At 40.7% G+C, this 144179-nt stretch overlaps 8 protein-coding genes across 8 annotated transcripts; 6 read left to right on the top strand and 2 right to left on the bottom strand.

Annotated features, from left to right (window-relative positions):
* Window positions 1-55255: 55255 nt before the first annotated feature.
* Window positions 55256-60276, top strand: b3gat1b (beta-1,3-glucuronyltransferase 1 (glucuronosyltransferase P) b). Its single transcript, XM_083927370.1, has 6 exons — window positions 55256-55311; window positions 56730-56872; window positions 57200-57711; window positions 57836-58132; window positions 58480-58585; window positions 59275-60276. Exons 2-5 carry the CDS (start codon window positions 56761-56763, stop codon window positions 58564-58566), a joined length of 1008 nt encoding a protein of 335 aa, XP_083783496.1. The 5' UTR covers window positions 55256-55311; window positions 56730-56760; the 3' UTR covers window positions 58567-58585; window positions 59275-60276.
* Window positions 60277-61030: 754 nt separating this feature from the next.
* On the bottom strand, window positions 61031-70013 carry LOC310956733 (beta-galactosidase-1-like protein 2; the record flags this gene model as incomplete). Its single annotated transcript, XM_083927092.1, has 19 exons — window positions 61031-61117; window positions 62047-62163; window positions 62263-62374; window positions 62461-62548; window positions 62651-62729; window positions 62858-62929; window positions 63920-64066; window positions 64170-64279; window positions 64980-65060; window positions 65271-65408; window positions 66096-66180; window positions 66286-66350; window positions 66481-66562; window positions 66685-66777; window positions 66876-66984; window positions 68063-68158; window positions 68947-69015; window positions 69100-69285; window positions 69922-70013. 19 exons carry the CDS (start codon window positions 70011-70013, stop codon window positions 61031-61033), a joined length of 1908 nt encoding a protein of 635 aa, XP_083783218.1.
* A 1553-nt stretch (window positions 70014-71566) lies between these two features.
* ei24 (EI24 autophagy associated transmembrane protein) lies at window positions 71567-80656 on the top strand. The gene is made up of 11 exons (XM_083926531.1): window positions 71567-71689; window positions 72990-73126; window positions 73911-74056; window positions 74757-74817; window positions 75214-75280; window positions 75366-75490; window positions 76880-76999; window positions 77450-77561; window positions 77648-77759; window positions 79100-79174; window positions 79261-80656. The coding sequence occupies exons 2-11, from the start codon at window positions 73085-73087 to the stop codon at window positions 79421-79423; spliced, it is 1023 nt and encodes a 340-aa protein (XP_083782657.1). The 5' UTR covers window positions 71567-71689; window positions 72990-73084; the 3' UTR covers window positions 79424-80656.
* Window positions 80657-81550: 894 nt separating this feature from the next.
* On the top strand, window positions 81551-91619 carry stt3a (STT3 oligosaccharyltransferase complex catalytic subunit A). The gene is made up of 18 exons (XM_083926911.1): window positions 81551-81592; window positions 82374-82494; window positions 82581-82641; window positions 82737-82858; window positions 83030-83175; window positions 85683-85773; window positions 85866-85972; window positions 86058-86222; window positions 87214-87394; window positions 87563-87718; window positions 87870-87961; window positions 88146-88301; window positions 89252-89440; window positions 89598-89714; window positions 89791-89893; window positions 90093-90281; window positions 90628-90743; window positions 91223-91619. The coding sequence occupies exons 2-18, from the start codon at window positions 82407-82409 to the stop codon at window positions 91259-91261; spliced, it is 2118 nt and encodes a 705-aa protein (XP_083783037.1). The 5' UTR covers window positions 81551-81592; window positions 82374-82406; the 3' UTR covers window positions 91262-91619.
* Window positions 91620-92584: 965 nt separating this feature from the next.
* LOC310956370 (uncharacterized protein) lies at window positions 92585-95501 on the bottom strand. The gene is made up of 7 exons (XM_083926570.1): window positions 95425-95501; window positions 95013-95093; window positions 94102-94904; window positions 93694-94015; window positions 93532-93592; window positions 93082-93370; window positions 92585-92952 (listed from the first exon to the last, which is right to left on the bottom strand). Exons 2-7 carry the CDS (start codon window positions 95055-95057, stop codon window positions 92688-92690), a joined length of 1785 nt encoding a protein of 594 aa, XP_083782696.1. The 5' UTR covers window positions 95058-95093; window positions 95425-95501; the 3' UTR covers window positions 92585-92687.
* A 1303-nt stretch (window positions 95502-96804) lies between these two features.
* thap12a (THAP domain containing 12a) lies at window positions 96805-100528 on the top strand (the record flags this gene model as incomplete). The annotated part of the gene is made up of 5 exons (XM_083926456.1): window positions 96805-96890; window positions 97449-97566; window positions 97825-97923; window positions 98095-98131; window positions 98316-100528. The coding sequence occupies 5 exons, from the start codon at window positions 96805-96807 to the stop codon at window positions 100130-100132; spliced, it is 2157 nt and encodes a 718-aa protein (XP_083782582.1). The 3' UTR covers window positions 100133-100528.
* A 3443-nt stretch (window positions 100529-103971) lies between these two features.
* LOC310956182 (uncharacterized protein) lies at window positions 103972-117697 on the top strand. Its single transcript, XM_083926326.1, has 11 exons — window positions 103972-104315; window positions 106594-106714; window positions 108766-108873; window positions 108975-109011; window positions 109161-110956; window positions 111064-111094; window positions 111439-113204; window positions 113311-113359; window positions 113509-115307; window positions 115424-115460; window positions 115578-117697. Exons 1-11 carry the CDS (start codon window positions 104221-104223, stop codon window positions 117110-117112), a joined length of 7374 nt encoding a protein of 2457 aa, XP_083782452.1. The 5' UTR covers window positions 103972-104220; the 3' UTR covers window positions 117113-117697.
* A 7447-nt stretch (window positions 117698-125144) lies between these two features.
* On the top strand, window positions 125145-135792 carry wnt11 (wingless-type MMTV integration site family, member 11). The gene is made up of 6 exons (XM_083926605.1): window positions 125145-125373; window positions 127190-127382; window positions 129097-129341; window positions 130855-131132; window positions 131259-131551; window positions 134880-135792. Exons 2-6 carry the CDS (start codon window positions 127300-127302, stop codon window positions 135052-135054), a joined length of 1074 nt encoding a protein of 357 aa, XP_083782731.1. The 5' UTR covers window positions 125145-125373; window positions 127190-127299; the 3' UTR covers window positions 135055-135792.
* Window positions 135793-144179: the final 8387 nt, after the last annotated feature.

The raw sequence follows: 144179 nt of genomic DNA, 5'->3' as shown, positions 1-144179 counted from the left end.
GAACACTGACCAGCTACATTCTAGCAGAGAGGGAACAGCAGCAGAAGACCACACTGACACACTATTAAGCACCAGGTGCACCTGATAAACTGGCCGGTGAGTGTAGATTACCAATATAGAGAGTAGGATCCGGATCTTGTCTTTGTATAAACCCTTTGGTTAGAAACCTGTTAATAGATGACTTGTTTCTTCTTTGTACCCTTGCTATTATCTATCTGATTTATGTCACATGCACTTCTTGCCAACAGATGGAGCTAAAGCAATGTGTTATTGTATCTGGTCACGACGAAGGACATGCATCACTGAGTTACTGTATATTCCATGTGTAATCTAACCGAACAGTTTCTGCCTCTGATTAATCTGTAAAAAAGTAGAGGCATTTTCCAGATGACGATGCAGATCAAATAAATGACTCTGTGTGTCTATTGTTTGTTGTCATCGAGAGTCATGGATGTGCTTGTTTTTGTTTTGTTAAAGGGGTCCCAAGCCAAACAATTGTGAACCACTGATAACAAGTAACTATTGTATATCTGTCAAACAAAAAGTACGGTATACCCCTCTTAAATGTAGTGGAGTAGAAGTATAAAGTGATGTCAAAACTGACATAACTACTCAATGAAAATGCAGTTACTTCAAAACTTTATTTTAGTACAGTTCAGTACAGAGTAAATCTACTTCTACTTTGCACCACTGACAAAACAAGCCTCTTAATGCTGATAGACTCAACACTGTATTAAACAGCATATATTGTGCATTATCATTCCTCTCTTTTGGATTTGTCCAAGGGTTCGTTCCTAAAAGTAACCCATCGTATGTTGCATCGGTCATTGTGGAAATATTTGTCACAGTAGTGTACTTTCACATGCTGATATATAACCCCTCCATTATGAGTGACAGCTTTAAAGAAAACCCTGGAAATGGAAATACATTCTTTCATTAATCGTTATAAAACATGTTAAAAAAATAATAATACAAACTAAATAAAGCGAATGAGCGGCAAAAAGGAAAGCAAAAACAGAAAACAAGCAAATGGGATCCTCAGAATCCTAAGCGATAAATACATGACTCTAATATAGTTCATGTTCAAAGCTACAAACAGTTAAAAAAAATTCTGGTCCTACCCCCTCTTAATTTTTTTAAGTTATTAATTATTAATCATAAACAAAGTACAAATCACAGCAAAACAATAACAAAGAGAAGAACAAGAGATATTCAGTGCTCCAGCTCAAAAGAATTGAATGTTTTGTCTTTAAAGAGTTTTTTTTTGTTTTGATATATTGGCACATTCTTTCATCTCATCATCTCAGTTGTTTCACAGACTAACAGCCTTTGTTGTAATACAGTGTGAATTTTTTTATTGCTGTTTTTTGAATTTACAGGTTCCTCTTAACTAATATATGCTTTCTCTAAGTTGGAACAACTCTCGGATGCCATGAGGCAATTGTTGCTGATTTTCTTTGAACATTTTTTGTATAGTTTTATAGTCAATCAGATCAAGAAATGTAAGTGTTTTTGGTTCAGTAAATAATGGATCTGTTGGTTCCCTGTTGGTGGTTTTCTGTATAATTGGTATAGCTCTTTTTTGCAGGATGAAGATTGGATGGGTTCGTTTTGTTTGTCTTGCCCCATTTCTCCACACAGTAGCTCATTTGCATGTGACTAGAAAGGCTAAGCTGTATGTACAAATATTATGACCACATGACTCAGCACAGGCTGACCCTACATTATCCACGCGGTCTGCTGTACAGAACACAATTGTAGCAGTTATAGTGCTAAAACTCCCAGCATGCAAAGCTGAAAGAGCAGATTTAAAGATTTATAAAACATTGTTAACAAATGTGACTTTTAAACGCATAAATACTTTTTTCAGATATTCATACTTCAACATAACCTTTCAAATCTTCCTTTGAAATGTTAGTTTCAGTGTTACTGTGAATGTGATTTAGGGGACAGGCCCCTCTTTTTTCTTCCTGTCCAAGGAGAAGGCATGTTTTTGACTTTTCTAAAACACACTGGGGAATCCCTTTTCACTTTTCTCCACTCTGCAGAGCTGAAGCTTTTGTTATTGGTGAGTGACAGCCTGCAGTATCCACAGAGAGAGGATCTGCACTGCAAATAACACATTCTTTGGAATACACAATGTGCAGAGTTAATATGCTGGTCAACAGATAGGCAACAGTGTTTGAATACTGTTGCAATGACGCAATCTACATGCATACCTCAACCTAGTTTTAAATTATTCAAGACAATGTCCCATAGCTATATTGTGGAATGAATTAAACATAAATTTGCTCCTAAATGTATTCAAAGGAAACAAGCATGAGAATGATGAAGCTAGCTGAGAGTCAAGACATCATCCATGTATACTGAGAACCTCATATAGTTATCTCAACTGCTTCGGCCATAGTGCCTTAAACAGTAGTTTTCCTGGTCAAATTTCCAACGTGGTTGCCAGAACATTTCACAAGCAGAACACTTTCCTAAAATTGCTCAGCATTCAGATGTTGTGGCCATGGCTGGGAAAAGGAGAAAGGTGCAGCGAGTCCATCCACAATCATGTCACAATAACCACAAGCAAGTGACTGTGATTACTGTGCTGATGGATTTGGGTTTGGTTAGTGTCATTCTATGAGAAATGACAGTCATGTGAGTAAGACAGTACAGTAAAAACATAATATGTAACAGTCTCCTGCTGAAATATATGAATGAAGTTAATAACATATCAATAAGGGAAAGAATCATATAATTCAGTTATACTTAAAGGGACAGTCCAGCGTAAAATCACCCCAGGGTGTTTTTCGACAAATACACTCATCAAATAAGCCACAGAGACATTTTTTTTCATGTAACAACTATTAACAGAGAAATCCCGGAGAGTCACTAACAGTCGCTCACAGGTGCTAACAGCCGAATGAGGCTAAAACACTGATTAGCCCGGGGCAGCACGTTGGAGGCATTCAAATGTCTTTTTTAACCACTAATACTGCTCAGAATAACAGCAAACCTCTGCAGCAGCATGAGAAGAGTCCCTACACAGAAAACAAAGCACCAACAACGTAGTTAGTGAACCCAGAGTTTATCAAAAGAGTGTTTTAAAGATTTACCTACTGGCCCCTGTACCAGCTCCTCTCATAGTAAAGTCCATTCAAGTGGATTACCAAAGTCAATCCAAAAGGACACTAACTTGTTCTCTTCCACCAGGAACATTTAGTCAATCATAGCATAATGTTAGAAAAAACACTAACAATAGATGGAATTACTGAAACTGCATTATATGACATATGTCAGATTTGCCGTTATACAATACACAGTATACTGATCATAGATTGTGTTTTGGACCACAGTTTCTTTTGACAGAAACATGTGTTTTGGAAAAATCATTCGATTTTGAAACATGTTTACAATGTTTTGGGAGACAGTGTATTGTGTTAGTGTATTATTGTATTTTGGAAATTAGTGTTGGAGTTAAGTTTACAATATGTGATTTTGCCACTTGTGTGTCGTAGGTGTGTTTAGGAATATTGGTCAAAGTACTGAAGAGATGAGATGAGATTAGAGGCTAACTGGCTCATTGGCAAGGTACCCACTAAGGAAGCCATGCACAAATACAACTGAGTTAAAGGATCCAATGTGCCTTCCAAATGTATGTTTAACATTAACATATGATGTTTAAATGTATGAATGTGTTAATAATGATCCTTGTAATATCTTATTATTGTATGCACCATAAAAGGTTGTGTATAGGCTTTAGGCCACCCTAGCTGTTAGGCCCAATTAAACAATATTTGTAGTAGGGGGTCCCTGCTTTGTCTAAGGGGTCCTGGGCCTAAAAGCGTTGAAGACCTGTGCTTTAGCCTATAAGCCAGGTTTAGAACATGTTGTTGTCTGCTCTGGCGTATTGTGTGCAAACATTTGTAAATGTGAAAGTAAAAGTGATTGGGTCTTGGTTGAGCTTGTGTGAAAAAGATGTTCATACATTTTAATTCTGTGTTAATGGTATGCATTTTGTGTCAAAGCAACAAGAAATGTGTTAAAAGCCTACACAGACGGATGTTGTATTAACTGTGTTAAGAGGGAAATTGTCAAAAGTATTGAAAAAAATGTCATAACAATCGTAAAAAACTGTTTTCACTTTTCGTATTACTACAAAAAGTAATGTGCAGATATTCCTCTGTGTTCCACATATTTAATGTGGGTGTTTTAACTGAAGGGAATGGTGCACTGTAATTTGTTTGTATTCCACGTGTTTATTTTGTGGATTTTTCACATATTAAAAGCAAAGGACGTACTACATGTATAAGACCGCTGATCTTGATTTAAGGAAGCAGGTTAGTTGTACAGTATTTCACACAGTCTCCGCACTCTACTGGACTCTATGGGTAGTGCTCTCCTCCAATAACAGCATGCATTCACTCACTGAAATTTGCATAAAGGTAGCTGGCTAATCAGGACAGCCCTACCTGAATATGTGTTGTTCAGTTTATAAGGCAGTACATACCACAATAGTGTTAGTCCAGAGGGCTCTAGTGTGCTGTATGAGAATGCAGGCTACAATATAAACGTTTAATAAGAGTTAAAAAAAAGCTCATATTGAATTCCTCATCAAACACACACACACACACACACACACACACACACACACACACACACACACACACACACACACACTCAAATTGGATTCTTGTGCCGAACAGAGCTTTTTTTCTCTTTTCAAAACATATCATTCATATTACAATCTCTTAAGTGGATTATAGAGAAACACTCCATAATAATGCAGCTAGACCACTGGACACCATTCAGCATACATGAGAAGGCAACAACATAACAGATTTTATTAAGGATTTCTGTGTGTGTGTGTGTGTGTGTGTGTGTGTGTGTGTGTGTGTGTGTGTATAGTGTGAAGTTAAAAGAGCTCTTTATCTCTGTAAAGCTACCAGGTTAAAGAGATATTTTACTGGTCTGTCCAATGCTCTGATGTTCAGGCACTTCCTCCGCTGAGAAAGAACAAACAACGGTCATCCGAACACAATGCCTAGATTGACACGATATAGACCTGGATTAAAATGGGTAAAGTATCCCTTTAAGTAAAACTTACATTTGCATTCTGTAAATCTTCCCTCAATAGCACTGATACTTCAAACAACACATCAGCATAAAAGAAGAGGAATTAAGGAATGATTCCTGATCATTGCACCTGTCCAGATGAGCCACAGAGGGAAAAGGAAAAAGGAACCTACCAGCAGCAATCAGGGTTTCACAGCAAGAGGGACAGGCCACAGTGCAGGACTTACCATCACATCCCAGTTAATGCATCAAACTCAGCCCCTGCTGTTGGGGACTTGGCGGGGCCATTGCAGGCAATTCCAACTCCCCGTCCTTCTCTTTCTCCTTCCTCCCTGTGTTGGATGAGGAGCTGTCCCCTGGGGTTGCAAATATTTCCTGCAGATCCAGTTTCATCCATGTGCAACACTGTCAATAAAATGTCTTGCATTCCCACCTCGTTCCTCTTATAATTTAAATAAGTAACTCGATTGAATTGTGTTCTGAGGAATTAGGAGTTTACGCTTCAAAAGTAATAATTAAAATATAACTAGGCATCACAGGGAAACACCATGCTTTCCTATATGCAAATCAGGATGTGAGGAGGTAAGTCCAGAGGTGGGTTTATGTAAATGTTTCATTGAGAGCACATTTATTGTAAGAATACCAAAAGATATATATGTATTTATGCAATATTTCTGTAGAGTAAAGCCTCTTTCTTCTGCATCAAAGGGAGATGGACTCACTATACAATCGATACTCTGCACCAGGTTTACCTCTCAAAGGCAGCGTCTACATTTTACTACGTTCAGCTGCGAGGTACAGACCAATGGGAGGTGAGAGAGCAGATCACAGGTGCAGAGGGAAAAGAAAATACACAAGTAAAGATGGGAATTTAATAAAAATGGAAATTTCTCTTAAGAGTTATAAGAAGCAATTTGAGGATCTGCAGAGCAACATTTGTATAATTGGAGCGCATAAGCAGGCTGGTGGGCTGTGTTGATTGTTTATTGAATGGGGGCAGCATGTTTTGGCATTAGGTTCCTGAGCTATTAAACCCTGGTGTGTGTGTGTTTTTAACATTTTAACACTTTGCAAAATAACTGATGACTTGATGAACATATCAGTGCAGCACCGACTTTTATTATACAGTCAGTGTAGCTATGCATTCAGTGAGATTGCATTAAATATGTCAGTCATAATCATAGCCTGTTTGTAGAAGACGTGCTGGACTGTCAATAAGTTATTTTTATCTACACAAATAGTCATCCATGATGAACAGGAAGCATAATTATGATTAGATGGCAATCACTGGATAGTTGTACCATCATAAATGAGTTAACCCTTGTTAAATTATGCAGAAAAATCACAGGCTGGCAAGAATTATGTAAATGTTAACAGAATAAATGAATGAGAAAATGAATGAGAGTGGACCGTAGTGGGAGTGAAAGTGCATGGAATAATAAACCTTGTGAGAGTGGTAGAGTGCCGTAGCCTTCTCTCAATTTCTATGTCTCAAGACACATACAGACCCACTTTTTCACGCACTAACAAAGCATAATTCATACTCATCACTCGTTTTATTTCTGGCTGCCAAAATGCACTCTGTAGTACCATTCATGAAGCAGTGAGATGTATGAGAGGAACATTTCTGCAGTCTTGGCTTAGAATTGATGATATACTTAATCACAATTATGCTGTCATAATTGCCATGTAAAGTCAGAGCATGTTCCCATTACACTGATCAAACAACAGGGCTACTCAGTGAAGAGCGCAGACATGTAGTACCTCACACACACAGTTAAATAAACTGTATTATCAGTGCTGAGGGTGAATGTCACATGAACTCCTTTTCTCATGAACTAACAAATTAAACATGTTGTCACTCTCACTCCAGCAGCAATGAGCTGACATTTATAGTGGCAGATAAAAATGATTTCCCTACAGTGTTACACTTTGAAAAATGTATCTGACAAGTTGAATTTGAAATTTGTATTCAAACCTTACATGGTCTTTCTGAACACCACAAGAGTCTACAATAGCCCTGCTGGTGTTTGTGTGAGTGTTGATTTTTGTCACAATATTACCATTGCTCACTGTGCACATAGAGATTTTAAATAAAAACATATTTAGCATGCTTTTACATTATTATGTATTTAACACAGATGACACACAATTAAAGGATGTTGCAGATAAGCCCCAGGTTAAAACTAGGTGCAGTAAGATGAGAGGGGATCAGCCGCTGGCAGTTGAAAGTTACAGAGTAGGGAGGGTTCTTTTAACAGGAACTGGCAGTTCATTGGAGGAACTGTGTGACCAGGGGCGGAGGACTCAACTCGTGCAGCAGCAGAGAACGAATGAGAGCCGGTCTGGGAGTGATGGATGGTCTAAAGCCTGGACCAGGGACCGCCTCAGTAATATTCTTAACCAATCACAACTGGCCAGTGAACTTTATTGCTGTATAAATTCTTTGAGTGGGAGGGACTCAGGGCTCTTCCTGGTTATCAGCAACTGGAGATAACAGCTTGGCTGATGGACAGGCTGATATCTGAAGTCAGCGAGAGACCTTGGTCATGCAGAACATCCTTTGCTGTTTTTATGATAAACGTTTTATAACTTATGAAGTAGTTTGGCTTTCCCTTACAAAAAGAATACCACATGCACAACCGGGATTTAAGCTAAATGCTAACATTACCATGCTAAAAGGCTCACTTTGGCATCCATGCTAAAATAGTTGAGATGTTTCAGTCTGGACCAAGATGCTGACACATTGACATTAACCTGTGGCTGAAAATAGGAATTGTTTAACATTTTGGTGGACAAGATTATTTGCTTTCTTGAAGAGAGATGAAAAGAGATCACTCTTTTGTATTCAGCTACAACAGCTAGACACTTAGCTTAGCTTACAGTTTTTGCCGAATGCTTACACTGCCAGGAACCTTAGAAACAACTGTACGACCTGATATATTTTTGGACTGCTTTTCTCCGGTCGACCTTAACAAATTAAACTCTACTATTTCAGCATCAAAACCTTCTACTTGTCTCCTAGACTCTATTCCAACCAGGTTACTCAAAGAAGTGTTACCTTTAATTAGCACTCCTGTATTAGATATGATTAACATGTCTTTATCAGCAGGTTATGTACCACAGTCTTTTAAAGTAGCTGTAATTAAACCTCTTCTTAAAAAGCCCAGTCTTGATCCTGAGGTTCTAGCCAACTACAGACCTATATCTAACCTTCCTTTTCTCTCTAAGATCCTCGAGAAATTAGTTGCCAATCAGTTGTGTGACTTTTTACATAATAATGAGTTATTTGAGGACTTCCAGTCAGGATTTAGAGCAAATCATAGCACTGAGACAGCACTGATAAAAATTACCAATGACCTTCTAATAGCTTCAGACAAAGGACTTGTCTCTGTGCTTGTCTTACTAGATCTTAGTGCTGCCTTCGACACTATTGACCATCACATCCTGCTACACAGACTGGAGCATCTGATCGGCATTAAAGGAACCGCACTGAGCTGGTTTAAGTCATATTTATCAGATAGATCTCAGTTTGTACATGTTAACGACAAATCCTCCATGCACACTTAAGTTAGTTACGGAGTCCCACAGGGCTCTGTCCTTGGACCGATTCTTTTCACCTTATATATGCTTCCCTTAGGAAATATTATAAGGAAGCACTCCATACATTTTCATTGTTATGCTGATGATACACAATTATATTTATCGATCAAACCAGATGAAACCCATCAGTTAGATAAACTTCAAATGTGCATTAAGGAAATAAAAAGCTGGATGACCTGCAATTTTCTGATGTTAAACTCAGATAAAACTGAAGTTATTGTACTTGGCCCCAAAGGCCTCCGAAACTCAATAGCTACAGACATTGTTACTCTGGATGATGTTGTGTTGTCCTCCAGCACCACAGTAAGGAATCTGGGTGTTATCTTTGATCAGGATATGTCCTTCGATTCTCACATAAAACTAACAACAAGGACTGCATATTTTCACCTGCGTAATATTGCAAAAATTAGGAACATTGTGTCTCAGAAAGATGCAGAAAAACTAGTCCATGCATTTGTTACTTCTAGGCTGGACTATTGCAATTCCTTATTATCAGGCTGCTCCAATAAGTCTGTTAAGAGTCTCCAGTTGGTACAAAATGCTGCAGCTCGTGTACTAACTAAAACAAACCGAAGAGAACATATTTCTCCTGTATTAGCTTCTCTGCACTGGCTACCTGTAAAATCTAGAATAGACTTTAAAATCCTTCTCCTTACGTACAAAGCTCTTATTGGTCAGGCTCCGTCGTATCTTAAAGAGCTCATAGTACCGTATCACCCAACTCGATCACTGCGCTCTGAGGATGCAGGGCTACTTGTCGTTCCTAGAGTCTCCAAAAATAGAAGGGGAGGCAGAGCCTTCAGCTACCAAGCTCCTCTCTTGTGGAACCAACTCCCAAGTGTTATTCGGGAGGCAGACACTGTCCCCATATTTAAGAGTAAACTTAAAACTTTCCTTTTTGATAAAGCTTACAGCTAGGGCTTACGAGCTCTCAGCTGTGTTGCTGTTGTTATTCTTAAAGCTGCGTCCGTTCAGTTTAATGATGCTGCTATAAGCCTAGTCTGCAAGGGGAAATATTACCTTTCCTAATACTCTGAGATTCTCTCCTCTCTATGCCATTCATGTCTCATCAATGCATGTTATTAATTCAACTTCTTCCCCGGAGTTGTTTGTGCTTTGTCATCTCCGAGGTCTCTGCTGATCGTGGTGGTGCCTACTGCCGTAGTCCTGTGGGTCACTGCTGATTTTGGTAGAGCCTGCTGCCTTGGTCCTGTATATCAGGCCCCTGCTGATGGGGGTGGTGCCTGCTGCCGCGGTCCTGTGCGCTAGTCTCTGCTGGTGCTGGTGGTGCCTGCTGCCCTGGTCCTGTGTGTAGGTCTCTGCTGACAGTGGTAGTGCCTGCTGCCTTGGTCCTGTGTATCAGGTTCCTGCTGATGGGGGTGCTGCCTGCTGCCCTGTTCCTGCGCGCACGTCTCGGCTGATGGTGGTGATGCCTGTTGCTGTGGTCCTGTGGTCCTGTATGAAGGTCTCTGCCGATGGTGTTAGTGCCTGCTGCTGTGGACCTGATTGTTGGTCTCTGCTGATCGTGGTGGTGCTTGCTGCCGTGGTCCTGTGTGCTGGTCCCTGCTGATGGTGGTGATGCCTGCTGCCCTGGTCCTGTGTGCAGGTCTCTGCTGATCGTGGTGGTGCCTACTGACGCTTCCTGCTACTTCAATAACTATTAGTCATTTATTCTGTCACTACTTTTATAAATTATAAAATCTGTAGCCATAAAAACACCATCAGTGGTATGTCTTGCTGTATCGTAGCTGCTATTGCCCCTACTCATCATTTTGTCATAATTATTTTCATTTTCATGTTCTGTCACCTTGGATGTGCGTGTTCCTGCTGTTCTGCTATGCAGACTGCCATAACATGTGGGTCATGTTCACATTACTATAGATATTGTTATAGTTACTGTTACTCGCTGGCTGCTTGCATCTCTGGAAGTGTGTCAGTCTCTCTGTCTTTTGTCTATCTTTGTGTTTCTCTCTTTCTCTCTCCTTTTCTTCCTCCCCAACCGGTCAAGACAGATGACCGTCCTCCACAGAGCTGGGTCTGTCCGACGTTCCTGCCTGTTATAGGGAAGGTTTTCGTTGCCACCGTACTCTATGGGGGAATTGTTAGGTCTTTACCTACTCTGTAAAGTGTCCTGAGATAACTTTGGTTATGATTTGACACTATAAATAAAATTGAATTGAATTGAATTACACACACGTTGCAGATTTTAGTTCACTGTCATAACCTAACACACAGCAAATGGAGATAAACTCCTAACTTGTACAGCAAAATGAAACTCTTGAGACAAAACCTAACACATCTCACTTCAAAATTTTTAAGCATCAAAAAGTTTAACACATGCACCTTAAATTACTCTTCCCTAGCAGCAACAACACAAATATGTGCTTTATGCAAGCTGTATTCAATACTTATAGTTTATGACTGATACGTCATTTTTTGTGAAAGATTATTCCACTACAGTTGATCTATACACATGAGAACAAAATGGAAAGACTTAATAATTTTAATAATCATAATCATTTTTTAATCATTTTTCAGGTTTTTGCAAAGTAAAAAGAACAACCCATACAGACATGGTACAACTACAATGTTCTACAAAACATAGTGCTGTAAGGGAATGATTGGAAGACATTTAGGCTATGGATCCTGTCTCCTGTTGGCATTTGGTCACATCACCTCACCACCACAATGTCCTCCCTTGCCGAGCAACAGGGAGAATATTGCTTTTCATGCTGTATCCAACCCTTTATTGCCCTCAGCTCAATGTCACCGCATGCCTCCTCCATGGCTTGTAAAAGAGGAATGCAGGCATATGGCTGACGCTCATAAACTTTCCAGCGTCATGCTGAAAAGAACTCCTCAATTGGATTAAAAAACGGGGTATATGGTGACAGGTTGAGTGCAATGAATCTATAATGGTTTTATTTTTATCCAGTTGTTATCCAGTGTGGCACTGTTGCTTGTTTGTTGTTGAATTGATGTCAATTGTTTTCCCGTGTCGTTGTCCTATGTCACCCATGTTGTTGTATTGTTTTTTTTTTTGCTGCTGGCTGCATCGCAAATTGCCCTACGGGGACAATAAAGATCTCTTTACTTGAGTTGTTTCTTGAACCAGTTTCAGACCAGAGCAGTCCGATGGAAACATCCTGGACTACTGTGTCCAAAAAGCGAATCATGAGGGCTGTGTTTCAGGGTTCGAGGATGGAGTGGTGATGCAGTACTCCCTGTACACTAATGGCGGCACACAAGGTGATATTTCTCCCGCACTGACCAGGGACATGTTCTTTGGCCCTTTGCCCAATAATGTTTCGGCCCCGATGTCTGGTTTTTGCCAGGTTGAACCCGGCCTCACCCATGAAAAAGAACTGTTGGGTGGGTTGTGGAGCTGCATCAAGTTCCAGGCATCTCTAAAACAGAAAAATGTAGATAATGCACAGTGAATATGGTGTAATGGAAAGCTCAGGACTATCATATACATTTACACACAAAACAGTAATGAGTGTGAGTGTGTTATGTGTGTGTGTGTGGGGGGGCTTACTTGCACATAGTCATGATGGAGGTCTTTGTCTCTCGCACTGTTCCTCGGAACGGAACTCTACATAGCTGCGTTAGTGAAAATGTACTGTTTAAGGTTGCAAAAGAGTGTAAATATGCTGACAGTGTTGATGTCAGCGAAGGTTATTAATGTTGACTATGGCCACCTCCTGTTCACCCATGCATTATAAACTTTGTACTTTAGACTGATAGACCTACAGTAATACAGCAATGTATTGTAATCTGCATTTGAACAATGTGCAATACTGTAATTTCTGTCTTATATAAAATACAAACACAACACTGTGAATATTGACTTTTTTTTTACTCTCTTTGGACTCTTGAATTTTCCTTCTTGTTATTATTTTGGGCCCATATTTCATAACTCATACTGTAAAGAGTTTTGTTGTTTTACTGTGGGTAATTCAGGGTACTCTTCTGAGTCGGTGATAACTTCTTATACAAGAAGGGGAGTTCAGTCACAAGTGAAATATCTTATGTGTTCACTTAAAAGTGGCATTGTTACCAATAAAGCTATTTTGTTACTACTCCTTCCAAACTGTTGTCCTGTTCCATCATTCCTCCTTAAGCATATCTATTTCTTTTGACTGGCCTTAGTTTAGAGTATGATACAGTCATTTTATTACATGTACATCAGAGGGTGTTACAGCTGTGTGTTGTTTCTTTTCTTATTTTGTTAAATAAACATTATTAGACTCTATTAGACTTTAACTGTGGACAATTGTTAGTAAAAATACAAATCTTAAGGGGAAAGCTTGAAGGTGGCGTTGTCGACACTGTGATTATTTATACTCTTGCAGCCCTTGTCCAGGCTCAGTTATATTACCTTGAGACAACTCAGGCAATACGTACTTAAAATTACTCAATGAGCTTTAAAAGTGCTGATATAGGCAGATTCTTTTGAGACAGAGCCATGTTAACTGTTTCTCAGACTTTATGCTAAGCTAAGCTAGTTGTCCCCTGGTGCCTTTAAATAACCCCTCAACAGGGAATGACATCACTCCTGAGTTGACCATGTTCCAGTTACAAGCTTTAAAAACAAAATATATAACGGGCTGGGGGGACTTAGCCAGTTTAGCTAATAGTCGTATTTCCACTAGCAGTATAGAGTGGCCGCTCAGAAAGTTTCAGGGCATGGCTGTTCACACGTTGTGTTTCCATTACAAAAAAAGGCCAGAGAGGGATTTACCAGATTCCGGAGGTGACGTATGGTTTTCGATCGTCGCGTAATCACATAAAGTGTGCTTGCTACTGCTTGGCTGGCTTTTAAAAATGGTGCGGGTTGTTGCGGCATGAGTACGACCTCACATCCCACTTTGCACGTAACATCCCACTTACAATATCCAATCAGCAATCAGGAAAATCTCAGGGGACAGAAGAGACCCTGCTCTCCGACAGGGCTTTCTTCTACTTGGTCAAACGGCCTCCTGAGCGACTCACATGCAAATTAGGGATGTTTTTGGCGAGATATACCCGACTCATTCCGGGTAGTCGACCATAGTGGAAACACACCTATTGTTAGTGTGGCAGGATCAAGGGGAGGAGACCAGAAACAGCGCCACCTGGGGGAATTTCACCCCGGGGAAATTATAGGATTATAATACGAAGTAGAAACAAATAGAAACGGGCAACACAGGTTCATCGACACACAGGACAGACAGCAGGTTCTATGTTATAAAATATAGTTTTTCTTAAACTATATCTTAAACTTTCCTAAAATGCTAAAACATGAAAATTATAACAGCCACAAACAGTGGACAGTGATGAGACAGGACATGGGGCTTACCACGGCGGCAGAAATCAAAAAGGAAGAACCAAAAGAAAACACAGTACAACAAGCAACGGAAATCATGAGAAGACACCACCACCAGAGAATTGGGCTGCCGCACGTTTCGGCCCACAGCACCTGTTCAACAAAAAGAAAGAAAGGAAACAAATTACTCAAGTACAATACTGGGCCAAAAGGAACAGAAACAAACCAAAACAAACAAACAAAACCCAAATACACAGACACTTAAATGGCCACACAACAATTCAAACCATCCTAATTAACATCCAAAGGTTGCCAGAGCGACCGAACCAATCAGCGTAGGTTTTGAGGCAGCTCAAAGTGTGACGCAACGAGAAGCGACTGTTTGTTGTGGCTTCCACAGATGAGATGAGCACAGCTAACGAGCAAGCCGCTCGCTAACTCTTTTTTCTCTTGGATCCTTCTATTGGAATATGGACCGGGCACCTGAAGTTGTGCCTTTTGTCCGTAAATTTGCGTAAATGGAAAATATCCTTTACCCACATGTGATTTACTTTGCCTTAACGCTCTGTTAGTACGTCATATGCTTCGTTGATCTGCCTCCTCCCAAAAGATCTCCAACCTAGAGTTCCCAGATGGATATGCTGAGCAAATTTGATCCATCTGGCGGAGTCAGGTGAGCGTTTTGCAGCATCATGCAGAGTATGTGTCTAACCCTGTGTTATTTTCAGCCCTGCTCCTAAAGAGTTCCATCATGTGTTTAAAATCCATGAATAAAGTGCCTCTTCCCTAATTGAGCATTTTATTGTGAATATACAATTTAAATAAAAGATGTTTTCAATGAAAATGAATGAAATGAAACATGATAAATAATCTCAGCTAATCAGCTAATCTTACAAAGTAAATTCTAATGGATATTAAGGAGGCTCTTATGTGTCAGACTTTGGGTATTAGTCTATCCATATCAGGCTGACATAATGAAGATAACCCGTTTAATGTGTTAGATCCTGTGTCATTAATAAAAGCTTTAAGAACAGTGTCAAGTGTAATGTGGTTCAAAGACAAATAGAAAGAAATATCCACTTTCATCTTTGTGTCTTTCCATCATTTTTAAAGACAAGCAGAGAAATGCTTCAGCAGTTTTACCATCAGGCACAACAGGAAAATTGTAAATTAAGCCAATTCTTCATTTTCTTTAAAGGGAGAATGACAATCACTAACCTCAGGTCAAGTTTCAGTCTGATTAGGCCTATTCTTACATATAAAGATATTCATTCATTCATCTTCAACCGCTTATCCCGGGGTCGGGGTCACGGGGGTGCTGGAGCCGATCCCAGCTGACATCGGGCGTGAGGCGGGGTACACCCTGGACAGGACGCCAGTCTATCACAGGGCACATAGAGACGTACAGAGACAGACAACCATTCACACCTACAGGCAATTTTAGACTCATCAATTAACCTCACACATTCATGTCTTTGGACTGTGGGAGGAAACCGGAGTACCCGGAGAAAACCCACGCAGACACGGGGAGAACATGCAAACTCCGCACAGAAAGGCCGAGGTCGGGATGTGAACCTGTAACCTTCTTGCTGTGAGGCGACAGTGCTAACCACTACACCACCGTGTAGCCACATATCAAGATATGAATATGTTAAATGCCATAATGGGTTTTTGTCTCTTTTATATGTAAATACCGCTGCAGACTCTGCTGTTACGGGTCTGAGTGACTCAAATGACGAAATGTGTCCTGTATCATATCAACTGAAGCACTTATTCAAGAATGTGACTCTCACACACGTGGTTGCTTGTTGAATATAGTAAGTTAAAGGTTGATGAAATGTGTGTTTATATTACGGCTCTGCAAAGACGTGCTCTCTCTCTCTGAATACTCATGAGGAAAAGTAACATTAAATCCCATCGATTTTGTTTTTGTACATATTGATAATTCACATGTTTTAATTCACACATAAAAAGTCTCACACAAGAGTCACACGTGCTTTTCAACGGGTTATCATGAGATAAGGTATCATGTTCAGTTCAGAAAGGGTTTTAAGCCAGGGTGAGCCTTCAGGCCAGGTTTATTGAGGTCGAGAGAGCTTTCTTGCCACAACCACATGATTTTGTAGTAATTATCGGTAGTATTGTTTATTTCGCCTCTGGCAACTGCCCTTGTTTTCATGAAAGTTCAGTCAGTGAGTTTAACAAAGGGTCTTACAGAAGGATGTTACATTACACACTGCTTAAAACTTTACATACTGACTGAGTGCATTGTGAGTTGGCTTTAATATGGGTTTCCAGTTTGGGACCAACTTCTGAGTCAATAGAGGTGTTAGAGAAACATCGCATACATCTACAATTTTGCAGCATAGTGGTAGATAAATCCTAAGACAAACCTTGATCTTGCTTTTGTAAAAGTTACATTTGCTACTAAAATGACTCGAAGATATTCAAATTGTCAGTCTTCCATTTCCAGGTTGACAGGAGTCGGTCTTTTTAGAAAAATACATGCAGACAGTTTTACCGATGTTTCACTGGAGAACAAAGTAAAGGCATATCATTTATACAGACACTAAACAGGGAAGTGGCCCACAAAGCAATGCAACTTTGCAAATGACAAATAATTCTGAAGTAACTGCTTATTGTCAGCTGCTTGGTTTTCTAAGTTAATAAAGGAATTCGGGTCAGTTTAAGAAAGATCACTGCATTACTTAGAATGCAGCTAAATTAACACAATTAATCTGGATCTCAGTAAGGAAGGGCACGCTCATCTTTGGGTGCCAAAAGACAAAGAAAGTAAATCATCATGTTCCAAACTGATTTATAAGCCTCAAGTATCCGGTATGCATAGTTGTTTCATCTGCACTGAGAAGAAGCTGAATCTTCATTGTATACTGAGCTGAGGGTTTACATTCTGTGAAATGTTGCTTTGATTGATTTTAGCCATGACCTCAGTGGGCTGCAGAGTGAAAACATGGGATGTTACAGAGACTTCTGTCAACGGTTATGCTGCATTTCGTTGTAATTGGAAATTGGGACCTTCCAACCTCTGTGTCAGGCGTGTAGTAAGGACAGAAGTGTAATAGGTACGTGTGTGTGTGTGTGTGTGTGTGTGTGTGTGTGTGTGTGTGTGTGTGTGTGTGTGTGTGTGTGTAACACTTTGCAAAAGACCATGCTGATATTTGAACTAGGGACTAATGAGGAGGAAAACATTAGAGTATCATGTCAGCACCTCTGCTCTGACTGGTAGGTGCATCCTTTGAGTAAGGTCTATGGGCATCGGCAATCTGCTTGCTCTTCTTGCACATCTTTGCCGCAGGCTAAAAACACATCTCTTTGAACTGCACCTTAGGGTGATTAATTTAAAAAAGCACTGTAGCACTCTATAGATCAGCTTATTTGAAGCTACCGCACTTACTCAATAACTTGCTCTTCTGGTTAGTACCCTAACTGTTGAATGCACTTATTGGAAGTCGCTTTGGTGTCCGCTAAATGTAATGTAATGTAATGTAATGTAATGTAATGTAATGGAAGAACAATTCTTGACTGAAAAAAGTACTGATTAAAAATATATATATTTTATAAGTATACAAATAAATACAAAACTAATTTGTTACAGAAACGGATTAAATATTTTTGTCATTTTGCTGGCTCTTCATTATTCATGCTGTCAAACGGCAACTTATTTTGTTTTAAATCATTATTAAGACAATTTGAAATGTATTTTGATCCTTGAACGTTACTTGGTGACCATTCTGAAAGTTTGTATTATATTGCTTCTTAAAATAATATAATAACATGTTATATATTTTTTTTAGAATAGCTCCACCATACTATGTGTTAAAGTGAAATTCCGGCGTAAAAACATCCCATGGTCTTTTCGGGCAATGGCATACATCAAATATGCCACCCATATAGTTTTTTTCGTGTAGAAAGGATCCTATGTAGGATAGTAGAGTTTTATTTTGAGCAGTTTTTGTGGTCATTTTACGCCAGAATTACACTTAACTGCCTCTCTTTTTCTAAGTTGCATTACATAAATAGTTACATTACTTAACAATGAATGTAACCAGCTTTACTTTATATGTTAAAAAAGTATAGTCAAACTATTCACGAAAAGAATGGATAAACCAGGTTTGGAAATTTACAATCTAATCTATTCTAGTCTAATTTAGTCTATCTAATCCTATCATTTGTTTCTATCCAAGTAAAAGTCAGCTTATGAAAAGTAGCTTTTTTATTTAAAGCTTCTGTCTGTAACGTTTTACATGTATAAGGGTTTTTTTATTGCCAATGGGTGAACAGGTTAACCAGGCTAAATGGATGCACACATGCGATTCTTCTGTTTTGCATTGTGCGGCGGCAGTCCTGAGATGGACCTAAGGTTGGCGGCTGTCCTGTAAAGGCAGCAACTAGTTTACTTGGGTTCTTACTTTCTCATCTGCACATATCTGACTATCACACACATTTATGCTCCTAGAGGAAACTTTAACACATGTTTATGCTCCTAGAGGGAACTTTAACACACGTTTAGTCTCCTAGAGGACACTTTAACACACCTCTCTTCAGCTGTAGAGCCAACATTGATGCTAAATGGCGTCGTCTAACGTGTACAAATGTTCTTCCGTTCTACAACCTGCAGAGTGTGTGTAGCGGTTGTGGACTGTGTTGTGTTGCTACAACAAAACAAAAGTCCTGGAGGAAACTCTGACATGTGGAATATATTGTGCATAAATGTTGGGTTTTTGGATTTCTTAAATTTCAGAGGAAAATAATCTCCTTTTACTTTTATTTGACAGCTTTAGTTACAATTTACTTTGCATATTCAGACAATCAACAAATATTGTACATTGGCATTTTACGTGTCTGCAAACTAGAGAAACATGTGTGTCAACATCTGTATGCGACGTACCGAGCTCTCAACTGACTCCAATGTATAATTATAGACGTTAATATTACACATTCAGAGAAAGTGCCCAAAAGTCCAGTGAGGTAGTATAACAAGACACAACAAACTCTGCTTATAGAGGTCAGGGTGGATGATTGAACCCACACAGACTTTCAACCGGTGCATGTCCCGTACCATGTGAAAGCAGAGCTTAATTACATAACAGATGTACTTTTTAAACCCAATCTGCAGTTCCTTAATATAACCATGCAGTTTTGATTTATAAACCCAAGTAACCTTTATAGTTTTTGTTTGAATTCACAAGGTTAGTCATCCGTCAGTGTGTCACCAGTAGAGAATGAGAACCTTTTGTTGATATGTAAGTTAAGTAAAGCCAAGTATGATACACACTTTGACGGATGGCGTCTTATAGGAACTGAACGGTTGCCCTGTCTGCACCTGTCTGCACCTGTCTGGTTCAAGTTTTTTGCTGGACCACCCTACAGAGTCCTTTGGGTGTGCACCCCTGAACTGTTCTCATTCAAATGAATGAGGAGCCTGCTTTAAAAAAAACACCACAAAAGTGTGGATGGAAGGTTTTTCAGACACTGTCCTATTGGCGCATACAGGTTCCATTACATAATTATTGAGAGAAGGATGGATGAAACAAAGGGCATTTCTGAAGTGTTACCTGCACCCTGCAAGTGCTTGGATGGCATGTGCATACCAATGTGCACACATAAAGTTCACTTCATATTAATGCAGCCACAAGTAGTAACAGGATAACATGCAACTATATTACAGAGCTTCCACCTTGTGCAACATCTTCTTAACAGCCAAAGAAATAGCTTTCTGTACAACAGTTGAAAGCCCAGGCGTGGTTTCTATCACAGTTAGAACGAAGATGAATCATTCTGACAGTGAGGCAGTATCACTGTCATGTAGTTATGAGTCTCACACACCTGTCGCCTAACTATTTCGTGTCGAAAGATGTGTTTTCATGTTTTCTAAGAGCCCAGCGCTCTTCCAGTTTGCTCCAAATGACAATGTTATTTGTCATGGCTGACAGTCAGATGGAGAAGAATAGATCACATATGTGAGGCTAGCAAATGATCTATCGCCCCCATATGCTTGGATATATGAGCTATATTTTATCTGAATGACAGCAACTGAGGAAACAAAGTGTATTCTATAGAACCTATAATAAGATGAAGTCCATTTGCATACGGTATACTGGAAATTAACAACTATATCATCAATGTGTTTAACTGAGTTCATGACTACAGCCAAGACCAATGGCAGACATACAGAGTACATATTAACGTGTATAAATCAGCCCCAGGGTCAGAAGTGAAATAAATCTTGTTTTTATTTTCCCACTTTTAATGCAAAATTATAATTCTGTTGTCTTCCTCCTGTGTCATTTCCTGAGGGGAAAAGAGGAAAATCATACCTGTCACATCTGCTGTATCGTCTGTTGTCAAGCCAGTTGTCAGGAAAGCTTATCTGGCTGAGATCTTCTTTCTCCTTTGACTGGTTACACTTCACTTTGAAGTCAGTGTCAGGAGGTCTACTGCTGTACAGCATGAAACACTCACGCTTTAGTGAGGAGTGATATACACATTTGAGCTTGTTTGTAGGGATATGTTTTTCACAAAAGATGCAGATAATCATAGTAATAGAGTTGCATAAAAACACAGATTGTTACAACATGAGGGCTCACAACAAAATACAGGTTGAATCATGTGAATCGATGAAATAGCAATTATGGTTCAAGCTGTGAGGCTCGACAGCATCAACAATTTCCAGGAAGCCCAATAAGAGGAAGCCAGGGCGATGGTGATAATGCAAAATAGATGATAAACATGTGTTCCAGCAGAGAGCCACATGCAGTAGGAGGAAAATGTCAAGTTGATTTCTGAACCCGTGATAGCAGAGTCATTTACGAAACTGCAGGGGCTGTTTGTCCTGTCAAAAATAACCTGCTGCTCAGTAGCTGATTTCAAACCAACCTCCAAGCAAAGATTCAGAGCTCAGAGGGAGGAACATACAAAGAAAACTGCATCCTCGTACCATGATCATATACTGTTTCGAAGGACATGAAGACCAAAAGAAGAAAACAGCAATCATGTCCTTCTTATTGAAGGGGCCTGAAGCCATGCACTGCAATTTGTCATGGCAAAGGGGCTATATAGAGGTAACCTGGCAGATGTTATATATGTGCTGTGGATAGCTGGATGAGGTGTCAAAACATAATGATCATGCCTCCTTTTCTGCTGGATTTGATAAATGATGGAGGCATAGTGATTTAGTGCAGGCTGCCACAGTGGACCCCTGTAACACATACTCTTCATGCTGATTAACACCTCACAAGTTACATCATTAAATTGACCGTTATATGTAAGGCAGTGTTTCCACAGTTATGTTGATTCATCTTCTCTTATGCCTGCAATGTACAATAATTAAAGAGATCATAACGTAAAGATACATTCTGTTTTTGATTGAGCAGTTTCATTGGGCACTGAGGCGGATAGAGAAGTAAATTAAAATTGCACAAAAGAAGATATTGGAGTTCAGTTCCAGCACTGATCCAGGACTTCATTAAGAGCAGTACAGTTCCAGCTCTTGCCAATATAACTATCTCCCGTTCAGACACTGTGGTGAGCAGGCATGTCTGACTAGACAGCAGTGTCAATTTAGGCAGAGGAGGAGACGGCACGGGGCTGGAATGACTGTGGGAGTCTCGAGAGGTCTTGTTGAGGAGTAACGTTCACTTAATTACTGCCATTATTTCCCCAGTCTCCTCCCGAGATAAAGGTCTTCTTGCACGGGCTCTCATTATTAAACACAAGGTTGTTTGTCACCTTATGTTGTGGGAGGATGTGGAAATAAAAGCAGAGGCTCTGATTTAATGTGGTGCATGTGCATAACTTAGACAGTTAAGGAGCAAGATTGCTGCAGAGAGACACCTCCAGGGTTTCTATGCTTTTGTTTTCTTGTAATAAATTGTGGTTGCACCGGCTTTTAAAGATGCTATGCAGGCAGTTTTAAACTTCTACTGTTGATTTAATTGTGATTCTTTGCAGTAACTGTAAACACATGAGACTACGATGCAGACAAATGCTACTTCTTCCTCCTCCTGCCCAAGACTCCAGCTGCTCCCTGGTGTGTCGGCTTTACAGAGCCACATAAAGAAGAAACGGCTTTTGATAAAAGCCAACACCTACAGATCTAATATGAACTTGAAATGGTGCAATGGAGGTGTGGATGGAGGGTGAAGGTGTATATTTCTTACTGACGAGGCAGATTCTGATTTTAATGTCATAAAGCCATAATTCAGCAGATATAAAATGCCAGTGTCCATTTAACATGTGTCATATTTCAATGCAGTATAGAATAAGTAGCATCTTGTTCATTTTAACAAAACAATATCACACAAGAGGGCGTGCCGTTGTACTGAATATCTTGTGTGGAATTGCTTTTAACAACAGTTCTACAGTTTTTTAGTTAACAGCAGGCGACAGATTATGATTTGTTTGTTGATTTAATCATTTTTTTGTCTCTGCCAACACAAATAGCTCTGCGACTGGACTAGAACTGGACTGTTGCCAAGCAATGGGGCGGCTGTGGTGCATTACGTAGAGTGGGATGTCCACTAATCAGAAGAAATAAAATGCAATGGTAGCCAGTTCACATCCCCAATCTGCATGTCAAAGTGCTCTTGAGCAAGACACTTAAGCCCAAATAGCTCCCAAAAGCTGCGCAATCAGTGTGTGAATGTGCTTCGGAGATCCTGATGAGCATGTGGCCCCTTGTATGGCAGCCTCTACCATCAGAGTACATATGCGTGTGAAAGGATGAATGTTGTGTAAAGCGCTTTGAGAGGTCAGAAGACTAGAAAGGTGCTCTATAAGTACAAGGCCATCTACCAAGTCAAAGCAAAACATCATCATTTTCCTGCACACCAGCTTGTTACTTTGTGTAAGCTAGGTCTACATGTTACCGCAGGCCAGCTATATCATATAAAGTTACATTTATCTGTATGTTTCCATTTAGTGTGCCACTGCAACCAGTGAGTGAAATAAGAGTCCCTTGGTATATAAGTATATATATAAGTACGAAACTGGGTTAACCCTTAATACTTTTTGTGATATAGACAGAATTTGCCTATAAATCCTCAAAGAATTTGGGTATCTTTACATATAATCACAAATAATAATTTGTTTACCAATTTTACAGAAACTAAATGATTGTGAGGCATACACAAACCCAATGTCTGACAGTACATTGGCAATCAAAATCTACTACATGAAGCAATGCTTTCATCTGCAACTGCATGATAGTTTTTGATTTACCTAGATCGTAGAACGTAGTCACTAAGCGACTCGCAACTTAATGCGAGCAGCAGTGGTGGGTGGGGCAAGCCCAGATCCTGAATTTCTCAATGAGGGAGAAAGAGTATATGTGCTTCCAATCCCTTTAAGAGTTTGTTTTACTTTTTATGTAAGTAGTTGTTTGGTGAACAAAATACATACTTAAAAACGTGTCTGTAGGAGGACAGTTTAATGTCTCTCCGCCTGTACCATATTTCCTTGTTTGAAATATCCTCCACTATAATCCATCTGTGAACACAGCATTAGCAGATTCTGTTTTGGTTAGAGGTTTTGTTTGCTTGCGTATGCGATTATATTTCCTTAATCTAGCACAAAGCAAGAGCCATTAAGATACAGTATGTTTATTGATGAATGTGCAAGTTGAATCCACACAAGTACATGTATCCACAGGAAAGGAAATGAAATCTGTGTTTACAGAATATTACATTTGTAAACACACACTAATTGACAGAAAGCTATATCAGTGTGTGAACACTACATGTTATGCTTTATCCAAATGAATTATTAAAAGGGGCAGATCCACTTGCTGTATTTTGCTGGGACAGTTCTCTTTTGGGGTAGTATAATCCAATTTAGAGGTACACTGCAATAACAGTAGCCCCTTAGTGACCCCACATCCATGATCCATCACCATTTCTCAGGACAGTGATAGTGCAGAATTGCAGGTTTGTTGATTTTACAGCACCTCCACATTTTTGCTGAAACAGCGAACAATAAAGGTTGATATAAACGTTTTAATAAAGTATTTTTCAAAAGCTTGAGCACCAACTGGGACGTTAGGGGAAGACACGCGACAGAGGCTGCAGATGCAACACTTCTATTAAAAAAATCTTTACATCTAAACCCTGTTCAATTGGCATGCATTATTCAATATGTTTTAGTGTATGATTTATATTAGGTGTATTTGAATTCTTCTAAAATGTAAGGCATGTGAGATAATGACAACAGTGGACTAAACACATTGTCTATGATAGAAAAAGGCCAACTTTTGGATATGGCTCAAATTTCCCCATGCCTCATCAAAAATGCATATATGACCTACTTTAGTTGATTAATATTCAGTGATCAGTTGATGAGAGAGTATTTGTGAATGAAATGTTATGATCTATTAAAAAAATAGCTTACATAGTATATCCTAGAAAACTTTAACTGTGAAAATATGATATGAAAGGCAAAACTGAAGAACATGAGTGGTAACTTGAGTGTTAAGTCTTGATCTGGAGTTTTAGGTCTGCCGGTCTTAACATGCTCACGCCTCTATCAAGGTGCAGGAGTGATTAGGGACACAGACGCAGACATAACGAAATCTCAAGCAGGAATACTAATGGTTACTTGAATATGTCATGATGGCAAAACAACAGGAAATTCTATTATCTGATGAGGAGCAGCTGACATGACAGTAGCTGAAATATTTTTCAAAACCCTTGAGGGCAAGTGGAGAGTTTGCCTTTTGTTCTCAGAAGTAATGATCAAATCTATGACTAAATCTCAACTTCAGTTTATCAAATCTTGCAATAAAAAGATTACTGCATCGAACACACAGAGCTCGTGATGAGTGAGTGGTTTTGATTTGGATACATACTGTGATAATAAACAGAACCCAACAAGTGAAGACTGTCCATTAGGAATGACATTGTCAGTTGGTCCATTGCTCTGTGGGTCCACTAAGATGGATTTCCATGAGATTTGGTTCAGACATTCATGGCTTTGGTGACCACTGATCCTGTTGGGCCATCATCAGGCAAAACGAATGACAATCCCATGGCCCTGTTAGGCACAACACAACAACAGCCCCGCTGCACTCTGAGCCCATTATGTCTTGACTTGTGTACTACTATGATGGATTTTTCCTGTGTTTAGCAAAGCCAGCAAACAGTGAATATCACATGTCAAATAGAAATTAAGAAAAAGCTAAACACTAATATTACATGCATCTGAATTCCCCAAACAGCCTCTACTTCCTTGCTACACCTTCCCTTTCTTACAAACAGGACTAAATGCATCTTTGTTGCTGGCAACAAAATGACATAGACGCACTAGAAGTTTTGACAACCCGCATATTTTGCCCTGACATCCTCCAAAACACCTGATGTGCAGCAGTGAGTGCAATTGAGATCTCAGTGTGTCTGAAAAGGCCTTCAGTTGTAGGCTACTTTGGGTTTAGTGCTAATAAGCTAATGTTAGCATGCTAAAACGCTGAATGGAAAGATGGTGACCGTAACATTACACCTAAAAACCATCAGCAAGTGACTCGAATCATTGTGAGCATGTAAGCATGCTGACATTAGCAATTAGCTAAAGCACTGCTGTACTTAGGTACAGCCTCACCGAGATAGGCTGTAGACTCTGAGACTTTTTAGTTTACACTTTACATGAAGCAATGGAATGACAAATTGGACTCCTTTGTTTTCTAAAATACAGTAATATTCATATGAGTAAGTGTTCTTTATGGATTATACGGTGGACCCCCCCAAATCTGCATTGTAATTCATGAATCTATTTTCAGTAGAAAGTGTACAAATCACATTTTGACTACTAGAACAACAGAACATCTTGATGTGCTAAATCAAAAACAAACTTCAGTTGTCGTTTTTTCGTCAATTTAATGCTCATTGGCCCCAGTGAGGACTCTTACGGGAGTCTTACAGGACCCTAAAACTACAACGCATCAGCATGACAAGACAGATATCTTGCACCATGTGTTGTTTAATAATGAAGCAAGGCCATTTGCTCCATTAATAATTCATACTACCATATAAAATAACCTTGCTCAAAAGATAAAAGTACAGGAATATCTGAACGTCATCAGCATGAATGTGGTTCTACTGCAGTGAACACAAGAAGTACATCTAACTGATAACCCCTATAGTTTGATTCAGCTGTCCAGAGTTTCCTTTTTTTACATCACCTTGTCACATAATCCAGTTTAGTCTTCATCCCTTTTTTATAGCTCTGAGTCACTCCACATCCTGCAAACATGGGACTGTTAATGTAGAGGCCACTGTTGGTGTCCTGTGTGAAACCACTCAGTGTTGACTTATCCAAACTAATAAGCATATTTTAAAGTCGACCATGATCTAACATCATTTCATTTGAATATTTGCCCATTTGTTGTTTTTCATTATACACGTTCAATCGGACACAGTCTGACACAGAACTGTGAAAGTGAAACTACAGTTCTAAATATACCGTCTCCCCTGGTAAGACACAACTGCATTGTATTGTGGTATACGGGACTGCAATGTAGTGTGCTTCGTCTGTACTCAAATTAGCAAAAATTAGAAATTAGAAAATTTGAACACCACTACGAAATGGCGTACAAACTATACAGCGCACTACTTCTGTGAGGGAAGGATTTGGAACACAGCTTATATGTGCTGACTAAGTTAGTCCCAGAGAACGTCAGTTGGGCGTCAACAGTTGGAACTGTGGGGTCACGAAGAGCAGATACATAATTGAAAACTAAACTAACTGCGGATGTGTAAAAAAGGAAGGACACGTCATTTTGTGTATGCATGAAGAACGTTTCCTTCAAAGTCACCTCTGGGTTAGTGAACCGCACCTACAACTTAAATCTGTTTGTTATTCCACTGTTCATTTCACAACATAAAGACTGGAGAATCAGCCACAGAATACCAAGTGAGCGAGGGGAGCGATTTGTTAACTGGTTTGGGAAATCCTTCAAGGCTCTTTGAGAAGGATGAATTAACATACATTGTAGGCTGCCCATTGAGACACCCAGAGACAAAATACCCGGCCATTCAGCTTGGCTCAGTGTTTGCAACTTCCCTTCTCTCTCTCTCTCTCTCTCTCTCTCTCTCTCTCTCTCTCTCTCTCTCTCTCTCTCTCTCTCTCTCTCTCTCTCTCTCTCTCTCTCTCTCTCTCTCTCTCTCTCTCTCTCTCTCTCTGCCCTTTTTACCACCACGCTTCAGTATGTGCAAGCTGCTGCATGGTAACAGTGGCGGTACAATGCATTAACTCTACTATACTTTTAATAATTTATAACCCAAACAATGCATATTAAAAGCACAATAATCTCTCCACCTATATTTCACCTGACTACCTGAATCATGGATGGATCTGTTCAAGTTACAAAAAGTGTTGATCTCTCTTTTTTCTTTGTTTTAATATTTAAGTCTCCAGTTTTCTGATGCACTCGCTGCAGGAAGGAGGTTACTGTGCAGATCTTTGCCCTAAATATTGCCTTCACCCCCTCTGGAGACCAACTTCCAGGAGATCTGGGAGTCTGTCAAAATGCTTTCAGGATCCCCAGGGGCTTTGACCTACTTGTTCTTCTTGCAAGGCAAATTGTGAAGACGTACAGAAACAGAAAATAGTTCACAACTATAAAGCATCCAATCGTCACTGCCGGCACTCACATGATCAAAAGCTGTGAAAAACACTAAAATCAAGATAAGGCAACATGCACCACGTAGGTGTACAACATGCAATAGGTTACTAAACCAACATCTGTAACCAGTACTTCGATTCTGCTCTTTAATTTTTAAGAGTGAGATAAAAAGATATATTTTAATTTAGATTCAAAATGAGACCAAGCTAATAGGATCTGCAAAATCAGATCAGTAAAGGCTTTGCTACTGTTTTGGCAAGGCTTACAGTAACTGTAAAAGTTGAAATCAAATGTATTTCTACCCATTTCTGACATACTGAAACATCAAGATAGAAGTATGCGTACTCATCAGAACCAAAGAGGACACGTAATGAGCCAAAAGGGAGAAAATCATGAAGACACAGAAATAAATAGCTCACAAAATGCAGGGCTCTAATTATCCCATTAAGTATTGCACCAAGCTACATTCTGTACAACCAACACAACATTTTTATTTAGGTCATCTCGTAACATAACAAACCAATGCAAGGAACTTCACTGTGCAGCTCCATAAGAAGCAAAACAGTATAATGACAGCTGCCCTCAAAAGCTTGCAACACTTCATGAAAAATAAACCAAACTGCTCACATTCAGCCTTACTTACAAATTGCCCAGAAGGGTCCACTCAACTGCAAAAGCCACAACATGGCTGCAAAAGCCACAGCAGAAGTGAGCAGCGGTCCGACTATATTAATGGTCCGGGATGCATGGGGATTTTTTTTTTCTTTGCCGATGGACGGGCTGAAGGTTTGAAGAAGTCAAGAAGATTGAGGAGTTTGAGAAGTAGGGTAAGTGAAACGTTGTAAGTGTTGTGAAGCACTGTGAATGGTGGACTAGAAATGTGTTGTATAAACGCAACTCCCTTCATAATGGAAAAAGTATTTAAGACAATCGCTTGCAGTCCGTTCCCGTTCTCAATCCCATGGGCGGGAAATACAGTTGTTTTGTCACAGCCCTCACAGCTCAAGGTATCCTAGAGCGTTGGTATCAAACAAACCAGGCTTTCAACTGTGGTTGCATCTACAGAAATAATCGACGCTCAGAGCAAATGCTCAAGATGTAAGAGTCAGCAGAAAGGGAGGATGTCTGGCCGTTGGATGGGTCAAAACAAACATCGGACTTTTACCCAGGAGACTGCGTTCCTTGTCCCGTTCGTGTCCAGTGCATCACTGCAGTTACGTTACAAATGCGCTTATTGTAACCCCAATAACAATGCTTTCCTAACTCTAACCAAGTGGTTTGGTTAGCTAAACCTAACCACATGGTTTTGTTTGAATTCACAACATTCACCTCACCAAATGGTCCTGATATAACAGCCATATGTGACAAGTTAGGATGAGGACAGGTTTGTCAGTGGTGCTGAAGAGGAAAGATTTAAAAAAAATATTATTTGATGGCTTTAGGGGGCGTTATTCCACTTGTTCTTGGTTAAGGTCCAGGTCTTACTCATAACATTGTTTTCTTGACATAAATTATAGAGTCTACTAATGTGAACGTTACTGTGGCTCTACATCTAGTGAGGCACTTGGGTTTTAATGTTGTTTCCAATTATGCCGGTGTCACATGATGCGTAGCCAGAAACCATTATTTAGTAAAGGTTAGGCTCAAGTTTTGTGGATTACCCTAGGTAGCTTAGCATTTCTTCTAAATGTCACACCTTTCAAACAGAGGAAGAGTAGCACTTAATGTTTCCCCGGGGTGATCTTTCAATGTCAAAAGATTTAATTGCATCCTTCTGTCTTGATGCTTTTGTGCTTATTAAATCAGTGGCTATTTTCTCTCTCTTTTCACAATCTCTTTGTCTTTCTTAAACACACTCAAACAGTACACAGCTGAAAAAATGATGTTGCCGATCCATATCCTTCCCTCTCATCTTCTTGTGCTCGTGCAGGCTGTCGATCCCTCTCTGGTACAGCTGCTTGTTTCACAGAGGATGGGGGTTGGTCCTGCCGTCAAAGCGGACTCCTCCAGTCCCATAGAAATACACTCACAGATGTCTCTCTGTCTCTGTCTCTCTGTCTCTCTGTCTCTGTCTCTCTCTCTCTCTCTCTCTCTCTCTCTCTCTCTCTCTCTCTCTCTCTCTCTCTCTCTCTCTCTCTCTCTCTCTCACCTGCACCAATCAGACAATACTAGCATTAACACTAACAGAAAGAAAGAGGTTGCCCTGGATATTCATTTTGTGCAATGGAAAAGGCTGGGAGCTAAACAGTGGCAGCAAATACGTAAAGTGGAATAAGACGAAGAAAGAGTGATAGAGAAAGGAAGAGCAGCGGGAGGAGAGTAGGACAGAGAGGGAGGGTTGAGTGCCAAATAAGCTGCCCCCTCTTCTCCCACATCTCAGTCTGTGAGCACTGGAGCACAGCATGAGCTCCGGAGTGTGTTCGCATGTACACCTGTAAGCTCTCTTCTTTCATTCAGCGATGCAGGATCATGTATGAATGGCAGCAACACCGTTGAGACGTTTACAGCAGCAAAGAGTGCTTTAAATCTGTCTTGATGAAATCTTTTGCGCTCTGAGGCAGAGGCAGCGGAGGGGAAGGCGTCATGGGGAGAAGTGGATGCTGAGCTGTTCCAGTCTACAGTAAAGGTCTGGACCTTTTCTTTCTTTTGATGTGTCAGCCTTTTGAATTCCAGGACATGCTTGTTGACTGTGTATAGATGTTGTGCTGGGTCTACTATTATAGTGTCTGTGGAACAAGACAAGCTGCAGAGATGAGTTTGTCCCTCTGCTATCTATCAGGCTGAATTACAGACAACTTTCATGTCCATAAAAGTCATAAGACTGTTGAGGGTCTTCGGATTAGAGGGCAGATTTGTTTAGGCTCTGTTCTTATTTCTTGGTTGCTTAGTTGTTTCACTCCAGCATGAAATCTCAACTAATTGGTGAAATACTGTTACTTCATTAACATAACTGATATCTTAATATGATGTGTGTTTTGTATAGTCAGTGTCAACCTTTCAGTTTTCTATCATCCTTGGCTCTGCACAGCTCTTCTGACATGTACATATTTTAATTAGACTTTGGATGATCTTCAAGAGGTCTTTTTGGCATCTTGTTGCCAAACTGCCTGGAGTGAACAGCTCATGATGTTACACTTCTTTCTCAAAATAGGAACCCTAATGAAGTTGAATACATGAAACATATTCTCCCCTTTGCATTGCAATTGGACACAAAATTCAAATCAGTTGCTTTTAAGAATACCTTTGAAATACAGTTTTATTACATAAAGAATGTCCAGTTTAACTGAGTTTTGCATCCTTGGTTCACAGCAGCAAGAATAGTGATGTTATAACTGGTTTGCAAAGTTGAATCCAGTGCGAAGCCATGTCGGTCTAAATTTATAGCAGACAAATATGCCATGGTTTTAAATGCTACTTAAGTATCATTGCTCACTTGCTCAGGAACATGAACAAGTTCTGAAAAAAACACTCAAACTACTCCTTGACTGCACCAGAGTGACCAGAAGTAGATTTATTTTTTTCTTTAAAATATGTTAATTGCAAGTGTGAGAATCTTTTTGGGGCAACATGCAAAACTAACCTGTCTCACCCTGGTGTAAAACACTAACCTGTGCTGCAGGCACCTCAGTGCTAGTCAGCTATATCCCACGGCTGCACCAGCCCTGGATCATTGCCACATTATCTTTATAGACATTTGTAAACTCTAAAGATTTCTCTTTCAGATTTGCTCTTCACTTACTGGTCTGTTCATTAACAAATTGCTCACAAATGGTTCTTGTTGAAACAGTCTAATGTAGAATTAAAGGCTGTTTGGAAATTCATCAGAGGGCTATTTCATTTGAAACCCTTCCCAACTACCATATTTTTGGGATTATAAGTCGCAGTTTTTTTCATAGTTTGGCCGCTGGTGCGACTTATACTCTGGAGCGACTTATGTGTGAAATTATTAACACATTACCGTAAAATATCAAATAATAGCCCGGGCTATTATTTATCTCAGTCACGTAAGAGAATTGGCGTATATCAGCAATCGTCACACACACACGTCAACCAATCAAAATCCGGCGGGGGCGGGTCATGGCAGAAGTGCATTGTGAAAAAAAAGATGCTACCTGCTACTTGGAGTTGGCAGAGTTGTTCAAAAGTGACACAGAGGAAGAAAAGTTCAGTGGATTCAGTGATTAGCAGTGACAGAGTGTTTGGTAAACGTATAGTATGTTCTATATGTTATAGTTATTTGAATGACTCTTACCGTAATATGTTACGGTAACATACCAGGCACGTTCATAATGTACACTTATTCAGCCTGTTGTTCTCTATTCTATTTATATTTTAAATTGCCTTTCAAGATGAAATGTCTATTCTTGGTGTTGGATTTTATCAAATAAATTTCCCCCAAAAATGCGACTTATACTCTAGTGCGACTTATATATGTTTTTCCTTCATTATTATGCATTTTCGGCTGGTGAGACTTATACTCCGGAGCGACTTATAATCCGAAAAATACGGTATTTTCAATCTGCATCAGTTCCTATGTAATCTATATCAAATGCATCTCAGCAGAATTAAGAGTGGCTCAGAAGGACATTCGTGAGAAAATCATTACACTTTGAACTAGCTCTGCAGGCTTGACAGGTTTTTTTCTGCATACTTGACATACATTACAAAAACTGCCTTTGAGTCAGATTGTTTGAGGTTGTTTTTGCCCACTTGAAAGTCGGTTTAGATCAGAGGCAAATTCTCATTTCATGCGGAGGGAATGCTGTATGAGCAGATCAATACACAGAGTCCTCGCAAAACCAGCACTATCATCCCACGAAGTAGGACACTGACTTCTCTAAAGTTCCCACTGAACTCTAATTTTTGCTGCCAGATGTATGGAGGATCTGAAAAACAGGACAAGTATTATTATTGATAACTGTGGGAATGTTCTCTGTGTGATGTGCAGACAAGCAAGAATTTGGCTATGAGATGTACTGTAATGACATGTTTTCTCTTTCCCAACATGTCAGTTCTCACACTAGTTAGGCATCAGCCATTGTCTAATTCAGTGAAAAGGAATGCACTTTCTATATCAGCATTTCCATTTAATCCTAATTCCTCTTATATTACACTGGGATTTGTGCTGCATTTTACACCTTTATGTGACCTGTCCTCATCAAATGCCAAGGAGATACAGAAACGGTATGTCTCACAGCACATGAGCTAATGAGGTTCACACTGCTCTGAAAGTGAGATACAAAGCAAATAACATGAGTGAAAAGTGAGTTTTTAACACACTTTGAGGCAGGAGCTCGCACTTTCACTTCATACTGAGGCAAAGAGAGCACACAGTATCTGCACACAATGAACTGTCTCGTCTTCAAATAGACATCTTGAAAGCAGGCGTTCACTGATGTCAGGTCTGAGACAAACAGCGTACTAAAGCTGTGGGATCTGAATGCAAAAATGCACCCTTTTATATCAGCTTAGAGTAGCAGCATTCAACCTTAAGATCATTAATATTATAGCAGCAAGTAAGTGTTTTCTAGGTAAAGATATGGTGGAGTAATGGCCTCCTGAGTAGAGATTTGGGGCACTCTTCCTCTGTGTGTGTTGTAATCATAGTTACTCTTGTTGTGATGGCTGGTCTGGACACGTATGGGGCCGTAAACAAACGTTGGTATTACACATATTGGGGAGTGTCTGTGAGAGCTGTGTGGAGGCAATCCCAGGCCACTTCATCAGTATTTCCAGTACAGCTCCATTAAATGAAATATTATATATAATATTTCAGTCTAGTTTGTACAGATGGCATTGTAATGTCTGCTAACAGGTCTCAATTCTTCCAAGGAAGTGATGAATCAGTTTCTATCTGTAATGTTTAATACATAGATAGCTAATATTCAATGTACATCGTAAAACACAATATTTGACACATTTTCTATTGGGATTGTGGTTTGTGTGCATAGATAGACATGAACTCATTGATTATTTCAATTAAGAAATCAACAACACATTTCATGCGATATGTATTTTCACGTATCATAATAGAACATAGTTTCACTTGCTGGAGTTTTGCATTAGTTTATTCAAACACACTGCACTGATAAAGAGAGACAGAAAGATACACAAAATGGTGGCACCATTAAATTACTATGTTTTAGTGTTTGATAAATACTGTACTTACCAATTTGGAATGTGACATCCTCAATCCACCCATAAAACACCCATCAGGACCCAAATGGCTAAAAAAGATGAAGCCAGCACCAAAAACTGCAATTCCTGGAATGACCACTTGAGGCTGGCTCAAAAAGCAATTCAATGCCCATAGACCCACATGTTCAAATGCCCAACTCAAAGCAAAAATAAACATGTTTACACCCTGGTACAAAAACAGCTTTGGTCTCTTTAGCTAATTTCCCCGTTCATGACACAGAAGACAATAGTTTTGATTCAGCCCACCGCAGCTCCATCCAAACTCTACCTTTTTGCCCATTTTTGGATTAGCTGGGAGTTAGGCAACAACAGACACGGCAGGTGTTGATGGCCCGGAGACACCCACACTGAGCTTCATAACAGCTCTTTGGAAACCTATGGGTGACATCACAGAGACTATTTTATAGTCTGTTAAGCCCACATAGAGGCTGAATCCAAATGTCCACCCTCTGGACCTGCAGACTGAGCTGTCGCAGACTTCAGTCCTACATACATACATGTTAGCTGTCATCATGTCAAGTCTGCGAGGGTAAGAGACTGCAATGTTGCTGAAAGACAGGTCTCAGGTCTGTTTCATTTGTTGCTGTGGAAACATTAGAGCACTGCACTTTTTTTGGGCTGCATGCAGATGGTCTGCCTGGATCCTTGCAGACCTGGGCGGATGACGTCATTTATGCTCACGCAGACAAAACTCTAGAGCCCCCGATCGTCACCAGGGATTTTGCACACTGACTGGATGATGTTGTGTGTGCCCCAGGCATAATCGTTTGACTATTTTTGCGTATAAATCATAAATAAAGTCCAGAAAACAACAAAAGTGTTGCAGCTCTAATGGTTGTCTGTGGAGTTAGACAAGTCTGGGTTCTGAGTTGCTGGTAGTTAAATGCTACTGGTTCGTTTTTGTTCAGGGGCCGGGCTGAGACAAAGTTCAATTGGTCCAGAATGCTGCAGGTCTTTCATTGACAATCTGTTCTTATTTCTTGCTAAATTTCATATTCATAAAAGTAAATTTTCTAAGAAAACCCCTTGCTCTTATGTTTTTCAAAAAGAAATTAAACTTTACTTTAAGATAATCACCAAATCAGCAAATGAAAAGGCTGCTAAAACCATAGACTTTTGTAATAAGTATAATGAACATCTTCCCCCGCCACATGTTGTCTGTATTCTTCTTGTACACTGTTCCCTGTATACTATTTGTATCTATGTCAACTCCTTTAAATAAAGCTGTTTTAAAAAAAGCTCTTGCACTGACAAGAACCCGGAAAAGAGATCATATTTCTCCTGTATTAGCTTCTTTGGATTGGCTCCCTGTAAAATCCAGAATAGAATTCAAAACCATTCTTCTTACCTACAAAGCTCTTTATGGTCAGGCTACAGCGTATCTTAAAGATACGTTATCCGTATCACCCGACTAGAATTCAGGGCTATCTTCTGTATCAATTCATGTCCCATTAATGCAGGCTACTTACTTTACTTATTCCCCAGAGTTGTTGTGTTTTCTTGAAGTGCAAAGATCTGCTGGTCGTCGTGATGCTTGACGCTTCCTGCTACTGTGATTATTATTAATAATATATGTAATCATTACTTTTTATCAGTTCTAATATTCACTGCCATAAAATTACTATTAGTTGTATTTCGAGTAGTATCACAGCTATTATTGTTTTATTATCATTATTAATATTTCCATCACCTTAACTCTCATTATTACTACTATTCATGTCATTCTACCTGGGACTGTCTGCCTGTCTGTGTGTCTGTGTGTCTGTCTGTGTGTCAGTCTGTCTGTCTTTCTCTCTCCCAACAACCTGTCAACCCAAGCTCCATAGAGCTAGGTCTGGTCTGTTCGATCGCTGGATAAATACTGTATATAGATATTATTTTATATTGTTTTTACAGATATTGTGACTTGCTGCTGCACAGGGAGGAATTGTTGGGTCTCTGTGAATCATAAATAGGTCAAAGTGTTGTCTAGACCTACTTTATATGTAAAGTGTCTTGAGATAACTTTTGGTATGATCTGGCACGATAAATACAACTAAATTTAATGATTCTCAAATGCAGCAGTGGACATCTATGACATCAATCTTTTAAAGAGGAATGAGCAAACACTCTTGATACAGTAGAATTATACAAAGCGTTGCATGATTTCATTAGCACACACGCAAGAGAAGCAAATCGATAGCTGACTTCCTCCATCAGTACCCATGGTGTGTAAATGTGTTTGTAATCTGGATGGGTGATGTACTCTATAATACTCTATGGTTGAATATAATGGAAGCTACTCTTCCCGTGTGTGTTCTAATTGAGTCATTTACATCATTACTGATTGTGATGCTGATTGTATATGTTGATGTGCTTGTTTTTCATTGTGGGGGAGTACACTACTTTTAATCAATGTAATGTGATCTGATGCTAATTTATTCAGAGTTAACAAGGAGGCTGTAGGCACATGAATATAAACATTTCACCTATAGTTTCACTCTAAAGTCTCCATTTAAATCAGTTTTCTAGGGTATGATTTGTTTTTCACTCCAGTACTTGTTGTAGGTTGATGCAAAGTCTCAAAAATAAACTGTATGCTACCTTGAAACATACACAAACATACACTTTTATTGGTTTCCTATTAACTGCATTGGTCTGGGTCATCTGTGGCTCAGAGATAGGGCAGGTTGTCCTCCATTTGAAAAGATCAGCGGTTCAATCCCCAGCCCCTCCGGTCTGCATATCGAAGGCAGTGGCCGCTGCTGGTCTTTCAAGCAGGGAAAGCTCATTTTTCCGGCCTACATCATAAATGTGTTTGTTTATTTATATGTAAATTCTACCCTTCGTTCCTTTTCAAGAAAATTATCTGTGACCTTGTCGTACCAACTAGGCATCTTTTCCAGGGACTTGACCAGTGTCCTCTCAATGGCAGCAGAGCTAGGCTGCTTAAACGGCCTTGGCCCAGCTGGAGCTGCTGCGCCAGGCTACTGTGAAGTGTGAGCGCCTGTGAGTGTGAGTGATAGTGACGGGGGAGAAGCTCCACAGCTGCTGCTGTTCGTTGGGGAAAGAAACCACAAGTCACCCAAGTGACAGAAAAGAGTCTCCTAACACAACGCTAGTCCTTTTTAACTAAGACAAAGTCTCTGGGGATCGGTAAAGTCTCCGGATCAGTTCAGAACAACGGAATAAAAAACGTATGTTGTTGAGATGTTTATTCTTCAAAATCGCTGATTTGCTCATTTAGCTGTCAATCAAAAAAGGATTCCGTCTCAGACAGCTCATCCAATCATTCTGCAGAAGCCGAGAGCCCCGGCCAGCCCACTGTCCCATAGACCCCCAGAGACGCTGAGCGTCTGATGGGCGGGACAACGCCCAGCATTTATCCAATGGGCGTCTAGTTTGCCTGCAGTGGAACAACCCGCTCTACGCTTTCGGGTTGAAGTCAGCAGAAGCTGAGCGTCAGACTGTGTAAAGAGCTGTGGGATGAATAAGAAGGAAGTTGCTCCGGTTACCTGTGATAAGAAGCTGATTCTGAACAAAAGATGCAGACTTTCTAGCATGTATTTAGACAATGAAATGTACAAACAGCAGTACAGTTTTTTTGGTGACATTTTAGGGGAAGCTGAGCCTCCCTTGCAGTCTTAGAGCAATCACCACTGGGTAGGTAGCCTCTGCCATCAGTGTAAATGTAACAAGTAGTCTAAAAAGCGCCTTGAGTAGTCAGAATACTATGAAGACACTATATAAATACAAGTCCATTTATCATCAGTGAATAACCACATTTCTTTCAAACAAGAGACAAGAATATTCGGATGTCACTTCAAGGCAAAATGAGAAGCTGTTGTTGTTTCTTGCTTTGATCATGAGAATAATTGGATTAAACTAATTACATGCCTGGCAGAATATTACACTTGTGCTCAGCAATCGTGTATACACTGCGGTTTTCAATGGGACTGATTGTCATTTGCCTCTGGCTGCTGATTTGAATTGTATTACAAGAATGTAGCAATTACATCCCGGTCATATAAGCATCTTAACATAATTATTACTTTGATTATGGTCATATTTTGTGAATTGATATTGTGATAAGACATGAATTTTGATGAATCCTGATTGCTTCAAGGAAAACAAGCACATCATTATTTGCTCCTTCAACAAATGCAGCATGCAAAATAGCAAGGAAATGGGAATATTAACTGAGGGAACAGCTTGATGGAATTATTCTCAAATTCCAAGCACATGCTGTGATTAGATTATAGTGTGCGGACAGGACCTACAGTTCTGGGGTATATTAGTTCATTGTCATTATCATTGTTATTTATTGTCATAAATAAGTGATGTAAAGTTTGATATAAAGTTCAAAACTTTTAAATGTTATGGATATGGTGATAGAGTATGATTCCCGCCTGAGAGCACAATATGGAAAATTACAGAACAAACAACAACATCATGTAAATTTAACTGACATTGACAATGAAAGTGGATTTATTTTTTGTAAGATGGGACTCCTCATGCATGAAGAGAGTTGTTTTTACTCCTCATCTGCTTATTATAAATGTAACTGAGCTGAACGATTGACATGATTTTATTGGTCAACACAACAGTTTCCTCCAAACCAGAGCACAATGTAAAAAGCACACTCCATTCAAATGACTCTATCAATCACTGAAAGATATTTGATTTGTTTTATTGCTATTAATGTTTCCAATGTCTCAGATGACAGAATGCCCAATTTATTTTCATGTTAAGTAGCCTGTGTAATATTTTGATATTTTCGATTCAGAATATGTTTGACATGCTACCAAAATGCTATTCCCTGGAGGGAAGTTTGCATTTCATGTTACAAATAGACCTTTTTTAAAGTTGTAAACATAAACATTCCAAATGTGTTTGATTCCTGTTGCTGTGAATGTGAACGACATCAGCTGACAGGAAGTTAACAAGGACCGTGGCTGTTGCCTAGTGTTGAGATCAACCTGCAGTTATCTCCCCGGGTCCGTTGATCGGAGGATGGAAGAAGAGGTCTTGAGACAATGGCTTAAATTCACACTGTTACCTTTATTGAAGCACTTTGCAAAGCGGAGACAAGTTCTGATATGACACCAATCAAGTCATGCACCAGAAGCGTCTGCTGTTACATTAAGATTGCAGTGTATATATCTTTCTGTGCAAGGTTACGCCTCAGGGGTGTTATCTTGTATCTAACTCATGTGTGGGTGGCTTACTGCATGTCCATCTATGGTGGTGACCTTCAGTTGCACCACATGTTTTTTATCCAAACCAGCTGTATGCATGCGCGGGACAAATAAGGAAGTGTGCTTCTTTGGCAATAACATCCTGTTTCAGCATATTTTGATCCCACACTAGTAATGGAATTCCATTAAAAAGGTCTAAACAGTTAACCTATTCAGAGGGAAATTCAGCTTCTCAGAAGAACTGCCGCTTTTCAATGAATCGATCATCGATCAATAAGACGAAACAATTATAGATTAATGAATTACTCGATAATTTGCATCAAATGTCCAAATATGCTTGCCAAATGGATTTGGAGTATTTGCTTTTTTTAATTAATGTTTGCAAGGAAAAAGACCCTGCTGTGTTTCATTATATTCATTAAGCTTCATTTGATCGGTTCTGCTTATCTTTACTTAAGAAATTATATTTTCCCCATCTTTCTCAATGGCCACTCTCACAGCTACGGAATACATGTTCAGTGATGTTCCTCTGGTGCATTATATTGTATGTGGTTTTAGAGTCTTTGTTTTTCTTTCAATCAATCCAATATGCACGAGAAGATCCTAATTACAAAATGCAAACTGTGCTGTTAGTGGCGACACCTTCCCTGTCGGAGCTGTGAAATGCGTTGTTGGCACAGTGCTTTGCGGTACTCATTAACACTCTGAAATGTTAGACTTCACACTGTCTGTACTTGCAAACACTCACAGTAGAAAGCTGTAATTGCGTACGCCCACATACGAAATTATTATTAATCTCTCACTCACTATACTTTTTTTAATAGCTCAATTTCTAAAGAAGACATGGTTTCAAATCAATTTCGTATTAGAGCCTTTTATAACAGAGTTAGACTTTGCTCTACCCATGTTTTATGCATAAGCCACGAGAGAGTAAATTTGAACACCAAATATCACTTTTCCGGATCTGAGTTTAGCTTTTATAATTTTATATTCACATGTTTCTGCTGAGTGCATGTTCCCTCCTGTTAACCCATCAAAGTAGATTCATTCTGAAGCATCCACTTGATAAATAATAGCATGCTGTTAATACAAGCTACTCTTCTGCAGCAAGTGTGTGATGATGCCACTGCACCAGTTAAAGGTGGTTTGTTAAAGATTTCTAAAGATCACAATGTTTTACATCACGCTCATCAGTGTTACATTGGTAGCCTTGTTGTCATCAACTCATTAAAAAAATCATCTCCTTAATGCTTCCTTGTTTTTCCTCTACCATAACATCATTATTCCCTACAGACACTACTGCCTCAAAATATGGGATGGTTTCTAAGTATGGACTCCTCCTCCTCTGTGAGCATTTAATGTTTGTTTGAAGTTATTCAATGATTATCTAGACATGAGAAAATGGCGACTTGCTGACATACTTAGGAACTTAGGCATATTCTGTTCCTCTGCAGCCAGACAAGAATATAGTACATCTCTACAGTAGTCAAGGAACACACAATATATTCTCAACACTAAGTACTAAGTGACTAATGGTCCATCCACACAAAGACGCATTTCCTGTAACCGCATAACTTTAGTATCGTTTTTGCCGACCATCCACATGCAGCCGGCGTTATCGGAGCCTGTTACCAGGTCCCAGAGTGAGAATATTTGAGAACGCCCCCATTGCGTTGTCATCTGGACGGAGAAACCACATACTGTTTAACAATGCCGTCATCACCCCACCTCTGACCACTAATGCGGTATCACATAACAACAATAGTGCTGCTGCATGAGAGGAGAGAGACGGACCCACAGACTGTTTACCGAATTGGACTCGAGCGAAATGCATGGTAATGACTTAGGCCGACCATAGATTTCTCCCTTTTGCCTTATGGTCTGAATAAGTCGCTAAATTGGTCGCTAGTCTCTAAATAAAGTTGCTACAAAGTGGCGCCTGTGAGTGCTTTGGGGTGGGGAAGGGGCTCCCAGCAGCACCCACTGCTCGTTGAGGACACTAACTGCAGAGTGATCGGTGCATCAGAGTCCAGAACACCACAAAAGTCTCCACTAACTCCAGAAACAGTTGACAGATTTCTATCTGGGATGGAGGAGGATTTGGGAAGTCTCCAGATTTGGAGAGGAACTGTTCGGTGTTTGTATTATGATTCTACACAACAGCGTCTCCCCGTCTCTTCTTCTCTGTTGTTGGTGTATTTCTGTGGCAGTTACAGCGCCACATCCAGGCCTGGCATGTGTATTATAGCGTTTTTAGCCGGTTTCACTGGTTCCATGTGGACGCAGATATTTCTTGAGCCAAGTCTGTGTGTATGTAAAACTTTTTAAGAACGACATAGAAAAAAAAGGTTGTTTCCGATCGTGTGGACATTAGTGAGTGACTAAATACCATCAATTTGGTCCAGACTGAAATATCTCTACTTTTGCCATGACATTTTGTGCAGATGTCCCCAGAAGATGGAATACATACTTTGGTGATCTGCCACCATCAGTATGATATATTGTTTTAAGTGGAATGTGACGTCTGATGGGTGGTTTACTATGTAATTGTGTATTTGTATTCATGTCCTCCTCCAGATGAATTGTAATTACTTTGATTATCATCTGACTTTTTGTGTAGCGCCACTATCTGGTCATAGTTTTCATTTGTACAGTACTTTGTGTTATGCAAATAACTCCTGCAAAACGAATTCAATTTCAACAACCTCATCTGTATTGTGTGTTTAGTGCTAATTAGCAAACAATATCAGTCTGTACTAAGTTGGTAAAGCTTGTGAACAACACGTCATTGGGAGCATGTTAGCATGTTGATGTTAGCATAGCTAAAAGCACTATTTACTGTGGCATTCATTACAACCTCACAGATGCCTGACTGTAGAATCATGCTGTATTCCAGTTGAAATAGGAAGTCGAATAGTTCCCAGTTGGAAATTTCAACTGGAATGTCCACTGAAGTCCCAATTTCCGAGTTTGCAGTAGGAGATCCCTCGGAACCACAACCTCAAAATCCAACATGCTGGTGCCCAGCATCCACAGTTGTTAGAGCTGTAGAAATTCACTGTCTGTCTTATTTGTGTCTCATCAGTCATACACAACTATCTGTGGACATGTTGCTACAGTGTTCTTTAGTGCAAAATACTGCATAATGCATTGTTATCAACTGGTATTGCTAACCGTGGCTAACATGGAGTTCCCCCACCCAGTTAAGTATAATGGTTGTCTGACTTTTAACTGGAACATGGTCAATGCGAGTGTGACAATGTTCCCAGTTGCAACCTCCCCAGAGAAATTTCAGTCAAAAGCAACTGTTCTTTGTTATTTGTCTAGGAAGACGTTTCACCTCTCATCCAAGAGGCTTCATCAGTTCATATACGCATCTGACCAGACTGGGACTGGGGATAACAATGACCAGGGGTCTGTTTCACAAAGCAGGTTTACTGAAAACTCTGAGTCTGTTAACCCTGAAATGAGGGAAACTCTGAGTTTTCCGTTTCACAGAGGGAGGTAACTCAAACCAGAGAAAGAAGGGTAACTCTAGCCTGTTTCACAGAGAGAGGTAACTTAAGCTCCCTGGTCGGGACCAGGTTTTCATCAGCAAACCTCAAGTTTCTCTCTGTCTCCGCCCTCTTTCAGCCACACACAGTATTTGATTTTGATTAGTTTTAATTTCTTTCAGGGTTTTCCAGTGTTATTGGCTGCATAGATGGCACAAACATCCCCATCACGGCTCCATCCCATAATGAAGCAGATTATGTGAATAGGAAGTCCATTCATAGCATAAATGTGCAGGTGCATGTGGATTGACTGTTTCAAAATGTTAAAGACTGCATCATAGTTCAACATCTGTCATTCTCTGCACTGTCAAGATTGTATGTGATGCTGCATACATCATTTCCAATGTGGAAGCCAAGTGGCCTGGGTCTGTTCATGACTGTTCATGAAGGATTTATCGGGAGTCTGACCTGAACAACAGACTGCAACGTTGTGAGCAGCCTAAAGATTTTCACAATACTGTACAATTCACTTGTCCCCCACCTAATGTATCCACTACATATTACAGAAGAGTTTGATGGCCATCTGCCGAGTGACAGGGGTGACCCTGAACCAGGCCCCCAACAGAGCTTCTCGCCTTGCAGTGAGCCCGGGTTGAGATGACCATAGGCCTGCTGAGAGGCCGTTCCTAGTGCCTACGTCACCTCAGGGTGACCCCTGAGATGGCCTGTGATATTATTGAGGCATGTGTTGTTGCTTCATAATATTGCCACTATTACAGGAGAGCAACACCCTGCCCTACAAATTGAAGACCCTGATGATGACCCCATCCACCTGTCAGCGATGCTGGACGGCAGAGCAGTCAGAGACACCATACGCCATCATCACTTTAGTGATTGAGTCACCACCAACATCACCATCACCACCACAGCGGTCAAATAAAGACATAATACACACTTAATTTGGTCTTCTTTATTTCCGGCAAATAAAACAGCTAGTTTAGTTAATGTTCCCATAGATAACATAATTAATAACATTCCTGTCTGCTCTCCTAATCTGTTTATTTCTTTGTCAGTTTTTAAAAAATGTTTCAGCAGGTGAATTTTATAAATGTCTTTGACTGGTAACTGGGAATACATACAAGGAGGATATTATACAGTTGCACATAAATTCCACAGAATGATTCTCTGGTGTTCATCTCACTGTGTCAGTCTGTGCAGTGGCAGTTGAGGGATCATCCTGCTGCTGCCCAGCCATGCTCTGTTAAAAAAGGATGGCAATGTGTTAATACTTCAGCGTAGACTAAATGTCACTCTATATTCCACCAGAATGTTAGGAAATGTAAATGGAAAAAGAACTATCAGCAACATATCAAAATGTTACCTCTGTAGGCCTTTCTGGAGCCCCCTCTGTAAGCAGCTACAGTTTCCTCTTCATCCTACATAAGTGAGACGTTTCAGTATATTTAAACTACCCTTTGACAAAATCTTTGGAGTTTTGCCTACTTACAGTTACAAGGTCTGTTGTGGCGTGAGGGGGCTCCACCAGGGAGACAGCACCATCAGAATCTGTTGGGACAAAAGTAAAAAAAGTCATGAAAGGGAAATAAATATTTTTCTGAATAGGCTTAAAATATATATATTACATTTTATAAAAGCACTTGTGTCTTGGGGGGTGAGCTCAGAGGATGAGCTCCCTCCAGGGATTCCCTCAGCCACGGGCCTTCCTAAATTCTGGCTTGGGGCCAGCTCCTCTGCCTTCGTTAGAGGTAACGGTGCTGGGCCACCACCCGTATCACGGGAATCTGCTTTCTTTCTGTTGGCTGAGTAGAAGTTTGTGTTAGTTTAAATAGGCTTAGTTAATTAACAGAGCATGATATAGATGAGAAGACATTTGTGTGTGTGAAAACAGCATTATGTTGGTCAACTGTACAGTCAAACAGCCACTTAATATTTACACCTTACCTGTTTGAACAATGTTTTTATGTTTCATCTAAACTGCTGCCAAGTGCGCTTCTCCCTGCGGGAATGCACTTAAATGAAATAAATTAATAGGCTACCACTCAAGCAGTTTGCCCTGTGATATTATTGAGATTGCAAAGGACTACGTTTAAACTTATGCACTGACCCGAGCAGCAATGTTCTCCCGCGCTGTCTCCCTCTCTTTTGCTGCTGCAGCGGTGTTTGTTACACTTTCGCCGAAAAACATGCTCAAACTCACCGTATGAGTGCATTAATATTTTCAATTCCAGTGTTAGCTTAGCCCTCCTCTTCCCCGTTGCCATGGTGACTCGTTGAATCGGGGCTCCATTGATACTGTCTTTTTATACTTGTGGTGCACGCGCTTAACTCAAGGTCAAACTACTCCGAGGTGTACAAACAAACGCAAATCAGCTGTTCTTGAACTGAAAACTCAGGGTTTCCTATCTCAGAGTAGATCAAAGTTTGTTGAACCTGCTTTGTGAAACGTACCCCTGGACAAATGAGAATATTCACAGGCCAGTTGCAACCTCCAACTTTTGAGGTAAATGGAATGCAGTCTTCTTAGTAAAAGGTCTCAACAATTAGGCAACTAAATGGTCGTGAAAGACATTTCATATAGCACCATCATCAGGTCAGAACTAATTTGTCCAATACTTTGGTTGGACCAAATTCTTGCTAAATAATAGTCTCATCACCAGTTTGTGTTTTATGCTAATGCGCACATGTTGGCTAACCCTCCTTTTGAAAAAGGCCCTAGCTTCTGTCTCAGAATATATCAATACTAATAAAGTATCCCTTTCTTTTACTTGCTTTTGCTTGCTTGTTTGTTTGCTTAGTTGTGTTTTAGTGGCTCGTTAGATCGTCATTGTCCCATTAAAGTCTGACCAACTTTTGCTAACATTAGCCACCATACTACACTACTAGTAAGGCTGTAACAGCAATCCCTTGAGTATTTATTTGAGCAAGGATGTGTTTATTTGCATTTGCATTTACCTTTTCAGTTGTTATTGGACAAAAGTTTTAGATTGTTGACATTGTCTCATTTGAAGTAGTAAGACTTAAACAGAGGACATTTTTTGGGCTATTCTTGAAATTGTGGAATTTGGCAGTGTCACAAATGTAGAAGTATCTACTTTGAAGTTTGATTTTCTTAGGAAGTATAGCTCCATTCAGAGCTCAGTCAAGTGTGAACAGATGTACTTGTGATCTGATCACTCTGGATGGATGTTAAAAACAGGTGAAAACAGGCCAACTCACGCATGTCAAGGCTTCTGAATGGAACTAAAAAGCCAAAACTAATGAAGCACGCATGATCTGAGTTTTCCTCTTGTTGCACCTCCAAGCTCTGGCTTCAACATTGAAGCCAGAATCTGAAAGCAACACTTACTGTGCCATGTTGTGTCATACTTTGTGTGAAATGGGATGTGAGAAATGACACTTGCAGAGATGGAGGTGTTGCAGTGAAAAGAAAAGGACCCACCACACATTGTTTTCATCACATACACATCAATATTGGCACAGCCATCTTAAGAAGCCATTAAGTGAGTTTGAATGTTAATGATTTGCATTTTAATGGCACACACTTCTTTTTGTATGTGACACCTTAGAAACTGCATCATCGTCTCATTAACCACCCATCTGTCAAACACTGAATGGCATTTCTCTGAGCCTCAGTATAAACAGATGCAGGAAGAATATTGCTAGAATGATGGAAGTGATTAAATAAGAGAAAAGTGAAAGCACAAGGTGAACTATCAGTGGAATATTTTGAGTCCATACCTCTGGATTATCTCATTCAAAGCTCTATATCAACAAATATTCTTGCAGTATTTTTTCTCTGTAGTGTCATGCCAGGACAAGGCAGCGAAATGAAAAGTTGTTTAGAAGTGAGTTCCATTGGGTTGATAGTAGGTGTTGGGTGTCTGCTGAATACAAAGACACCAGTCAGAGAAAAGGTGTTAAGCTTCAAGCAGTTACTCTTTTACAATATGTGTTTATATGCACACATTAAATATAACCGTAGATCATATGCCTCTAATACTCTTGGTCATGAAAGGCTGTTTATAAGCACCACCTTCTTTGGCTCCCTTATATCATACATATGTATGAATAAACAATATATTGCCTGAGGAAAATATGTGAGACTCAGGGGGCATACATGTCCAAATAATCTTGTTAATATCTAAAAAAAATATTGACAATGGCTGATTTGAATTACTGGGGCAATGATAGACAATGGCTTTTACCCTGGTACAAATAGCAATGAATGGTAATTGTACCTGGATGTCCGTAGCCAACGATGCGAACCCTAACTAAGTAGCCTTGTTGCCTAAACCTAACCAAACTGTGAATAATAAGTCAACAACATTTCAAAACATGTCACAGGCCAGATTCAAACCATCGTCTTCGGCTACAAAGTCCAATGCTTAACCCATTCCCCTACAGTTGACTATCACATCTCCACACATGCTGTCTGATCCAGTGCATGAGGGGTCGGGTGTAAATAGGCAGAACACTCAGCAAAGACTATTTTCTGGTCTATTTAAATAGACCTCTGATAATGATAGGGCATAATGGTGCTTGTAAATAAAATGGGTAATTGAGGTTGGAAGTTCACACGTGTCAGGAATAGCAAAGTAAACAGAGGAGTCAGAGGTTGAAATTCACAGTAAGGACTAACACTGATTCCCGTCTGGCAGTCTGTTGCCTGACCCCTTTAGAAAGTCGCAGAATTTCATGCCATTTGAGATACAAAATAAGTAACTTAAGGAATATGTGATAATTCAACACTGATGATACTGTTGGGTTAGGGTTAGCAGAAGATTTGTAGATAAAGTCAGAGAGCAACACGACCTATCAAGCTTCTATCAGCGACCTGGCTAACACTACACAGAAAGGACACACTATTTCTATGCTATACTACTATAAGTAACTACTATAAGTACGAACAGTCAAGGAGAACAGCCTTGTTTCTGTTACTTTTTTGCCAGGATGAGTTTGAAGATGAGTTTGATGGCTCCCTCATAAACAGCAGCCAGTTAGCTTAACTTAGTGCACCCATTGAAAACAGGGGTAAGCAGCTGTCCAAAGGTCAAGAAATGAATCCACCTATCACCACCTGTAAAGCTTACTAATTATAAATTATAGTATAAATCAAAAGTTTTATATTTTGATATTATATTTGCAGATATCACAAACTCTGTCAACTTGCAATTTCCAGTTGATTCAATTCAAGAGTCGGCAATCGCTATGAGACAATATTATATACCCATTTAATACAATCAGTTATATATATATATATATATATATATAGTACCAAGGCTTATAATAGAGGAGACTGTGAGATCCCCCACATGTGCACCGCGTATAGGAGGAATGTGTGTGTGTGTGTGTGTGTGTGTGTGTGTGTGTGTGTGTGTGTGTGTGTGTGTGTGTGTGTGTGTGTGTGTGTGTGTGTGTGTGTGTGTGTGTGTGTGTGTGTGTGTGTGTGTGCGTGTGCGTGTGTGTGCGTGTGTGTGTTTGTGCGACCACTAACTGGACTTGAGACTAATTGAACATTACTTTTTATTGCATTGTTATATCCTGTTTGGGTCTGGTGTCCCTTTCACTATGTAATGTATTGTGCTGTGTGTGTTGTCTCTTCTATTTGTATTTTTTATTTATTTATTTATTAGAGAGATGTTTAAATATCAATGTTCATTAATGTGTACTAATCCCACTCCAAAAATACAGCATTTATTATTATTATTATTATCATTATTACTGTGTAACAGCCATGTCGAGACGCATCAGCTCTAATGTACAAACGATTACCAGGTGGGTACTTAACTTGCTATTTGTTGTTACATTTATTTTACATATATCCACATTTATCATATACACATTAGGTAGGCTTATGCTGCCTGCAGGCAACATGATCACATCATCCATCAATGTGAACATTAAGTAGCCATGTGGAACACGCAGTCTCTTCACAATATGATTCCATCAGACCATATATCTACACTGTTTAACTCAAGTCGGCACATATGCACAGTCCCTTTATGTTTTACAGACATTTGTAGTTCACTAATAAGTTAAACCTTTTGTTTATGCTTCATTTTGCTGAACTTACACTTCCCTTTGTATCATGTGTGAGGCACTTCATTCAGCCTTTGTTTCTTACCCTCAAAGTCTAATTAAGCCTCAAAGTTGAACTCTTTATATCTTTTTATGAACAACAATCCCTGGGGAAAAAAATCACCTTGCCTTTCAGGGCTTCCTAGTTGTTTTCACCAAGCAGAAGATATTAACACTGTCAAAAATTCAAAAATATCTGTGATTTGGAATAACAAGTCAGAATAAGCCTGTGAATGTTCTCATTTGTCCAGGTCATCGTTATCCCCAAAGCAATTTCAGTCCAAAGCAGCTGGACTTGGTTATTTGTCTTTGACTCCAAGGACTGTCGTTAAGACTCAATAGAGCAATAACGAAGTCGAAACCAACTTCCCATCAACGACTGTCACTCTAACGACGGTAGTTGGCACTTGGAGCACAAAGGGTTCCAGTGACATCCTCGGCCTTGTGAGAGGTTAAATACCTGGATCTCCACACCAGTTAGTTGGACCAACCTCAGCCTGGTCAGATGCGTACATGACCTGATGAAGCCTCTTGGATGAGAGGTGAAACGTCTTCCTAGACAAATAAACAAGTACAGTTGCTTTTGACTGAAATTGCTTTGGGGACAACAAGTCAGAATCTGTCATGAACGGTTTCCTCACCTCAGCTGCTCATAATACAAATGGATATGATGTGAATTACACGTGTGATTGAACGATGAGTCATGTCCGACATGGAAACTATCTATTCACTACCTTTATAATGCCTTCATGTTGGTGAACAAACGATCATTTCTGTAATAATTGACTGTAATACAGAAGTTGGGATTTCAACTGACCAATAAGCAGCATTACTGTATGTGCAGCCACTGCACTGAATGGAGCTTGACTGCCTTTCACAGCACTGCCGTCTCTTCCTATGTGGAGTTCTTTAGATTAGAGACATATTTTTACCCTGTTCCATTTTTAGAATTTCCAAACACAGGAGTCCATTCAAAATGCACTCCTTTCATATGCTTGTCAGGAAATGAAAACTAAATAAATAGAAATGCCCTTACTGTCTGACTAGTGGACCATGTGACTATAGCTGTTTTTGCCTCAGATAAACAACACCCACGTTATGCATGGCTCTCTCAATTTTTCAAATCCTGCTTCATCCCTAAATAAGAATTCCATTTGTGTGGCTGTGACATTTTTCATGTGATTTATTCTATTGTCCTGAGTCCTCGGGCCATGGCTGCCCCTCCACCCCATCCCCTTGCCATCAGCTTTGACAATCCCAGCCTTTGTTTTTGCAATGAGAAGCGGCATTCTTCCAGAGGGATGACCTCCTCTGTCTTTACAGGGGCTGGCACTGAGGATGCGACCCTACCCGAGGATTGGATGGCACCCACCGGATGCTGTGAACGAAATCCGCTAGTTGTCACCCCAACTCTGGAGCTCATATGTGCACCAAACACGCTCTCCTTACTCGGAAAGAGAACTTAATGGATCCCTGCGTTCATCACAGCTGACACATCAAGGCCCAGCAGCATTATAAGCACCTTTATCATTAACACGGCACAGCAGGATTGGACTGCGACAAAAGTGGATCATCAATCATTTCTGTAAGTATACATCTCTTACACTTATTTCTTTTTTTTTTAGTTGAGTATTGAATTAACATTGAATTTTAATTCATTGGACTGACAGGCAATGCTCAGTTATATTATTATTGTTAGAACAATGGTGTGATTGGATGATAAACATCTCTAACCTTGGTCACAAAAGCACAAGAAAATGCAAAAGTTGAGCTGCATAGAAGGAGAGAAGCTGAGACGAAAGGTACTGAAGTGAAAAACTAATTCAGAGAGGCTCATCCTTAAAATCCCACAGCACCTGAATATTAGAATTCTAAACCAGCCGTACACCAAGGCACCAGGCTCAACTTTTACATCTCAAACCAGTTGAAAGGGATTGTGCAAACATCAGAACATCAAACACGAGAAACAGGAATTCATCAGATTACCCGCAGTTGTCTGTCGTATGCAGACACATGCACAGGTCGCCATTAGGATTTAAGAGGATTAGCAGTTGGCTGGATTGCGTTTTCAGTAATGAGGACTTAATGAAAGAGAATCACAGTACTGATCATCTCTCTCTGCTGTGAATTTATTAAATAAATAAAATATGATATTTCTTCACTGACAATACTATAAAACACACAGCAAAAGGAGCATGACAATGGGATTTTTTTAGTCGTTGTTTGTGACTCTGTCCTCCACCTGCCTGGAGGACTGGGGGATGTGCATGGAACGGCTCTGTTGTAATGAGGGTTCGCCCTGGATACAGTTTGGATTGTCAAACATGACATGTTGAACACACAGAAATGCAAAGAAAACTGTGGTCATTAGTGCTATGGTTCAGCATCATCGAAGCGATCTACCAGTATCCCATATTACAGACTTTTGTCCTGCAGAGGGCTCTCCTGGCTTGTTACCCTTTAAATCGGGGGTCTCTCATCAACTTGCCTTTAGTTTGTATCTGCCTCATAGCGCCTGCAGCCCCATTTGATGGTCATTAGCACAGACAACATTTGAATAGATTTCCCAGCTGAGACAGGATTTAAAAGACTCGTCTCTGAGATGTTTGATATCAAGAGAGACCTATTTATAGTTTTCATGAGCTGTGCCATACATATTAAATAAACACACAGTAAGAAGCTTTGGATCTTTTTAAGTGCGAGGAGGCTGGCACCATCTTCCCCTCGTCCTTTTTTCCACTCCTGGCTCTTTGATCCAGTCAAGGTCTATCATTAGTGAGCACTGGGTTGGAATCATTAGGTTTGTGATGTAGGCCAGGTCCATATGTGTACAGTACCTGCAGCCTACTGACTGGTTAATTATGGCTGTTTGGTTGTTTCTTATGAAGCCATTAAAAAAGCCACAATGACAGAATCACACTCTTTATATTACACATTTACACAGCACTGTACACAAATATGACTGTTTAGTCAAATGCACAGTAAATGTGTGCAGGTCAGTTTGTGTCATTTAAGGGAATTATTCCTCCTGGGCTTAAAGGGACAGTTCCCTCCAAAATCAGAAATAGATATGTTTCCTCTTACCTAGTGCTATTTATCATTTCAGATTGTTTTGGTGTGAGTTTCTCAGTGTTGGACATATTGGCCTTAGAGATGTCTGCCTTCTCCGCAATATAATGGAACTACATGGCACTCGGCTTTTGGCCCAAACATTTTTTGGGAAAAGAACTTAACAGCAATGTCTCCTCCTCTAAATCATGACCCTGGTACCCAAAATAATCCACAGATCTGGTTGTGAGCATTTTCATGAAGGAGTGTTCATGGATGAGGGGCTCGTGGTATGACAATGCTAGCCAACCAATACTAGCTACTGTAGCATTACAGCTCAGCTGAGGAAGAAAAAATAACCAGTGTTTCAGAAACATGTTTTAGTGTACCATTTGGCTGTAAAATTTGAAACAAAACCAAGCCCCGCCACCTTTATGTGAAGATGAGGGTGAAACAAAGATTTGACAGTGTACTGTATTATATCAGCACTGGTGATTTGCAAAAACTTGCAAAGCTCTTGCACACCTTAACCCTTCCCAATAACATATACTAACCTCAACCATTCGATGTATATACCTATCCTCAACCATCCGAGATCGATGCCCAACCTTCCTACCATCAGACAGTCTATTTGCATTGCCATTACGGTATCATTCATAATGACAAACACACAGTTTGGGGAGTATTGTCCCAGTTATAAAGTTGTGTGGAGCAAAACACTAGTGACTTTATGCAATCATGTCATTGTGGCCCACAAATATCCAGACAGCTGATGGTTGCAGTGCATGATGTGGCCCACAGTGATCCAATCAGCATGCTGGCTGAGATCATGCACCCTCAGGACTCGCTGAATTTGACTGACGGGGATAATTGTGCTACTGCAGCGCATCTGTCAGGGAAGGAAGACAGCCAAGAAGGTTTTGTTTTCTTTCCCTTTGTTTGTTTATCGGTTATAGGATATCTCTAAGACTACTTAACAGGTTGATGCTGCTACTTGACAGATGACATTTTGTGGAAATAAACCACTGATCACTGTTTTTTTATGCTAGAAGAACATACTTTAACATTTCTGCTCTTATCTCCTGAACTGAGATTTTGTTTTCCCTGGATTATGTGGTCTAACGCTAGCACCATATTAAGGCACTGACATTTGATCATAGATACATGTTTCTGCCCTTTAAACGTTTTTATTACATTTTGCAAAACTTTCATAAAACAAATTTAATTAGCTTCATTACATATTTGGATGAGCTCAAAGTAGTTTTATTTATTTCATTCAACGGTTTTCAAATTCTTGCAGGCTATGAAATGCCACTACAACTTCTTAATGAATAAATATGTCTATGAAATGCATTGTGAAATAAAATAATGAGACAAACTAAATAAGTAAACAAATGTAAATATAAATATGCAAATTAGTCAACATTGTTAAATAAATACTTTGTATTTATTTCAGGGGACTTTTTTTGATACAATTCCACATTTATTTATTTCATAGGCATATTCATTTATTTTTTATCATTATATATTTATTTTATATTAAATTAAATGGCATTCCATAGCAGGCATGGTCTATATGTCATAAATTGCCAGGACTCTTGAATGCATGCTGCAAGTGGAACCAACATGTGCATATATTGACTCAAGGCAATTTGATGGGCCTTTGCCTGTAGTTCATCCTGTACTGTACTAATATCCCCAGGATGTATACCCCTATGTGTGTTTTGATGCAGATGCAGAGAGAAAACACAATCTACATTTTCAACAAAGTACTCAATAACACATTTAAAAAAATGTTGTTTATTTTATTTTTATTTTTTTAGAAAACAATATATCATTCCAAATGGTTGGTTGGTTGTTTTCAGCCATGACACAATTCACCTTAAAATGGGGACGCTAAATGGTGAGGCGGTGGAGAACGAGTCATTGCTTTTCAACATGATGGGCAAGGATAATTAGCTTGTCTATAGCGTGACATGCTGTTCATACATGACCCTATTCATTCTATCCTGATGTGTTAATTAGCTAGCACAACCTTTGATCTCAGACTGGGGTTGATCCATTTTAATCAAGGATTAATTATGTCTGAAAACATGTGATCAGCCAGTAGAGGATCTGTCTCATGAAGACACTCATGACAAGAAGGAAAACAAAGCACATAGAGCAGTTGAAGCTGTATTATTGAGTTAACATACAATTGCGCTGTAGATTGAAGGCTACAGAAACAGCTGACCAGCACTAAGAGTAAACATGCACACATAAGTACATCGTGTGATGTCTATTATCAGCAGTTTACGGAGGCCCTGAAGTGCAAATAACAACAGCAAATCATAAAACACAACGGTAAATATGAAAACACTTCAACAAATCATAAAACAACAGCAAATTGGAAAACAGAACAGCATTTTTGAAAACACAATAGCAAATAGGAAAACACACAAATCATAAAACAAAATGACAACTTCAACCGGGAAAAGCTTGGGCCTATCTATCAGAGGATGGACCCTCCTGATTGGACGGATAGAATGTCGGTCTTTTAACAGGAAAGAGAGGTGAAAACATGGAAAAGCGCCTATTTTGAGAACATGAGTACTTCCAAAGATACTTCTGCTATTATTAAGAATTATTTTGATGCAGGTCATGTACGACGTGATAGTTGATATGTTGTCAACCAATCACAATATCAGGATGAGTATATTAGACAATGTGGCAAGTATTTCAGCAAAAACACTAGCTACATGTTGAATGCAACCCTTGCTGAAGGACTTGCCACATAGTCTGATAGCGGAATAGTTGCTGTGATCCACGCAGCTCTGTAAAGATGGCATTTCTCATCTCATCCAGTTGTGAATAGTCTTTCCTTCTAGACATCCCTTCTTCTCTCAAACGTGACTTCAAAGTGCATAAACTCATCCTGATGTTGTAATTGGTTGATAACAATATTAACTATGACGTTGTCATGCATTTATGATTTGCTGTTCTATTTTCCTATTTTCCTTTGTGTTTTATGATTTATTGAAGTGTTTTCATATTTGTTGCTGTGTTATCCTTTTTGCCGTTGTATTCTATGATTTGCCATTTAGTTTTCCTATATGCTGCGGTCTTTTGTGATTTGTTGAAAGATTTTCCTATTTGTTGTTGTGTTTTATGATTTGTTGTTTTGTTTTTCTATTTGCTATTGTGATTTGAACTTCAGGGCCACCGTAGAGGTTCCTTTTCCAACCTTCATCGGCACAAGAGCTTGTATGACCCAAACAAATATCCAGATATACACTGGCTGGCTGTGAATTGCCTGAAACACAATGCAACCCGAATGACCTTTGGTAATGAATCATACCAAAAGTGCACAAACAATGTACATGAAACAGTTGTTTATGCTTCCACTTAGAATGTAAAACATTTGCTCCACATATTCTACAAGTCTAGAGGGACCCAATGATAGATTCATCATTGTTCACACTGTAACCTCGAAGGCAAGTCACAGGACCAAGAGGACAAATTCAACAGTTTTAAAACAGAAAACTTTCCTGTACACGACAGGCTGTCAGATTCTAACATCTGTTTTCTCTCTGCAGGCATGATCGTCTGAACTGAACCACTGAGACACAGTCTCCTGTTCTCCAGGCCTCTTTATACGGAGCCTACAGTATCAGTCCTTGAACTGACCATGTGTGTTGACTATATATATAGGTAAGATAATACAGATTGCATTTGTATAGCCTTTTTGTTCACTTGAAAAGCAGTTGATAATTACAACATGAGGAGAAATTTTTCTCAAGAGCACTTCCACTGAAGTAAATCAATTATTTTTTTAAATACACGGTAAATAAAGAACATAGACCTTAGTTGTATCATTCTACTTAAATAACAAAATAGTGAATGCATTAAATAGGAATTTGTGTCAACTGTTACAAGCAAGACAGGGTCTGACCCTTTCAGTCACACTGTAGGCCTCATCAAACGTCCTCTGTATTACACTTGTATGCTTTCAAATAAGACAAAAAAAAAAAGCTCTGAGCATTTTCTGACCTATTTTCTGTTGTGCAGCAGCTCCAGCAGGCTGAGACTGCTTATAACACACTGTCTCTTTCCTTGTAGTTTGTGCCTTGAAGCCACAGTTCATTTCTGTTCAATAGAGGGCCGCCATATAAGGACTTCAAAATGCAATTCACATAGAGATGGCTAGATTGAGAAGCTCAGTCAACCAGCTCATCCATTCACGGGCTAAATAGAGTATACTAAAATAACTCTAAATGCAGCCTTAGGCAACAACCCTTAAAATTTAGATTTAAAAAAACAAACAAAAACATTCCTTAAAATGTAATTTCTTGAATTTAAGAATTTCAGAAAAAAGTATGAAATGTAAGAAATGAAAGTAAACTAAAATGACCATTGCTGTTGTATGCCTCCGCCAACCAGTCAAGTTGCAGTTTAGATCCTAACTGTTCAGACTTAAATTATATATGCAGTGAAGAGTTTGAAGAAATGTCATAAATAGTATTAAGTGTATTTTTTTGCTAAATGTGGATGATTCCCACATCTTAAACCCAGCAGCTCAGAAGATGTCAACAGTTTGCGTTTTAAGATTAAGTGTTACAGATTCAGAATTTGGCCACGGCTCCCCTTCTGTTCCTGAGTTATGGCCTTGAATAATGGACAGAAATATTACATCACTTCGTTATCTTATTCTATGAGAAATTTGTGTGAAATGTCTTAATTAAGGATAAAGAAACTCTTAAATTATGGCCAATGTGAGGTCACAGGGACCGTTGACCACCAACATTTATTCAGTTCTTCCTTGAGTCCAAGTGGTCATTTCTGCCAAATTTGAAGAAATTCCCTCAAGGGGTTCCTGAGATATCATGTTTACATAATGGGACATATGGACATAGGGACAGACGGATGGTCAGACAACCCGAAGACATAATGCATAACAATAACAATGGTATGATAGGATAGTTGCAGAGATATATCTCAATCAACACTTAAAACAATATTTCCAAAAGACACTTAATGTATTTGGTTAGCTTGTGAGATCCAGCATGGTCTCTACACATCTCTCTGGTTATTATGATTGAACGCCATATCATGTTCTACATGCCCTGCAGGTAGTGACATGACTCAGGTCTGACCCTGGAGATGCCGAAGAGACGAGACATCGTCGCCATTGTGTTGATCGTGTTGCCTTGGACACTGCTCATCACTGTTTGGCACCAGAGCGCCATCACTCCCCTGCTTTCTACTCGAAAAGGTAAGGTTAGGAGTTCATATTTATTAAAGCAGTAGGAAACAAAGGTGCTTGTGTAATTACCCGCATGAATCTGTGTTCTAACCTCAGGAAATAATAATCACATGTTGATAAAATGTCATGAAGCCAGAGTGTAGTGCAGAAGAGGGGATCTGTTGACTTACATGATGGGTGTTAAGCATCAAGTTGTCAAGAGATTAAAGATTGTCCCACTTTCTCATGTAGGACAACAAACTCCAACCTAAATCTGAATACATAACACCTTCATGTAGCACAAGGTCCCATCAGTATTTGACAGCACCCACTGTAATCATTTCCCCTCCTGGCTAGATGACAGACGGGATGGTCGCTCCAACTCCAGGAATACTTTTGCTTTCAAGGAGTCCTGCTCACTTCAGAACCGGGACATTGTGGAGGTTGTGCGCACTGAGTATGTCTACAGCAGGCCTCCACCCTGGTCTGACATCCTGTCCACCATTCACATCATTACACCCACCTACAGCCGGCCGGTGCAGAAGGCAGAGCTGACACGCCTGGCCAACACCTTGCTACATGTGCCCAACCTGCACTGGATCCTGGTGGAGGACTCCCAGAGGAGGACCTCTCTGGTCGGCAGTCTCCTCCAGGAGACGGGGCTCAATTACACCCACCTCAACGTGGAAACACCTAGGAACTATAAGGTACGCGGGGACACAAGGGATCCCCGAATACCTCGAGGTACAATACAGAGGAACCTGGCCCTGCGGTGGCTCCGGGAAACCTTCAGCATGAACAGCAGCCAGCCTGGGATTGTCTACTTTGCAGACGATGACAACACATACAGTCTGGAGCTGTTTGAGGAGGTAAAGAGATTTATGGCGATTTTTCTCTCTCAGAATACGTTTCCTCAGGCTTCTTGTTTTTTCTGTCTTTAGCTTTACATTTTGAGATTCACAAAATGTACTGTCTCTGTCTTTCAATTACCAGATGCGTTCCACCAAAAAGGTGTCAGTGTGGCCTGTAGCATTTGTAGGTGGCCTACGATATGAGTCCCCTAAAGTAAACACGCTGGGCAAGGTGTACGGCTGGAAGACTGTATTCGACCCACACCGGCCCTTTGCTATCGACATGGCTGGTTTTGCAGTGAACCTGCACCTCATTCTGTCTAAACCTCAGGCTTATTTCAAGTTACGTGGGGTGAAGGGAGGTTATCAGGAGAGCAGCCTATTAAAGGAGCTGGTCACTCTCAGTGATTTGGAGCCTAAAGCTGCTAACTGCACTAAGGTAAGAAAATGAGGCTCTCTACATGTTTGAGTATGTGTAACCCCTGTGAACTGGCAAAAAAACAAGCTGCTTCTGTAAATGCTACTAGTGTAAGAAGATGTTTCTTGAGGTCCCTGGTTGTCATAACAAATCGTTCTTAAAGTCATTAAACTGTCAGCTTACACCCAACTCTTATATGCTAACAGCTTGTTCAAATTATGCTACATTTTGCCTCTAGACACTGCGTAGCAAGTATGATGTAATATATGACAACTGCACACCATTGCAAGACAACACTTCTGTTTTAGTTTTTCATCATATCAGCTGTATTTCTGCCCGTCTTCATCCCTTTTTTTTCTAACCCGCAGGTATTAGTATGGCACACACGGACAGAGAAGCCTGTGCTAGTAAATGAGGGCAAGAAGGGATTTACAGACTCTAATGTGGAGATATGACATGCTTCATCTGACACAGGTAAAAGCAGAGATTTAGAAATGCAAATTACTGCATTTCCACACAGTGATTATTTGGGGGGATAGACCAATGGGAAGCATCTTATAGGGGTATTTTGGTATTTTTCAACCTGGACCCTATTTCCCATGTATTGCCGTGTGACTAATGGCAACATTTTAAAAAATAGAATAAAAAAAAGGCCATTGCAAACCAGGCTGCAATGTAACTCGGGCAATTCTGCACCCTCAATGTACGACCACCAAAAGTGTTTTTGCCACTGACAGGCTCAGACTGTTGTATGTCTGACTATATTATGGAAAGATGGAGAAGTTGCCATTATCCTGCCATGCTTTTGTGTGTAGCTACAGAGTAATTTTAGCTAATAGCAGTAGCCTACCTCCGCTCTGTCTGCAGCTCTCCGCTCTCTGAACAGCATTTTTCTTGATGAAAATGGGCTTTATTAGAATGTCGTCCCCTCTTTGTTTTGCAGTAGTGTCTGACAAACTGCAGCCAATGCTCTGCAACATGCTAATTTACTAAAATGGCTTAACTACCGACTTAGCATCAGCATGTTAGCATTGTCACTGTGAACATGTTAGCATGCTGAAGTTAGCGTTCAGCTCACAGAGGCTGCACTTCAGCTTGGCTGCAGACTCATAAAAGTACTTCTTCTAACATGTGTCTCTTGTTTACTTGTCTGTGTTTTGAAGGGCATTTCTCCATTGGATTCTACCTGGATTTAAAGACACTTCAGAGCTCCTTGGAGCTAAAGCCAGGGTTAAAAGATAGTATCACAGCGCAGTATGGTAGCTGTACTTCACCACCACTTAGAAATGGAGGCACACCTGTCCATCCCAGGAGGCAGCATAAGCCATGTGTTTGAACGGACCACAAAGTATCAAAGCACAACTGCACAAAAACGAGCCGGCCCGTCCTGCTCAGAGCACTGGCTGATGTGAGACACTGGTAGTGTGTTGCCAAAAGGAACCTGCCCATTGAGGTCTCCTTGGAGAGCTCAGACAGAGGATGTTACATGATTTAAACTGCAGGAAGAGATGGCACAGCAAGCAATAAAGAGCCCTCTGAGCGCAGACAACACCAGCCAACCATCCAATCAGCATTAAATAGGGCCCTTTTGTTCTGAAGCGAGCTGGCTGTCCGGCACAGGGCTGCACAGAGGAATAAAAGGGGCCCTTGTCTAAAGTGAGTCAACACTGACTGACAGACTGCACTGAGGGGATCTGAGCCCTCCCCACTTGTACTGTACAAAACTGAGCTATTTAGATAGCACCCCAAACACAGCACTAATTAGGAGCCCTATTACTCTTCAACAAACATTCACACATGCTCAGCTATCACCCTGCACATGACGCGCACACATGCACTCAAATACAAAGAGCAATGATTTATTACAATATAACAGCAACGCCCTTTTTGCAGTCCTCTACTCCAAGGGTTTGTTTATTCCTGATATGCTGTAACACTACTGATGTCTAGTCATAGTTAAGAGAAGATTCAGTATCCCTAGGGGCCTGTCCACTTCCCAGACGTCTTCATAAGCTAATTAAGATCCCACTGAGTGAAGCGAAGGTTTCTCAGCAGAATTATTTATTGTTTCAGCGTTACTGGTACCATTCACTCGTTAGTCATGACAGTGTGAGTCAATGGGATATGAAGCTATTACTCTAAAATTCGATGTGCATCCTTTCAAATAGCTGCATTACACAACCTAATTATTCCCACCATGGATGGCTGACTTGCAAGTGACGATTTCATACCCCATTGACTTGCGGTGGCACTGCTTACAAATGATAATGTTCTCAGACTTTGTGACTGTCGACTGTGACTGTGGAGTTTTGGTCAGTTATCAATTGAACTTCGTCTCAAAGATAAGTGTCTGATGTTGCTACAATGCTGCAGTGTTTTCATTTGAAAGTTGTTGACATCAACCCAGCCTCAGCCCAGATATGTCCCATAAGCCTGGTTATTGTTTGACAGGATTGGGTGTGTCTAATTTTTTAGCTTCATTCTGCAAAATATCCTGCAGCTATACAAATGTGTCATTCGGAACCCCGTGTGCAAACAACCTCCCCATTCTGCTGAATATTCACACAAGCAACACAAATCTAACAAACATCATCAAACATAACGGCCATCTTCAAACAGAAATCAGAACAGGGAACAGAAACCCTTTCAATTGAAATGGGTAAGAGGATATATATGTGATAATTCTGCTCTATGTGTAAAGAGTCACTGTAACTTAAGGTACTGTATGTATATAGGTATAAACTGCTCCCATACAAACATGCCTCTATTTGTTTTTCTAATTGTTCTACTCCCTGTGTGTTTTTAAGTTATTATATCAGACAATGAGCATTATATTCACAACACTGATATCCCTGAATTTTAAATTTCGACCTGATGTAATAAGCACTTTGCAAGTCTTTGTCAATGAGGTGATGACAGTCACTGGATGTCTGCTGCCATGCCAAGATCGGGCGTATCCTCAAAGTGGACCTTGTAGTCACCCTCCTGCTCTTCGAAGACAAAGACCTTATTAATTTAAACAGAAAAAGTGAGAGACAAAGAACGGAGTGTTAGAGTTTTGAAAATCTTCAAACTCCATCGTAATGAGAGGAAAAAAACATTTAACAACATTTAAAGGAATAGTTTTTTGGAAACATGGATATTTATTTTGCCGAAGGTGAGTTGAGAAGATCGATATTACACTCATGGCTGTATGCTAAGAAATAAGCTAGAGCCAGTGGCCAGTTAGCTTAGCATAAAGACTGGGAACAACTGAAAAAAGTTGGCCCTGCTCTGTCCAAAAGATTAAAAAGTTGTCTAATGGTGCTTTTTAAATCCGTAAAAAAGTGTAACAACAACAAATTGCAGGCTATTTCTTGGGCAGATGCAGTGACTATGGATGAAATGTAAAATTTTAATTAGTGAGTATGAAGTAGCTGTTGGGAAGGTTTTGTTCCAAGACAGAAGCTAGGCGTATACCCCTCTTTCTAATCTTTATGCTAAGTTGAACTAACAGCCGTTTTGAGCACAGTCCACTTTCACTTCCTTCCACTGTACACGCCAAAATATCTTAAATACCAGACCTGGAGAATGGTTTCCTATACTAGCTTATCATTCTTGGATACGGAGAAATATGCTCTGGCTTTGATTGCATTTCTTTAAAGTTTAAACCAACCTATTAAACCTATTCAATTTCCTTGCAGGAGTCATCCCAAAGGGATCAATAAAGATAAGTCTAAGTCTAAATAATCCCAATCGTCTTGGGCAGCACTAAACCTTACAGCGGACAGAGCAGTAGGGGAGGAGAATGCCTGACACCATGCAACATCCAGCAACGCATGTCCCAGCAATAATCAGGACGCTACGCCGTTTTATAGCATCAAATAACTCATTAAAATCAATTAAAATCACACATCAGCAAAATGAACACTTAAACAGTTTGTGCACAGTTGTACCTGGTTGATTCCACTGTTGAGGAAGGGTCCTGGGAGGTAGAGAGCCTGCTGGGGGCCAATTGACCAGTAGCGGCCCAGATTCAGACCATTGATAAACACAACACCTTTCTCCCAGCCCTGTAGACCCAAAGACAATTTAATAGTTTCACAATGTATACACAAAGTATTTTTCAAAAATGTACATAGCAAAAAACCAATATGTTTCAGTTAACTTACAGGCAGCTTTACAAATGTGTCACTCGGATATCCATATGCAAACAGCCTCCCCATGAAAAATCCAGGGAAGCTAGGAGTTTCAGAGAGGGTTTTCCAAGGTGCCTGATAAAGGCTGAAAAAAGATATCCATTTCAAACACACAATTACAGCATAATGAAAGTGATATGCAATGCTTTAGATTCAATAAAGGGTACAAACTTATCAATAAAGCTGGGTTTCATATCCAGGCTGTATATTGTAAAATCCCGCAAGGGGATATTGTTTAATAAAATGTCTCCCACAAGGCCTGCAAGAACACAAATCAAAATTGGCTTGTGCACTACCCACTGTGTGCTTGAGTGATTTAATAGCAGGCATAGCATTAGACTTCATATTCTCTGTCGATCACCTTTATGTTGTTTGTCAAGGTCCCTTCCCTGGTGAACTCGTCCACAGTTTTCCACCAATAAACTCAAGGTACGTTGTCCCTGTTGAGATTGATCACCTTTACGTCTAGTTCTAACAGCCAAACAACCAACACTAGGATCCTTCATATCCAATACTGTTACAAAAGTTTATTGGACATTTGCCTTCATTGCCCAACTTGATGCCATACCTTACCATCAGGAACCGCCAGCTCCAGGCTTTTGCGCTTGAAAAGACCAATGTAGCTTCTGTCTACAAAAACCTAGGAAGAAACAAATTGCTGTGAAATAAATTATATAATAGTACATAACACATAAACTCTGCTTAACTTGAACTAAATAGCTCAAAGATGACTTTAGGCTTGGTAACTATCACCACAGTCATCACCTGTACACAACTATATTGTGAAGTATGTCCTGAAATATGTACTTTAGGCATACCAACAACATGGAGTGGCCATGTGTTTACAGGGGCCACCTGAATGCACCATGAAGTCAAACCATTGACTTCAGGAAAGCAGGAAATTTTCAGCACTAAAGGTTTCTCCGTCATCTCAGACTCTGGCAATAGTGTCTAGAGAAGTGCAGCTGTCGATAACTGGTAAGGTAAAGTTACACTGTGTTTTTAGCTGCATGATACTGCCAGTCCTCCAAAAAGTGTTGTTTTTGTCTTCGGACACGAACAAGTAGGTGGGGTTAGAGGAAAAAATACTGGGAGAATCGAAAATTGAAATTGAAAGCTAATTTAGGTAAAGGGGGAAACAGCTAGCCTGACTCTGTCCAATGGTAACAAAACCCAACCACCAGCACCTCTCTGTTATATCTCATATCTTATACTGTGTCTCTGCCCTGTAAAACCACAACTTATCACTACCTTTTTTGTATAGATTAAACAAACAAGATTTATAACTAGTATATTAGTGATTCGTGAGTTTACAAGATGCTGGTAAACTTCTTTACCTCTGGACAGAACCAGGCAAACTCTTTCCTCAACTGCAGTTTTTATGCGATACCGGCCGCTGGCTCCAAATTTATATTTTGTGTACACATCTTTGAGTTGTATCGATTTAACATCTATAACTTGTAGTTAGAAATATTTCCCAAAATGCCAAACTTCTCCCTTAAATTTTTTTCACAGCAACTACAAACACATCAAGGGTCATGATGAAATGACTTAATGGAGGGCAGTCACATCTATACAGGATAAGGTCAGGGCGAGTGAGGTCATGCCATTATGTACAATAAGGACTCACTAGTGCACGGTCTCGGATATGGTCTCCAGACTTTAATAGTCCTCCACTGGTGATGGTGGTCTCATACAGCGTGTATCCATAGGACTGGCCGTTCCCGTTGTTTACAGGTAGATTCTCCATGCTTACTGGCTTAGGTGACTTAAATGGCTGCAAGAAAAACTGCTAAATGAATAAACTGATCCCTTTGACTGACACACAAAATTATTTTAATTACACATATAGGCAACAGATATTCTTGCCTAAAACATACCTCCTCAGTGAAGCTCAAAGCATCCCATAATGACAGATGCTGGTACATGATGGCTGGTTCATAAGCCTCCCTGTAATGCAGGGCCGGCATGTCAGGGAAACTCTCTCCTTCTGCACAGAAGGTGCAAAGACAACATCAGGTAAAGAGGTTAGTCAATAGTTACATAATGTATTCAGAAACTTCATGAATTGAATTAAATTGAATTGAATTAAATTGAATTGAATTGAATTGAATTGAATTGAATTGTCTTTGTTGTGTGTGAAAGACTGACACGCACAGACGTTTTACTTCAGAACATAAACTGACTTTTTACTTCAGCCTCATGTCTAGATCAACCCATCCCTGTTTTTTTGTTTTCATGTGCTCCACGCGTAACGTAGCATCCCATAATAATCACAGTCTCTTAAAGATCCCGTAACCCCTATTTAGCAACATACAGCAAACCCCATGTATCACAGTGTGACCAGTCTTTAAATTTAGTTGAATTGTCTCTATTGTCATTGTACCAGCACAACGAAATTTACAGTACAATCCCTTAAAGTGCAGAAATAATTTCACATTCAAAGCATCAAAAAGAATAGGCAAGACCTGTAAAATGACAAGCTTACCACACCCACACGCACACACGCACACAAACACACACACACACGCACACCGTAGCAGCTTAAGGAGACAAAAACAAAAAACAGTAGATTGCTTAGACCCTGAGCATCATGTACCATCAAAGGTAAAGGTATTTACTGTGTTAAGCACTGTTATAGCTTTTGGATTAAAACTGTTCATGGCATTTAAATGTAGTGTTTAACTTACTGTTGTAGCGAGAAAGTAAATCCCTAAGGAGATGGTACTTTGGGGTGTACTCCCCATCTTCAGACAAGGGAGCATCATAATCTGAAAAACATCACAGCGTAACATAGATGATCTATTGTCTGCTGCCACCTGCTGGGTCTTAAGGTCAATGCTGCTCTGTGGACAACAAGGAACATATTCTCCAGCTCTGACATGGCAGTGCGTCATCATTATGACCACAATCTTTTTACATTTGCATCAAATACACCACCAATTTGTTTGTGACAGAGCACACGACACAGAGGAACCTACCATAGCTGGAGACCAATGCTTTGTAGGAAGGATCAGCCAGTGCTCCGCTCATGAAGCCAAAACTGGAGCCTCCGTGGAACATGTAGAGGTTAAAAGACATGCCTCGCCTCAGGATTTCTCTCACGGTGGACACCATATCTGGCAAGAAGTTGAACACATTCACTGATCAACAAATTGACTCCTTAAAAACATAAAGGAAATCATCTTTCAGTTTTTAAATCAAGTCACTGACACCTTTTTGGCCACCTGTTTGTCAGAGGCTACAATAATTCAAAAGCAGGTTGGCCGTGGCTTACACATTTGCATGTGCATGGAGCATGTAGCTGCCATTCCTCATGTAAAAAGCAAAGTGACAGGAAAATAAATATAATGCAAACAGAGTGAGATAGAAAGTATTTGTTCACAGCTCTTAAGAGCGGCTCGACATCAAATATTGCTGGTCAGAAAGTCAGTGGCCTATGAAAAAGGACATAAAGTGACTTAGATGTTAAATGTATGGGAAAAAAGATGGCTGAATAATAATAATAATAATATATATACAAAGTATATATATATTTATATATTTTTCCTCACATTGTGGGGGGGCATTTACAGCATTTTTGAATACCATAACTACTGCCTCGCTTCAGATCAGAACTGGTAACATTGGTGAAAATGGAGAAAAGCAAGAGTTATAGTGGGATACAAATGATTTCAGACTGTATTTTCTGCGATTTTCAGTCTGCTACAAAATGTATCCCCTCTTTAAAATGTACAGATGATTTCCTACCATTTTGCAAATATCTCATGTATAAAGCTGCAGAAAACAAGAAGAACCATCCTTACCCTCTGGGGGAAGCACATGGTGGAGGTCACCCCACACATCATACCAGCCAGTCCAGTAGTCCATCACCATGGTCGGGCTGTTGGGCTGACAAACAGAGAAGGGCTCACACAGCTAACTCTCCAGTGTTTTATTAATCTTGATGTCTTCAGTGCCAGACAGTGAAATGATGTGAAAAGGTAAGATACACACCTGGATAGCATTCAGATCCTGGATGTCTCTCTGATTCAGCTTCTGCAGCTTCAATGATCTGATCGCTACAAGATGGGGATCCCAAGGTAAGTGTGTGTGTGTGTGTGTGTGTGTGTGTGTGTGTGTGTGTGTGTGTGTGTGTGTGTGTGTGTCTGTATGTCTTGTGTCTGTGTGTCTGTGTGTGATAGACTGTACCTCCATCCACACCCCCCGACTTTAATGTGTTGTGGTTGTCTGATGTGAGCAGGAGCTCACTGATCCCTCTGGACTGTAGAGCCTTTCAAAGTAAAACATGAAGTTTGAACATCATCCAATTGTTCCATTCAATCAATATCAATATACTTATACATGTGTTTTAGTGTTAACAGGGAATATTAATAAGCAAAACTATCGCATTACCTCTTTAATGAAAACCATGTAACTTTCATCTTTTGCAAAGGATCCATACTCATTTTCGACCTGCACTGCAATAATAGGCCCTCCTTTCTTGAACTTAAAAACATAAACAAACATGTTTTTTTTAAGGATGACAAGTTAAATGAACCAGCGCTTCTAAATACCTGTTTTCAGATTAAGTGACAAAAATTGACCTGTAGTGGAACCACTTTTGGTATAAGTTTGTCAAAAAAAGTATTGACAGCCTGAGTAAAGCCCGGGTAAGTCGTTCTCAGTCTCATGCTGCCATCGCGGAGGAGCCAGCTGCAAAGGGACACAAAACCAGATGTTAAGTCATGACTGAAGCCACAGAGCTGCGAGAACAACATCGACACAAAATACTGGACAAAGTGATGGAAAAAAAGTCACCAGGCCATTATTAGTTATATGCTGTGTATTAATTGTTTTGTGTTTCCCTTTTCGCACAGTGTGTTGCGGAGTCAGCAGGAGAGTTGGCGATTGAAAAGCCGAGATAGCTTACTATGTTTTCTAAATATATCACCATGACAACCATTTCTGTTCAACTCCATGTTAAAATGACTTGGCTCTGAGGACTGCCCTCAGAGCATGTTGAGACACTGGTGTTAAGAGTACTATATGCTCCCTTCTTGTGCAAGAATGAAGTTTGTTTTTATTAGAACTTGATTCTGGTTCCGAACTGGTCCTTGTGTCACAAGTTCTTCTAACACAAAGCTTCATACACTGGTCAAGTCAACAACTCAACAACTGCCTTGCGGTTATATTCCTCTGCCAACCAGTCAAGTGGCAGTTTACATCCAAACCTTCCAGACTTACATAATATACTGTATTCTCTAAAATCTAAAATCTATACAAATGGCATTATGGATATGATATGTCATCACTTCATCATGTTATCTTATCAGACATTTGTGCAAAATGTTGTCAAAATTAGCGTAGGAGTCCTTTAGTCATGGCCAGTGCCTTGACCTTTGACATTTGACCTCCAAAGTCTTTTTTATAACATGCATATGCCAAATTTGAAGAAATTCCAGGGGTTCCTGAGTTCACAAGAATGAGACTGCCTGACAACCAGAAAACATAATGCCAATGCAACGGTGCAAGGGCATAAAAAAGTGTCTCTTTGTGCTTCAGATCATGTTGCTTTTGTGCTGTCAAGTTAAATTCACGTACACATTTAATTTACTTCATTCACGGACATACAGTGAGAAAGTTTGTTGAAGAAAGCATTAGACAGACTTTGGGTTTGACTCTTCATCCTACTTTAATGCATACAGATTTCAGGATTTCTATAAGCGTTGTTCTAAATAATATACAAATATACTTTCCTCAAATAGTTACATGTAAAAAATACGAGCACGACCTTGGCAGTCCTCCTAGGTCCAGCTCAGAGGAAATGTAGGGCCCTGGACGTAAAATCACCCACAATCCCAATTCAGCAGCAAGACTGATATAAGCTCTGAAACCCAGATGAAGAAGACAATCATTAAGCATTTTTTATGAAAACAAAAGGTTTACAGCCCAGTTGAGACACCATATCTTGTTGTTGACACTACAGGTGAAAGGGGGAAAAATAACAAAAAGAAAAAAAACACCATTAAACTTCCACACTATATTACATAACATTAAATTAAGAAGGAGAAGAAGAATCTATTTTGTATAACAAGTTTAAATATGCAAATGAGGCATTGTCTGATGAATATGTGCTAATTTGCATACAACAAGAAGTAAAATAAACACCTTGATGTGTGTTTTGGTTTTCTTTCCACCAGTCTAAAATAAAGACATGTAAAGGAAGGAAAATAGCCCAAAATCCCAAAAATGTATGATTTTGCCTGGGGTGTGTCCCATTGATGATTGTGAAATGCGCTTGGCAACAACATTGGGCAGCGTGAGGCATCACATCCCTCTTCACTTATCACTGCAGTGTCGTTAATTGCTTGATAAGCTGCTGTTGTTGGGGAGACACTGCTGTTGTCAGGTGGGACATCTCTAACGCTAGCTTTTCCCCTGAGCACTGAGGCTTAGGCAACGAGAAGAGAAGGAGAGTATTCCCAGCACACCTCAGAGCAGGTAATACTGTTAGAACAGCTAGAGAGGTGGTGCAGGGTGTTTTCATTCCTATTATGGTCTTAGTATGTATTTTTAGTTTAACAAGAGCATGTGCTGCACTCCCATAAGCAATAAACTATAATGTGATGAGTGTGTTTTGTATTCAGGTCAAGCAAGAGTCACACTCCTTCTTACTCTAAATCCAGCTGTGTGTGGAAGTTGAAAACTCCTCTTTCTGGCTGGTGCAGACTCCACGGCACATACCTGCAAGGATGCAGGAAGATCTCTGTTAACATTCAAGTGGTGAGCAGTCTTAAAAAAGGAAACACACCAATATTGTGTTCCTACGTAGTGAGGGTGTTGATGCCACAGGCCTTCATTTTCATCAGGCGGTCCCTCCAGTAGGCCCTGGGCACACGGAAATAGTGGATGGAACCCCCGAGGACGCGGAAGGGCTCACCCTCCAGGGTGAACTGGGACATGTTGGCCCTCAGACCCACCTTCCTGCTCATTCTCCGTACCCCGGGTGGCGAGCTGAAAGAGGAGTTAATGTGTGTCACACGCACATAGTGTAGCACATAGGCTATTGTGCTCAAATAGACCACATGACATGCTTGATAGGAATTTGCAGACGTCTTGTGTTGGCAAACAAAGGAGCAAAGGACCAGGAACTGAATTTAGAGGCGAGATAAACTACAACAGATGAGTTTAGCACTCCATATCGTTGGGTCTATGTAAATCATAAATAAGTCCTAGAGTGTGGTATTTACTTATACTCTATATGTGAAGTGTCTTGAGATAACGTTTCTTATGATTTGGCACTGTAAATAAAATTGAATTGAATATTAACCTTTTTAAATGTTACTCACTATTTTTCTGTAACATCCTTTATGCTGTTGTTAAAGACACTCTTTGTTATTTTTACCCAGAGAAACATGCAGATAGTGACACTTAACTGAGGTACAGTGAAACAGTTTCCATAGTAGCTTCACATAATAGCATGGCATATTATTCCTTGAGATTTATAGCATGTATCTCTGACAATTTAAAGTAGATTATTAAGTATTAAACTTTTGCTACCTTAATGCCACTGTAATAAGGAACTGCATTATGTACAAGCAGCCGTAAAGTAGCTCTAACTGAAACAATAATAATGACAAATGTTCTTACCCGAGATATCTGTACATGATAAAGCCAACGATGCACAGGCAGACGAGTGCATATTTCCTTTTGTGTGCATTTCTGATCCTCAAGACAACCATTGATCAAATGTAGGATGTCCTCCTGTGACATGCAGCACTGGAGAAATGTACAGCATCTGAGCTCAGATGAAGGCCTGATGCTGGCACGAGCACCGCCCTGTGGGAGTGCCCCTGTGCACAACCATGGAAATCAAACACACCTCAGAACAAAACAACCTTTGCATGTGTGTCTGTACTACGTTTCTGTTTGTCAAATGTAGCCTATAGGCCACTGTAAGTGAGGATGGCGAAATGAGTACCCTACATCAAATATTAGTATTGTCTTGATAGTAAAATAAACATAAAACATAAGACTTTTAAACTTAAATGTGTTCTCTTATGTTCAGTAAGAAAGCATGTTAGCATATTATGGAAATATTTTGTATATTATATCAACAACTCTAAGGTCTACAATAGTGTGTGACATTTTTCTGAATATTGCACCCTTCTTTTTAAATGATTTATTGTATTGTGAACTGAATGTATATTGAACGATTGTCATACAATCACACAGTCATGCACAAACATGTCCAATGTTTCAATGCGCTATTTCCCTCTGTATAACACTTTTGAACTTTTGAAGTAAGTGAGATGTCCCCGTCATTTCAATAAGGAGGACTACACTTCCTTTTTCTTTTTTTAATTCTTTATTTGCAATTCGAACAAATATGTTACAACCAGAACAGTGTGGCATCATACTTGACAGATATAGATATGTGTGTAAAGACTCCTTTCAGAAAACAATACACATTACATTATAACGACATTACATAAGAATACTTAATAAGATACAAAGGCATAGAGAAACAGAAGACAATAGATAAAGTAAAAATAGATACATGTAAAGAACTTAAATTAAGACACAGGCTTTACTGTTATAAGTCTTTAAAAAGGTATCATTTCTTATTATTGTTAATCTGGACGGACTCAAAATAGTTACGGAATTCAAATTTGAAGGGATTAAAGTTTGGTGGAGTTTTGGAGAATAAAGCTTTATGGCTCTGATGCTTCCCTTGAAGAACTAGTAAACTGACATTAATCCACTGTATTGTTTTGTCTTGGTTTTCATAGCAGGTAACGACGTCTTTTGCTTCCAATTTAATGAAGTGTTTGTACTGAATGCTAAAAAAGCTTTCAACTTTTTTCCAGAACTCCAAAGTTACACTGACACTCCCAGAATCAATGCAGAATAGTTTCATCTTCAATCTTACTAAAGTCACATTTGTTGTCCACACCTGCAAACCTTGAAACAAATGTATTGGTGGGGTAAATATTGTGAAAGATTGTATAATGTAATTCTTTCAATTTATTGGGGATAACAAATGTATACAGAAGAAGCCGTGTTTTTTCCCAGTGAATATTAAGAAAATAAGAATTCCAAACAAAGTTTCCCCTGGGAGTGATTTTCATTTTGCTGTGAAAGTAGTTCCTTATATGTTTATTAGAACATTTATGACTTTTAATATTTATTCCATTAACAAAGAGGGACGGGTCTAAATCATGCAGTTCTTGTCTCCCAGTGACACTTCGTCGGTTAGGACTACACTTCCCATGCTCCTTAGAAGTCGGAGCTTGCGCAATCTGTTTTTCCACGGCCCTGGCTGCTGTTAGTGTCTGTCTGGTGTTGTTGTTGTCACATTAAAGGGGCAAAAGAAAGAACTGACGAAGTTATAAGAACCCTGAGGCTGTCGCATGAGGTAAGGAAGATACCCCGCGGTTAAACGTGTGCCCTGTCTTACTTTACACGCGTGTTAGGCGCTGTCTGGACGGAAAACAACACACTTAAATGAGTTGTTGAGCGTTAACAGTTAGCTAGCGACACAGACAGGGAAGCTAGCAGAGTACTAAACAAACCAGCGAAAGTCAAAGATTACGAGACCAGAGACATCCCGCTGAACACAACAGCTACATAATGAGGGTCTGCACATATTATAGTGTTAGGACTTTTCGGTGAGCCAGAGAGAGCCAGCCGCTGACTGTGGCTATCACCTCCTTGAGCTAACGTTGACCCACTGAGTCAGCTAACGTGAACTTCCACTAACAGTAAGGCTGTTGTCAACAGACACTGGCTGAACCAACGCTCCACTGTCATCTTGTTACTAAACCTGCATCACTGACTGAGACACACTCCGTTTGAGACTAACAGATGTGACGGTGCTGTTTTAGAACTTCACCGTGCAGGCACATTCATGGGTTTGGTGCACAACAGTGGTGTCGTTTATTAAGGAGTTACAGTATTTTGCTGTGTTGGTTTCAGTTAGGTTAGCTAATAACATCAGATCCTGTTAGACCCCCCTTTGTACACCAGTAACGAAGTTGAAAACTAGCTTGTCTCCCGTTTTTCTTCACCTTAAACATGTTTAAATTCGACACGACAACAATACATGTTGTTTTCCAAACATAGTATAGTGGACAAAGGGGAGACTTTGCTATTATTAAAACAAGATTCGATGACAGATGACACAATCATTGCCTTTTAATCAAATGTAGTTGAGGTTATCAGATGTGAATCAGCACAAATATCCAAATATAGTATGGAAAGAGGTTATAAACCTCTGTTAATCACTGAACTGTCCCAAAGCCAGCAGTTTTTTTTGTCATGCATGTAATTACTGTTACTATTCTTTGAAGTCGAAATAATAGTAATGTAATACTGGACACTGATTTTCATGAATGCACATGATAAACTACCAAAGTTAGATATGCCAAGATCACTATTTCCTAAAGTGCTTGTTATTGTGTATACCTGTGGTCTAATGCTATTGGATAAAGCTGACAGGAGTGGGGAAATTTAGTAAACAAAGTCAACCTCATGAAATTGCAAGCAAATAGGCCTACAGTACATCATGTGCCTCTAACAACTGTTTCTCCCTGCATAACAAAGTGAGACGTCTGCATGTTAGACCTGTATTTTAAAGGTTATTGTACATTTCTAGAAACAGCTCCACTCACTAGCTCTTGTCCTCACTTTCGTTCCTTGGTTTTGGGTCGGGGCAGGTTACTAGGTGAGCCCCTCCCTGCCATGAGAGCTGACCACCAGATCACCAGCCCCCCCTCCTTCTGCAGTTGATGGATCTGCAGCTGGTCCAGAGATGACAGACAGCATCAGGGCCTTCCTCCGCAATGTTGCGACGGTCAGCAGACACACGCAAACTGTACTCACGCATATGACACTAGTCACAAGGGTGTAGTTCACTGACATTGAAACAGATCCATGAATTCAAACTAATGGACCCGTTCAGTTTTTTTAATTTTTTTATTATAGAAACATACACTCACTGTTCTCTTTATTAGGTACACCTATACTGAATGGTGTTTATAATATTTGCAGAGTAAGGTGTATGAAGGGCAGATGTTCTCAGACAAATCCCCTGGAGACGCAGAGCTTTTTGTGTACTTTTGTCGTGTAGAGTAAAATTGTGAAATGTGACATCATATAATATTAATTTGTATAAGTGCAATGATGTAATAAAACTACTACAAGTGCAATGATGTAATAAAACTGAATTTTGAAAAGGGGCATTTTGAAATAAACATGTCTCTTGTGAAATAAAAATACCCTATAAAACTGTATCATAAAAATAAGAATGATGAAATAACATTTTATAATAATGAAAAGAGTTGAGTTTCAATAATGTCTTAAATGATCGTGATAATTCCCTGACCCCAAAAGAACTGGGGTCAGGCCCCACCTGCTGGCAGCTGAAATAAAGTGTGACAGCGGTATGGAGGAAGACATGAATAGAATTCTAATTACATAAAACATCCTCAGAGCCATCAAGTCCTAAACATTGTTAATGGGATCTGCCTTTAAATACCTCAATCGGCCTAATTCTTGTGTTCAACAAGTATTGAGACATATTTGCAAGTTAGAAACAATCACCTTGTGTGTTTTCTCTCTTGCTCGGGGTTCTCTAGGGGATCAAGGACTCCATATTGGGGATTGGAACAATCTCCAAGCTGGATGCCCGCATCCAGCAGAAAAGGGAGGAACAGCGGAGGAGAAGGGCTAGCGGGGCCCTGGCACAGAGACGGGCTCAGAGTGAGGAGCGCAAACCGGACAAGTAGGCCACAACAAAATCTGCATATTTTGGTCGTAATGCTACTGATTTTCTTACTTAGCCAGAGTCCGATATGCTCATGGATATTTTTTTCATGTTTCTGCATACATCATTGCTGTTTTTATTTGAAACCATTCTATAAAAGCTGGAAAGTTGGAGTTGCGAATCCTCCTGACAGGATCATGTCAGGTAAAACTTCTTATGCATCTCTCAAGCTGTGCACCCTTTCCCACAAGCTGCACCAGTTAAATGGATTTGTTTACCTTAAGACTATGTTTTTTCTGGCATTCCTGGCAAAAAAGCACACAGCCTGAAAATACATGCTGTACTGAACTGCAATCCCCTGGGCATTCGTCGTGGCTCTTTGCACATTTAAACAAGAAGTGATTTTATTTATTTATTCTGCATTCTCATGTGGCTGTCAATAATGACGGTAACTTTAGTGCTGTGTGTGTATATAACACATAATTGAAGCAGTCATGGATCTATTCAGCTCTAATACTCTCTTCAATCTCCATCTTTTACCATACATACTATGTATGAGTCAAATCCACTGTTCCAAATACCTTCAGTCTGCAATGAGACATGTTAACAGCATCCATGGGTCTGTCTGGTTAAGTAAGAAAATCAAGATTTATGTGAAAGCAAACTATCTTATAATATTCAGCCGTTATAGCCGTTGTCATTTAATTTTCTCTTTCAGTGACCCCAAAGTAGCCAGCAGGATTCTTCAGTGCTGTGCCTGGAATGGAGGAGTGTTCTGGGTAAGATATTGAATCTACTGTAGTGCAACCTCGTGCAACTTGTTGTCCCAAAACCTCTTTCAGCTTCTGTAAGCTAAGAACTAATGTCAGCTAAAAGAAAAAAACTGTCTCTCAGATAACCAGCTCTGATACACCCATGCTGTGTGGCCTTAATGTCCTCTGTCCCTAATCCTTTGGGTACTGTCTTCAGTGCCCGAGAAAAGTCTTAAAATGTCTGGATTGTGATTATATAATGAAAAGCCTCAAAAGCGTTTTCCAATTTAATTTTAATTTCCTAATTGTGTCATTTTTAAGGCTGATGTAACCTTTGAATAGTCATGAAACTAAGTCAAATACCATTGTGGAGAACCCTGTGCGAGGAGCAGCGTAACTATAGTAATTCATTTCTTCTTCCAGCTCAGTCTGTTCCTCTTCTACCGGGTGTTTATCCCACTGCTGCAGACTCTCACAGCAAAAATCATTGGTATGTATTGCTGCTGGTGAAGTTAAGGCAGTATCTTTGACTTGTGGTTAGAACCAGTCAGTTAACAGGCTGTTTTTGCCCCCAGGTGACCCCTCCCTCCATGGCAGCGTGTGGTCCTGGTTAGAGTTTATCCTGACCTCTGTCTTCAGTGCTCTCTGGGTTCTCCCTCTGTTCGTCCTCAGCAAGATAGTCAACGCCATCTGGTTCCAGGTAAGGCCCCGCTTTGCTAGGCTGTGATGATGTGTAAGAGGGAATGTGGCATTTCTATAATCTACTCAGAAATCCCATTGCTTGATCTCACATGCGATATCCACATTCAAGGGTCTTAGGGTGCACTCACAGTGTCCGTCCGTACCGTGCCCGGTGCTTTAGGGTACTTGTCCCCCCCTCCCTCCCCCCCGCGGCCAAGGCCCATTTGTACTCACACTACCTGGGCCTCGTGCGAATGCTTCTTGCTGCCTATACATCATCACGCCATAACACGTCACACTCTTTGATGAAGTCAATACGATGCGTTGCGTTGTTTACAAATCTTTCCATAGACCTCAGAGTTTTTGTGCGTCTTGTCGACTGTTTTTGAATATTTTCATCGACCAAATCTGCAGTAAACACTCCACCTCTGCATCACACCAACTTGAACCTTTCGCCACCATTGTTTTAATAAAATGACCTCAGAACTGCCGTAGGTCTTGTGTTCGTACACGTTCGCACGCTCGTGCTCGTACATGTGCAAACGTGCTTTACAAAAGCCCACCTCTCCCAAACGGGCCCTGGACGGCAACGGTTGCACTCACACTGGTCAAACGAACTAGACTTTAGCTGTGAAACGTCCTGGGGCACGGAACAGATGGACAGTGTGAGGGCGCACTCACACTGTCCTTCCGCACCGCGCCCCGGGCTTTAGGGTACTCCTCCCCCCATTGCTTTCGTATTTTCGATAATAGACTTAAAGCATAAATAAACAGTTCAAGCCTGTGAAACGTGAGCGTGATAGAGCTGGTGCAGGCAGCTGCATAGATTTAAATGAGGGCATATCTGTTGATATCTGAAAACAATCTTTCTTTGACTAAGATTAATCTAAAATGCCCAGACTTTAGTCGACATAATTAGAAAATAGTTGTCAGAATAAACACTATTTCCAACTATTGCTTTATCAAAAAAATACCAAAAGGGTAAAATCCTGTAGCCCTACATGCAGACTTTTATTGAGCAGGGAATTGAGCTGAACACACCATTAAACTGGACTCCTGTGACTTCAGCTGGAAATGATGAAAACCAAGTCTGAAGCAATGAGGCATCACTGGTTATCTACACACACAGGAGTCTCAGTGACATGTTGCCTGACACAGGTTGTTGGAAGACGTTTGGACTTTTCTAAGCAATTTTGATCAAAGAGATGATCAAGAAATAATAATACTGAATATACTTTAAAACTTTGTTTTTAACTTCAGTACATGTTTATAGTTAATTTGTAGCTCTAGTCATATTCTCATCACAAAGCAAAAGACAATTGTGTTTCACATTCTAATGTTTCTAAAGTTGTTTTTTTTTATATATGCTTTGTTGACACAGATATCAAGGTGTTATTTTCTGTTGCAGGATATAGCTGACCTTGCATTTGAAGTGTCTGGATGTAAAGCCCAGCCGTTCCCCAGCGTCAGTAAGATCATCGCAGACATGCTCTTTAACCTTCTTCTCCAGGCACTCTTCCTCATCCAGGTACATTTTTATAGACTGCTACCTTTGTTTTCTTCCTTTAAAATAATGTCCCTGTCTGTGCTAGTCTGTTTATCAGTACTACAATCTCTAACTGCTCGCTGTTGCCTCCAGATTCACCAAATGGTTACTCAGTACGCAAATGATATCACTTTTCTAAGTCACAAAGTCATGCTGTACATGCAACAGAGTTTTCCGGCATGTCAGGAAACTTCCTACACTTTAAATTCAGAGACTTTTCTAAATATAAAAGGCGTTATGGTGTCACACTTAGGTTTGTTTTATCCTGAAATCAAGGACTTTTCTATGACCGCAGTTTCATCTGCATTCATTTCAACAATGCTATAAAAATGAAATCTCTACTTCCTTAGCTAATGCAAAAGAGATGAAAATGCACTTATTTCTCTCCTCTTGGTGAATGTAACTGTGTCGTATATTTTCATGCTCCTCCAGGGCATGATTGTTAGCCTCTTTCCCATCGATGCCATCGGACAGATGGTCAGCCTTCTCCACATGTCTCTGCTCTACTCCCTGTACTGCTTTGAGTATCGCTGGTTCAACCATGGTGAGAAACTCACATTCAACTCTTCACACAGATCATCAGCATTGAATAGAGATGAATAAAACTGAGTCTGTTCATGTTTGTTTAAGGCATTGAGATGCACCAACGGCTGTCCAATATTGAGAGGAATTGGCCCTATTACTTTGGCTTTGGTTTGCCCATGGCCCTGCTGACCGCCCTGCCCTCCTCATACATCATCAGGTAACACTCCTTATTCTTGATGAAGTCAGAATCAGGTCCGGACATTGTCCAGTGTTTCCTTTCACACATTTAGCAGACAACAGGAGATTGTCTGTGTCAGAGGTGTTCTCAATTACTCTGGAAATACTTTTGTTAAGGCGAAGGGGGGACGTTTAAGATGTGCAAAGGATACTAATTAATTTGGTCATTCATAACAGAGTCTCTTGCCATTCCTTGATTTCCTTGATTTTGTCTGATTTCAGTGTTGGTCCATACCGGTAGAAATTCCCAAATCTCTCCAGTTAGACGTTCTCGTTGCCGTCTTTGTGTAATTCACCTTTGCATGTTTGTTTTTGTTCTTGTTCTGGGGAGCCACATGATGAAAACATCATCAACACGCCCACTTGCTCGCTACCTTTGAATCTTCCATGCAATGAGTAGCTTTTTTCACAAATGGGCTCACTTGGACATTACACAGACTTTGTTTTAGGGAGCTGGTTAGGTAAAGATTGTTTGATGTCCGGTCCAACAGATTAAAGCAAGCATGTGCCTACATGCCTCCGTCCCCTACAAAACATATGCATGTAAACCGAGAGATAAGCTGAAGACACACTGCTGCTGCAGTGCCGTTTTGCGTCATATCATGCAAGTCAAGTTTAGCCCCTAGCACCAAAAATCTTACAATCATCTGTGGACACCCACTACTTAAAGTGTAATTCCGGCGCAAATTCATCCCATTGTCTTTATTTGGCACTTAAATACATCAAATAAGCCATTGAGACATTTTTTTTTAATTTATCAACTATTAACAGAGAAATCCGGTAGAGTCACAGTGAGTGCAGGCAATGCAATGCAATCCAAAAGGTAGGAGCCCATTGGTGTTTTTGCAGCTCCAGTCAACCCTAGTAATATTTGCATCTTTTTGTGTATGTATTTTATATTCAAATGTCTGCGCATCTGTGCCTTTAAACTAACAGTGAAAGAGAGAAATTCATTATTGACCATTGGGAACAGTAAATATAACAAAATAATCTAAGCTCAAATATTTATGAAATTTCAATTTATCACTTCAGACCCATGGTAATTTAATAAAATAACAAAAAAAACTCTGTAAACACTAGAAAGCAGCACATCACTGGAATTGCTAACATTCTCCACATCATGCCTCAAGTAAAAAAGGTTTTGCAACCTGAAAACAATCATGAAATAGATACATGTATGTATTATAGTGATGAAGAAAATACCATAAACACAGGAATTGGTAAATGAGGGGGCGTGCACTCTGGAAAACATCTCTTTGGGTTGAGTTATCCCTCACTGTATTGACTGTATGCTGTGTCTTTTGCTTCTTTTCTGCTTAGTGGCTGCTTGTTCTCCATCCTCTTCCCTCTATTCATCATCAGCGCCAATGAGGCCAAGACACCAACAAAGCAGTAGTAAGTGTTAAATAAAGACAATCAAAGAAAAAAAAGTTTCTTGTAATGAATGAGCCACTGCTCACATTTGTTTTCCATTCTTTCAGCCACTTCCAGCTACGTCTCTTCTCTCTGGTTGTGTTGATCAGCAACAAGCTTTTCCACAAGACGGTCCACCTGCAGTCCTCCATGACATCGTCCGCCTCCTCAGAGAGGCTACCATCTCCCCACACCTCCCCGACCCGCCACAGACCGCTGCCTGCACAGTGATGGATCCACTTGAAAAAGATTGGAAAGCAGTTGATGAGTGGCTTCACTCAATGTGAAAACACGATTCTTCCAGATGGCTTCCCTTTATTGAAGATGATATGTGGTTCAGGACAAAGGGTTTACATGTTTGTATCTAATCTGTTCCTTTGGTTTTACGTTTGCAGAAGACACATTTTAGTGTGACACAAAAATCGACTGCCCTGTGCCTCACAATCGAAACACATTATATTCTTGGCTCTTGACTTGTTTTCTTTTTTTAAACATTTCTTTCATTGTTTTTTTGTATAATGTGCCATTTGAGTGACTCTCCTTTAATAAATTACAGCACAATAAATCACAAAGTTTTAATATGTTTAATCAAACATCGTTTGATGAATTTCCGAACTGAAGGGTTGTTTGCATTCAGAAGCAAAGCACAGTCTGGTTTTACCTGCAGTATGTCTTCTTGATGTTGCAAGTCACATTCCTTCCTCACAGATTGGATGTATTGTTACACATGATGTGTGTTTCTGTCAAATACTGTTGTCCCAGCAGTTCCAGGAATAACCCTGTAAAGTTAAAAAAAGGGAGGCTTTTTTATCCTGTAAGAGCATCGTGTTAGAATATACAGATCAGTTCAGGAGCTGCTATAAGAAGGATTGGTGACCTTAACAAAGTCACTCTTGTTGTGTGTTGAGTAAAGGTTAGCTTGGTGTCTCACCCCAAATTAAATGTCACTCCACTGTCTGATGAGATGTACATGTTGCAAATCACAAGGTGACAACAAAGGAAAAAGCTGCCTAATTGTGTATAACCAGGCACTAGGTGAGATGACACTGCCAAACTGTTAAATCTATGTTCTGTTTATTTCTCTTCACTACATTGCTACGCTCTGTAACAAAGTAAGGAGTCCCATAGTCACAAGTGTTTATATCTTAACAAATGGGTGATCAGCCTTGACCTGCTTGTGTGCCCCTAGAGAGCTGAAGCAAATATAATTAGTCCCTACAGATCACCGGCTGTTTGATTCCTGTGCTGTATATAATGTCAATACATCCTGAATGTTCAAACAGAAGCCCACTGCCATGCAGCTACCCAGTCACCAACCGTTTCTCTCACTCAACAGCTCATGGCCGTGGGGAGGGGACATGATTTTGAAACGGTGTGCAATTATTGTAAGAAGAGCATCGTGTTTGTGCAGACTGTATGTGAGTGAGGTTTTGTAAAAGTAATGCGTCTAATTTCAATAAAATTGGTCAGTATTGGATACTGTGGTCAGTGTTCAGGGTTTTGCTACCACTGTGAGGACTGGACCGCTCAGCCAGAGTTGGTTTGAGACCTCAGAGAAATAGCGGTCACTGAAAAGCTATCAACATAAAAACATGCAGTAATGTTTCAACTGCAGAGGAAAGTAGATGTGGCATATGGAATGTGTCCCAGCCAGGTCAGATGTGTACATGACCTGATGAAGCCTCTTGGATGAGAGCTGAAACGTCTTCCTAGACAAACAACCAAGTCCAGTTGCTTTTGGCTGAAAGTGCTTTGAGGATAACGATGACCTGGACAAATAAGAACATTCACAGGCATATGGAATGTTATCCCTAATATGAAATCAAGCTGTGCCAATCGGAATAACAATAGTGTAAGGTTAATATGAGAAGGTTTGGGTATGCAATCCACAATGCATAGAAAGTGCATCACATTAAGAAGCAGTACACATAATTATAAATGAATTCGTGAGGAGTTTTGTTGTAGTCCCTTAAGAAAGCCTGGCACTGGCTACTGATGAAAGTCCTCTGATCTGAACCCACAGAGAAAAAGACAGCTTCTAAATGTCAAATGATTGATTTTATATTTTGAACCAATTGTTAATGTCATATTATCATGGTTATGAACGGTTAATATGAACTCTTTTGGATTGGGTTGCACCACTGAACTGAACTTGTCCGGAGAGTTTCGCACCCATAGGGGGCGACACGTTATCTCTCCTCACTAAGGACACGTCACTACACTGCACCGGCAAGCTAGGAAACCAACTTTGAATGACAGCCACAGAACCAATCAGATTTATGTGGGATTACTGTTGACCGACGCTCAACCAATAAACGCGCAGCATGGCGTGGTTTGGGCGGGACTAAGTCACGGCGAAGGTTGTGTGTGAATAGTGTATGAGTAACAGGAAAGGAGCGGGTGAGTCTTACTGAACATCAAATATTAAATCTCTGGGCTCATTTAGGGGATACATTTTTGTATTTGAGGCTGTTGTCCGGCTGCCGTATGTGAAGGTGTCGCTAATATTTTCAAAAGAAGTCAGAGAAGAGGCGCGGGGCTGGTGTGTTCATTATACAGCAGCTAGCAGGTTAGCCTCGCTAGCTACTCACATACTTTCAACTGGATGGCAGCAGCATCAACACTAGCCGGCCTGAAGATGCTGAATAGTTATAAGACACTGCCCAGACTATAACAATGCTTGCATTCGTTTTTAATGTGCACGTAATGCGTGTTAGTAGGCACCTCGGTGGAGAAATATTAGCTGCTGTTTATTTCCTTGCCTTGTGATGTTGGAAATGTTGCCTAACTGTCAGTACTTCTAAGGCTAGCTCTTAAAGTTAGCATTAAAAATAGTTCTGTTGATCTCGGAGGTTTGCGTTTTAGCTTTGCAGAATGTAAAGACACGGACACGGCACAAATCCCTGCAAAAGTTTTCCACAGTGCGTGCTTCCTGGTTCCTGACGCCACATCTTAGTGCGTGGCCTTATCTGGTTGGGCTGCTCATGGAAGTTGGCTCTTTACAGTTGGAAGACATTGATTTTTTATCAGTATCTGGCGTGATTTTAAGCTGACGTTGAAAATGCTTAATTATTTTGCAGGACTTACTTTTAAAAACTTAATTAATCAATGAATGTTGGGCCTTTCTCCACTGCTCTTCTATGTGTACCGCTCAGTCTTACAGTGCCTGTCCTCCCTTTAGGTAGTACGGTGAGCTGTCCCTAACCTCGCCAAAATGACCAAGCTGGGCTTCCTCCGTTTGTCCTATGAGAAACAGGACACACTGCTGAAGCTGCTCATCCTGTCCATGGCTGCTATCCTCTGTGAGTCCTCATACACAAGAGTATGGTCTCACTGCTACCAAAATCACATGTAACACACTGATCCATGTGCTTTTCTTTCTCTTCAGCATTCTCCACCAGACTCTTTTCCGTCTTGAGGTTTGAGAGTGTCATCCATGAGTTTGATCCGTAAGTGCTACATCTGCTGTGGTTATTTCATGATTGTTGATAAGATTCTCCGCTTTAAAATGATATCACACCTTTTACCTTCATCTCACCTTCAGGTACTTTAACTACCGTACCACCCGCTTCTTGGCAGAAGAAGGATTTTATAAGTTTCACAACTGGTTTGACGACAGGGCATGGTATCCCCTGGGGAGGATCATTGGTGGCACCATTTATCCAGGTAGGAATCTGCACAAATAGATCAATGTGGTCTTATACACTTTATTCTGGGTTGTGTGATGTCAAAGTAAAGCGGCTCATTAGAGAGACTCATGTATACAATCTGCCTTTTTTGGCACTAACGCACAGCTTACTTTAACACCTCTGGTCTCGCTCTCTTCTCTCACACCAGGACTGATGATCACCTCGGCCGTCCTGTACCACACTCTACATTTTTTCCACATCACCATTGACATCCGTAATGTCTGTGTCTTCCTGGCTCCCCTGTTCTCCTCCTTCACCGCCATAGTCACCTACCACTTCACCAAGGAGCTGAAGGTAGTAAACGCATAAGATACACAACAAATCATGCTATTTAAGGTTAGAAATGCTTAATAAATTGAAAACCTGTATTTCTTATAAGGGGCACTGCAGTGATTATTTTTTTCAAATGGATTAAATTATGGAACTCGTATCAGTCAGATTAAAAAAAAAAAAAAAAAAAAAAAAAAAAAAAGAAGGCAGCAGCCAAAATCAAAGCAGCAGAGATGTCATGACTTGTCAATAGGGCCGTGTGTAAGCAAGAACCTGGTCATAGGGTATGTATCACAATACAGGTGTTATGATTCAATATATTGCAATACTTTAATCAAGGCAATCTCATTTTAGTTAAAACTGTCATAGTATAAAGAACACTCCACCATATGCATATGTTGTTACGCTGGAGTGAAAGAGTCTCAAATACTCAAGTACCAAGTTCCATGGGTTAAACTCCAAAACAGCTGGATCCTACAATTCCCATAATGCAACTCAATAGTATATTTCACAAGGCCCTCCTTGCCCGGTCAATTCCCACATCTTTTTAACTCCAAGCCACCAGATGGTAACATAGGCTTTCTATGAAAGAGTTGGTGCCTTAGGTCCTTCATTAAAAAAGAAAAATGCATCATCAGTGTTATTTTCTCTGATTTAAAACGTTTCCTTCAGTGCTGCAGAAGACATTGTAGAACTGATTTCAATCAGTTTACTTTTTTATTGTCACATAAAATCCTATGTTACTATCCCAGTTAAATGCAACTAAAACCCCAAGTCCAATGACGTTAGGATGTTGTGTAAAACATAAATAAAAACAGAATACAATGATTTGCAAATCCTTTACAACCTACATTCAACTGAATACACTACACAGATAAGATATTTAATGTTAAAACTGATAAATGTTATTGTTTTCTTTGCACGTATTTACTAATTTTAGTAATATACTAATATGATGCCTGCAACAGGTTCCAAAAAAGCTGGGACAGGGGCATGTTTACCACTGTGTTAAATCACCTTTCTTTTTAACACTTTATAAGCGTTTGGGAACTGAGGACACTAATTGTTGAAGCTTTGGAGGTGGAATTCTTTCCCCATTCTTGCTTGATGTTCGACTGCAGTTGCTCAACAGTCTGTGGTCTCTGTTGTTGTATTTTGCGCTCCATAATTTGCCACACATTTTCCATGGGAGACAGGTCTGAACTGCAGCAGGCCAGTTTAGTACCCGCACTCTTTTACTACGAAGCCACGTTGTATTAACACGTGCAGAATGTGTCTTGGCACTGTCTTGTTGAAATAAGCAGGGAAGTCCCTGAAAAAGATGTTGCATGGGGGGCAGCATATGTTGCTCCATAACTTGTTTGTACCTTTCAGCATTAACAGGGCCTTCACAGATCTGCAAGTTACCCATGATGCCATTGGCACTAACACACCCCCATACCATGCAGGTGCTGGCTTTTGAACTTAGCACTTGTAACAATCTAGAATCGTCCTTTTCCTCTTTGACCTGGAGGACACAGCGTCCATGATTTACGAAAACAATTGTAAATGTGGACTCGTCAGACCACAGCACACTTTTCCACTTTGGGTCAGTCTTTCTATGATGAGCTCAGGCCCAAAGAAGCTGGTGGTGTTTCTAGGTGTGGTTAAATTATGTCTTTAGCTTTGCAGGGTAGAGTTTTTAACTTGCACTTGTAGAGACAAACTGTGTTAAGTGACAATGGTTTTCCTCAGTGTTCCTGAGCCCACGTGGTGATATCCTTTACTGAATGATGTCGGTTTTTAATGCAGTGCCTCCTGAGGGATCGAAGGTCACAGTCAGTCAGTGTTGGTTTTCGGCTTTGCTGATTTCATGCAGAGATTTCTCCAGATTCTCTGAATCTTTTGATGATATTATGGACTGTAGATGATGAAATCCCTAAATTCTTTGCAGTTGTACATTTGCAGAAACCTGGTTCTTAACTGTTGGACTATGTGCTAACGCAAACGCCATTGTTCAGAAAGTGGTGAACCTCGCCCCATCCTTGCTTGTGAACGACTGAGCCTTTCAGGGATGCTCCTTTTATACCCAATCATGACACTCACCTGTTTCCAATCAGCCTGTTCACCTGTAATTGTTTTTAGAGCATCCCTCAACTTCCCCAGTCTTATGTTTTCACCTGTCCCAGCGTTTTTGAAACATGTTGCAGGCATCAAATTCAAAATGAGTGAATATTTGCAAAAAAAACAATGAAGTTCATCAGTTTGAACATTGAAAATCTTGTCTTTGTAGTGTATTCAGTTGAATATAGGTTAAAAAGGATTTACAAATCATTGTATTCTGTTTTTATTTGTTTTACACAACGTCACAACTTCATTTGAATTGGGGTTAGACAACAAGACAACGTGTGATGTACAAATTGTGACAAGTATTATATTGTGGAGTTTAGAATCATATTAGTAATAATATATAACTTATAGACTACTTACTGTTATTGATATGATGACGTAAATCATATGTAATGCCACTAAAACGCCTCTTGTCTCTGTAGGATGCAGGTGCTGGGCTCCTGGCTGCTGCCATGATTGCAGTGGTGCCTGGTTACATCTCTCGTTCCGTTGCTGGCTCCTATGATAATGAAGGTATACACCTGATCTGCACAAACCTGTTATTTAAAAAAAAATTCTTTTTTGCAAAATGACTCAATGAAATCCCTCTGTGCTTTCTTACTCAGGTATTGCCATCTTTTGCATGCTGTTGACCTATTACATGTGGATCAAGGCTGTCAAAACGGGCTCAGTGTACTGGTCGTCCGTGTGCGCATTGGCCTACTTCTACATGGTGAGAGAATTAAAAATGCATATGTTTTATTGAATTAATTCACAGCTGTAGGGGTCCTGATTAGGTGTTTGTGTGTGTTTTCTAGGTTTCCTCCTGGGGTGGCTATGTGTTCCTGATCAACCTTATCCCCCTCCACGTCCTGGTTCTGATGCTCACAGGCCGATTCTCTCACCGAATCTACGTGGCCTACTGCACAGTCTACTGCCTGGGCACCATCCTCTCCATGCAGATCTCTTTTGTTGGTTTCCAGGTAAGGTGAAAACATAGGATCCTATGTTACATGAGTCACTCTAATACTCTGGATGTTAGGGATAGGTATCATTTTATTGATGCTTCTTATCAGTTTGGTTCTTTAGCAATACTCTAATTGGTTCTTCTTTATTACTAAATAACTGATTTTCATTAATATCATTTAGAAAAAGAATTCAGAATATGATTAAAATGTATCTTTAATTATCCTAAATATAACTAAATGTTTTTCAACAGCAAAGTCACTATATAATCTCAACATCTCACTCAAAAATGCATTAAAAAAAAAATCCTATTCCTAAAATCAAAATATTGAGCGTGGTTTAGCAAATGTGTAGAACAGAGACCTTATCAGTTAGTACCAGTCCAATCCTCCTTCCTGTCCTCTGTCCTTCTCCCTCTGCTTCTGCAAATCAGGTCTACTATCACCAAGGTCAGATGACGTCAATGACGTACATATTAATTAGCCATGTGCAGGTGGATGAGAGACTGTGGACAGCCTATTGAAATATCGCTTTACAACATGACTGAATCAGGTAGCATTACTTAGCCTTTGGTTTTAACTTAAGCTAGGTTTTAATGTTAGAACCATGCTAATGTAGGAAACTTTAGCTATCAACAGTAAGGATGCCAGTAGAGTGCTTGTTTAAAGAATAAAGTGAGACCCTGCGGATCAGCAGCTAATAAGTATTAGCTTATTAGCCTTATTTATTAAGGCACAACACAGGGAGATGATTTACTGCAGCATGATAATAAATTACACCAAAATGTGAAAAAAGTATCAATAAAAGAACCGGTAGTGTCCGATCTTATCAACACTACAATCTTTAATAACCCAGCCCTGGGGCTAGTTTAATAACACTTTTCGGTACCCAGCCCTACTGTTCCTGCCTCGGCAATACAAAAGTCAGTGTCATGTGTTGTGCGAAAAGGTTTGGCTCTGTTCTGGGGCACACAGTTCACCTCTCTGTTTCTCCTCTCTCATATACCAGCCGGTGCAGTCATCAGAGCACATGGCAGCCTTCGGTGTGTTTGGCTTGTGCCAGATTCATGCCTTTGTGGACTACCTGCGCAGCAAACTCAATGCACAGCAATTTGAGGTGCTCTTCAAGAGTGTCATCTCCCTGGTGGGCTTCATCCTGCTGTCTGTGGGCTCTGTTCTCATGCTGACCGGTAAGCTGGCTGACAAGGTGCACCAGTAGATAAAGTGGCAAAGGTCAAGATAGTGGATGGAAGACTGTTTGTTTCACTCCTTCCCTACCTTCTCCTTTCCTCTTGTGGGAAACTGATTCTGAGTTATTTTGCTTTGGACCGTGACTGACCATAGTATATTTCCCTCAGGTAAGATCTCTCCATGGACTGGCCGTTTCTACTCCCTTCTGGATCCCTCCTATGCCAAGAACAACATTCCCATCATCGCCTCTGTCTCTGAGCACCAGCCCACAACCTGGTCCTCATACTACTTTGACCTGCAGCTGCTGGTCTTCATGTTCCCAGGCAAGTGCACACTGAGCAGAAGCACACAGCGTAACAAGGGGTTTATAGCGTACGATCACTGCATCGCTTTTGAATAAAAATGAAGCACACAGCTCAAGGTATTATTGTTGGCTTTTGACTGACAGTTACCTTACCTTTCCTTTCTTTACAGTTGGTCTTTACTACTGTTTCAACAACCTGTCAGATGCCAGGATCTTTATCATCATGTATGGAGTCACAAGCATGTACTTCTCAGCTGTCATGGTAGGTCCTGTGCATAGCCACATGGGTAAAAGCACTTCTAGAGAGCTGTTGATTTGTTTGCTTTTGGGGTTTGTGACATTTCAGAAGATGGCACACTCACGTCGTGAAACATAACTGAAGTAAAGGAAAGTGTTTTCTGATCCCTTATATGGGTTAATGTACTGCTTGTTTGTTGCCTCCTCAGGTGCGTCTGATGTTGGTTCTTGCTCCAGTCATGTGCATCCTGTCGGGCATCGGTGTGTCCCAGGTGCTAACGACTTACATGAAGAATCTGGATGTCAGCCGGCCAGACAAGAAGAGCAAGAAGCAGCAAGACTCCACCTACCCCATCAAAAATGAGGTAGGAGGGCTAAGAGACAGATTAGACGGTGGTGTCATCTCCAGGCTGTTGACATTGTTCATAGAGCTTTGATTTTCGGCCTGAAACAGTTTGGGGCAGGGATGTAATTTCTCAAAACTTCTGCGTGCTTGAGTTGAGTCATGGTTCACGCAAATTTCCCAGCGTAGTTTTTTATTTTTAATTTAAACGGGAAATTCATGTTTTCAATTGGAGTTGGTCCCAAAACTCTGCATATTGGCTCATTGATTTAGTTAAATTTAGTTTTTTTAGGGGGGCTTCATAACTTTAATCTTGTATACTAAGCACATGTTTAGACATGAAACATCATTAGATTCAAACTGGTTGAACTCATTATTGTGATCCAGTACCAGCAGGAGGCATTACAATAATAACAGTATTAAGATGTATTACTATTTAGCGGGACAAGCCTTTCATCTGTAGTTGCAGATCTATCTGCAGTATCTAGATAAATATGAAATGGACCATGTAATAACCATACTACTTTATACTTTGACTACACTACATGAAATGTTGTATTTTTACTCCATACTACATTTAGGTGACATTAAGAGTCACTTTTTAAAAGTGTCTGACAGCTCTGCTTTATTTGACTGTTTCATGTTCACCAAACATTTCCTGATTTTCCTGCTTCACAATTAAGCGTTTGAATGACACAAAGAGGGAGAGCTGTCTACTTGTGATCTGACCACTCTACTATATAGTACTAACAGTTTAATACTGTTTTTAAATACAGGTTCTACGTTGTGGTACTGGTACTTTAATTAAAGTGTGAAAGTCTCCCTTGTGCAGATGTGTACTCTCTTGCTGACATATTCAAATTAAGTTCTTGAGAGAAGTATACCAGAGAGTTCTTCCTAAACCATCTCTATCTCAGTATTCACAATATAAGCACACACCTCATGGCATCCTGTGTTGCATATTCCTACCAGGTTGCTAGTGGGATGATTCTGGTCATGGCCTTCTTCCTCATTACATACACCTTCCACTCTACCTGGGTGACCAGCGAAGCCTACTCCTCTCCCTCAATTGTCTTGTCGGCCCGTGGAGGTGACGGCAGCCGCATCATCTTCGATGACTTCAGAGAGGCCTACTACTGGCTCCGCCACAACACTCCTGAGGTCAGTGTTACCCAAAGCAATAAAGACTACGTCAACCAATAAGGGGTTCTTGACTAGGGGCTTGAATGATCTGGATTGTAGACAGATTGTTGTTCTGAGAAATGCACCATCACAGCTATTTGATTAAAGTGATTTGAGTTTTATTTTGCGTTTCCAGGATGCCAAAGTCATGTCATGGTGGGATTATGGCTATCAGATAACTGCCATGGCAAATCGAACCATTCTAGTGGACAACAACACATGGAACAACACACACATTTCCAGAGTTGGACAGGTGAGCTGGGTAACCTTCAGGGTAATCCTGATTGTAAAGTGCTGCTGTGGTGACTGTGCTGTTTTGTGTTGTGTAGGCCATGGCATCCACAGAAGAGAGGGCCTATGAGATCATGAGGGAGCTGGATGTCAGTTATGTCCTGGTCATCTTCGGAGGACTGACGGGCTATTCTTCAGACGGTACGTCCTGATCATCAGTGGATTAGAGTTGATACAATACTTAGAACACAGTGGCTTATCTCTGCTATAAAATATTTGGCTCACACATTCATTAAAGTAACTATGTTGCAAGTTCCCTAATTTCATAATTGTTGAATAAGTTTGTCACTGAATGTCACAGAAAAGCGATGCAAGAAAATAAGCCATCTGTCTCCCTCAGACATCAATAAGTTCCTGTGGATGGTTCGTATCGGGGGAAGCACAGACACAGGCAAACACATCAAGGAGCACGACTACTACACTCCCACCGGAGAGTTCAGAGTGGATCGTGAGGGCTCGCCTGTCCTGCTCAACTGCCTCATGTACAAGATGTGCTATTACCGCTTCGGTCAGGTCTACACGGAGGCCAGTGAGTAACCCCTTTCATCATGCATGGCCTGCTTTCACCTTGTTTTCAGAGGCATATTGTGAAAGTAAGCCTTTTTCGAAGGGACTGTCTAGTTTAGGGTGATTAATGATGCGGCTCCAATTATTTGCTATATATTTGAACCATAGTTAGACAGACCTAACGCCCAGGGTAGACTGCCTTGCCAAACCTTGTAGATGAACTGCCATATCGTCTAAACTGACTGCCCTGTCAGCAGACAGGACACTACATACATATGCATGGTCATCCTCATTATTATGCTATACTGATATAATTAATACAGCTTTTTGTACTGTAATTCTGATGATTTTACTACTCCTCTCTGCAGAGCGTCCACCTGGTTATGACAGAGTGAGAAATGCTGAGATTGGGAACAAAGACTTTGAACTGGATGTGTTGGAGGAGGCCTACACAACAGAGCACTGGCTGGTTAGGATATACAAGGTAAAATGTCTCTCCTTACCCTGTCCTGTGACCTCGTTATTCATTGTAACCCCCAAATTGGTTTGCTAGTCAAGATTAAGGTCTTCTGTAACCATTTAGGAAATCACAATTTTAAGTAGACATGACAGTTTGAGGGAGACTAGAACTACATGTGGGTCAATTACAACCAAAACATTGAATTAGAGCTGCAACATCTGGTCATTTAATCAATAAGTTAGATGACAGAAAACTAATTATAAGGTATTTGTTTGCAATTAAAACAACATTTAATGGTTCCATGTGATAATCTGCTACTTTTCTTGGTCTTACATTGCACTGAATGGAATATCTTTGGGTTTTTAAACAGTTGGTTAAACAAAACGATATATGACTTAACCTTGGGCTTTCAGAAAATTGTTGTGGCATTTTTGGCTTTAAAGGCCAAATAAATAATAATTCAGTGTGACTTTTCTAACCAAGTCTTGTGTTCCATATTTTAGGTCAAAGATTTGGACAACCGAGGTCTTTCAAGGACATAAAAGCTTCAGCCAGCGGTGAAAACAGCCTTTTAGCACACAGCACTGAACACCTTCCCCTGTGGTCTGCAGATGAGAGGGGGGAAAAAAAGAGTACTTTTTATACTTTTTTGTTTGGGGAAGAAAATTGCATCAAAGAGATTTTGTTTTTTTGTGTGTGTGTGTGGATGATCTTCATTTTTTATTTTGTTATAATGAAATGTCTCATCTGGGATCAGAGGGAGCTGGTGTCAAATGTCCAGTCTGATGTCATGAAGTGTTTATTCGTCAGGAAGCGGTCAAAAGAAAGCTGTGTTCATTCGAGAGCGCTTTGGGTTTTTACAGTGTGGTCATTAAAGTGGGATTAAACGTAATGAAAGAGTTTGTGGGTTTTTTTTTCTCAAAAAGAATTAAGACGTTTAACGTGGGAGCTATATGAAGTTGAACTTGCTCTTAATGAATCTCTGGTGATTAAATTGGTGAAAGGTTAACGTGCTACTTCATTAAGTTTGGGAAGTCCTCTGTTTAAATTGAATTAATGTTGTACCAGACACCTTCATAATCAAGGTAAACTAGATTCATGGTGATTTCGGGTTCACACACCATAAATTCAAGGACTTTCTGGGCCCAATCCACTCAAATGAAGGGCCCAACACAGCATCATTTGAGACAGATTGGGGTTAATTACTGTTACAGAGAACTTTCAAGCTTTTCAGGAGCTCAAGACAATTAGAGAGGCTTGAATGTGCAAACGATTGCAATCTTGCAGTGATGGCTGAGTCTTGTCTCGTGCAACAAATATATTGTGCAAGTTGAGCTATGGAGACGGAATGTGGCCTGTCGAATTGCTACCATTTATTTTTCTTTAATCTGTTTTTATTCTTGCAAAAAATAAATCCAAGCACTTTCAATCACAATGTCTAGTTCTTAAAAATGAAGGCACCCCCCTCCTTAAATTTAAACTTCCAAGGAGCCATTAATTTGGCCCGGGACAGGGAAGTTTGGGGTCCCCTGCTAGAGCTGCAGCCCCCCGCGACCCGACCCCGGATAAGAGGCTGAAGATGAGATGAAGGAGCCATGGATATCATTACTGGAAAAGTCACAAAAATATCTGGTTATTTTACTCAAAATGACCTTGTAATGGTTCATGAGATGTTGCTTGATCTTATGACTGTGTGAGATCACATTATTGTTGAAAGGCATGATTAAGATGAGGCAATCCCCTTTTATTGCATTTAAGAATACATGTCAACTTTATATTAAGTTTATATTACAGCGAACAATAGCGTTAGGTAAGAGTTATTACATTCAAAACAGAAAAGAATAACCCTATATAATAAAACCGCAACTAAAAGTCTTTGCTCAGGCACATTCAGATTAATAAAATATTAGTGTCCATTAGCTCCTGTCCCATACATACAGGGTTGTTATTTTCTTATTACAGAGCTCCTCACAGCTTAGGCTGGTCTGGCAGATCTTCCAGCAGTGCGTGGTTTTTCCTGTAGATGTAAGCGTTGGCATCGTCATCCAGCTTCACCAGCTCAGCCAGTGACGACACACAGGGATCGTGGTCAACCAGCATGGTCGGCAGGCGGGAGGATTTGCGCTGGATGCGGCAGGAGCGGCGCACTGGGGTCAGAAACTTCAGATCTTTGATGTGGCTCTTACTCCTGGATGTACTTGTGCTGGCCTCCCCTTCGATTGTCTTCTTCACACTAAGCGAGGGATGTATGAAGAGGAAAACGTTATCAGACGTGAAAATAAAAGGACTGTCGCCATTTAATTCATGGTTAATTGAAGAACATTGGTTGAACGATTGGGCAAAAGAAAGTTGATGGACTGACCTTTGCAGGTATGGAGTGGTCTTCACGCTGTACTTTATTACTGACGCATCCTCCGTCTGTGGCGTGGTCTCCACCACCTCAACAGTTTCTTCAACATCTTCATCATCATCAGTCTCCACTTCCTGGTCATCACTTTCTTCTACTCCATCCTTCACTTGCTTGACCTTTGGCTGCTGCTCACTAACATCCTCAGGAATTTCTTTCTTCGGCTCCTCTTTTTTACATTCATCATTTGGTTTGCAGTTTTCCATTTCAACACCATTGCACGTATCCATCACTTCGCAAAGTTCTATTGAAAAAATATGACAAGAGTGTAAGAAGCATCTGTACAGCGTGCTACAACTGCAGTCAGAATTATTTATCTTCAGACCAAAAATGCACCTGAGTGGGTCAATTTTAATACAGACTAATACCACTGAGTTCCCTGTGGACAGCCACCGGTGAACTTACCGTCGTCGTATGTAGAGGGTGTGGCCATGGCCTCCAAAGCATCACACAGGTTCAAAACAATCTGTCACAATGAAACAAAGAAAAGAGTACGGTTTATCACTGTTTAGGGTGAACATTTTAACCCAGCTCAAAGTGCAGCAGAAACCCTGTCTGTTCCCTTACATCATCCACACTGTCCTGGGGGTAAACAAGCACATCTGCATCAGAGTTTTCCAGCAGGTCCAGAGTGGTGTTCATGATCACAGGAGTTTGGCTGTGTGTTCCTAACTGTGCACAGAGAGCAGCAGACGTGCGTGTGTCCAGTCTGGATTCAGGCTCGGGGTTGCACTGTGCTGCGGGCTGAGGCTCAACATGAGGCCGAGACTGTGGTCTGAGATTAACGTCAGGTTTTGCAGAGACTTTGGTTTTTGCGGGTTCTGCTGTGGTCATGGCTGGTCTTTTGAAAGACTTGCCCCTGGAAGCTTGCCACTCAGCCAGTTTCGCTCTGCGGAGGGAACAAAAACAGCTGAGCATTTCTAATGCACAGTGACATGGAGGCAAACAAGTGTGTATGTGGGGGAAAAAAGTTACCTTCTTTCCTCTGCAGTCTCCACAGTATATCTGTACTGACTGAGGGAACTTGACGCTGAAGGTTTGTTGACCTTCTTGTCCGTCACTGCAATCTTTGGCTTTGAGCTCTGAGTCCCACTTCCCTTGGTGGGAGCCACTTTAGTGTGTCTGGAGTTGGTACTGGCTAGTGTTGCTGGGACGGTTCTGGCAGCAGGCCGAGCAGAGTACGACCCAACAGGACGACGGCTGGTGACCGCAGGCTTGGATGCCTGAACAGGTCCATCCGAGACTGACTTGGACCTTGTCGGCACAGGTTTTTGTGCGACACGCCCATGCAGGTCAGCAACTGATTTGGACCTGCTTTTCATCACACTTTTGACCCCTTGGCCCTGTGTTTTGGGTCCTGATTGTTTGGAATCTGCCCCGCTCAATGTGGAAGTTGACTTCCAAATGGATCCAATTTTCGACTGCACAATCTTGCCTTTGTACATGCCAGGAGCAGGTTTTGACGACGTCACAGCCGCTGGTGGCTTTGGAGCTTCGACAACTATTTTTTTGTGTCTCACAGCCTGTTCGGTGAGAAAGGCCCGGCTGTGCGTTTGTCGTGCTTTGACATCAGCGGCTCCTTTCTGCCCCGTCTTCACCTTTTTCAGAGCCACACCAGACAATGACCTTGTGTCCACCTTGGCTTTAAGAGGGCCATTTTTGGCCACGGTTTCTTCTTTGTTGCTGCTGCTTGTCAGTTGGAAAGGAGTAACAGACGCTTTATCTCTTCTGATTAAAGGCTTGCTTCCATAGGCAGGCTGAGCATTTTCCTTGTTTCCCTAATACAGGTCAAACAAGAAGAACATTAGGTGGACGGAGCGTGGGCTTACAGATGAACGTGTGTAGTACTAACGTTTTTAAATAGTTTATCTGTTAAGTTAGCCTACTTTCTTATAGCTGTGGTTTCGTCTGGAAACTGCAACGTTGTCCATTGTGAAGCCTCGACCAGGTTGAGTCAATGAAGTTTCCTGAAATAAATTCAAACAGATACAGCATGGTGTCAGTGCGTAACCTGGCTCATTAACTTACATCATCCAGCATGCGCTTCACTTAACTTAGAAGTAAATATTATGACTTGTAATATTGTCCCCAAAACTCCAGCACACTATCAAAACAATGAGAAAACAACGCGTAGGCTACTCGTCACGTTATCTACCGCAGTGCTTGTTATATGAAGTTAAGCTAGCAGTTGTAACATGATGCACACAGACGTTAACTAAGCTAAAGATAAACGCGAATTTAGTGTTAGCTCTGACGGTGTCTATATTTAGGTTGAGTTACAGAGAGACGTTAGCTTACCCTGCTCTTCAGTTGTCGGTTACAGTACGAGAAGAACTACGGTCCAAAGCCCACGACTCTGGAGCTAAACAGGTCGCTGGTTCTGAGTCTTGTGGGAAAAAACATTCAGTTTGAAAAGGGGGCTGCTGAACTGCAATTGGTCGCTTTGATATCGCGAGATGAAAAACGAAGCACGAGAACTGTAGAAGACTGGTCCATTCTTTCATCCCACAAGTTTACAAACCCGTCTGTTTGAAAGTTTGAACGCAAATAAGATTCCAATAATACCGGTCCATGCAGACAGGAACACGCCCAAAGCATGACAGCACACCCGGGCCCTGACAGCTCCTCTAACAACGACGAGGAAGCGAGAAACCAACAGCGCTGGGCCTTCAGTAAGCACTACTGGGGATATAAGGCTATTGTGATGTTTCATACTTAACATCACGTTCATCTTCTCATCTTCAACCGCTTATATTTAATGCAATATCAATATTTTCTCTATGCAAAATGCTCATGTTTTGATGATAATGATAATAAACATACACACACACACTTTGCACTGTTAAACCATTGTCAATTGTCACCAATTGTCTACTGATAAATTTATATATTATTTGTTATACGTATTGTTTTCTGCTGCTGCAACCATGTAAATCCCTCACATGTCATGAACTTCCACACATCAACGCACAATATGGTAAACCTTTTGGAATTTGCCGTGACATGTTTCCAGCGTCTGAGCTTGAAAAGACCGCTGAGGATTCTGGGAAAGGAGCGTCGCGGGCGGTTTGTATCGGAAAGGAGCGTCGCGCGCGGTTTGTATGGATGTATTGCGGATGCACGCATGCACGTCGTTAAATACATCAAGCAAACAGTTGTTTGGTTTGAAGAAGCAAGTGAGCTTGCCTTCAAAATAAACCCCAAATTACAGTCATAAAGAAAAAGCATACACTGGCTAGATTATTTAGCTGTGGCCTTCGGGGAGAGCTGTACTAAAGTGTTACCTAACTCTAACCCCAAGGACAAAGGAACGGAAACAGGGATTATCAACTGCCGCTAGGTTATGATTTGACCATTTAATGAAGCGTAATTGATATCGGGATATTTTAAGGAGACTTATGAAGAATACAATGTCGTACCTTGGAATAATTAGCAAAAAATAGTTGAGTAACTTTTCACACAAGACATTTTATTTCAGTTAGTCCGGCATAATTTGCCTTATTTTGAAAGACTAAATCGGAAATGAACTTGTTCGACATCGTTGACAGCTAGCTAACTAGTGTTAGCAACACATTAGCTCCCCTCAGGAGGATTTCACCCCGTAAAAAACGAGTACAGCCGCCAGAAGAGCCAAAGAAGGAGAGGGGGAAGAAGAAAACGGGTCCATAAAGACGTATAATGCAGAATCACTGCGCTGTGCCGAACTGTGCCGGGGGCAAATCCGACCCTCAGCCACTCTTCAGGTTCCCGCATGACCCAGAAAGGTAAACACAGATGCTGAAGCAAAATCTCGAGATTACCCAAACCCGTTTATTTCTTTAAATATTTTTTAAACTAGAAGAACGTGTTTGCCTGTCGAAATATTTTCGCATTTGTGAATCAGCTTTAGAACCCGTGTAACGGTCAACAGGAGGTGTGGTTTATGCTCTGCTAAAGAACCAGTACTGCCCTACGGATAATACGTTACAAGAGAGATGACAGACATTCAAGGATCGTTTTGCACTTTACATATATGTATATATACTTTTTATATTTTCTGCTTGTTTAGAAAAGCAGAAAACGAGTCTTTGAGTCTTGCACAGGACTGCAACCACAGTTGTTCCACATTTTCCAGCCATCATTTGAAGACTGTTAACTGCAACTATAAAGACTCCCAGTGAAAACACCTTTTCTACTCTAGGCATTATTACTTAAATATATGAAAAAAGGACAGCAAGCATGTCATGGTGTTTAATTGATGTACTACTTTGCCATAACTGAACCTCAAAGCCTAGCTGTGTGTCGAATATTTCCCTTCATTTTGGTTTAACCTCTCCTTTCAGGTCCAAGAAGTGGGTTGAAAAGTGCCAGAGACAAGACCTCCTTGACAAGTCACCAGAGCAGCTGTTCAGATACTACAGACTGTGTGGGAAACATTTTGAAAAGTCATTGGTTGATAGTGTAAGTTATGTTTTCAAGTTGCACATGGGTTTGGTTCAGGACTTTTTAATACAATTTCAATCTTGAAGTAAAATGTGAAAAGGGCTCAAACCATCGCTGCAAATTTTTTCACAAATGATGCAATAAAAAGAGCATATTCTGTAGTGCATAATGAATATGTAGGTAACATAGGTTTGAATACTAGTTCAGCATAAGCCATATGTTTGTATTCACTCCTTATATGGGCTGTATAATGAACTTCTGGCTCGGTGTTTTCAGGATGCTCAGAGTCCGGTGTTGAAGGATGATGCCGTACCGACCATCTTTGATGTGCCAAGCCAACCTCAAAACGGGCAGGTGAAGCGCGGTAAAGAGACGGTGGGTCAACTAAACTTAATTCATTTAAAATGAGGGAAATAACTTTTATATATATAGCAGAGTTTACAGCGATTTTTGCACACCTGTCTAAAAGTGTGTGTGTGTGTGTGTGTGTGTGTGTGTGTGTGTGTGTGTGGTCACAATTGTAATTTTTATCATTTCTTGTTGTAGACCAAAGATGATGAAAAGGACAACAAGGGGAGAAAAAGTAAGTAGAAATATCAACACACACAGGTTTATTACATGACATTATGATGAAACAAGTGACCCCCAGACCCATATTAGTCAAATATATATATATATATATATATATATATATATATATATATATATATATATATATATATATATAAATAATGTTTTCTATCTGCTTCTCTTTCCATTTTTTTTAGAAATCAAAAAGTCTCAACCAGAGACGGCAAAGGAAGATGTGAAGACACTCCCAGAGGAAGAGCAATACAAAGAGAATCTTAAGTCAATATTTGAAGTTCTTGTACTGATGGGAGAGCAAAGCATTCCTCCGACAGGGCCTGGTGATAATCAGCAGCATGATCTTGGGTCCAGCAACTTTCAGGCATTGTTAGAATATCGCATGAACTGTGGAGATGAAGTCCTGAAGAAGAGGTATGACGTGAATAAGGATTGCTGCTCCTCGGCTCAGATGAATCAGCTGATTGATGTGTGCGAGAAGTACATCCGCAGTAAGCTGGTAGAAGAGGTTCAACAAAATGGCTTTTTCTCATTACTTACTGATGACTTGGTGAAGATCTCAGGAGAGTGGTACCTCCCTGTCTTTGTCCGTTATGTGGACCAGTCTAACTGCCAGAGGGAGAGGTTTTTTGGATTCTTGTCCTTTGAAGGAGACGGAGAGGCCTTAGCAGAGAGTCTTCTGTCTGAAATGACTGAGAAATGGGGCTTGGATATGAAACAGTGTCGAGGTCAAGCCCACTCCTGCACTGGGACACATTTTAGTAAAATAAAAACATTTGCTGGCAAACTGATGGAAAGGTATCCAATGGCAGTGCTTACACTAAGATCTGCTTGTACATTGAATCTGTCACTGGCAAATGGCATGGCTTTGTCAGGGGTGCAGCTGGTTTTGTCTACTCTGAAGAAGATTGAGTCATTCTTCAGTCAGTCCACTTTACTGCAGTTGGAGTTGGAGCATGCCATTTCGATTTTCTACCCCGACAAGGAAGAGAAGGCCAAGGAACTAAAGGAGATCTGTGGAACCCGCTGGACTAGACGACATGATGCATTTGAGGTGGCAGTGGACATCCTCGAGGCTTTGCTACTGTGTGTGGACAGTGTTCACGACAACGAGGACATGAGGTGGGACGATGAAGTCACACACGGCGCCTTGGATATTTCAAAAGCACTCGCTGATTTTGAATTTGTCATCGCGCTGGTCGTGCTGAAAAACGCTCTGACACTTACACAAGCGTTCGGGAAGAACATGCAGGGCAAAGCAACTGATGCCCACTTTGCTGCAACCAGTTTAAAAGCTGTATTGCACTCCTTGAAGGAGGTGTCTGACAACATCGATGTGTATCATGAGTTCTGGAACGACGAGGCCATTAACCTAGCCACTGCGATGGAGATTACGGTTAAGGTTCCTCGGTCATTCCTGAGAAAGCACCAGTCTGAATCTGGAGCCATTCGGCCGGAGAGTCACTACAGGGAGCACCTGTCTGTCCCCATAGTGGAGCACGTCATCAAAGAAATGAATGAACTCTTCTGTGAGGACCACCTGAAGGCTCTGAGATGTCTGTCACTGGTCCCTGCTGTCATAGAGCAGCATAAGTCCGCTGAACTCGAGGAGGAAAATGTGCAAGTGTTTAAAAACGACATCCCAAATGCAGGAACCCTGTCCGCTGAGCTGCACTGTTGGTGGGTTAAATGGAGCAAAAGGGGCAAAGGGGAGACTTTTCCGTGTAGCCTCAGCGAAACACTGCAGCTGGCCGACGTGAAGTTCTTTCCAAACATGCTCGCCGTCCTGAGACTGGTCGGCATCCTGCCTACATTGGCTCTGGAGGACAGCTGCGACGTGGCATACAAGCGCTTCCAAATGTACGCGAAGAACACGCCTGACAAATTCAAATCCAAAAGTCTCGCTCTCTTGAATGTGAACTATGATGTTGGGTATGATCTGGATTCAATGGTCGAGGTGTACATGAAGACATACCCTGAGACGGAGGATATGTCTTAGTCAGGCGGGATATGGTAGTTAAGCCTCTGAGCAGAATAGCCACAACTTTGTTAATGAATCAGACATCTTTATTTAGTTTTTTTACTATCTTGCTTCCATATTGTTTTTCTTGTTTTGTAGGCAGTTGAGGCTTTTGTGATCAAATATGGAATGCAAATGAATGATAGACTGACTAGCAAAGTGTAATCTGTTGAGTGATAAGCACCAGACATCTTTGATTTTCATTTTTTTTTACCATGCTTGTCCTTCATGTTGTTTTCATGTTTTTGGAAGCTGAAGTTGACCACAGTTACAGGCCTGTAAACTTCCCAGGATCAATATGAGTCCTGATCCCAGCTGTCCAAGTTCATTCCTCTACTATGTTGTTGGAAAAAAAGTAATTTTGCTGTGTCACTCAGTGATCTGCTGACGTGTAACAATTTGATACGGGGGGGTCAGCTATAAAAACCCTCCCTGACCATGTCAATAAAGAGGCTGTCTGGAGTTTAATGGTTTGTGTTGTCCTCATTCTACTTATGGGAGTATTTTGTATGCTTTTCGTAACCTTTTCCTGAAACAAGGTCGGTTATAAACAACACTTAATAAAGCTTTGCAGAAACAGTGAACTAGAATAAGATTTTTTTATATATGTGTATATCCCAGACAGATTTGGAACAGGCCAATAAGCACAGCCAGAGCAGTGTCTGGAATATTTGTATGAGGATGTTTCCTGGCAGTTGATCCCAAAGTGTTGAGTTCATATGAGTTTGAGATCAAATTAGTGTGAGGCTTTAAATCTCCTGTGAATGAGGCTCAGCTCTCGGCTGCACCCCTGCCAGTATCTATCAGTATCCATCACGCTCGTTGGGTATTGTGCCTGCAAATGGATTGCATTCATCAGCTGAGTCATCATCTACTCTGTAGTGTTTTGTGTTGAGGAAATTTGCTGCAGTGGACAATATTCAAATGCCCTTTCAGCCAGGTCACCGTTCACACAAAGGAACAGTCTTTAGTTGAATTGTTTATAGTTGCCTTCCCTTTTTTCTTTAGCAGGTTGATCTCAAATGGAAAAGATGTTAAGTGAAGTGCTAAACTTCCACCCTGTGAGAAAGGGGGGGCTCTTATCATCTCTGGGTTTTCCTCCATTGAATGAAATGTGACAAAAGGAACCTCATCACAGATTCTCTTCTGCATCTATATGAATAACACAGTATGCATAGCCTTGTGAAAGGTTTTGGAAAACAAGTTTCTATAATGGGGATGCATTACTTTTCTTCCTCCCCAACCGGTGCAGACAGATGTCCGTCCTCCACAGAGCTGGGTCTGTCTGACGTTCCTGTCTGTTATAGGGAAGGTTTTCGTTGCCACCGTACTCTACTGGGGAATTCGATTCAATTAAAAAAACTTTATTTGTCCCCGGGGGGCAATTCAGGGCACACAGAGCAGCAGATAACGACAGTGCAACTATACAAAAACAATTAAACCTATCAACAAGAATAAAGTGTAAAAGAAGAATAAGTGTCAGGATGTTAGTGTGTTATTTTTGGGTCTATGTAAATCATAAATAAATCATAGAGTGTGGTCTTTACCTACTCTGTAAAGTGTCCTGAGATAACTTTTGTTATGATTTGGCACTATAAATAAAATTGAATTGAATTGAATTGAATTACCTCTTCTGTATAATAAAGCCAATAAATATTTCAGCCGATTCATCTCTTGGCTGAATTAGGCCATTTTTAGGGTAGACATTTTATAATGTCATAGCAAGAAAAGCACAGCGGTGATTAATAACAGAGGATTAGTGTATATCTTGTATGCGTTCCAGGCCCTGAGCCCTAAGAAAGATTGCTTTAGGCCACGTTTTGTGTGGTTTTGGTTTGTCATTTTAGGAGAACAAGTCAAACTCATTTATTGAGTGCATATTTACAAAAACAATGTCCGACATTTAATCGACAGAATAAATAGTCTACTGTCCTCATGAATGTATTTGTACAAAATAAAATTGTATTATAAAAAAACCTATGACTTGCCATAGCCTATTGTAAAACTTATATATTTAATGAATGCCACAAAACCTGATGTAGCCTATTTAAACTATAAGAATAGTGCACATGGGATTTTGGATACATGGTCACATTTAAATGATCTACTGAAGAATGGGTAGGATGTGTATCCAGGGTCTATGGAGGGCCGCATTGATGGAATGAATCAAATCTACTTCAGAGTGTGAAGAAGAGGAAGCTGCACATCCACATCAGAGAGAATCACGTCAGAACAAGAGTAGTGCTGCACTGCAAGATACTAACATAGAAATTATAGTGTTTTATTCAACATCCAAAACAACAAGAGCCCTTTGATATATATGCCAGTTAAAAATACATTCAGATGTATCCCAATATAATTAATGTGTCAACAATAGCTTGTTTTAGTTCCACTGAAGACACACACTTGGGTCAATGTCATGACGCCCATTTTTTGGATCTATAAGCTTAAATTAATTTTAAAAATGTTTTAAGTTGAAAAAAAATCTTACAAATGACTTCTTTTTTAGATTCTAAAGTTCTTGGTTTTAATCAATTTTGATAGAATATTTGGAGAATAACAGAAGAAATGTCCAAACTTCGGAGCAAAAGATGTAACTTGCTTCAAAAGGGTGAATTTCTTAATCATTTATCCTATAATCGAAAGGCCTTGATGTTTTTTTTGTTTTGTTTTCTTAAGTTAGCTTTAATGCAAATTTGTATAGCATTTCTTTGCAATTCTGAGCAATTTTTAATGTCACATATTTCATAATTATTGAATAAAATAGCAGATTGAAGCAGGTGAACAGTGTGGAACATGAACAGCAGCTTTTAAACACCTAAAACTATTTAAGGATGGACTAGGTGGAGAGATTAGATCTCCACACTGGCCTGGGAACGCCTCAGGATCCCCCAGTTAGAGCTGGTTAATGTGGCCCAGGAAAGGGAAGTTTGGGGTCCCCTGCTAAAGCTGCTGCCCCTGTGACCCGACCCCGGATAAGCGGATGAAGATGAGATGAGATGAGATAAAATGTTACTTAAATATTACAATTTCTGTTTAAAGATGATCAAATTGAAGCTTTTTCATTTTTAAAATCATATAATTGCACAACTTTTCTTTCAGTAGATGCCACTTTCTAACAAAGAAAAAGTGGCTAATCACAGAGAAGGAGTCACATGAGTTTGACCTACTTATGAAATGATTTATCCAGTGTTTTTCCTGCATTAAAATAAAATTATAGTCAAGTTCAGTGAACTGTCTCGACCGCAGTGTTTGATTTCAGCAACACACTGATTTTATAGGGTATCCAATATTTTTCATAAAAATATCATCATGTGTAGGTTATTAATGATTTGTAAAATGTCATACTCTACTCCAGTGTATGAACACATTTTTTTTAGACTTTTTACATCATTTGTCATCAAATATTTAGAAAACAGGCGTTTTTCTCAGCACGTCTGTTACTTGATACTACCAAAACAAATATCATTTAAATATAGAAGTAATAATATCTATTTTCGGGTTTTATTTTGAATTATACACTATTATTGGTAGGAGTTCACATAAAATGTGATGGATGAAATATTAAATATTTATCACTCCTTTGTGGTTAAAATGTAATGATATTGTACTTTGGTGGTGCTTACTACATCATTTTCTATAATACAAAAGGAAACGAGTGTGGACACAGTGGGCGTGGGTCTACCGGCTCGGCTAGAAGGGAATAGGAAGTGAATGATCTTGACAGGGAGACTCTTTGTCCGGGGCTGGCGGTGCCACTCTGCCCTCTGCTGGTTAACGTGCTGTACTGCGCGCTTTAGTTCCTGGTTGATGGGATAACACGCTGTCGGCGACTCTTTGCTCACCACGCAACATCAACTTTTTAAAGCATGGAATTAGTAGGTTTTTAATCCACCAAAGAGATATTCAACGAAAGATAACGTTGGAACTCAACTCTGCCGGCTGCGGGTCGTGCCCAGGGCATGTATATGTAGACTCTCCTGCAGGTTTGCTCACAGGAGGCTTGCCAGCTTGCAACCGCCAGCTAAGCTAGCTAACTTGCTAGCTAGCAACATTGCAGTTCAAAAATGACTGACTGCTGCGCCGCAGCGAACTGTGATTACCAGCCAGGGGGATCCGAAAACTCCCCTCCACTCTTCAGTTTCCCTCTGGACCCGGAGCGGTAAGAGTTGTGCTTATTTCATTGAGATGGGAGTTTAAACGAGCCACTGAGCAGGCACCATGAATGTGTTAGCTGTTAGCGCTGGCGTTAGCTTCACATCATGTTGGCTAACAGTGACACAACTCTGTGGAAAATGGCGCAGACTATCGTTACTCTTGAGAGAAAAGTCCGTGTGAAATACTCTCCGCCCGGTCCTCGGGTCTCGAAGACCGACACTAATGTGTGCTACACGCAGATATCACTTTATCCCCGTGCCGATCTATGTCACAAAGCGACAGAAACCAGAGTTTCAAACTTTTTGTGCTGTAATATTAATCACCGTCGGTACACGACACCTACCGTCGCGACGGTGTGGTAACACTAGTGCAACTGACGGTAGCTAAGCGACATTGAACCACCTCACATGCACAGTGCTATTGGCGCTAATGTGGCTGTTACTTTCCAAATCGCGTAAACTGCACAGTGCTCTGAACACTGGGCTGAAACTTACATTTACGGAGTTTACAGCTGCTGTTCCTATGAATAAACAGCAGTCTAGCGCCCCCTTTATCTGTTACCGCTTCACTGACTGTTGTTTTTTCACTTTTAAACTGCAGCAGTATTTTGCAAACATAGGCGTGGATGTTGCATCAACGCCTTTTCAGCAGAATTGATTTAATGAGTATAATGTAACTCCATGCAAAGCATTAAGACTAATAGATATGGGGACTGGAAATATTTCACGTTAAGCCCAGCAGTGAGTTTGTATTTTCTCCCCCCCTTTTGCTCTGTGTGTGCTCGTTTTTAACCTGGCACCCAGTTTCTATTGGGTTGAGTGAAGTAATATCCACCCACCCTTATTCTGTGCATGCATCAATGAAATCAGCTTAAAGAGAGAAGGCATAGTAGCTCATGATGAAGGCTTTTCGGCAATCAGTCCCGGCTTGCTTCTTTTTTATTATCAACTAAAACACTGAGGCAGAGTTATTTTACAAATGCAGTTCATTAAAGCAGAATTGTATCAAGTGTACCCAGTACTGGTCAAATTGTTGCTCAAATCAAAACCATCTCTCACCAACACAAGTTGTGGAAAGTGATGGATATTCTGTTTGTGTAAGAATAGATTTGAACTTGCCCAGTGGTGAAGTCGTTCACCTTAGAAGTTGGTGGTCTTGTGGTCCAATGTCAGCCACCGCCTGCACACCGTCATCAGCAACCACGGTGATATAGAAGTGTAGGACCAACAGGCTCGGAGCTTCTTTGTCCCTCAGGCCGTCACACTCTCCAACTCCTCACTCAGGGGGAGGAGGAAATAAAGAGGACAGAAGGAGTGGGAGCCACTCACTGTGACATTAATGATCTACTCTTACACACCTGGACACTTATCTTCTTCTTTTCTTTGTGCAGTAACTTTATCCACCACTTCAGTGCATTCATTTAATCTGACTGCTCTTTTCTGTCATTTACAGTCAAACATATTTGATCTGATACATTTCCTTCTGATTTAACTCTCTGTGGATGTTATTTGACCTGTATTCTTACATCTACCTCATATATATTTGACTAAGAGTTTATTGCTTACTGTTTATTGTTTTTTTATACTTTCTGTATTTATTTAACTAAGTGTTTATTGTTTTTTTTTTATACTTTCTGTATTTATTTATTAATCTTTATTTATTAAGTTTATTAACCCTTGGAGGATAACAGAAGAAACCCCACCCTTGTGTTTTTTTAAGCTGCTGGAATTTAAATTTCCTTTCGGGAGTTCATCCCCAAGAATCAATAAAGAGAAGTCTAAGTTTTAGTTAATACTAGCCTACAGTTAGGATATATAATATATATATATATATATATATATATATAATATAGCGTCTATTTGTAATGATATTGATTTCCTGTTTGTTTTTCACTGAGTAAACATATCCAACTCTCCAAAATAATGAAAGAATGCCAAATTTTGATAACCATTGGAAAATCATTGTTGCTGTTTTTCTTTTGGTTCTAGTTCTTGAGCCCTTAATGTGACAACCTTACAAACTAGTTCAAGAACGTAGCCTAGCTTGAGCAGTCTTGTCTGTTGTCTGTAGGATACCATTAAGACCTACAAAGACATTTTAGTAATGCTCACCCATCTGAAACAGGTGCATAACAATGAATAGTTTTCAAATTAAGACAAACTATTTCACAAACCTTCAAGAGTTCATGTTATTAATGCACAGATGTTTTGAATGATGCTTACTTTAATTAAGTCTATGTTTATTATCCCAAGCATTTATGCATTTCCCCCTGTGTTTTCCAGATGCAAACAATGGTTGAACAACTGTCATCGCCAAGATTTGGCATCAGAACCTCCTGAGCAGTTGCATAAGCTGTACAAACTCTGTGCAAAGCACTTTGAGCCCTCTGGGATCTCTCATCAGGTAAGAAGTCATTCTATTAAGTTGCCCATTACCCTTTGTGTATATTATAATTAAAATGATAATATAATCGTCCTTTGCTACTATAGTTCTTAGTAAGCAAATACTACAGGCTAATAAGACTTGTTATGCTATTTTAGCAACTGAAAGGATAACTGGATTAACAGTTTAGTAGATCCACCTGAACAATCGAATGCACTTTAGTACAACAGCCAAGTGATGATTCTTATCCTGGCGAAGCTTCTAATGTAAAAACACATAGGTGTGTCATGTCCTTATGTAGGCTACTTCCACATGGGGAAACAATATTAGCAACACATCTTTGCAATCAATCAGTGTATCACATGTATTGATTGCTATATACAGTAAAGATTAAAATTAGGGAACTAAGTACTAATTCTTGTTTTATTCTGAAATAGTTATTTTTTATTGGTCATGATTTAATCTAATATCCATTGTGTCTACACCACTGCTGTACTAGCATGTTTTTTTTAAATAACCAAGGCACTTCAACAAAAACCTAAATTAGAGAACACTTTCAGATTCCTACCAGTTATTGATCCAATAACTTGTTCCAAGTCTGTGATTTCAAGAATATTGAAACTTTACAAGGACACTGATTCATTTAAGTCCCTCAAAAGGCCGATTGTCCACGTGAAACAAGTGCACGAGAGGACAGGATTATGCAGAGACACTCAATGGGGAATCAGTTCAACACTGCAGCTGGAGATGGTCTCCATTTCAGTGCTGAACAGGACAAGGATCTGTCTCTGCGCTCATCGTTTAAGACAATTTGGACTGAAAGCCCACTCTGCAGTGACCAAACCTCTCATCAGCAGAAAGAATAAAAAGGGGGCTGCTCTACACACACACACACAGACACACACACACACACACACACACTAAGACAAACACACATAGCAGCGGCAGCAGAGACAGGAGAGAAGTGACCTAGGTGAAGACGACGACACGCGTTAAAACCGGCGAGAGTTGAAAGTCAACAAACATAAAGTACCTCTTGTTCAACAAGCATAAACATGCATCATATTTCAGAATAAACAGAGACATTTCCACTGGCACGTTTTAAACAAGCACAGTTCTTGTTAAGCTAACAGTTAACAGCTTGTGATGAATACGCTAAAATGAAAGCTGTCTCCGTGTAGTCTGTTCAACTTTTTAATATATGCCATCACTCACAAAATAAAAAGGACCACTTAAGCCCCCCCCCCCCCCCCCATATTTAACTAAACTAAATCATCCATATAGACTTTGTAATAATAGATATTGAATACGTTTTAATTAATATTATATAATATTAATGATATATTAATCACATATAATAACATAGATATTCAAAATCTATGAATCTATTTTATCCATGAGCTATATTGAATGAATTCACATCTTGTATCTTACATTACAGTTGTTGAAATTTTTAGGGCTCAAAACTACTGTTATTATATCGGCCTTTGCAAATCCACTATTGGTCGACCTCTACTCTACACTTTCTGTTCATTTTTGAATCCTGTAGCCCTAAGAAAACATTGTATAAATCTTCTCTTCTCACACAATGGTTACTGTTACTTCTCTAATTCTGCTGTTTGTTTTTTCACAACATAAAGGTTTTGGTGCCTTGGTTATTTAAATAAACATGCTCGTACGGCAGTTGTATAGCCACGACAGATATTCTATCAAATTCCGATCAATAAAAGATAATAGTATCTCAGAATAAATCAAGCATTTATAGTTTATATAATTTTGATCTACACTGTATTTCTAATGTGATTGATTTAAAAAAATAACAGCAACTTCCTTGATGGTTTAATGCAATGATTTGGGTAAAAGTATTTTTTCTTTTATAGCTGTACAAGTGATCAAAGTCCATGTTTTTTGTTACTCAACATTTGTGTACCAGGTCATGCCCAGTGCTACTGTATTTAGATTTCTTAAACCCAGTATCACATGGTGTGAACTTGTCAATGTAAAATTCCCCATTTCATGTCGAATATTGAGGATGATAATAAAAGTGTGATCTCCTGCTTTTTGTTTTTCAGAGTGCCTCCAGTTGTGTCTTAAAGGAAGATGCTGTTCCAACGATATTTGACTTAACAATGCCCGTGAATAATCAATCAACCTGCAACAGGAAACGAGCCAGAGATCCTGTAAGTCTTTCATTCAATCTTTAAGATGTATCTTGTCAATATTTGTATCCGACATTAAGACTAAAAATGCAAACCTGTTATTATGCTTTCCATCTACCTAGTCTGAAGAGGACCCTACCTCTGTGAAGAAAACAAAAGGTACAGTAGCTGGTTCTCTTCATTCTTGAAAAATCATCTTATTTCAGCCCCTTGACTTTTAATCTATTTGAATGTTGTATCCCCTGATTAAATTAGACATTTTTAAAATCATCTCAGCCTTTGATTCAGGATTTTCTCTTTCCCATCAGAAAACACAGCAACAACAGAAGTGACTGAGGAGAGGAGGGAAGTACCTGAAGAGAACAGTGCAGTCCCTGAACTGCAAATAGAGAACCAAACCCACGAGGATGTAGCCAGCTCCAGAGCAAAAGAGACTCTAAAAGTATATTTCAAGGAAATCCTGGCACTGACTGGATTCAGCATAAATGGTGCAAACACTGACGAGTCAATTGGAGGTGCAAGAGGGCAGCAGGCTCTAAATCGTATCTGTGTGGAGAAAATCGACAAGAAAGAAATCCTCCAGTTCAGCGAAGACCTCATGCGGGAGGAGATCCAAAACAGCCTCAGACTGGCCCGGTTCTTCTCCATTCTGCTTCAGGATGTGACAAGTATAGAGGGAAAGGAGCAGATCCCAGTTTTCATCAGGTCTGTCACAGTAGATGGGTTCCCACAAAAGCACCTCATTGGGTTCTTGCCATGCGACATGGATACAGAGAATCTGTTCTACATGCTTCTCACAGAGTTGCGAAACAAGTGGGGGCTGAGGATGGAGCACTGCAGAGGACTATCTTATCTAGTTACAGGCAGTATGTGTCAGAAAATGCGAGACCTTACTTCCAGGATTCTGCAGGAGTTCCCACAAGTAGTTCTGTCCCCAAGTGACCCATATGCCTTCAACATATGGATTATTCGCTGCATGCCTGTGCCCTCCATTCAAAATGTTGCTAACACTGTAGAGGAGGTGGCCTCATTACTCAGGAGAGCACCAGAGCTGTGCAAAAGTTTGGAGGGAAAGATCCAGCTGACATATGGACATATAAAAGGGGAAGTTGGCAGGATCAAGGCAGCCATCAGTGAGAACTGGGAATATGGCACTGATGTCTTTCAGACCATGTTAGACATTCTGGAGCCGTTCCTGAACTGCATCAATGAGATGATTTCAAAGGTAGATGAAGATACTGCAGAGCAGATGGCTAAGCTCAAGCCAGTTTTGAAGAATTTCAATTTCATCATCACACTTGTTGTTCTGAAGAACACCCTCTGTTGTGTGAGCATACTCAACTCGAGTCTCAGGGGAATAATTAGCATCAGCAGTACCTTGCAGTACACAATTTCCAATGCCTTAAAGCTGGTAAGCAAATACCAACAGGAGCTTGCAATATTGCATCGGAAATGGTTTTCTGATGCAGCTGGTCGAGCAAAGAAACTGGGAGTGGAGGTCACTAAACCAGAGATGGACCAAGAAGACACAACTGAAACACCACTGGAGGACCTTTACAGAGAAGCTCTAGGCCGGCCTATCTTGCAGTATCTTGTTGCAGAGGTAAAGAGAGTGTTCAGCACAGAGATGGTGAGGATTCTCCGATGGCTTTCGTTAGTGCCGTCTTACATGGCTGACCACAATTTCAGCATTCGCAGGGACAAAGTAGCAGACGCAAACTTGAACAACCTTGCAAGGCCTGACACATTCTATGAAGAGCTTGGTTGTTGGGAGGTAAAGTGGAGGCATGCGAGCAAGCGCAGAATCCTACCAACCACAGTGTTCGCCACACTCAAGATTCCAGATATTGGGTTTTACCCGAATGTGCAGAGCCTGCTGCGGGTCTTGGGCACTGTTCCATGTGTAAATGCGGAGGCAGATGTGTATGGTCAATACCATATGGTACTGGAGCGGTGCTACTCCTACCTGAGAGCCACATCAGAGGACCAAAGACAATGCAGCATGGCATATGTCTATGTGAACCAAGATGTGCACTTCAATGTTGAACAAATGGTAGAGTCATATGTGCAGAAGCATCCGGACATCCTGCAATTGCTGCAAACGGTTAGTAGACTTTCCTCCGTAGAAGATGCCTGAATTGAAATTTCAACTGGTGATGCAACAGCTGTTCTATCTGAAATGTCATTATACTTTTTGTGTGTTTGTTACAGGATGATGACACAAAGGAAAAGCCTCTCCAAGGTGAGATGGCTTTTAAATTATTTCTGCATTTTCAATTTTAGCAATTCATCACTCAGCTGTTCTATCACATAACATACCAAGATACGTATATACCACATAATATTAAGGGGATGCTGTTCTCGAAATAGAGATGTAGTAACAGAGATTGAAAGCATACACAATGATGAAAGCATTTAAAAAAGATGTTTTGTATTTGAATTACTATTGAACTTGAGTGGAAATAACTTGGGGAAGTTGAATAAAATGTGAACTACAATCTTAAATTTTCACACTTGCAATTTACCCAGCTAATATTGTTTAACTGTGATGTCAATTCACAACTCCATTCCCACCTCTCATTTCAGTGGTATCACATGAGAATCATGCTGAGAAGGACACAGAAGAGGAGTTACAGTTCATAAACCTAGAGATGGATGCTGAAAGGCTTGTGGAGATGAAATGTGCAGAGACTGATAGAGAAGCTCTTAAATCTGCTTTGCAGGCTGCAGTGACAGCTGCATACAGCAGTCAAAGCAGGCCACAACGTGATGGTTCTGCTCAGGAAGGAGAGGTCGAGTACGTGACCAAGTCTGAAATGAAAGAAGTTCTCACTGTGTGCGAGAATGCCGTCAGGGAGGGAATCCTCCTGGAAGTGGGGACTTCATTCTTTTCCTTGTTCATTGATCGTGTAGTAAAGTTGGGTGACAAAGACTATCTTCCACTTTTCCTGAGGTTTGTGGACAATTTTGATGTCATGCGATTGGAGTTGATGGGATTCCTTGAGGCAGATCTTGATTGTGATGTCATGGTGCAGCGGCTCCTGGAAATAGTAACAGTTGAGTGGCATCTTGATTTAAATAACTGCAGAGGTCAAGCATACCTAGGCTCTGGGGATGTTTCCTACAAGCTGAAAGCATTTGCCTGCAAAGTCCAGGAGACTCATCCTCTTGCCATAAGCACACACTGCTCTTCCTACTCTTTCAACACATGGTGGTCAAAATCCATCCCAGTACCTGCTGTTAAGAGAGCTCTGGATACATTTGAAGAGGTTTTGATGTTTTTTGGAAGCAGTGCTACTCTGCAAAAACAGCTAGACCATGTGATAGCCTTTGGTCTTAGAGAGAGCTATGAAAAGGTCCAAGAGTTACAGGGGAAGTTCTGTACTGTTTGGCAAGAGAAGCATGATTCTTATGAGGTGTTTGTGCAGATGCTGGAGCCCCTGGTTGAATGTCTGGAGAAAATCAAAAATAACCCGCAGAGATGGAAAGCATTTGTGTCTGACCAAGCAGGAGCACTCCTTCGCAAGGTGATGGAATTTGATTTCATCATTGCTATGGTGGTCTTGAAGAATGCATCCTCTTTCACCAAAGAGCTGAGTGCAGGTCTCCAGAAGGACCACTTCAGTGCTGCATCTCAACTTTGCCAAATCAGTGGTATTGTGGGAACTCTGAACAGAGTAAAAACAAATATGAAGGTGTTTCACCAGAACTGGTTTGATGAGGCCTGTGCAATTGCACAGAGTCTAAGAGTGCAGATAGAAGTGCCTGAAAATTCTTTGCCAAGAGATGGCATGATGAAGCCAGTCGGTTTTTACAAAGATGGCCTAAGTGTGCCCCTAGTAGATAACCTTATCAATGCTGTGAAGGATCATTTTTCAGAGGACCACAAAGAAGCTCTGAACTTCCTCTCCCTAGTTCCATGCTCAGTCACAGTGAGTTACATGTTTGAGAGCTTGAAGTCAAAGCCTCCTCTCTACAGCAGTGATCTTCCTGATGCTGACAACTTCTTCACAGAGCTGTGTTGTTGGAGAGTAACATGGAAGACCAAAGTTGCATCTGTGACCATCCCAGGCTCAATATTTCACACGTTGCGTCTACCACTCATGCAGTACTTTGGTAACATCAATGCACTGCTGAGGATTATGTCTGTGCTACCCAGCACAGCATTGGAGGACTGTGGTGTCATAATGCGCCACAAGAAGTTCCAAGAGTACCTGAGGAATACAAATCCCATGGAGAGGTCCGCATGCTTGGCTATGCTGCAGGTGGGCACAGACTTCCGCAGAGACCTGGACCGCATGGTGACCCAGTGTTTGAAGGTTACTCCCCAAGCCTTGGAGGGTATATGTCTGGTACGTGCTTGTGTTCTTTCATCAAAATGGCAATTTATTACATTTCTTCATTTTAAAGATTGTATGATTGCTGGACTAATTATTATATATCTGGGTATATTTATAGGACAAGGAATCCAAAAGTTTCATCAGAGACTCTGAAAATAATATGGAAGGCAAGTTTGTTAAACTGTTTTATTATGACATTCATGCAACTTCTAAGAAATTAGAGTACACGATTAAACTAATGTCCATACTAAGTTCTTGAAGGTGGCTTTTTTTCCATTATTTATATGTTGTCTCTTTTCTCCCCCAATATAATTAGTCGATTGTATCAAGGAGGAAGCGGAAGAGCCTAAAATTCAGCAATCTCCTGACAAGATTGAAGACGAAGACATGAAACCGGCGGATGAGAATGGGCACTCCGGGGATAATCGTCAAAGCTTGGCAACAGTATTCAAACTGGCCACACTACTGGGGAAAAAGAATGTCAGTCTCTCAGACCACTCAGAAGGGGACAGGGAGCTTTTCAGGCAGGAGCTCAGCATGTGCCACTGGTTCAGAAATGAGAGTAAATGCACACCTTCTATAGGTGATGATGAAATGGTGAACCTCCTCATAAATGGAATCCGAGATGTCATACTGAAGGAAATACAGGAATCGCCGTTCTTCTCTCTTATCACGGACAAACCTGTTAAAATTGCTGACAAGACCCACCTCCCTGTTTTTGTCCGGTACGTTGGAGAATCAGCTCCAAAAGTAGAGTTCATGGGTTTCTTACCGTTTGATGAAAACTGTCATGTTGATACACAAGCAAATAACCTTGCCAAGATTATCACTGAAGACTGGGGCTTACCAATGTCTCAGTGTCGTGGACAGGCATTCATGCACTTGGGCTCAGGTTATCAAAGCCTGAAGAAAATGTCTTTGGATTTCCTCAAGAGCTATCCTCTCTCTGTTGTAACACCCAGTGAGTCTTGCGGCCTTGCCCATTGGCTGGCCGGAAGTGTGCCTTGCCCCTCGGTAGAAAAAATGTTGGATATCACAGAAGACCTGCTGCTGTTCTTTGACGGATCTCCTTGTCTGGAGAGACAGCTAGCAGAGGCTGTTGATGGGCTTTTGAATATGCCAAGAGAGGCCCTGGAAGAAATACCTGAAACATGTTGCACAAGGTGGAAAAAGAGAGAGGACTTCTTTGACATACTTGCTGACACATTTGAGGGCATCCTCAGCTGCCTAGATGATGTTAGCTCTAGTGCTATAGGTGTCAAGTCAATGCATGCGCAAGTTCTCTCCACCGCTCTAAGAAATATGGATTTCATTGTCACCCTTGTGATTTTGAAGAATGCTTGTGCTCCCCTCCGTAACTGTAGCACTGTCTTCCGCTGTGGAAACCCTGCTGATATTCTCTGTGAAGTGGAAAAAATCCCCTCGATCATCGAGACTCTTAACAAAATGTTAGAAAATGTGAGCACTCTGCACTCCACTTGGTTTGAGCAAGCATTCCAGCTAGCAACCAAGGTAGCACCTGAGCATGTGTGCTTCTCAGAGGAAGCCAGCAGCTATGAATCTCCCGAGATATATTACAGAGACAATCTGAGCATTCCTCTCCTCAGAAGTCTCATCGATGAAATGAAGTACAGCTTCTCAGACAGCCACTTAAAGGCCCTGTCGGTCCTGTCATTGCTGCCCTCCTGCAATCCGCAGCCCATCCTGCCCGAGTCCACAGACAAGCCATTCAGTCTCTACCTGGCAGATCTTCCTGAGCCTGAAGCAGCCGAGCAGGAAATCAACACGTGGGCTGCTGTCTGGAGTGAAAAATACCAGGATGCTGCTCCTCCATCATCAATCGCAGAAACACTAGTCCATCCTGAGTCAAAGAGCCACCCAACTGTTACCTCACTCCTTAGGCTAGTGGCTGTCCTGCCTAGTGTCAGTATGGAGTGGGACCTGATGAAAACCACTCTGAATTCCATGAGGGATCTGTTAAGAAACACTGTATGCAAAGGCAGCCTGAAGGATCACGTGGTGCTTCTCTTTCACTGCACAACACTGCAGAGACTGCCAGAGGTCATTGAGAAGTGTATGGAGGTTGACCCAGAGAGCAGTTCATGTCTTTCCCAGGTAATTTTAAAATGGTTTTAATATTGTTCTTCGCTAAATCCTAATGTTGTATAGGGAAACAAAAGTTATAGCATTTTTTTTTATAGCCATTCTAATCAGCACCATGTATTTTCTAGGTGATGGGAACTTTACAAAGACTGAAGTTGGACAGTGGTAAGTCCATTCACGGCAACTAGATATTAAGAATTATAACTTTGGTTGTAATTATGGAATGAAAAATAAAAAAATTGTATGAGGCATTAACATTTATCTTTATTTTTTTTTAATCAGGTGGCGTTAAAGTAAAACAGGCAACACCAACAGAAGCCCACATCGCCAATGTAGCAGAGAAGCCCACTGATGGAGAGGTGAATTCAGCTGGTAATGAAGTGATACTGGAGATGGCACAAGGACCAAGAAAAACGGTCTCTTTCTATGAACCACAACTGCGTGAACAAATCCTCAAGGAACTCTGGGACTCTCAGTTCTTTACATTTGTAACTGAGCGAGCTGTTGAAATTGGTGGTGAGCCCTATGTCCCGCTGTGCATCAGGTACTTAAACAAAGAGGACATCCAGTGTGAGGAGACACTGGCTTTTGTCCCTTTCAGTGAAGACCCAGTAGTCCTTGCAGATGCTATTGAGACAGCCCTGTCTGAGAAGTGGGGGCTCAACATGGAGTACTGTAGAGGGCAAGCCTTGCTGAGTGTTGGTGAAGTAGGAGCTCAGATGAGGGCCGTAAGTTTAGCCATAGCTCAGAAATACCCCCAGGCTGTAAGAACTGTCAGCTCTGCTTTGTCTCTTAACGTATGGCTGGCTAAATCCTCTCCTGCTGAAGAAGCAGCGAATGGAGCAGTTCTCATAGGTAAAATATTACATTGGCTGACTGAGGATGCCGAACGGCAGAACAAACTAGAAGACGTGATCATTCACGTATTCCATCAGGACGAAGGAAAGGGCAACGAGCTGAGGGACAAACTCATCAAAAACTGGGGGAAGAGTCATGACATGCACGAGGTGATGGTAGAGATTTTAGAAGCTGTCATGCTCTGTTTGAATGAGCTGAAAGGAGAGGGAAGTACTTCAAACCAGAAGCAAGCTTCACAGTATTTCGATGCGATCAGAAGCTTTGAGTTCATCCTATCAACAGTGGTGCAGAAAAACATCTTGAGTGTAACTAAAAAGCTAAGTCAGTCTCTTCAGGGCAAACCTTTAGATATACTGCATGCTGTGAATAGTTTGCCCGACCTGAAAGTATCCCTCAGCAAACTGAAAAATGATATTGACACCCATCACAAGGCCTGGTTTGAGGAAGCCACTGTGCTGGCTTCTAAACTCCATGTCATAATGTTGCATTCAGTGCTTCTGGAGCCATTGAGTGAGTTCTACAAAGAATCAGTAAGCATGAAGGTTGTAAACCACTCGATAGCAGAAATTGACGACCTCTTCACAGAAAAGGTATTGGATACCCTGAGGTGTCTGGAGATTGTGCCTTACGCAATGTCCAAAGTAGAGACCAGCTTCCTTAGTGATCTCGTGTTCCGCCTGTACAGAGAGGACCTGCCAGATCAGGTCTCCATTCACTCTGAGATGAAGTTGTGGAAGGATAAATGGCTGGATCCCCTGGCAGGCTACCTCCCAACTACTGTGCTCGATACACTCAAGACGTCACAGATAAGAAGTTTCAGTAACATAGAAACTCTCCTCAGACTCCAGGTCATCCTGCCGTTCTCAAGGAGGGAAAGCAACTTCAGGCAGGGAAAAAGAAGCTTACAAGAGTTCATGCAGCAGGAAAAGCGAACCCTCACTGACTTACATCCTCTGTAACAGTTGCAGGTCTTCCGTAACGGCTAGCAGAGTTGAGCAATGCGTTTTAGACGTCCCCACCATCATAATTAAGATCTTATGCCTCAACCCTAATTGAGGTTCTGAACTCAAGATTACTATGTACATTATTGATCTAAATTCTTTAAGATTTCTTTTTGTTGTTAACCTGCAAACCAAGCCCTGTGTTATGTTTTGTTTTTTTATTCTGTAGTTTGTACAGCTGTACTTCCCAATGGGACCAATGTCTTGGCAAAAGAAAGCAATGCTTGTGTGCCTTGATACGAAACAAATAATTCACCCCATGTATCATGATAATTCAGATGTTGAAAAATGTCCCATTGGCGTTGACTGACTTCTGTTTCGCTGTCATGAATTCATTATTCTACGAAATTCACACCCTTACCTTACCTTTCCTGGGCACTAATAGAATCGGTTAGTCCCGTCATGTCTTCTGATGATTTATCATGTTTCCTGTCTCTTTGCAGGAATGAATTTGCTGTAAACGTATCTTTTGAAAGAATGTTTCCTCAATAGGAAAACCTTCATATATATTTGTCAAAAAAGTAATAAAATGTTCCAAAAAGATGCTTTGGTTTTTGCGTATAATTTTTTTTCCCCAAGCTAAATGTACAGTGGGCTTTCATGTGTTTTCAAGTCTGTAGACACATCTGTTAGTCAACACAAGATGGCGCTATTGGGCTGTTATTGGTCTAAGAGGAAATGACTGAATCTGGCCAGAAGTGCCACTCTATATGCGTGAATATTCCTTTGTTTTATCACTTGATGTGATTTGTTAATGATGAGTCATAAGGATGGTCTTGCAATGAAGTCCAGCTGATAGATGGGAAGTCCAGGAGGTCACTAGCTAGGGTTATTTTACAAATGCAGCTATTTTTAGTATTACTACTTAGGAGAAAATACACAACTCACCTGCATGTTTGTTTGTTTTTTTTAAGTTAAAGGTTACATATTTTAGCTGTGATATGGGGCACTACGGGCTGCCATTTACCCAGTGTTAATGGTTGGTGACTAAAAATAGGCAGTTCACCCTCTAGTTTCGGTCATAATGTATTTAATAAAAAAATGAACGTGCATGATTCACTCACTGGTCGACAATGCTGTGGCTTTAGAGGTAGGGTTATTGAGGTCATAAAAGCACTACATTATCTCAAGATACCTGGTAAATATTTATTTTACAATTACCTTTCTCCTCAAAGTGTAAGGTCTCTGCCATGTTTGGTATGTGAGAGGGAAGGGTTTGATTTGCCAGTAATGCAAATCATTGCTTTTGGGCTCCATTGTTACCATTGTGATTAGGTTAATATGTAATTTCTAAGAACAAGTGTATTCTGTGAGTCCACCTTTCTTGTCAATTATTTGCTATGAATTCCAATCCGGTGCATAAGCCTTTATAAGAGTTTCAATAACAGCTACTGCAGACTACTGACAATCAAGCTGGGTAACTGTCTGAAAATGTCCTATCGAATGTTATATATAGAGCTGAATAAACTCCAAATACACTTGTTAAAGAAACTACAAAGAACTTTAGTTTGTGTTGATTTTGGCATCCCTTGGCCAACCCGTGCTCTATCACTGTCCCCTTTAGCTTTTTTTTTTTTTTGTTCTTAGATCCATTCTGTTCTTTTTGTTTTGCTGATCCTGCCCCAGTATCGATGGGGAAATTATTCTGCTTACCTTTCGTACGTGCATTGTGAAACTTTCTGGTCTGGTTGGTAGGGAAGCAGACCCAGGGACAGGCATTAAGAATAACTATATAGAAATAGCCAATCTTCTGGCTTTGGTCATAAAGATGCATCAGTACTAAATAGAGACCGTTTCATAACCACTTAAAAAACGCTCATAGCTGCTTTAAACTGGTGTCATTGACTGAAGCTATACTGACACCATACTCCAGGGCTTATCTGGAGTATGGTGTCACTTTCAATACAGGTTAAAGACATGATCCCAGTGACTAAATAATTCATTTCACCTCAACTATCCTACGGGGTTCATGAAAATAAAGGCTGCTGCTGTTAAAACCCTTCCATATATTGTGTTTGTTGACATGAAGCCACCTTATCTTTAACACTGATAACCCCACTCAGTGCACTTTTTAAAGAAACATGTTTCTTCCTGTGAGCTGTAACAGCAGATGCCTCGCTGACAAAGCCCTGATTGTCAGTGCTCAGCTCAGTGGAAAGGAGCATCGCTGTGTCCCGGCTCAGCTGCTGAGCAAACGGAACTGTCTCCACTGTGGGCCGCCAGCAGCAGTGTTCACAGGCCTCACTGTGGCCATATGCAGCACAGGAGCCCACTAGCATCGTCTCATAACCCTATATTTGAACTCTCCGCCAAGAGCCATATACCTCCTACAAGCTGTGTTTTATTTATTTACACTTTGGACGTAAATGTGGACTTTGTTACAGTTTAAATCTCAGGTGCAGCCTGTGTGTTTAAGCATGAAGAACACATCCTCCATCTTTAAGCAAAACAAGGTATTGCCATAATTGACCCGTGCACCAGGTTTCCTGCTGGAAGTCAAGGTTCTGCACTGATGTAAGACCCGTGGCACTCTGTAATCATGTCCATACACAGCCAGGATTTAACTACACTCTGGAGGGGAAGACACAGGGCTTAAGTGGATTTTATTTCAAGGTTCCCTTTCAGGGAAAATTGGCAGCACAGGCCCGAACTCAGATCCTCCTATTACGAGCAAAACGTTTGGTTTGAATTATTCACGTCAACTTATTGATTGTATCTTAAAGAACACTTCATTTTTACTTGCCATTGTAAAGCTAAAGGATTTAAAACTGTAAGTGAAATGTGAAGGATGGCCTTTGGTGAGTATAAGAGATTATACAATCATGACGCAGTGAATGCAGTTTATTTTGTGCTTTCTCTTTATTTGATTGTCTTGAAGCAACCACCTATTTGAAAAAGCGTCCCTTTATTTGGTACTGGAACATTTTTACAGGGCAGTGGGCATGCCGCTTGGAATTTCAAATAGTTTTGTAATCCCTAAAGAAGTAAACTCTAATCATTCATAAGGATGCTCAGTGCTCCCACGCCTCCGCCAACCACAATCTAAAGGGCTAAATTCATTAGAACCAGATGTAAAAGTGCACAATTTATCTATTGTAGTGTTTAGAGGCCTGAAGCCGGGCTGGTGCCAGCCCTGTGATTCTTCTATCGCTTTTCGGCTTCATGTTTACCAGGACGCGTGAGCTCAGAACGCCCCAGACTCTGCTGAAGTCATCACCCCACCCACAGGGTTCACCTCAACCCCCTCTGCCCTCAACACCTTTTGCTCTTCTTCAGCAACACCTCTTCAGACGCAGTGATATGACTTCATGCAGTGTGATAAAGAACCTGTGTGAGACAGTACTGCCGCCCTCGGCGCTGAATGTCTCTTTTCATATTTCCAAAATATAATTCACGTGTGCATTTAGTAGTGATGAATAGCTCCGTTTGAATTCATGACTGGGACCAGATGAAAAGCAAAGAGACAGTGACAATGTCATGAAACAAGGCAGCTGCTCCGTAGACAGTGAATAATAAAACAAATCCCACGATGGTTGAATGGATTATAGACACATCCTCTAATCCACAGCTGTAAGTGCTGCTCTGCATTCAACATATGCGTATTTGTTTACTGGATGACAAGAAGAGGGAAAAATTTCCACTTTGCCACCAATAGTCACAAATTCTCTGTAAATGAAACAAATCCAAATCATGTGATCTGATGACATCATCAATTAATGTCTTTATATTTTAAATTCCCTCTCAGGTGACAGAAGTGTGTGTGTCAAAACAACGTTTGCATGTAGTGAATGAACCCATTTAACTCTGATTCATAATAATATGACAGGACTGTAATGTGATTAATTAGTTGCATTCTGGAATCCGTGACTCCCCTCATTGTTAACTCCTAATGTAGGTGACTTTTATACCCTCAACTCAAACCAGAGAAGCAGCGGTAATTTCGTTTTTTTTGTGTCAGGAATGATCCCGTCCGGTGCTGGGCTCCATGAACGCACAGCGTAGGCAGTGTAGGCCCCTGTGGGACCACATGACGTGTTCAAAAGTGCCACCCATCTGTCACTTGAAAGGGCTCTGTCCTCAAAGCACAATAGAGACAGAGGTTATAAACAAATGGTGTACAAAAGATGTGGGTCCAGTCAGACAGATTGGATGGAGCTTGTTGTTTCTGAGGCGATCCCCACTGTGAGCTGCTGCAGCTCTCACAGAAGGTACACCAGAGGGTGATTGAATTATCACATGGCTCATCCGAAGCTGTCCCTGTCTCTCTGCGGCTCTCATTTGACGGATACCCTTTAGGAATGCTGTTGATAATCCATAATGTTCTTGTTATTTATAAGTGATCAGCTGGCAGCAGAGCCCTGGGCCGCTCACTGTTGGGTTGGAGATAAGAGGCTAAATGAAAACTAACGGTTACGGATATGGTTCACTGATTGTTTCCATTTGAAAATTCCCTTTTATGTTCCTGCTTTATTGTATTTATGATGGCTGTTAATCAAAGTTCTGGTTTTCATTTTGATCAGAGATTTATCTACAGTCAAATGGGTTTGGTAATAAAGAACAGGCAGAAATGAACGTACTTCATCAGAGTTAGACCTTTATTAGTTTATCATTGTGGTTTGCATATTCCATTCACTTCATCAAAAAATAACCAAATAACTAAATCTAAAAATAGAAACATGCCAGTGTGCTTATGAGAATATTTCATATGATTGTGTAATGTGGGTTTGGCATTAAACCTGAACTAAGTTGAGAACTATTGTTTTTCCCCCCTTTTAAATCATCTTGAAACATTTATTGCAGATTAAAATTCAACATTTTATTTTGATACACTTGAGCTGTTCATCAGAGCCCAGTTTGAGTGTGTATGTATTCTGATGGGAGCATGGGAGTATTTTCATGGGCAGAATAGTAACTCTGCACCCATTCAGGCTCTGAGCCCCCTGGGTGAAAGCTGAGTGTCCTTATTCTGCCCCTCGGTGAGCCTACAGATTTGTGATATTGGCCTGACCCTAGAGATTTGAAGGACAATGGCTTAATGCTGTGAGCCCGCGGACTCCTTCCTCCCAAACATTTACAATGTTTTCAGCCAGAGCATGGGATAACTCCATTCGTCATTTGGGAAATATCGAAATAACATCTTTTTCCTAAACATTTCAACGGTGACTTTTGAAACACGAGAATTAGGAAATACAGTTTGCAAATGTGGCATTTTAACAAAGGCAAATCATTTACTGTTTCTATTTATGTACATTTACATTTTTCTTTTCTTTTATTGGGGCTATGATATCCCATAATTCAAAGGGATTTATCTAATTTACAATGTGAAACTCATTTGAAAATAAACTTCCACTTCAGGCTTAAACCACATCTGGTTTAAACAATACTGTGTTGTAAAAAAAACCAATAGAATTCATGTTCTGGAAACTTGTAAATGTGTTTAGTGTAAATACAATCTTTCCATAGACACATGTTAGATTTTTCATCAGTAATACCACCATGTCAGAAGCTGATTCTGACAGTTCAAAAGAACGATGTAACTGTAATAGTATCTCTGCAAAGCTGGTGTTGCCTCTTGATGTGGAGATTACCTATCATAATTCAGCTCGGATTCTGCTGTGACATGAGTTATTTCATTATCATGAACTCCAGTGGCTCGCTTATGCCCCTCCGTCTCCCTCAGAAGTTGTCCTCCCGTCTGTGTTGCTGGGGAGGTGATATGTGAAGATCAAGGGGCTGCGTGTTGATCCTATAGCTCAGGAATGGAGAGCCTGCGTGTAAAAAGGCTCTGTAGACGGGCCCGGTCCTGCTGGAAGCTCCGCGACTCCCACACACGCTCCAACCTGTGCCCATTCGCAGTTGACTGCAATGTAAAACACATTGACTCTGGAACCAGAATCCCAGCCCCACTGTAAACATGGAGTTATCAAACTGTGTGTAAAACGTAAATGAGGACCACGTTTGGCCAACTGATTCATGCCTCATTTCCCCTGCCTTTTGGGACCCGTATCTTTGTCTTTTCCTTTTCCACTGCAGATAGTCGTGTGTGGACGGGATTCTCAGCAGATCTATAGCCACATCACATGAAACTGCCATGGCATCATCGTCAACACGACACTCGCTGGATCATTTAATTGCCAATGAAACAAGAACATCAGCACTGTCAGCTATGCGGCGTAGTGTACAATGTAGTTTTCTGGGCTGCCATTTTTAGTTTGGCTATTTGATAATGGCGGGTTTGTGCAAGATGTCCCGTGATGCACAAACAACGGTTTGCTAGGAACCTTGACTGCGGTGGTACCAAAAAAGTATTAGCTCCACGGTGCTATCCACAACTTTTTCTAATGGAAAACGAATACAGAACGAGTAGAGTTGAGAAGAGACGCACCGTACCGTGCAGTGGAAATGTGGCATAAGACACAAGATCCAGGTGTTCCCGTAGGGGTGTTGTGGTCTGTAAATGGGTCTGCTCAAGTCAACACCTGATCTGCTTTGTGCACGAGGCCAGCCACGTTGGCTACACCAGTTGCAAGGTCAAGGTCTGAACAACAGCTGACTGTTGCCTTTGTGTGAGCACTGGAGGTGCAGCAGATTCTCAGGGAAACTATACATTACTGTCCCACAGCTGGCTCTGCGGTCTATCACTTACACTGAGCTTCATGAAGAAATCCGCTGGTGCAGGAAATCCCCAAGTCACTTTAATAAGGTTTTACTTAAAAAAGAATGATACTGTAGAAAACATGTTGGAGAGCCTTTTTATGCCCATACGTGTACTCAAATTACCATTGTGGCCCACTGTATTACAGTATAGTGTAACTACGGTAGCCACTCAAATGAATAAAATGAGTTGTTGTAGTGAATTCAGAGCATTGTTTCCATTTCAGATGGGAAACGATTCCAATGTCAAATCCACTTGTATCTAAAAAAAGACACGATTTGAGTGCGGATATAAGGATGTGTCTGTGGTATTTGCATTAAACATTACTTTTAGAAACATTTATTATGAATCTTACATGTATTTGTAATGTTTTTTATAAAGGAGGGACTGTGCAGTGTACAGTTACCACAGCCCGGTCCTTATTGATTTTTTTTTTTTATTGTTCCAAGTTCACAAAAGTTACAGAAAAAACAACAACATCTGAATGTAAAACATTGTTTCTTAACAGATTGGGATGAAAAGCATGAGGCATGAAGTGAGTGATATGATTATTTTGATATTATTCCATAAGACTGCACATATGAAATCAACGGATACACATGTTTAATGTCTGAACACTAATGATACTTTCACCCTTCATTTGGACCAACATGCTGGGCTATGTGTATTACATATGAAATAAACGCTGGCCTTTTAACACTGTTGTTACTTCAATAGTAGCAGTTATTTTAGTGTTGAAAATAATATGGAATTGTGTTATATTATAACATGTTATTATTTTCCGTTACAGCAGTGTAAAATCATGTGGAAAAGACAGCACAACCATTTCTAAAGAAGATTACAAAACCACATAAGTTTTGTTTTCTGTCTAAGAGGTATGCGTTTCTACCAGCTTAATATTCTACAATAACCTTTATCGAATAATCGATTAAGAAAACAGTGTCTGCTATTAAGCATAATGATAAGGTCCCTAAAAAGTGCCCCTTAATGTTATTTTATGGCAGTATGATAGCAGAGCAGCTATAAAAACACCATTAAAAGAAGGTCACTGTGTGGACTCTTCATCATCACGGACACGCTGTAACTCTGCGGGAGTACTAGGGGTCGATCCCGGAGTATTTTCTCCAGGATACCAACCCAACTGCGGACCATGTAGTGTTTCCGAGTATGTGGTGGTGCGTTGCCGCTGCAGCGCGCTTTCTTATGCTAATGGCGCTCTGACATCAGCAGTGAGATCAAACAGGGCAGGCAGGGGTGCTTTAAAGCCCAGTCTGCCCCCACTCAAGCTCACTCACTCCGCTCCGCTCCGCTCTGCCTCTCTGTCTGTCTGTCCCACTCACACACACTCACACACTCTCACACACGCTCACACTCTCACCGACACCGCTCCGACACACACCATGCGTACCTGCCCGGAGCTACTCTACCACCCCATGCTGGATTTTACCCGTGCATCCGGCTGATACAGACACAGACTACACCTCGAAAGGATATTCCGACCTGCTGCCTCCTTTTTTTCATCCACTCTGCTTTTGTTCACCGTTGAAAGAGCGCCGCGGCAAAGGTGAGGTGAAACTGGTTTGGCTCTGTGTGTGTGTGTGTGTGTGTGTGTGTGTGTGTGTGTGTGTGTGTGTGTGTGTGTGTCCAGATAAAAAAAAGGATTGGGATTATGGTGAATACAGGAAAAAGCTGCTTGTTTGTCGCCGGGTTTTGCTCTAGGCCTAGATGAATTATCTGTTGGAGAAAAAAAAAGTCTGGTCAAATATTGAACAAATATGGAAGAAATTTTTATATAATTATAATAATGTAACGGATTCCACAACTTCCGTGCGACATGCTTCTTCACACTTCTGTCTTTATAGTGACTTTAGAATCAGCTCATGAACACTTCTGTCTTTACAGGCAGATTGGCAAGCATTATTATTATTATAATTATTATAATTATTATTATAACAGGCCTATTGTACAAATATATATATCTATATCTATATCCTTGTCCGACCTTGTTAGTTAATCTCCACTAATTAGATCCCCATGATCGTTAGAAAATATGATGAATAGTCCACTCGGAGTGCCCTGCCCTGCCCAGCTTATCTCGGCTCGCTGAGGCGCACAGCGGATAGTGTGTGTGTGCGTGTGTGTGTGTGTGTGTGTGTGTGTGTGCGCGCGCGCGTGTGTGTGTGAGGCTATCAGCCTTTATCTTTCAAGAGGGAAACAGGAGCTGCCATTCAGCCCACTCCGGCCAAATGTAAATTTAAACAGTTAATCCCCTTGATTTCTTTAAACGCACATGAGGCCAAGGGGCAAACAGAGAGTATTTCTGTTTTGGGTCGATGTATAACTCAATGATTTTATTACGTTAGGTCAAACCCCGTGTGTGTGGAAAGAAGTTGGCCAAGTGCGAGTGAGTTTCAGTGAGCTCATTTAAATAATTAATATCGCAGTTTCGGAGGCGTCTCCGCCAATCAGCGGCGCGCAGTGGACGCCCTTTGAAAAGGCGCACTATCAGTGGTTTAATACGCTCACTTTAAGCTCTCTTCAAAGAGGTTTCTTATCTGCAGCTCAAGGCTATCAGATCTGATGCTCCCTGCGGACCGCTGCGTCCATCCCTCCGCTGTCTCTCCATCTAAAATTCTTCACATTTTTCCAAGTGGAGCAGAGGTGACAGGGGACTGAATTACAGACTCCAATGTCGGTGCAAATGAAGTAACGAGCTTAATCAGGGGAAATAGGCTTTCTTTGTCTCAATGCTTCTGGCTCGCTGTTTAGAAAAGGCTAATGTGACTGTAACACAATCCTTTGAACCTCAGCAAACAATAGGCTACTTTATAGGCATTTATAACGATATAACCGTCATAATTAATATTGTTAACTATAAAAGAGAGAGTGAGAAATGTAAGATTCACTGTGGAAAGTCACAGTTGTGCCCACTAACACGCCATCTGAACCTCAGGTACAGCACCGGTTCCTTCATAAAAATCTAAGAGATGTTTATCTTTAAGCAAAAACTTGTTTCTTGTGTAAATAATAAAAACAATAAATCAGCTGTAGATGGAAACTGGAGTGCTGTCTTACCGGTGTGTTTGAATGCTTACACCAGTCTTCATTAAGTGAACGGTCTAGAAAGTATTTCCTGCAAAGCACTATCATTTTGCTAAATTCCCTTTTGTCCCTGGTTGGGCTTAGTTATTTGTTATTTAATTTGTGCATAATGTTTGAGATCAATGGAGAACTCAAATAATTCATCAGATTTGACCTGATTTTAAATGAGCTCACGCACTTTCAGTCTTAAATAGAATTCATCGACGCATCGAGACAACAGGTTTCCAACCAGCATTGCCAAGTCATTGATAGCCTGTGATTTATGTTATTTATTTCAGGGTTTACAAGAGGAGGCCGTGCCATGAGAGGAGACTTTTGAGTCTAAGCCGAGAAGCCCAACAGCCCTTTTGTATTTGTGTCCTGTGTGAACTGGAGCCACTGTCCAACCATGAGGAGCGGCTCTCATGTCCTGCCTCTTGGTGTGCTCACGGCTCTGCTGCTGTCTCAGGTCTGCTCTGGCATCAAATGGCTGTAAGTATTCTCAGGAGTGGCGCCGTGTCACTCTTTTTCGGCCTTTCAAAGATCTTTACATTCAAACAATGTCCAAACAGATGAGGTCATGAAAGCGCGCCATATTGTTCGGCTCTTTTCTGCATGTTTCAGTGTTTTATGGAGTGGAGGGCCCATGGCAGCTTTGAAATGGGCCCCAACATTCCTCAAGTTGCTCCTGATCAAGGGAGAGGCTATGTGTTCTGTACATGTGCATCTGATGAAGGGGACAGTGGATTAGCTGGCAGTTCTTCATGCTATGAACGGAAACCTTTTTGTTTGATCAACTTTATTGCAGCTTCAGTCAAAGGAGACGGCATGCATGTTTCAGCTCCGAGATCTCAGATCGAATGCACGCCCTGCTGTATAGTAGGAAGGCAAGAATAGAACATAAGACAGGGATGACGGGGCACCACGGTGCCGCAGACAGTGCCATTGTGTGTAGTCTAGTTAGGCCTCAATCAGTGTAAAGTGGTGCTGTAGAAGGAAGCTCCGATGCCATAAATGTTGACACAAATGTGGATTGCACGCTGTTTTCATTTTAGAGTAAAAGTAAACAATAATTTTCGCAATAATTTTGGAAAGTCCATAAAATTCCCAAGTTGCTATTTTTTGAATTTGTTGATGTTTCAATTGAATGTTTTGCACGGTATTGTTTGGTATTCTTGTAAACTCTTCAAGGGTTTCGCCGCAATTTGCGTGTTCTGTTGTGTATTTCTTTATCGGAGTTTTTATCCCTGTGCCTTAAAAGATAGCTGCACCATATGTATCCATGTCTTCTTATCAGAGAGAGCGGTTGTAATACTCACAGTGGGAAGGCTTGAGCAGATGTGCCCATGAGAGCTGGGATGGCATGTGCTAAATCTAAGCTCTCTGCAGTCTTGATAATGCACAGCAGTGCAATGCAAAACAGATGGGGCTGTAAACACCTGTGAGTGCCGGGTTACCACCAGCCCAGTGGAGTCGCAGCTTATCATTGGGCACAGAGTGGCGGCCCCTCAGCCCCTAATGCAAAACAGGCCAAGGTGCAGGCGGTGCTGCCTGGTTCTCACGAACTCTCAGCAGAGTGTGAGACGCAGAGATCAGAGCTAACCCACTCTGCCTGTGGTTTCTCTATTAAGTTAATACTTAGTAAGTTTCAAATGTTTAAATCAAACGTGTGCACTCTTTAATAGTCTGTAAACACACGATTCATGTCAAACTGAGGCCACAGAGGATGGTGCTTTGTGTTGGGGAATATGCAAAAGTGAGGTATCTATGCAGTTTGCAGTCTGAATTTTGGGAATATCTTTAGGCCTCTTCTGTGCTTTAACAAAAGAAAAGGCCCGTGCCATGAACGTGTCACTTATAATTTATGGATCTTCGGCTGACTTTCCTTCGGGATTTTTCACTGTGATAAGATGTTTCTTGTCTGCAACGCATGCCAAAATATTTCCTGAGGCATTATATGTTTCTATTTTTCAATTGTTTTTTCCGGATGTGTCTCAGAGGATGTGCGTACACAACATCTGTTAATTGCTAACACACCGCTGTTACTAAAACTCACAGATTTCTTATTCCCAGTAAGGTGATCATTGTAAAGGAAAAAAACACCATTAAGCAATCATCACATTGTCGTCAACACTGCTATTAGGAGAATGTGTATTGTGTAACGCATACGGACTGATACATCTTGTTTGTGTTTATCTCCATGTAGGTCGCTATCACACGCCCCTGCGTCTCTACACATCAACCAGACCCAACACTGTAAGCTGCTGCCCGGCCTGGTGTCCTCCCAAGCTCAGCTGTGTCGCAGCAACCTGGAGCTCATGCAAACCATCATCACAGCTGCCCGCGAAGTCAAGAAAACATGCCAGAAGACATTTGCCGATATGCGCTGGAACTGCTCCTCCATTGACATCCCCATTGATGCTCCGAAGTATCCGCCAGACCTCGACCGAGGTAAACAGTTTGGACTGACAGCGCGGATGCTTTTGTTTCCAAAGAGCAGCTCCAAGTCTTTTACCCACAAGAATGTGATGTTTATGGTTACTCTTGACATTCAATGAATATTTAAAACCAAGGCCATTAAGTGCTGCAGTTCAGTTTACAGTAACTGGTGAAAAGATCCTCGCCCTTTAATGGTTCCTGTATGTTTCTAAACGACTGCTAACTGCACTTTGATACAGAACTATGTCCTGGTTTCTGGTTTGAGGGTGAGAAGCTGCCTTATCTTTTCACTTATTTTGCCCAAAAATTCTATTATTCATTCATGAGGAGCCTTCACCAGGGATTCGTACTGAAGCTGTTATTTGAGAAGAGCCCCACATACAGCATGTATTCATTCTGTATGATAATAAAAACTTGTTGTTTCCATTATCTGACTGCACGCGTATGTGCGTTGCAGTCTGACTAGTTTCTGTATCCAAAAAGGACCTTGAGTCAGCCAGAGACAGTTGCAGGAGTGTGGGTGGGGGAGCTGTGCAGCGCTCCCCAGACAGGACATGGCCACTAAATGAACAGTCTGAACCGAACAGGAAATGGCTCATCTCTGTCCAGGGTTGGCTTTGATCTAACCTGCCCACGGTCAGAAATGATTTCTTCCCTTTCTTCCAATTGCTCCCCGGCCTTTAACATATGTGCTTTCTGTGTATGCACATCACCGCCAATTACATCAGGGCTCACTCTGTGTTACTGCGGGAACAGTGATGGACTGTGTTTGAAAGCTTCATGTATGCACTCAATTTGGTTTTTTCCACTGAGAGGGAAACAGGACAGATGGATAGCAGAGAGGTCGATGTGTGAAGTGGTTTGAGAATGTTCTATAGATGTTTTGATCTGGAGTTTTTGTTTTAATTTGCTGTAATAACTTTCCATCATAGGAACCAATTTAATTTTAAGTCAACAGTCACTCTTCATCCTAAGACTTTAGCATAGAGTAGAGTAAAAATCCAAATGATAGAAAAACAGACTAATCTCACTAAACCTAGATTACACAACCTATTCACACTGTGCAGGTAGCTCCTTTTGTATTTAATGTATTACATTTCTGAATCTACAGGTTCTTTGATAGTAATAACTAGTAGAGCTGAAATGATTAGCCAATTAATCAATCAACAGAAAAAATAATATGATAGTATTGTAGTAATTGATTCATTGTAAAAGCAACAATGCCAAACATTCAGTCGTTCCAGCTTCTGAACTGTGAGGATTTTGGACTGTTGGTTAGACAAAACAACATCTGAGGATCTGTGAGATACCACCTTTGGCTCTTATTGTGAAAGGAAACTATATTAATGACAATAAATAAATAATGGAGAAAATAATCTTTAGTTGCAGCCCTAATAATTGCTGGTGACCATATGTGCTTACGTCTAAGCATTGAAGTAATGGCTTTGATGTCCACGTTGTCAGTTTTCAGGACCGGGGCTTCTTTTTTCATTTATGTAATTTAGGTTTCTCCTCTGTTTGACAGGAACAAGAGAGGCTGCATTTGTCTACGCCCTGTCTGCGGCAACCATCAGCCACACCATAGCACGGGCGTGCACCTCTGGAGACTTGCGGATTTGCTCGTGTGGTCCTATTCCTGCGGAGATCCCAGAGCCTGGATATCGCTGGGGCGGCTGTGCTGACAACCTGCACTACGGTCTGATCATGGGCACCAAGTTCTCTGACGCGCCCATGAAGATGAAACGTGCAGGCTCCCACGCCAACAAACTGATGCAGCTACACAACAGTGAAGTCGGAAGACAAGTAAGCAATATGCCCATATTTTTGCTTCTCTGCAGTGCAATAATGCGAATATGTTTCTAAATATGTTCTAAATATCTGAATGACTGAGCACTTTCTAACCTCTGTGTCCTCTGTCCTTATATCTAGGTATTGAGAGAGGCACTGGTGATGAAGTGTAAATGTCATGGTGTGTCCGGCTCCTGCTCCATAAGGACCTGCTGGAGAGGCCTGCAAGACCTTAGGGAGATCGCCATGGACCTGAAGACCAAGTACCTGTCTGCCACCAAAGTGGTTCCCCGGCCCGTGGGGACACGCAAGCAGCTGGTACCCAAAGACATTGACATCAGGCCAGTGAGAGTGAACGAACTGGTCTACCTGCAGAGCTCCCCGGACTTCTGTGCTAAGAATGACATACAAGGCTCCATCGGCACACAGGACAGGTGAGACTGCCACTGCACACCATTGTGTTTGACTGAGAAAGAGGGATGTTTGGTGGAAGTGATACTTCTCTGGTTGTTTTGGGATTTTTTTTAGCACGACTCATATCAGTGACAGACACTTAGCTGGCAAATAGGAAATGACCAATCTTGAATGTCTGGTCACCCAGGATGTTGACTCTAGTGAAGTGCCGTCCTGTAGGGTGGCACTGTTTAGTTTGCAGGCTGATAAAAACCAGCGGACCCTGAGAGTGCTCCGTCTGTGGCTTGTCTGAGCATGTGTCACTAAAATCCGGTGTGACTGGAGTCGTTGTCCCACTATCTAATGACTAATGCCGTTATTCTTGGGACTGAGTGCACTCGAGCTGATATCGATTGGAGAGGGCCACACAAATGGGGCAATGGTCCTCCAAAGATAAAGATTTATTTACATCATTCAGCTCCAGTGTTTTAGGTGGGCCAGTGTGACTGGTGTGTGCTCTGTGAGAAGTTTATGGGCAGCAAGGAGCCCATCTGTCTGAGGGTCGGACTCAGGCTACGATCTGGCTGAGCAATATCAGGGAAACTGTGTTGCAGAGAAGGACGTGTCACATCTCAGGGTTAACTGTTTCGTTGTGGATTGCATGGCACAGGAGGCACATTTTGAAAATGACTAATTGCTTAAGTTTCTCTGTTAATATACACACTTGATCTCACATAATTTTACAAACAATGCCCCATTGAACGTCTGTTTGTCACATTGTGTAAGAATAAATGGACTTAAGCTTACTTCAATGTCAACAGCCATGGTTAAGTTAGCCACTGAGCAACTTCGGAACCCATCGGCTATCGCTGTGACAATTATTTAGTCTCTGGGGCAACAGCTGATATTTCAGGGGTTCCAGTCTATCCAATGAATATATCTCCTCTTCCAGCTGATTTCTATAAACGGATATCTGCATACGAATACAGATAAATAGAAAATAAAAAAAACTAATAAAAAGCCAAGTCTCTGTCAGATGATAGCCAATGGCTTCTAAGATTACCATTTGGCCAATATGCACCTTCTCTATTGTTCTCCATTCATGCAAGCAAAGCCCACAAAAACCTGACTGGTCTATACTACTCAGACTCAGTATTCATTTTGCTAGTGAAAACTATGACAGAAAACGTTTTCAATGACTATAACGAGATGATGATATGGCACATACATTTGCAGTTTGCAGATTGGAACGGGTGGATGATTAAAGCATACAGTATTTTTGCATGTTGGGCAGTGGATTGGATCTCATAACAGGCCTGGTGGGTGTGACTGACCTGTGCATCACTAGTGAGCACAGTCAGGACTCAGAGTAACTGCAAACCTACATTTTTAATCACTCAACCTGAGTGTTTCATCAGACAATGATGAGATCCAGTCTTATCTGAAATAAGTTTTACTAAAGTGACAAAATGATTCATTTTAGCTAGACTAGATTGACTGAAATATAATCTGATGACTAAAAAAGGACATGTGACACAGGACTTAGACTAAAAGTAAAAACCTTAAAGTTGACTAAAATGTAAAGACTAAAAACGAACTACACTAAAATTCTGAACTATTACTTAAATGTGGCTAAAGCTAATTTTTAAGATTAAATCTCAAATAGCTGCCAAAATGAACACGCCAAGTCGGACTACAACCAGAAAGCTTCTGATCCTAAAATCTTGTCCCACACGCAGATGTTATTGAGATAAAAAGCTCCACTAACTAGCACATGATGTTGTTGTATATAATAAATGTCATACATCATATGACTGTCATATCAGGTGTCCCTCAGTCATGGGCCACTCTACAGATTACAGACGCATGCTACATGTCAAGAACACTCACTGTCTGTGCCCAATGTGTCCACGTCTGCAGCCTGATAACGCAGCAGCCACACACAGTCTGCAACATTAGTGCTTTTGCCATATCAAGAGGTACCTGCTTTGCTGCATCTATTGCACGTGACACTGATGTTTGTGTACGAGTAACTGTAAAGTGCATGAGTTACGTGTCAGACCGATTGTATGGAATGGCTTCTCAAACCTACCTGCGTCATAACACTCACTCACACGATAGCATTGTCATCTCACTGACTTCTGGCTCACTGGTGGCCGTTCGAGGAGAGGTTTTATCATTTTTACACTTGAATTTACCCTGCTTCTGTCTGCGTTGTTGGCTCTGGCCCATCCACAAGACCCGAGAGCGGTAGATGTAAGGAGAGAAACTGGGACGGTGAAAGTTAATTTTATCTGCAGTTCCTAATGGATAAAATGTGATCACTGGTGAAAAAAAGTGTCATGGCCCTGGGAAGAGACGTGCTATTGAAGTCTGTGCTTTAGTCTTAAATCGCATTACTATGCCTCTGCTTAAAACACCAGATGTGAACTTCTGAATGTACACTGCTGTCCTCTTTCTCAACGTACAGCACAGCAGTGATATAAGGAGATCTCGCTCCTGACTAAACATAACTGTGTGGGGTTTCTGTCTACCTCCTAGCTCCCACCGATGTAATAAACCTGTCTTACACTCTTAGTGTCCCTCCTCTTTCTCATTCGCTCCCGCAGCAGCCTCAGTGTCTCCCTCACCATACTGGTCATTAACACTCTGCCATCATAAAACAATGCAATTATGTGGAGAAGACAAGCTAAAGAAAGGGAGGGCAGCCCTGTGTATTCAGGGTGATTTACGGCGGGGCTATTCTCTGCTCATTCAAGATGCTTTAGGCTTCTGAAATGAGACACTCCCAAGCATCGGTCACGCACTTTTAAAAGACTATTGTGGGCTCTTCACAGGCTGCAGAATTGTACAAAAAACCTTAAAAATAAACCTAATTGTCTAAGACCGGAAACCAAACAGATAAGCGTTAGAGCTGCAATAAATTGATTAGTAGTCAACTATGAAATTAAATGCCAATTATTTGATAATTTATTTATTTATTTAAGAAAAACTATCCAAATTCTCTGATTTCAGCCTTTTAAATGTGAATATTTTCTGGTTTCCTTCCTCCTCTACAATAGTAAAGTGAATATCTTTGAGCTGTTGGCAAAACAAGACACTTGAGGGTGTCCTCCTGTGCTTTGGAAAACACTGATTGACATTTTTCACCATTTTCTGGACAAAACAACCAATTGATTAATCCAGAAAATGATTGACACATTAATCGCTAATGAAAATAGTTGTTAGTTGCAGCTGTAGTTAGCATTCATAGCTGGTTGTTCGGTCCAGTATTTACCATGTTTTCTCTACCGTTTGGAAGTTAATATATATAGTTGGCTATGAAATGTCTTATTCAACATTTTCCTATTTTGTCCATGCTGATTTCAGGCAGTGCAACAAAACCTCCCTCGGCAGTGACAGCTGTGATCTGATGTGCTGCGGCCGTGGCTACAACCCGTACACGGAGAAGCTGGTGGAGCGCTGCCACTGCAAGTATCACTGGTGCTGCTACGTAACATGCAAGAAGTGTGAGCGGATCGTGGAGAGATACGTCTGCAAATGAACCCGTGCCACTGCCGGCCCGCCAGCAGTCCTCTACTTGTACCCAGCCACCCGAGGCTACAGATTAACCAAAGCACTACAATACCAAGAAGGCTTACTTTTGTCTTAAGCTTTAGCATGTGTATCTCAACGAGAAGTGGTCTATTCTTGTGTCAGTATCATTTTTGTATCTCCAAACTGCCAATTGGGCTTCTAAGCTTTTTCGCTTCACAAACTTGGACGTGGAGTGTGGCAACAGTGCCAGTTTACGTGAAGACCGCCGTCCTCCTGGGTATTTCCTTTTACTTGTTAATGATTATAAATCTTCCTAACAGGGATGTTGAAAGTCTATTTTATTATATCTCTAATAAAGAAATGATATTGGATTTTATGCTGGAGGAGAGGGATTGTCTTTCCCCCTCGCTAGACAGAGACTTGTGTTGGGCTGCATTCCACGGAATTCAAAGGGTTCTGCTGGATCCTTTTTTTTCAAGGTACGATTCAAACTTTTTTCCTCTGCAGCAATGGACAACAGGGGAAAAAGGAACACAAAGGGAAATTCAAGTACTTTTCAATCACGGAACATTTTTGTGGTTGACGTTTTGGACTCTCGCCATGTGTCCTGTGTGGATCTTGATATACCTGCATCCCTGTGGATTTAGAGAAGAGCAAATGGTGCATTATCTCCTTTATGTCTGACATGCAGTTCAAAATATATTCTATTTTTCAGAGCTTATGAGCTGAACTCATGGATTTTGTAAACCACTTGTGTGTGGATGTACATACTGTTATTTTGTATACTGAAATAAAGAAAGAAGTATTTATAAAATAATGAAATGACCTTCACCATCATCTTTACATGGGCATTGCATGTTTTTTCTATTTCTGTTAACCTTTCCTTTAATAATGTACTGTGTAGATCATCTTGCAGGATTTTGGCAAAGACAAATCCATAACCTCAGAGGATAATTATTTTAAAACTAAGAAACATTTGCTGTTATTCACTGCAAACCCAAGTGTGAGTTTACCACAACGTATAGCACACTGTGATTGTAAATCAGCTCAGCAAAGTCAGTAATGAGTTGCAGGGTTCAACCTGACAGCCTATTGGGATCGCTCTTTGAATTACCCAAACCCTGGGAAAGTGTTTGTTTGGACATTCCACCTCCTCACAAAGGCCATTGCAAAGGGATTTTTGTCACTCCTATCACGGCTTTAACACTCATCTGTCTAAGAGCCAGACCTCCAATGGACAAACATCAAATACAAAAAAAAGACAGGAATCTAATTTATTTTAAATATGCATCCAGACTGTCGGCCGGTCGGAGGGAGCAGACTTGGCGCTGCATAGAGCTGAGATATTCTCCTGTAGTCAGCCATGTGTTGGTTAAAGTGGTTCTCATGATTTTACACTGACAGAAATAGCTGTGGAGGATGTAAGGCCCATGCTGTGAGCTCACATGATACATGGCAGCACCAGCCTGAACTAGCTGCACACTCACTGGAGCTGTAACACTCCTTGACCCTAGCCTGTGGACGCACACAGACACTGCCAAAACAACCCTGCATACTTTGGAAAAACAAGGCTGAGGGGAATATAATCACCAGATATTTCGATTTTTTAGTGACCATTTTATTATGCTGAACTTGTTTCGCAGCTGTCCATTGCATTTAATTTCATTTTGGGATACACACCCAGGTTAAGAAGATTTAATTAGGTACGTCTATTTATGGTAATGACAAGAAATATGCCTCTAGATTCAAAGCCAAGAGTTTGGATACAAAAACCTCTTTAGTGTTCCAGCAAAGAACCTAGGACGATGCATGGTAACACTGTGACTGAGTGGACTAACTGAACAATGAGTCTCTCTCTCTCTCTCTCTCTCTCTCTCTCTCTCTCTCTCTATATATATATATATATATATATATATATATATATATATATATTATATAAAGATTTGATAAGTGGATGTTGTTGTATAGCTGAGGTCTAAAAGCAGAAACAGGCAGTGAGGATAGACACAGTGTTCTGTGGTCTTGTGGTTTGGGGGCAGGGAGGGTCTGCTGTGTGCAGGTGAGCGGGGGTCTGCTATGTCTGCACACAGGCCTGTCCGTCGACATCCTCAAGGACTCCTCAGTCACTGGCATTCCTCAGCTTGGCAGTTGTAGAGAATAGGGTGTGTGAATATGTGTGTGTGTGTGTGTGTGTGTGTGTGTGTGTGTGCGTGTGTGTGTGTATGTGTGTGTGAGTCTGTCACTGGGTTCACTGCTAGAGAAATGTGAAGCCTCGCCTGCTGATTGAGGACTTGCACTCTGTCAGGTGGCTCAGCCTGAGTCCAAGGACTACCAATGGTTAAAACAGGGTTAACTACGGTTGCTAGAAATCTTTGAAAATTGCTTGGATTTCAAGTAAAGGGCTTGAAATTTAGGTTACATAGGATGCCAAGTGTATTTTTTTTCCTTGGCACCCTTCTGTAGAATGTCACAAAACATAGTTTGGGTTGTTTATAGTACAACAAGATCTGTTTTAAAGTGATGAAGTGTAATAATCAATATACTGTTACTCTATGTACTGTATATAAATATGTAATTTACCCCAGCTGTAAGGTGCTGGAAAAATGATCAGGGAAAAAATGATCTGGGTTTGTTTGTATTGCTTTAAAACCGATCATAATTGTCGTGGGCGTTGCTAAGCAAAACAGATTGCAGCGATAGCAGAAGGGGCCTGACACTGTAAATCCAGTGAGCCAGACTAGTATGTAAGTGAGTTTGTATGCAAGATGCATGGCTGTTCCTCTTAACACATCTGGTAAATGTGTATTTTTCATGGTTAAAAAGTGTATTTTAACTGTGACAAATACTCTCTTTAAAACATTTTTTAAAAAGAGTGCTGAAAGTGAGGGAATCCGCTGAACTCTTGACCCTCTAAAGCAGAGTTTTCAACCAAGGACCCCTTACAATATAGAGAATATACTGTACCAGGGACCCCCTCATGGAAACCCCGTTAAATAATGTGACCTTCTTTTTATATCTCTGGGCCTGTATTAGTTCATATAGTCGCTCCTAACTCTCTGATTTAGGATTATTTCACAAAGCGCGTTAGCTCAAAAAGTAGCTCCTAAATCTGTGAAAAGTTAGAAGTAGTCAAGAGGACTCCTAAGTCACTAAGAGCAAATCACAAACAAAACCTTTATGATAGTGGGAAAACCACATTTATTTCCAGGCAGTTTTTTTCCTCGCTTATTTTTTGGCTTTTATAGTTTTCCCAACTCTGAACTTTGTCCCTCCTTTCATGCACAAGTTGGGCAACAATTAAGAGCTGTTGTTGTTTGCATCTCTCACTATCATCATGGTCATTGCTGATAGTTATGAGCTTTCTTACATGGGTACCTGCAAATTGTTAACAAGCTACCAGACATGTAAGAGGCTGAGAATAGTCAATATTACTCTTTGTTTAATGTTTAATTAGTGACATCGAGCCTATTTGATTTTAAACTTTTCATTTCATTTATTGCATTATTTCTATGGAGATTTCCCAGACAGAGACCCCAAACAGCCCTCTATCCAAGGCAGCCACTCACAGGACATCATCTATAACACTGAGGTCAACCCCGCCCTTTTTCTCTGCTTAAGGCTTCTCCCAGTTCCTTAATAAAAGTTGGTCTCTGCAGCTTTGTGAAGAGGTTTTAGAGTCCTCCTAGTGGGAAGATCAAATGTTTTGTGGATACAGGCCCTGTAGTCTTAATTAAGTGAATAGAGTGATTATGTCTTACAAAATGACTTTTTTCATCTTCAGTTTTAGCCGTGTCCAATTTGTGAAATCATGAGATAGTGCTTATGTAAATGTTTGAGCTGCTTTAGTCTGGAAACGCTGAACGTAGCCAACTGACTCGCTGAGCCACCATTGTTATCATTAAGGCGTGCAACTATTCAGCTGACCTCAGTCTAACCCTTCTGAAATATCTCACTTGGGTATAGTCAACACAATAAAACATGTTAGGCCTGCATGTGCTAACAATATCAACCTGTTGTTCACATTAATTCGGTTCACATTCTCGCATATTCTGTCAACACAAAGCTGTGGCGGTGCGGAAGAGTGACTGTGGAAAATGGGACATGAATGGGCTGCCATTTTGGCGGGGATAAGGTAAAAAACGGCTTAAGAGCGGCCCTTATCTGGGCTGTTAAGGACCTTTGTGTCAGGAGCGAAGACAAGACAAAAGTAAAGACAAAAAAACAAAACGGAACTATTCGCTACTGCAGTTTATGTTTCTTTTCTTTCTTTCTGTCTTTGTCAGAAAGTATCTAAGTATCTCTCCACGGTTGGTGTGACCCCGCACTCTGTGGGAATTGCCTGGTAATTGAGAAGGAAAAGAGGAGTTGAACGGAGAGCAGTGAAAATATCAGGGGTTAATGTCAGCCCGGACAATATAATGCCAATTGCCTTTGTGAAGCCTGCGGTCGAGATAACTAGCTGTGAATGAGAGAGACAAAGAATTTGGCTGAAGTGGTAAAGGCTTTCAGATGTACTGACCCGTACTGTAAAGTGACTTTTGTGTTTTCTCCCTGTGTGTGTGTGTGTGTGTGTGTGTGTGTGTGTGTGTGTGTGTCCTCGGGCATGTTGCTGGGAGATAGTAGATCATGCAAAGCATGCACCTTTGTACATAAAGACAAACCCCTGATGGCTGAGGAGCAGTTTATGGGACTTTATGGTGTTTCGTCGGAAACTCATTTGGCCAAAGTGAATGCTAATGAAGATTTAGGATATCCCAGCGGAAATCATTTATATGAACTTGTAATGCTTTTATCCTGTCTCATCCTTCAATTTCATGCACAACATCTTGTTTTTGTTTTATGCTATTTACAGCTCGTTATATTTCATTTCATTTGAAAAGTTTTGTCTCTGCGTGCCCTGGCCCATGTGTCCTTTGTTTGAGGTTTTTTGTTTTTGTTGTTTGGTGAAAATGTGCACACATATGTTGTACGTTGTTAATGACAGATTAAAACCAAACCAAGCTTTAGTTTAATTTAAAATCATACTGCTCTTCTGCAAACAACATATGTAGTACTAATGACAAAAACAAACGGGCAAGTTACACATACCTACCGTGAATATATAGTTTTAATTCATTTGATGAACCAGAGGTAATAAAATAATAATAAACATTAAACATATATCAACATATCATTGATTTCTTTCAAAATACCATGACTTTTATGATCAAAATGGTCACATATTTCAAGAGCTGCTTCTGCTTTTTGTTCACAGTAAGTCTCTTAATGTAATCACAGTAAACCTACAATTTATTACCACACACAAATCAAGATATTATGTGTGTGAAGAAGGTCTGCACAGTGAAAAGTGTGGCCATATATAGGCATGTGAATCACACTCAAGTTTTCTGTAGTGTTTAAAAAAAAAACCTGTGAATAACATCCTCCTTAAAAGTAAAAACACATTGTTTGGGATAAAAACAACTGTGTTCATCTAAACTTGACTTTAAAGTACTACAACAGATATATTTATTCTTCCATAATCTCAACATAAAGTGAACCCATGCCTATGTGGATGGCAGACCCTCAGTATAAGCTATAAAGGGGAGAACAGATGAAAAGTGCCGTGCAGAGACAAAGAGCGAGACTGAATTAATATGAATAAAAGAAACAGGGAGCTAAGTACGCTGGGAAAAGTAAACACCGGTCCATGTAATCACAGTAAATCTGGCCAGGGGGCCGACGGAGCAGGCTGCGCCCTCAGTCGAGGAGTCAACAAACCCAGAGGAAAAAAACAGCTAACTAACTAGCATTACTGAGAAGGGTTAAAGAGGGCAGCGGCACGGCTTTATTCACATGAACATCAGTGGAACGCCGCCATGTTTACCCAGTGTCTAGCTGAGTCAAACAATGCAAACCTCAGGATATAATTCAAAGAGAGAATCCAGGGTCGCAAATGCAAAGATGACTTCAGTCGCAGTTTGAGAGGGTTTCTAACTAATGTGTGAGCTGTGAAGTCAGCCGTATCTGCAGAACATGGCAGAGACAGTTTTAGTCCCTTCTGACGTGAAACCTTCCACTGTTTAAGGCCCAGGGCAAGAGGACCACTGAGGGAAACATTCCCCTAACCAGCAGCATTCAGATCAGCAGTGATGATCTGATAAATGGAGCGGGGCCGGCCCCCCACACTGACCGCAGATCAGTCAAGGCGTCGGGCCAATTGGCTTTGCATTTCATCACCTTGCATGAAGTATTTTTTCCCTGCTAATATCCCCGTCTAACTGCTGGCATGTGCTGCCAAGTCGACTGATGTCATGCAAACACATCAAAGGAATCTGGTTAATGGCAGATATGGAAAAAAAAACGTGGGATATTAAAGAAAACATGAGAACAAAGAGGTGACTTTGCGCACGGCTTAATATTATTAGTATAAGTATTAATACTTGTCTTTTCCATCTGTCCATACAAAGGAACCAGTGAGTTTGATTTCAGATGCCTTAAGATGAAACTTCTTATGTCACAGATGTTTAATATTAATTTATTGATTCTAGTTCTAATATTTCTGAGGAACAGATGTAAATGAGTTTGTTGCAGAATAAGAGAATAATCTAAAACTGTCCCGCTGCGTGTTGATTTGTGATGTTCATTCGAAGCACAGCACGCCTTGTGCGTTCCTTTGTTTCACTGTCCAGTTTTGGAAAATAAATGTGCAACTGGATATTGTTGGAAAAGGACTTTGTTTGTCATATATATTGATATATTGAGAACAGATGTGGGTCCTGTCTACTCTCATTGTGACTGTGGCCCAAAGGTTAAATGTGAGAATAATTTTTCATTGGGTTTTTTAATTTACGTCAGCTAACTCAGGAGGCTCAGCTCTGTTTCAGTATTGTGTTAACCCAGACGACTCAGGTTGTTGAGCACTGGAACACGAGGAGAAGTTCAGGTCTAAGTGCTAAAATTGCTCCTCCACTTCCTTTCGACAGACCCACTTGTTGAGTGGCTGAAACGTACACACAGCCGTGGCTTAAGGCAGATAGAGCGAATGAGATCAGTGCACGGCTCAGTGCACGGCTCAGTTCACCCCCGATCTGCTTAAATGCCGCTGTTCTCTCAAGTTGTCCAAATGAATGGCTGAGGCATCAAATTCAGACATTTCTGCTCTTGCTGCAACTCAAGCGCATCATAGTAAATCAATCTTTCGCCCTTGCAAATCTTTCAGCTTGGGCTCTCATTTAAAAGGGCCATTTTTTATAGGAGGAAAAAGCAATGGATGTGAGGAGGAACTCAACTTTATACACACGCATATTTGTTTCAATCTCTCCATCATTTGTAACACAAGGGTCATTTTGAATGGTAGCCAGATTACCCCCCTCTTTAATTGCTTGCATGTTTTTCAGCCTGAATGAGGTAATACCTTTTATTTGGCTGTAGACTGAGTGGGAAGGGCGGCCAGTGAAGCCATTATGTGTGATTAGCACTGTTTGCAGCACTGGTTTGATTTGTGAATTGTCTGATTGGTGACACGGCCTGTGGGAAAAGACTTTTTTCTCTTTCCAATTTACTGGAAAGTACGTGTCATCATCAATCATCAATAACCTGCTACTGAAAGTAAAACAGGTGCTGAAATATTAAGGGCTCCACTAATTATGAAAGGCCAGCAAACATATATCTTGGCTGATATTTTGTGCTGATGTCGAGCAGCTTCGATTTTTCCCGTCGACTATTTAAAATATCCATCGTTTCCCACCCTATAATCTAATTCCTTTATAATAGAAACACAGTGAGACACTATGTAAACCCAATGTTGCTTAAAAAGAAAAGGTTACATTACTGTATGTAAATTAAATAGTAATTTTTAGGTCTTTGCTTGTCTAGTTTTTATTGTATGATTTAAGTTGTTCAAGTTAATAAAATTCATTTTAAGAATATCTAGGAAACTGAAAGAAAAGGAAACTGAATGGTTTTATGGAATGCTTACTTTATATCTGCTCCTAAGTCACATGAACTTTATTTCAAATGAATAATTAAATACATTTACAGTTACTTCATTTTTGTTACATCATAAAAATAGCATGTAAACTTCATGTATTCCTTCTACCTCAAACATTGTCCTCACAAGGTTTTTCTTTTAATTAAAAAAAACGCTTTATTGCGATGTTTCTCAGACAATTGTTAACTTCTATTGAGAAACCACTGCACATTTGAATGATAGTTAAATGAATAAACAACAGAAAAATAACTGGCAGATATGAATTAAGAAACACAAAACTTCACCAAAGCAAAAACAAAGCAGGAAAAAATTAAATCTAAACAAAAATATAAAAATAAAATTTAAGGCATGGGCAAAGGAAGAGAAGAGGTACGTGGATCAGAAGGAGGGAGGAGTACCTGTTTATTGCATCTTTGGCTGGATTGAAAATAATATGTTACTCCACTGAGTCTTAAAAAACACCTGGTAGGATAATCAGACAGGTTGTAAACTTGTCGAGTACGTTGTTATCATAACCAACAGAAATGATGCCAAAAGATATAAAAATAAGACTCAAGATGTAATCAACCAGAAACGTCTTTTAAGAACTTAGCAACAAACTGCTAAAAAAACATTGAAAACAAAAAGTGGATGTCTTTCTGAAGGTCTTTTGTAACTCAAGTAATAACCAGTACTTTGCTAATCACCAGGGGGAAGTTTCTGTGTACCTCTTTTTCACCGGATGGGAATGACTACACAAAATACATTCAACCTCTTCCACAAGTTATTGTAGGTGGAGCCCTGAGGAACGATGATGGTGCAGACACACGTCGGCTGTGCTGTCTCTGACCCAGAGACCTCAGCCACAGGCCACAGGTCCACTATATTATACCTGCTGCCTGACGCCAGCCTGATTTACTGGCCTCTTTTAGAGCTGGAATGGACTCAACCCTCGACTGGGCTGTTAAATCTACACACTTATGCAGCCGAGAGGGGAGCAGTCACTGCTGCTACACTCTCTCACACCTTCTGCACTCCCAGATACACCCTGCTTCGTCCAAATCCCCTCTCCCTACACGGTCGTACAATCTTGTATCGGTCAGTACTCCAGTAAATGCACGCTGTAAAATGTGCACAAACATCTCCATGACCGTTTGGGTCTGGCATGAAAGTCTGTCTCA

This window comes from Echiichthys vipera (assembly GCF_963691815.1).
Source record: "Echiichthys vipera genome assembly, chromosome: 14".
Taxonomy (NCBI): Eukaryota; Metazoa; Chordata; class Actinopteri; order Perciformes; family Trachinidae; genus Echiichthys; species Echiichthys vipera.
The sequence above is the reverse complement of the archived record's forward strand: the minus strand, read 5'-3'. Positions and strand labels throughout refer to the sequence as shown.

Excerpts from the sequence above, each read along its gene's own strand:
- ei24 (XM_083926531.1), top strand. The coding sequence starts at position 73,085 with ATGACAGACAGCATCAGGGCCTTCCTCCGCAATGTTGCGACG. Across the intron at positions 74,057-74,756 it reads GAGGAGCGCAAACCGGACAA|TGACCCCAAAGTAGCCAGCA; the intron begins GTAGGCCACAAC and ends TTTCTCTTTCAG. Across the intron at positions 79,175-79,260 it reads AAGACACCAACAAAGCAGTA|CCACTTCCAGCTACGTCTCT; the intron begins GTAAGTGTTAAA and ends CCATTCTTTCAG.
- stt3a (XM_083926911.1), top strand. The coding sequence starts at position 82,407 with ATGACCAAGCTGGGCTTCCTCCGTTTGTCCTATGAGAAACAGGACACA. Across the intron at positions 87,395-87,562 it reads CTCTGTTCTCATGCTGACCG|GTAAGATCTCTCCATGGACT; the intron begins GTAAGCTGGCTG and ends TATTTCCCTCAG. Across the intron at positions 89,894-90,092 it reads GACGGGCTATTCTTCAGACG|ACATCAATAAGTTCCTGTGG; the intron begins GTACGTCCTGAT and ends TGTCTCCCTCAG.
- b3gat1b (XM_083927370.1), top strand. The coding sequence starts at position 56,761 with ATGCCGAAGAGACGAGACATCGTCGCCATTGTGTTGATCGTGTTGCCT. Across the intron at positions 56,873-57,199 it reads CCTGCTTTCTACTCGAAAAG|ATGACAGACGGGATGGTCGC; the intron begins GTAAGGTTAGGA and ends CCTCCTGGCTAG. Across the intron at positions 57,712-57,835 it reads GTCTGGAGCTGTTTGAGGAG|ATGCGTTCCACCAAAAAGGT; the intron begins GTAAAGAGATTT and ends TTCAATTACCAG.
- wnt11 (XM_083926605.1), top strand. The coding sequence starts at position 127,300 with ATGAGGAGCGGCTCTCATGTCCTGCCTCTTGGTGTGCTCACGGCTCTG. Across the intron at positions 127,383-129,096 it reads TGCTCTGGCATCAAATGGCT|GTCGCTATCACACGCCCCTG; the intron begins GTAAGTATTCTC and ends ATCTCCATGTAG. Across the intron at positions 131,133-131,258 it reads ACAGTGAAGTCGGAAGACAA|GTATTGAGAGAGGCACTGGT; the intron begins GTAAGCAATATG and ends CCTTATATCTAG.
- LOC310956182 (XM_083926326.1), top strand. The coding sequence starts at position 104,221 with ATGACTGACTGCTGCGCCGCAGCGAACTGTGATTACCAGCCAGGGGGA. Across the intron at positions 110,957-111,063 it reads TCCTGCAATTGCTGCAAACG|GATGATGACACAAAGGAAAA; the intron begins GTTAGTAGACTT and ends TGTTTGTTACAG. Across the intron at positions 113,205-113,310 it reads CCTTGGAGGGTATATGTCTG|GACAAGGAATCCAAAAGTTT; the intron begins GTACGTGCTTGT and ends GTATATTTATAG.
- LOC310956370 (XM_083926570.1), bottom strand. The coding sequence starts at position 95,057 with ATGGACAACGTTGCAGTTTCCAGACGAAACCACAGCTATAAGAAA. Across the intron at positions 93,371-93,531 it reads ACCCTCTACATACGACGACG|AACTTTGCGAAGTGATGGAT; the intron begins GTAAGTTCACCG and ends TTTTTTCAATAG. Across the intron at positions 92,953-93,081 it reads ACCACTCCATACCTGCAAAG|TGTGAAGAAGACAATCGAAG; the intron begins GTCAGTCCATCA and ends TCCCTCGCTTAG.